The sequence below is a fragment of the Pinus tabuliformis genome, chromosome 1_2, assembly GCF_031772625.1.
Source record: "Pinus tabuliformis cultivar Carrire ecotype Pingquan chromosome 1_2, CPIR1, whole genome shotgun sequence".
NCBI lineage: Eukaryota > Viridiplantae > Streptophyta > Pinopsida > Pinales > Pinaceae > Pinus > Pinus tabuliformis.
In genome coordinates this window covers 459,827,972-459,972,150 of record NC_142298.1, presented here as the reverse complement: position 1 = coordinate 459,972,150, position 144,179 = coordinate 459,827,972, and the positions used below count along the sequence as shown (strand labels likewise).

The 144,179-nt window shown below is 37.0% G+C and overlaps 4 protein-coding genes and 1 pseudogene across 4 annotated transcripts; 4 read left to right on the top strand and 1 right to left on the bottom strand.

The window, feature by feature from the left end:
• Positions 1–12,173: 12,173 nt before the first annotated feature.
• LOC149206343 (putative methyltransferase At1g29790) lies at positions 12,174–13,079 on the top strand. Its single transcript, XM_089397664.1, has 2 exons — positions 12,174–12,326; positions 12,441–13,079. Exons 1-2 carry the CDS (start codon positions 12,174–12,176, stop codon positions 13,077–13,079), a joined length of 792 nt encoding a protein of 263 aa, XP_089253790.1.
• Positions 13,080–15,030: 1,951 nt separating this feature from the next.
• LOC149206342 (putative methyltransferase At1g29790) lies at positions 15,031–15,774 on the top strand. Its single transcript, XM_089397663.1, has 2 exons — positions 15,031–15,132; positions 15,247–15,774. Exons 1-2 carry the CDS (start codon positions 15,031–15,033, stop codon positions 15,772–15,774), a joined length of 630 nt encoding a protein of 209 aa, XP_089253789.1.
• A 40,855-nt stretch (positions 15,775–56,629) lies between these two features.
• On the bottom strand, positions 56,630–69,612 carry LOC149206341 (triacylglycerol lipase OBL1-like). The gene is made up of 6 exons (XM_089397662.1): positions 69,480–69,612; positions 58,230–58,469; positions 57,782–58,002; positions 57,660–57,693; positions 56,802–57,460; positions 56,630–56,689 (listed from the first exon to the last, which is right to left on the bottom strand). The coding sequence occupies exons 1-6, from the start codon at positions 69,610–69,612 to the stop codon at positions 56,630–56,632; spliced, it is 1,347 nt and encodes a 448-aa protein (XP_089253788.1).
• Positions 69,613–79,399: 9,787 nt separating this feature from the next.
• Positions 79,400–103,448, top strand: LOC149206339 (UDP-glucose 4-epimerase-like). Its single transcript, XM_089395410.1, has 7 exons — positions 79,400–80,011; positions 91,735–91,827; positions 98,205–98,344; positions 98,958–99,007; positions 99,439–99,574; positions 102,503–102,578; positions 102,999–103,448. The coding sequence occupies exons 2-6, from the start codon at positions 91,740–91,742 to the stop codon at positions 102,512–102,514; spliced, it is 426 nt and encodes a 141-aa protein (XP_089251536.1). The 5' UTR covers positions 79,400–80,011; positions 91,735–91,739; the 3' UTR covers positions 102,515–102,578; positions 102,999–103,448.
• On the top strand, positions 88,429–91,721 carry LOC149206340 (lysine-specific histone demethylase 1 homolog 3 pseudogene; annotated as a pseudogene).
• Positions 103,449–144,179: the final 40,731 nt, after the last annotated feature.

The window sequence follows — 144,179 nt, the reverse complement described above, 5'->3', positions numbered from 1 at the left end:
TGGCCTACCAATATGTTTTTTCTCACCCTCTGCCGTTCAAAACACCGTGATTCTCGAGCAATCAACTCAACAACCAGATGATACTAGAGTTGCCCAAATCGAAGGCGACTAGAATCGTCTTTAGCTTTTTCTCGTCTCTTAAAAATTGAAAAAGCAAGTTGTGTCAAAGTGTCATACAATTTATTCAAATCGGAATAACATCACTGCTCCCTCATTGGTCTCAGTTTGACAAAATGGAGTCCACCAATCAAGGATTTCCCCTCGGGGGAATCCTGCTCCCTTTTCCTCTAGGGAGATGTTGGTGTACCTCATATGGCTACATTGTCCCTTCCAGGGCTTGCACTTCACCTGCTGGTATGGCTTTTCTCGACCTCTGTCGTTCAAAACACCATGATTTTTTGGCAATCAAATCAGCAACCAGATGCTACTAGAGTTACCCCCAAACCTTCTATTTCATTTGTTTCTCCCTCTCCTTCCTCTGCGCTTCGTGGAAGTATGCTTAAAAAAATGAACGTATAAAAGTTGTTGGTAATAACTATCTTTCTTCATTATGTTTACAAGCTTAGATGCCCACTCATTTAGAAAAAAACTAAACATGCTTCTTTCAACATTTTTGTGTTTTGTTTTGTACCAGAAAATGACATCAAACCTCACTAAAAATGCAATTTCCTCTATGTTATCTGGATCAACTCATATTCAACCATACCTACAAATTGCTGAACTTGAGCCAATACAATCAATGCAAAATTCAACTCCATGATATCGTACTGCAATTTCAGACGGAACACATAAGAAACACATCATGCTTCCAAAAGATTTCAATGATCTCGTAGCAACAGGCTTGCTACAAAAGGGTTCTATTATAAATGTTAAAAGTTGGACTACCTCAGCTATTGGTCCTTCAACGTAAGTTTGTTATAAATTTCTTATTTCAAATTTAACATTTTTTTACTTTTAACACAACCGCTCCTAACAGTTATTCCTTTGACTCTCATTTGTCGTGTAGGTCTATAAAGCTAATAGACTTTGAAATATCTACTTCATTTGCACCCTTGATTGGCAATCCAAAAACTATGAGTATCCCCATCACATCTCATGAAAACTCTCCATCCTCATCGGATCCACATCCTCCATCAAAAAGGCAATGCCCTCTTCCAACTACTCCAACCCTGTCCGTTCAACCGGTTCAAATTCCCATCAAATCGTTAAACCCTTACCACTCAAACTGGTGCATAAAAGGATACGTCCAAAGGAAAACAGCTCTTCGACATTTTCAGAATCAGTACGGACCCGGTAAAGTGTTTGGTTTTGACCTGTTCGATGCAGAGGGTGGAGAAATACATATCACATGTTTCAACAATGTCGCGGATTATTTTTTCGACAAAATCCAAAATGGAAATGTCTACATTGTTTCTAAAGGGAATGTGAAAATGGCTAATAAGCAATACAACCACTTGAACAATGACTGGGAAGTTTTGTTGAATGCAACATCTACCATAGAACATGTTGCCAGTGAAAAAAAACATAATCCAACAGTGCAATTCAGTATAAAATCAATTGATGATATCAGAACAACAAACGTCAACTCCATTGTTGATATTCTTGGTGTTGTCACAGACATTTCCAGTGTATGCACTATACGTAGAAGAGATGGCTCTGAAGTCAATAAACAAACAGTACAGCTCCAAGACATGTCAGGGTATAGTATAGATGCAATCTTTTGGGGAGATAATTTTAATGCCATTTCACAGGAAATCTCCTCCCTATGTGCTACAGGAAATAACCCCATCATTGCAATCAAATCTGCACGTGTTGGAGAATTTAATGGGAAAAATATCGGCACTACAACAAGATCCATTGTTCTTGTAGATCCTGACATTGAAGAGGCCCATGCGCTAAAGTCGTGGTTTAAAAAAGAAGGCTCGACTGCTGCTTCAACATCTTTGACAACAAGATCTCCTTTATGCCACCAACAAAAAAAATTAACAATTGCTGGCATTTACAGTATGGATTCCTTAGAGAAACCAACATTTTTCCAACTAAAGGGCACAATAACAAAAATTGGTATGGATAGTTTTTACTACATTTCTTGCCCGTCGATTGTTGGTGGGAGAAAATGCATGAAAAAACTTATTCCACAAAATACAGGGGTTTGGTTCTGTCCAAAATGCAACGCTGAAGTAAGCGACTGTGATTACAGATACTTATTGAAAATCGACATACAAGATCACACTGGTGAATTGGCTTCAACTGTTGCTTTCGAAGACGCGGGCTCTACAATTCTTGGAAATAATGCCAAAGACTTCTATCTATTGTCTTCAGATCCATAACTAATCAAGGAAATTGTCTCTAGAGCTCTATGGATAGATCATATCTTCACACTATCGGTGAAGACAGAAACTTTTAAAGAAGTCCCGCGCTTGAAATGCGTTATCATAAAAGAAGAAAAACTGCATTTCCCGACAGAATGCAAAAACATCCTTCGAGAAATTCAGAGCATCTCGACATTGTAAATAAATATTGCAGAATGTGTTCCTTGCTTTTTGGCAATTCCTATTGTCCAATTTTATAAATACAACTTTACAAGATATATTGTTGCATGTCTTCTTATGAAATTTTCTTATATACCATTGAAAAAAATATTTGTTCTCCATTGTATCTAGCATTATGTTAGTAGACAAAATCACATTTTTTTTTTCCTTTTACCAGCTTTACACATGAAACTACCTACATGTATGCAGAAAAAATACTAATACGTTCTTTCAAAAACATTTCTCAAATAAAAAAATTCACATGGCACTGTTCAGAACTTACATTTTTTCCCCTTCTTTTGCTTTCGCTTGCATTTTTTACCCTTCTTTCGCTTTCATACAATAACGTGGTTGTTGTCTCTAAATAACATTCTTCTTTTCCCCTCCCTTGCTTATAGGTGCCATAAATTTTGCGGATGGCTTCTTCTTCTAATAATGAACGTGCTCGAAGATACTATGCAACAAATAAAGAACGAATAAATGCACGGCGCCGTGAGCTTTACCAAGCAAAGAAAAACATCGTAGAATGTCAAAAACACAAAAAACAAAAGGGTGACCAACCTTCCTCGTCTGAAATGGCCCACCCTGAAAACAATCCTCCCTTGCAATTATTAGACTCTTCATCTTCTCAGCAAACCTCTCAAACAAATGCATCACTGCCTCATTGCCCTAACCCCTCCTTTGCACATGCTTTCAGCAACGTTTATACTGATCAAGCACATCGAGATTTCCGTTCAAAGCTTGATACACTTCCACCTAAATGCCCATGCTCCATTTGTCTTGAATCATATCCTGGAATACATATCAGCAATTCCAACCACATGTCTTGCTGCTCCAGATGCGCCTCTGAAACAAAGGGTCATCGCTTCTCATTATCAAACAACATGGACCCTGGCCCTCTACCAGTTGCCCTTACGTCTCTTTCACAAATAGAAGAAATGCTCATTGCTAGGGTTAACCCTATACTGCAGGTAATACATGCACGTGGTGGCCAGTATAAATACAGTGGCCACACAATTTGTTTTCCTCAAGACATAACAAAAATCGCAAACATGTTGCCGCGTCGTGTTGAGCACTTGGACATCCTAATTGTCACGCGTCATAGTAGTGACCATAAGGCTTATGATTTCATTGTCAGTAGACATCGCGTTCTCGCTGCATTGGAATACAAATTGGCTAATGACCCATACTATAAGAATGTTCGTATTGATTCCAATGCACTGGCATCCTTACCAGCAATCCCCACCGATGTCTCCTCCTCCCTTCACCATTCCAATACTACAGAAACCACTGTTCGCCTTCCACTTGAACCACCCCATGAGCTCACCGAAGATTTCACAGACCCATCCGCTGGCCAAACATCATCGTTCGTACCCATCATACCCAATACAAATACAGAAATCCAAGAATTCCGCCATTATTTGCATGCTTACAACCACCAATCTGATACTACAATTGAGTGGCCAACAATTGGTTTATCGCCAGTCAATGAATACAACACAGAAGGTCTACTCTCCATGGCTTTCCCCGCCCTTTTCCCGACAGGCGCTCCAATGCCAAATCAGCCAAGAATGAAAGCAGTGCAGTTACATGAATATGCACTTCATCTCATACATTACTCCGATAACAGATTTGGAAGCCACCCACGCTTTCGTTATTACATATATAATCTCATGATGCGGCATCGCAGTCAAGCAACAGCGTCGTTTTTTGTGAAAAAAAACATCACAGATAACTTTCCAATATCTATTCAAGATCTGAACATTCGATTAGAACAATTTCCAGATGAGCAATTGGCGGAGCAAGTCATGCGATTCGGCAGCTCTTTACGTGGAACAAGGTCATTTTGGCACAAAGCTAAAAATGAACTAATGGACATGATATCTCAACTCGGTTGCCCGACGTTCTTCTTCACATTAAGTGCAGCTGATACAAAATGGCCTGATCTTCATGCAGTCATGCCCGGATGTCTTCCTACTGATATTGGAAAACAACAAAAGTGGAGAAATGATAACATTATCTCTAACCCACATTTAACATCACTATATATGCACCATAGATTCACAGCATTTCGTGAGATTATCTTGGAGAAACACCTGAATACAAAAGATTACTGGTACAGGTACGCATTCTACCTCATTTTTTTTCCTCCAAGAACTCTAAACAACATTCCTCACCTATTGCAAAATTATCTTACAAAAACGCATACTTGTTAGGTATGAATGGCAACATAGGGGATCTGCGCACATCCATGGTTTCCTTTGGATAGAAAATGCACCTGATATGGAGAATCTCAACTGGGAAGACACAGAAGCAGTCGATATTGCAAGGCAGTTCTTCGACAAATATATTTCCGCTTGGAACCCTCGTGCTCCTTCGAATTCAAACCAACCAAATGCTTGGACAAATCCTGAAGACCCTTGCCTGTTGTCCACACCGCAAATCTTCAGAACCAATCCTTTCAGTGACTATGAACAACTCGTCAATTGTGTTGAACGTCACACAAAATGCTCAGAAAGCACGTGCTTAAGAAAAAATGGATCCTCACTCCAATGTCGTTATAAAGCACCGTGGGAATTACATACAAAATCGGACTTATTCATTGATTCCAATGGCCAAAAAACATACACCCCTGCTCGGAACGACGATCGACTCAATAGCCATAACCCTACCATCCTATCTATTTGGCGTGCAAATGTTGACTGCCAACCAGTACTCTCCATACACGCTGTTCAAAAATATATCGCCAAATATGCATCCAAAGCAGAAAAAAAATCTGAAAGCTTCCACGACATGCTACGTAGAATTGTCCTGGCTTCACCCATTGCTGACCCAGCAACATCCACATTTCGAAAATTTCTTGCAGAAACCCTTGTTGATCGTGACATTGGAGCCCAAGAAACATGCCATATGCTGCAAAAATTACCGTTAACCTTATGTAGTCGCCCATTCATTTCTTTAAATGTAAACCAAAAAATTCTTATGCGCCTTCCACAAACGGACATCGCCTCCACTACATCCCTGCACTTCATAGATACATATATCCAGCGCCCTTCTACCCTAGAGTCCACATCCCTAATAGAGTTGGCAAGATCCTGGTCATATGATCCTCGTCGCAAAATAAACAAATGGAAACAAAGGCCTACAAAGGCAATTGTTCGGGTCATACCACGTTACTCCTCCATACCATCCACAACAGAACTTTGCTACGCTGACTTTTGCAGGGTTGAGCTTATGCTATACAAACCTTTTCGCCGTATCGTACAAGATATAGGAGATTCTGCTGCAGAATTCATCGCAAATTGGCAAGCATTTCGCCCATTCTACAATCCTTGGCATCAACACCGCACACTATCTGATATTGAATCTGTCGCAAATGATACCTCAGCTATGAATGAAGCCAATCCAGCAAACGCCATGGAAATAAATGAATGGGAATTACTTTCCCAATTACACCCTACAAATGAGCTTCTCATAAACGACCTTGACATGCTTGGTCTTCGTGGCTTTGATGACACCCATAACTGGAATCATACCACTATCCCATTGGATCTACAGAATAATGCAATACAATTCATTGAGAATAGCCGCTCCATCCACCGCATTCTTCAAACACATCAACATACCCTGCCGACCCTTCCTACATTATCTCCAATGCAAAGAAAAGCTCTAAATATTATTCTTAATCATTTTGCTAGGAAGGATTATTTACCCGCTCTCAGAATGATAATACAAGGCACTGCTGGTACGGGAAAATCCCTCCTTATTAATTGCATCAAAGATATGCTCATAGGCCTTGCAAGCCTGGAACCTTCACCGATCATGCTCCTCGCCCCTACAGGGGTTGCTGCCTTCAACATACAAGCGTCGACAATCCATTCTGCTTTGCACCTTCCTATAAAGGATCTTATGCCGTTGGAAGGTAGTGCTCTTGCAAAATTCCAGGAAGAACTCAGGCATATAAGATACATATTGATCGATGAAATGAGCTTCATTGGGCCAAAGCTTCTCAGCCATATTGATGAACGTCTTCGCGAGGCTTTTCCCCACCAAAGAAACACTTCTTTCGGTGGTTGTTCCATAATATTGGTTGGTGATCTCGGTCAGCTACCACCCGTCAAAGACATACCTCTATATGTAGGGACGAGCCACGGAAGCGCACTATGGAACACCTTCAACACAGTCATCACATTGGACACAATATTTCGTCAACAGGGCGACGACATCGCACAGGTTACTTTCAGGAACATTCTCCAGAACATTAGAGATGCAAATCCAACAATCGACGACTACAACGTACTCATGTCGCGCACAGATTCCTTTTTATCAGAAGAAGAAATATGTTCATTCCATGATTCCATGCATCTATTTCCAACAAATGCTCAAACAACGGTCCATAATAAGCAAATGATGAAATCTCTAAACACTCCTATCGCACGATCCATTGCTGAAGATGACAACACATATTCCAATCTTTCCTCTGAAGATGAGCAACTTGAGCGAATTGTATTGCTATGCAATGGCGAAAAAGTTATGTTGACTTCCAACCTTTGGGTTTCAGCCGGTCTTGTTAATGGTTCCCTTGGCAAAATTGTAACCATCTTTTACAAAGAATCAACTGCACCACCACAAATTCCAACATTTGTTGTCGTGGATTTCCCCAAGTACATTGGGCCTCCTTGGGATGAAAGAAACCCCACTCACTTGCCTATTCCAGCAGTAAAAAGAAATGGTCGTGCACAAATTCCACTGAAGATGGCTTGGGCTTTAACCATACATAAATCTCAGGGTATGACCCTTCCAAAAGCAACAATTGACATTGGAAAAACAGAACGTCAAGGTCTCACATTCACAGCTATTTCAAGAGTGCCTTCTCTGCAAGATCTCCGAATTAACCCCGCATTCAGTTTCGATCGTTACAGTAAAATGAAGGACAACAAAAACATTGCTCGCAGAAAACACGCGGAAGAAATTCTCCGTTCAATGCCGCCTCCAGATAATCTGCTCCAACCCATACTTTGACATCACCAAAAGGTTTCCTCCATTTATTTACCTCATTCTATTTCATAACATACTTTTCATATCTTTCAACAACAACAAACTTTGATCATTATTAGTAAATAAACAAATATTGGAATGTCTTTATATTATCTGTACATCTCATTCTTACCTTTTCTTTCTTTTGCAGCAGGCCACATGGGCTCACAAATAACATACCTACACAACTACATGTATATTGGCATGCAAAAAAAACTGTGTCTCCAGCTATGCGTTGCCCTCCAATGGTGTTCAATATGCCGTTATTCACCATGCATCTTCCACTAACAATATATGGATCCCCATAGCAAAGGTAACTTCTTTACCATTCATTCCAGATTCATTTTAACACAACTCACCTTCAGAGTATTACTAGTAAATTTCTGCAACTGATTTACATATTACTAATTCTAACAAAATATATATTTTGCAGGTCCATTGCTGCTTCTTCAGGCCTTCGCTGCCTCCACCATGTATTTGTAGAACTTCATATATAGAATGACAAGCACAATGTTCTTTAGACTATTATATTCCTTCTCGAACCTCTTTTGTTACAATTCACTGTTTGTATTTTCCATTTCAAACTTGAAAAAGGATGTTTCAAGATCGAATACCGTTTTCATTCTTTGTTTCCTCACAACTATTTGTGTTTTCCATTTCAATCTTTAAAAAGGATGTTACAACACACTTTCTATTTTCCATTTCAAACTTTAAAAAGGATGTTACAATACACTATTTGTATTTTCCATTTCACACTTAAAAAAGGATGTTTCAACATCAAATACCATTTTGATAGTTCATGTCCTCGCAACTATTTGTGTTTCCCGTTTCAAGCTTAAAAAGGGATGTTTCGAGATCAATGCCATTTTTGTAGTTTATGTCCTCACAACCATTTCATTGTCAATGAGTTTTAACATATTTTGTTTGCAAAATCAATTGACTTTAATGATTATAATACATGTTTTCAATATATCTTCATATTAATTTAATTTTCAATTTCAGTAATGGTTTCTTAAATAGCCCTTTCCAAATCAATATGGTCGCCCGATTGTTGTTCGCATATTAATTTTATTTCCCACTTGAATAATGATTTCTTAAATAGCCCTTTCCAAATCAATATGGTTGCCCGGTTGTTGTTCGCATGGATTCATTCATTTATCTTCACTTTTAACTCCACAATTTTTTCCAGCAACAAACAAGGTCTCTAAACAAGTTCGATGCATATTTATGGCTGCTTGCATTCCATTTCAACAATTTTCGGCATCGCTCCCTCAAATAAAAGCTCGAATTCATCGACCCTTGCTTCGAAAAAAGCCCGCAAAAGCCTATTCACGTTTCAATATTCTTCCACACACTATGCCTTACGGCGTTTCCTTTGCAACACTAGGTGCAAATGCTAGTTACGCCGTAAGGCGTTCCCTCTGAGATGAAATTTCCTGTGGTCTTTGCTGTCATTGTTATCGTCCGTCTGATTTGATGTTAGACGATTTGAATAATTGCTACCGTTGGATCAAATATCTGGTTGAGGTGAAGGTGGAGCGTTATGGGTTGAGGTGAAGGTGGAGCGTTATGGGTTGTGAAATTGAAGAGTTTTATTTTTTCAGTATTTCTGTGGGTAAATTAGCTGCAACTCCATTCGCAACAAAACAGACTCGTCTAAGGGCGGATTGACACTCGCCTCGTTGAAACCACCTCGTCTCGTTGATACAAATTCGTCATTCTGTTTTTGATTTGGTAAACTGCTCACCCTATAGATGTCTGTTCAGAAAAAAATCGTTAAAATATGGCGATGACCCTGGAAGAAGTTAATGCTTATTATTTCTTATTTCGATTTTAGACTGAACCTGTCACAAATTAAAAGGGTTTACTATTGTGCTGAAGGGTTTTACCATTTTTTCGATTTCAACGTTTTTCAATACACAGGTATGTGTTTTAATTTTAATTTTTCTCTATTTTCCTTTGGCAATTATTGGTTATTAATTTGGTCTAGCGAATGATTTGAAATAAGCTCCAATTTGCAGTAGGTTAAACAAGAGGATTTACTATTGAGAAAGTAGATGATACGAGGGATGCTTTTCTTTCAATTTAAAGGGCTGACATTTTCTTGCATACGTTTTGTTCGTTTGGGCTGTTTATCTCATTTATATATAATCAATATGGTGGCAGATTCTGATTGTTTTCTAATTTTTGTGCGTAGCCATTGAGGAGATGAGATGATGTTCGAGTGAAGGAGAAACAACGAATTTGTATGTAGCCATTGAGGAGATGAGATGATATGCTAGTTAAGGAGAAACGTCGAAGAATATCGTTAGTTACTTTTCTTGGATGAACTTCCTTTGCTTCAGCTGCTAGACAAAACTAGGATCACATGGAGGGTTGCCACTAAACCTTCTCGACAAAATCACATCAACTGCTAGATAATGAAGTTATGGAGGGCTTTTACTATTCTTCAAATATCATTTTCAGATTTAGACACTCATTTTCAGATTGATGTCTAAAGGGACCATCCCTTCTCATAACTGCATCCTCTATTTTTATTGGCTTCAGGGCACCTCTTATGAAGGTTTCAAAGAAATGAATATATATTCCTTATTGATTTGCAAGTTGGCTCGTCAAGGCTATGTTGATTTCATGACGAGACTACGTTTTCAACGCCCATCACGACCAGAAAATCTTCATATGCATTAATCTCGAAAATTATACAGGTAGACTCAAAACCGTGACATTCTGGTGTATTGCCCACAATGCGGTCGATGCTTTTTAAGTGGTTTTTCAGTCGCCCTAAGGTTTCAAATTTTCATTATTTGTCTTAAAGTGACTTGTGTGGGTTTTTATGGATTTCTTTACAGTTGGATTGTTTTTTATATTTGTAGAACTTGAGATCAAATCATAAGAAGAAAACATATAATGTTTGACTGTGTTTTAAGAAATTCTACATTATACTTGTTTAGCGGTTTATTTAATTTTGTTATGAGTTGAGTTTCCATGAAGTGATTATTTTTAAAATTAAAAATATTTTGTTCTTGTGATAAAAATATAATAAAGTTATTTAAATTTCTCTTCGATTGACAAATAAATGATTTGCGCAACGATTTAGGTGCTATGATTAAGAAACACATTTAATAAAGCATTAGAAATTGTGAAAATGGTAAATCCAGCAAAACATTCAACCACTGGATGTGCTGAGTGAAATTTGCGCAACGATTTAGGTGCTATGGTTAAGAAACACATTTAATAAAGCATTAGAAATTGTGAAAATGGTAAATCCAGCAAAACATTCAACCACTGGATGTGCTGAGTGAAATTTGCGCAACAATTTAGGTGCTATGGTTAAGAAACACATTTAATAAAGCATTAGAAATTGTGAAAATGGTAAATCCAGCAAAACATTCAACCACTGGATGTGCTGAGTGAAATTTCATAATTGGTGCTGATAGAAGGAAAGTACAACATCAAAGAAAAGTACTTTCATAATTGGTGCTGATAGAAGGAAAGTGAAACATCAAAGAAAACTACTTGTCCGAAACTCCACTGCCAAGTAACAAAAAGCACGATCATAGAGAACACACATGGAGATTGGTTTCACAATCTGAGCTTCATCACCGGATGAGTTGCATGATGCCATTAATGAATTCTGAATATTTAATACAAACCCAATAAACCATGGTGTCCAAAAGTCGAATTGTTCTTCTAATGCGGTGTTGATTTTAATTCAGAACCACCCAGAAAAAGACGATGAGAATGAAATGGATCGTGATTAATGGAATATTTTTCACTCTAATCATGTCTTATTTATTAATACTAAATTTGAATGAATGTTATTTTTAGAAAATAAAAATTAATCTTGTCTTACATATTCATACTAAATTTGAATGTATGTTATTTTCAGAAAATAGAAATTAATCGTATCTTATTTATTCATACTAAATTTGAATGAATGTTATTTTCAGACAATAAAAATGAACAATGGCATCATATGAAAGGTCAATTACTCTGTCCACTATTTAATTTCCAGCTATTATGTGATTGATGGTATGCCCTGAAATTTAATTTCTGGTTAATTAAATTCAGCAAGTTATTTGTTTAATTAAGATCATAAGGGCATTAGTCATCCGGCCATTCTTACTGTAGTGTGCCCTACCCTAATGGCAGTAACCCTCAAAGGGATGAGGCCAGCGATCATGCATGTTGGATTTTGAGAAGTGCAAGTGTGTCCGCTTTCTAATATTAAGCAGTCCACCAGGATTTCATTTTTCACTGTTGTGTCCATTGTGACCTACCCAAATGGCAGGAGTCTCAAAGGGCAGAGGATGTGTGATGGTGCATATTAGATACTAGGCAGTCCTCTTGAATTCCTTTCTTGTTGTAGTCTGCCCTAAACTAATGGTAGGAGTTTCAAAGGGATGAGACTGTGCGATGGTGCATGTCAGACACTAAGCATTCCATCAGTATTCAGTTCATAATGTAGTGTGCCCTGTCCTGATCCCTAACGGCAGGAAGTCTCAAAGGAATGAGGATGGGAAATGGTGCATATTCATTTTCAGTAGTGGGTGTGTCTACTTTTTAAAAATAAATTGTCCACGAGGATTCCATTCTTACTGCATTATGCCCTATCCTCATGGCAGGAATCTCAAAGGGGATGAGATTGGGGTAACGACGCATATTGGATACTATGCAGTCCACCCATATTACATTCTTACTGTAATGGACCCTACCCAAATGGCACGAAATATCAAAGGCACGAGGCTGGGAGACGGGGTATAATGTATTTTTAGAAGCTCAGGTGTGTCTACTAAATCTCGAAGGTAAGAGGCTGGGTGATGGTGGATACTGAATCCTAGGCAGTCCCCCAGGGTTACATTCTTGCTGTAGTGTGTTCTATCTGAAGGTAAGAGTCTCAAAGGGGTGAGGCTAGGTGATGATGCGTATTGGATATTAAGCAATCCGCCAGGATTGCGTTCTTCCTGTAGTCTGTCCCACCCTAATGGCGGTGGCTCCATGGATTACTCTGTCGACGAGGTCTTGAATCTGAAGAAGAAGACAATTCGAATTGGGTTGGACATCGGAGGAGGAACAGGAACTTTCACCATGAGAATGAGGGAGCAGAATGTAACAATTATTACGACATCCATGAACTTGAACAGGCCCTTCAACAGTTTCATTGCCTCCATAGGGGTTATTCCCATGTATATCACTATAACACACAGGCTGCCATTCTTTGAAAATACTTTGGACATTGTTCATTCTATGCATGTTTTGAGCAATTGGATTCCCACACAGCTGCTCGAATTTGTACTCTATGATATCTACAGGATTCTGAGGCCTGGAGGCCTGTTCTGGCTAGATCATTTTTTCTGCACAAAGGATCAGCTGAAGATCTATGTGTCCATGATTGTGCAGCTAGGGTATAAGAAGCTGAAATGGTCTGTTGCCCCTAAGTTGGATAGAGGGCCCGAGCTCAAAGAAATGTATATATCTACTCTCTTGGAGAAGCCACTTAAGAGGCAGTGAGCAGGCTACTTGTAGATGCGGTTTTAAGTTTCATGGGCTTAAGGTACCTTAACTTAAAACAAATAAACATTTCTCTCCGTAATGTATTTTAATTTTCAATTATGGGAATATATATGATGCCCTTGCTTGTCTTTAAGATATTTGCCACTTTCAGTGTATGGTTCATGTATCTGGGTTTGATTTAGGGCTCCAAGATTTTCATATTCATATTAATATATAAAACAGATCTACAATTTGAATTTCTAGATTTTCTACCGTGCCGTGGTTTTCATTAATTTTTGAAACAATGTGGATGGTTCGTCTGTAACGGTCAAGGGCTGAAATTCAATGGCCATGTTTAGTAGGTTTTGACTGCAATGGTGAAACTGCAAATTAACTGGAATTCATCGAGATTGAATTACGAATGGAATAACAAGCAGATACAGTATACAGTAAAATCACGTTATTTTTATCGCTGTGAAATGTAGAATTTGTGTACTGTGTCCAAACTCTTTGTATCAGTGATAAGGAATTGGCCTCTTCTTCAATACACAAAATAGGGTTCCTTGATTTTACTAATATAGATGGCATAGGATGCCCACTGATTGTCTTTTCAAGGCTTGGAAATATATGCATACAAAATCTCGACTTCCTTAAATTATGAAGGGCCTCAGAACTGTCCTTTAAAAGATTCTCCGCTTCCTTACAAATATGTGGAATGACAAGTCCACCACCTTTCTTCTTTTATAGCCTGGAGATCAAGAAATCACAACTCCAATGACCTATACTGGTCGGCCAAATTCACAGAGCATGATAGTATATAGCAGTGCTTTATGTGACATAGGCTTCTTGGCCTTATTACAAGCACAAGGAATAAGTAGGCATCTTCTTAGATAAAACAATTGACATTAACAAAACTTTTTCTCTTCAATAACTCAGAGAACAAAGAGGCATGAATAGATCGGATTCACTGTCTGAATTGAAGAGCGAGAGAGAATATACGACAGCAGGGAGAGACCATGCAGAGCAGATATGTACATTCATACGGATCTAGGCAGTTCCATGTAGTTTACAAAATAGTTCCATATGTTCATGCAGATAGGGCTGTGCAATCCATAAAGCAACACAGTCCAGACATACAGTATGCCGTATCTCTCGGGCCAACTGTACTGCTCAGTTTAGGGTGATTTGTTGACCATAGAGCTGCTGGATTTTAGCACACTATGAAGGTTTCTTCGTAAGTGTTTTTGAAAGAATGAAAATCTAATTTTGAAGGAGAAATTACCTCTGTATGTGTGAAACTGTTTTATGCTTCCACCATTTAATTTCCAGCTATTATGTGATTGATGATATGGCCTGAAATTTAATTTCTGGTTAATTAAATTCAGCCAATTATTTGTTTAATTAAGATCATAAGGGCATTAGTCATCCGGCCATTCTTACTGTAGTGTGCCCTACCCTAATGGCAGTAACCCTCAAAGGGATGAGGCCAGCGATCATGCATGTTGGATTTTGAGAAGTGCAAGTGTGTCCGCTTTCTAATATTAAGCAGTCCACCAGGATTTCATTTTTCACTGTTGTGTCCATTGTGACCTGCCCAAATGGCAGGAGTCTCAAAGGGAAAAGGATGTGTGATGGTGCATATTAGATACTAGGCAGTCCTCTTGAATTCCTTTCTTGTTGTAGTCTGCCCTAAACTAATGGTAGGAGTTTCAAAGGGATGAGACTGTGTGATGGTGCATGTTAGACACTAAGCATTCCATCAGTATTCAGTTCATAATGTAGTATGCCCTGTCCTGATCCCTAAAGGCAGGAAGTCTCAAAGGAATGAGGATGGGAAATGGTGCATATTCATTTTGAATAGTGGGTGTGTCTACTTTCTAAACTAAACTGTCCACGAGGATTCCATTCTTACTGCAGTATGCCCTATCCTCATGGCAGGAATCTCAAAGGGGATGAGATTGGGGTAACGATGCATATTGGATACTATGCAGTCCACCCATATTACATTCTTACTGTAATGGACCCTACCCAAATGGTAGGAAATATCAAAGGCACGAGGCTAGGAGACGGGGTATAATGTATTTTTAGAAGTCCAAGCGTGTCTACTAAATCTCGAAGGTATGAGGCTGGGTGATGGTGGATACTGAATCCTAGGCAGTCCCCCAGCGTTACATTCTTGTTGTAGTGTGTTCTATCTGAAGGCAAGAGTCTCAAAGGGGCGAGGCTGGGTGATGATGCGTATTGGATATTAAGCAGTCCACCAGGATTGCGTTCTTCCTGTAGTCTGTCGCACCCTAATGGCGGTGGCTCCATGGATTACTCTATCGACAAGGTCTTGAATCTGAAGAAGAAGGCAATTCAAATTGGGTTGGACATCGGAGGAGGAATAGGAACTTTCGCCGTGAGAATGAGGGCATGGAATGTAACAATTATTACGACTTCCATGAACTTGAATGGGCCCTTCAACAGTTTCATCGCCTCCAGAGGGGTTATTCCCATGTATGTCACTATAACACAGAGGATGCCATTCTTTGAAAATACTTTGGACATTGTTCATTCTTTGCATGTCTTGAGCAATTGGATTCCCACACAGCTGCTGGAATTTGTACTCTATGATATCTACAGGATTATGAGGCCTGGAGGCTTGTTCTGGCTAGATCATTTTTTCCGCACAAAGGATCAGCTGAAGATCTATGTGCCCATGATTGAGTAGCTAGGGTATAAGAAGTTGAAATGGTTTGTTGCCCCTAAGTTGGATAGAGGGTCCAAGCTCAAAGAAATGTATATCTCTGTTGTCTTGGAGAAGCCACTTAAGAGGCAGTGAGCAGGCTACTTGTAGATGCAGTTTTAAGTTTCATGGGCTTAAGGTCCCTTAACTTAAAACAAATAAACATTTCTCTCTGTAATGTATTTTAATTTTCAATTATGGGAATATATATGATGCCCTTGCATGTTTTTAAGATATGTGCCACTTTCAGTGTATGGTTCATGTATCTAGGTTTGATTTAGGGCTCCAAGATTTTCATATTCATATTAATATATAAAACAGATCTGCAATTTGAATTTCTGGATTTTCTAGCTTCAGAATGACTGGATGGAAGGACTGCTAGCTTCTGAATTCTGATGTAGAGGTGCCAAAGGGATCAGATCTTCAAACATACTGTTGACTGCTTTATCCAATGAGAAGATTGGACTCAGATCAACAAATTCTTAAAACAAAACTCTTCATTGACTTCTTATCATGACATGTGGTTTAGCTGCTGAAGGAGGACTTTCCTATTGTAAGAACATTGAAATATTACCTCCGCAAATAGCATATCAAAAGTACCTAAAAAAATTAAATTACTGCATTAAATGGGTAATATGCATTAAATTACCTAATCCATGATGAGGAGGGGTCCTTTGCATCTAGGCATCCATATTCATAAGACCGTCTTTCATAAGATCCTAGCTCAATGCATCAAATTGCCCAATGCCCTAATCAAGATGCCAAAATCAGGGTCCTCACAGTTCCCTCTGCTCATCGTGCTCGCCAAGACATAGGATCAGCCATGCACATCCTTGTTCCAATGTGTTCTTCATGAGGCACCTTTAGAGATACCATACCTCTGATTTTATGTTCATACAGGCTACTGCAGGGGTCTGCTCCAAAGTGCCTCACACTTCTTCTATCTTCCAGACTTCCAAGGGTACTGTCACCCTTATCCAATGGTGCCAACACAAAGGAGTTGCATGCTTTTCTTGGATGAACTTCCTTTGCTTCAGCTGCTAGACAAAACTAGGATCACATGGAGTGTTGCCACTAAACCTTCTCAACAAAATCACATCAACTGCTAGATAATGACATTATGGAGGGCTTTTACTATTCTTCAAAAATCATTTTCAGATTGATGTCTAAAGGGACCATCCCTTCTCATAACTGCATCCTCTATTTTTATTGGCTTCAAGGCACCTCTTATGAAGGTTTCAAAGACATGAATATATATTCCTTATTGATTTGCAAGTTGGCTTGAATGGAACAGGCTTTTAACACTTGTGTGTGTGTGTATATATATATGCGCTTGTAACATTGATAAGGACTTGGCCTTTTCTTCAATACACAAATAGGGTTCCTTGATTTTACTAATATAGATGACATAGGATGCCCACTGATTGTCTTTTCAAGGCTTGCAAATATCTGCATACAGAAGCTCAACTTCCTTAAATTATGAAGGGCCTTAGAACTGTCCTTTAAAAGATTCTCCGCTTCCTTACAAATATGTGGAATGAGAAGTCCACCACCTTTCTTCTTTTATAGCCCGGAGATCAAGAAATCACAGCCCCAATGACCTATACTGGTCGGCTAAATTCACAGAGCATGATAGTATATAGCAGTGCTTTATGTGACATAGGCTTCTTGGCCTTATTACAAGCACAAGGAATAAGTAGGAATCTTCTTAGATAAAATCATTGACATTAACAAAACTTTTTCTCTTCAGTAACTCAGAGAACAAAGAGGCATGAATAGGTCGGATTCACTGTCTGAATTGAAGAGCGAGAGAGAATTTAAGGCAGAGTTCATCGAGCCATAAAATTTCTGCCTCCATACCACAAGATCGAGAACAGAGTAATCCTTTCTCCAAGGTTGGCTTCATGAAATGACCTTTGGCATATTCTTGTGTTCTTGCACTTTTCTTGGCCTCTTAGGAGAATAAAGTTATTTTCAAAAGACTTATCCAAAAGCATACTTATGCCCAGAATGTAAAAGAGAGATAGCTCCATTGCATAGCAGACCTTTATTGTTTCTTATGCTCAGAACAATAGGAACACTTGGCTCCTTCTTAATGGTTCAGAGAACTAGGCCAACAACTTGGTTCTTCATTGCTCCATAGGACTCTCTATAATTCATTGACCAAATCCAAATAAATATATGTATCCCTAGAGTCACTTGTTTGATCCTCAATAACTTTACTTGTTGGACATCTTTGTTTACAAGACTTGAACTTATGTGAGCACAGGTCACTGGATGGAAGGACTGCTAGCTTCAGAATTCTGATGCAGAGGTGCCAAAGGGATCAGATCTTCAAACATATTGTTGACTGCTTTATCCAGTGAGAAGATTGGACTCAGATCAACAAATTCTTAAAACAAAACTCTTCATTGACTTCTTATCATGACACATGGTTTAGCTACTGAAGGAGGACTTTAACATCTTCAGATTTGATTAATGGCCTTCATGAGCTATTTAGCCCAGCTCTTGCATATACCTAGACTTGCATTATTTTTCGAGACCTCTCATGATTTCTAAGGCTTGCAACAAGATACTTCAAATACATTAACAGTCCACTGCTTCATCTCTTGAGATTGCATTCCTCCTCTTTCTTGGGCTTGACCTCAGCTAGCTCTAATACCATGTTAATTTTTGAGTTAACATGTTCTTTGCTTAGGTCAGAGGTCAGTTACTTCATTAATCCATTAGCCCATTATTAATTCCATTAATCCATTAGCAATCACGTTGACCATTATCACATGACAGTAACTGATGAAAAAACATCAAACATAAATGCAAAAGACAAGCCAAGACAAGAGGACACCATGATTTAAACTTAAAGCTAGGGCAAAACCCGACAAGGGGGAAAACCCGCAGATCTTTTCTTCTTGATAATATCAAATGTTCATAGAGAGAGAAATCCATAAGTACAATGATACATTAGTCAAACTCAATATATTGACTTGGCATAGATGATCCCAATCAAATGTCCAAAAGTCAAAGTCACATATGCAGAAGTCAACAACAGTCAAAGCTATCCTAACCAATCAGCAGTCAACGGTTAACAGCTCAGTCAAATCAGCCCAATCTATTTGGTAAAAGGAGAGAGAAATTCACCCTCTCTAGGTAGTCAAAATACAGTCAAGGTAGCCTTCAAAAGTCTGGTCAAAACTTGGTCAACAGTCTGCAGTTAAGCCTGCCTCAGACCTGTGGTCAAACACCTCAGTTTGTGATCGGTTCCTTTGCTCACAAGTGCGACCTAGCTGGCAGAGTAATAATCCATCAAAGTCGCAGTCAAACAGTTGGTCAAAGTTCCTAGTCAATGCTGCTCTGTGTACTAGGAAAGTCAATCGCAGAAAATCATAGGAAATCCGTCCTCCAGAAATTTGCACGTATGGGAGAGAGATAGTTTCTCAAAGAAAGTTGAATCCATCATGAGAGGAAAGAGAAAATCATGTGTGCTAATGCCAAAATGGAGTGAACTCATCTTATATTTATACAATTCAATGTGGGTCAAAGGTCATGCCTTTTGGGCTTCATGAGCATACATGACTGTGGGGCTGACCTTGACCAAAACCAACATTGTGGGTTTGACTTCAAATATACATTTTTGCCTGTGAGAATCCATCGTACTTTAGGTCAAAATTCGTCCTCTCGAGAAGAGGAATCCAATGCCATCATCATCTCATACAAAGGAGCCGTCCATAGTGGAATTTGACCTTAGTTGACCATTTTTAACAATTGCCTATACAAAACATCTAGTTAAAAGACTAATTTTACTCTCAATAAACATTGGACAAAAACGTTTCTCGATCCAGTTTGACTCTGGTAGTATCAAACAAAATTTTCATTCCATAGATGAATCAACTTTTGTATTTCACAAGAGTTCAACGTTTTTATGGAGAGGTATGTTCATGACACCTCACATACAAACTGGTTTGTTGTAAATTTCGTCTTAACAATGATTGATTCACTCAAACGAAATAAAGTGGGCAATAGATCCACATACACATCCTACACACATGGACACATACATAAATATTGTGGGAAGGACAGGAAGATGTGCTGACCTGACTTGAAAAAGAAATTGTTTCAAACCAATGTTGTCAGACTTGGACTCTTCTAAGACTCAGTTGGGCTGTGACTCAAGAAGACTCAGCAGAATCTTTCAGACTTGGCAAAGAGAAAAAAAAAATACTCAGAATATGTGTTTGCAAGTTTCAGAGGAGTCTAGCAAGTGGGGATTATGACAGAAGAGTGTCTAGGAGTTACTCCTTCCAGTGGCGACTCAGTGGACTTGGCAAGATTCAGGAGTTCGAAAAGAGTCTGACAACATTGTTTTGAACAAGCATCAGTCACAGTCGAAAAGAAAATGAACGAACAAAAATCAGCACTCTTAATAGAAAGGATACATGTGTAGAGTTCTATTTAGGAGTTCAAGGCTAGACTCCAGTATAAAAGTAAATTCTATTTGCTGCTGGAAACTATAAAGTAGACAAACAACAAGCTAAGTATTTTATTTAGCTGAACCTGAAAAGCTTTGAAAATGCTCAAACGTTAAAATCAGTCAAATTCCTACCATTTATCTTGGACCTAATTTCATACATAAGCATGCTAGGAAACCACACTCCTCTATAAAAATATACAAGTTGTCAGACGATTATATAAACAATCATAGATTGAAACAATTTTGAGCAAAGGAAATGTTATTTCAATATATTGGCCCTGTTCAAGTTTTGCATGATTTAGAAATTAGCAGATCTATTAGATAGTGGAGGCAGGAAATTTGCACTTCTTTTCTGTCAAACCTGGTAGCTGATAAAAGATGAGAAACAACTTAATCACACACCTGTTGGTAAAGGCCTAATACTAAGAAGGCAGGTAGAAGTGGATGATTAAGATTGTTTATAGGTTTAGCCAACAGTTTTATTGGTAACATGCTTAGTTTGAACTTTTGGTGATATTGTTTCATCACATAGCCTGACTATGGTTTGCTGAATTGTTACTGGAAATATACTTAAATCAAGATAAAAAATAGGTGATTTTCATTCACATGCTTATTAGAATCGATGGCTTCTTGAATAGGGCAGTCATGCAATTGACTATGTGAGAGGGGTTTGTAGAACACAATATCTAATGAACTCTTATGTAGAGGCAAAAAGTCTCACTCATAACCTGCTCAAGGCTTCAGATGGGAATTTCTTTTATAGACTGATCAACTTATTAGAACCACTGCTGCACTTTCTTCATCCACAGAAGCCACTTGAAAATGCTTGAAAATAAACTCTCTGTAAGGGCCATTGTCAATAAAAATATTTGCAGTGGAGACCCTCAGCCCAACAACCATTTTAGACAAGCTTGGAAGGCAAATAGTTGAGTTCAAACATGATGAAAATTTAATTCCCTGTATACAAAAGCATGTACTAGGTGTTGATAATGGCTAGAAATATGCACTGAAAATGTATGTACCTCCTTTTGTACAAAAATGAACAGAAGAGGCAGAGGTATAAGGTTCACCTCGAATTTTCTTGCAAGTTCAATCCACTGTAGGATGTGAAAGGAAGTGTCATAATGCTAAGAGTGAAAAAGAGGGGAAGGAAGAAACTAATAATTTCATAAATTCTAGCTTTCTATATGTACCTTGATTTGTTCTAATAAAATAAATATTAATTGTTTGACGACATCCAGGGAGCTATCTGGTAATAATAATAATATTTTATTAGTATTATAATAATAATAACAACAATGGAAAGGTGGGGAAGGAAGAAACTAATAATTTCAGAAATTTGGACCTTTTATCCTAGCTTTGTTTGTTCTTCAAATAAAACTAATATTTTGTAGATCCAACTTGTGGTGAACCAGTAGCTTGAAAGCCAATTGCAAGTCATTGAGCCAACAACAATCTATCACAATAGTGATTCGACTGTCATATTATTATTCCCCACTTGGACAGAGCCATGACACAAGGGATTTCTACATGTTGACCAACCATGTAAATTGGATCTTATAAATTAAAATTCTTGTTTTCTAGCCTTCTATTTTTGTAGATATCAAATGTGTAGTTGATGGCATACTTTTTATAAATTCTTCCACAAACTATTATTATTTACAAAATATTCATTTTGAGAATACACGTAACTAACTATTGCAATTGTAACTCAGTATCATCCACCCTTGCTTTCAACAATGTCCATTCACATGTCCCTATTCTTCCCCACTCTATACATGTCTCTATTCTTCCCCACTCTATGCCTTACGGCGTTTCCTTTGCAACATAAGGTGCAAATGCTAGTTTATCCCATCGTAATCCATTGTCAATACGGTCAACTGAGGAATATATCGGTCCATGCTCACTTGCGTAATTAATCCAATTTGAGTTGGAGAATCTCACATGTTGCGTTGCATTGAGAAGACTCTATAAAAAAAATACACGATATTAAAATTTATATGATTGGAGTAGCATTTGTGTTTGGAGCCTGCCACAAAAAACACCACCTGCAGGAATGTTTGGCGTTGTTTGTCTGGAGACTCGAGGATAAGGGTGGCATCCTTCATTTATTTTTATCTAGAATTTAAAAATGAATTAATTATTATTTTATTAATAAAATTATTATTTTTCCTGGTTTAATTGATTGAGTTTATATATGGTACATTCTCTTTGACAAGCTAATAAGATAGGAGTGGACGACATTAAATAATAACAATATTCAAAAAAATAATTAATTAATATTTCATTAATAAATAAAAAAAAATCATAATTTTTATGAGTAGCTTAATTCAGCTATCACTAAAACTTCTTATTAATCAGAAATCACAGAATCAATTCTCTTTGACCAGCTAACAAAGTGGGAGTGAACAACATTAAATAAAAATAAATCTATCTGTTAAATGTTTTAATCCTTAGTCAGAGCATCACATCTCCGCACCTCAAAAAATAATAACCTAGCACTAAAAAATATAACCTAGCACTTTTTTTCCAGAGGAAAAAAACATAGTCGCTTCGTTATAAATAAAGTCACGCAGTCTCTTCATTATGAATAAAGTCGTTTACGTTTACATAGTTCTTTGCTTGATGACCGTTCAGCAAAACCAACATACCACAATTCAATTAGCTCAGAAACAGGGCCATGAGAAGCAACCGTCAATGCTAGGTCATCACTGACCCCAGAAACAGTCTAAGTGAGCATACAAAAATTGAAGATCAAAGATAGCAAAAAGTAGCTAAGTATCAGGTAACCAACCAGATATGGAAGAGAACAAATAGAGCCTCCTTCGCAAAATAGAGCATTGCAGAGCAGCATGCTTACACCTCGAAAAAACTTTAGCCATGAACAGAGTTGTGGATCAGATGTTCATAAAAAATTAGCCCAGGAAAGATGGAATGGCCAGATTTGGACAGAGCGTCAGCAATCTGATTCTTTTGTCTAAACATGTGGTGAAAGGAGATGTCAACCAAAAAAAAGGGAGAAGTGACCTAGTAATCTCCATCCAGTTAACCAACCAGGGAACTTCGAGAGCATTGGCCCCTGAATCCATTGGATGATTGTCAATACATCCCAACAACCAAGAACCTTATCAGTTGTCAGTCAGAAGGCACACTGTAGCACCTTCAAAGGACAACCAATTATGCCTTGCAATTGAAACCAACTCCTCCATACCAACAAAAGTTATACACCTCTGAAGGGTTGATCCAGATATGAGCCCCCACATCCACACCCATCCCCCGGAAGATAGTAACCCAGCACTTATCAAATAGTAAAATAAAATATTGATAATTATTTGTTATAAAGTAGGATGTTTCAGCTAGATTAATGCATTTTGTATTTATTTATGTAGATGTACCCAATTTAAGAATCTGTTCAGATCAACATAATGATATCCTCGAAAATATTAGACGGGATTGCAAAAACATGACAATGGAGAAATCCAATGTAAGAATTTGTTAAGATCAACATAATGATCTCCTCGAAAATATTAGACGGGATTACAAAAACATGATAACGAAGAAATCCATGATATTGCATTCTTTTTCAGATTCGTTGGAGGCATGCCTTCTAACTTTCGTCAATAATCAATGGACCATGTAAGAATCAACCAATAAGAATTTTGACGAGGTGTAAATATTTTAAACCGTAGTAATTTCGAGGGATTCGTTAGAAGGATGAATGGTTGGCAATGTTTCTTACAATATAGTCAGTTGCACTTGTCCTGATTGCTATGTTTAGTGTCACCCAAAACAAATGTGATTGGACATTTCCAGTTGATTTTTGAAAATTTTTCTTGAGAGACATTAAAAAGAAAGTTGTTTTGTTCTCCCATGAACGGAAGGAATAAAATAGCCCATAAGATACTATTTTCTGTGTGTCTATTTTATCGGATCTGCATATATGTATTTTATTGGATCTGCATATATGTAGGTACATGTTGTTTGATTTTTACAATAAAATATTAATTTTAGAAGATAAATTGGATAAATGTAATTCATTAGAGTGATAGTGGAATTTGTATAAGGTCTGTGTAAACACTCTTCGCTGCATTCCGGTGTCTTTCAAGTGGCTTAGACATAAATTGGCTTAGCACGTTGACTGCATAAGTCAAATCAGGTCTAGTAGTGGTTAGGTAGGTTAGACTCCCAACCAGTCTGTAAAGTGTTGCATCCGCCACTTTTGAGTCATCCTCACACTTCAATTTGATGTTCTGCTGCAATGGTACCGCTGCAGGCTTACACTGATCCATCCTAAACTTTTCTAATAGGCCTTTGACATACTTTGCTTGGGACAGAAATGTTTGACCTGAATCTCTCCAGATCTCAAGACCTAAACAGTATCTGAGTTCACCGAGGTGCTTCATGTCAAACACCTGTGACATTCTGTTGCTTGATTTCATCAATAAGATATGTAGCATCACCTGTAATTATCAAATCATCTAGATATAATGAAATCAACACTATGCACCCTTGTTCATTTTTCATGGTGTAAAGATTAGGGTCATTCTTACTTCTATTATAGCCAGCTTGTAGAAAAAATGAATCAATTTTTTCATACCACGATCTGGGAGCTTGTTTTAGTCCATAAAGTGCTTTCTCCAACCTACAGACTAAATGTTATTTTCCTTTCTGGACAAACCCTTCCGGTTGCTCTAGATAAACCTCCTCTTTTAGTTCTCCATTCAAAAATGCAGACTTTACATCTAGTTGGTGCATCATCCAATGTTTCTTAGTAGCTAAAGCGATTAACATTCTGATAGTGTTCAATTTAGCTACACGGATGAAGGTTTCTTCATAGTCTATCCCTTCTTTTGTGTGTAGCCCTTTGCAACCAACCTAGCTTTCAGTTTTTCTATATTTCCATCTGCATTAATTTTCGGTTTATACAACCATTTACAACCTATGGTTTGTTTTCCTCTAGGAAGTTCAACCAATTCCCAAGTGTTATTTCTGATTATTGAATCATATTCCTGTTCCATGGTTGTTTTCCATTCATTACATTCATTTGCTTCTTTATAATTAGACGGTTCAACCACATTCATCATACTAGTTATAAAAGCATTTTCCCGGTATCTTGCAGGCATTTGAGCTTTCCTACCTGATCCCCTGAGTGGTGGGGTGGTGGCTTCAAACCTTATTTGATCATCATTTATGTATTCCTGTTGTTGTTGTTGTTGCTGTTGCTGTTGCTACTATTGTTTCTGTTGTTGGTGTTCATCCTCTGCCTTTGTCTGCTGCTAACCCTGATTGTTCTCTGCTTCTTCTTCCACAAAGTACGGAATGTCCCATTCCTCATTGTGCTCATCAGGTTCTTCATGATCCTGCTCATGGAATTTAACATCTCTACTAACAAAGATCTTGTGAGTAGATGGATTAAATAATCTATATGCTTTATATGACAAACAATACCCTATAAAAGTACATCTGATGGCTTTTGAATCTAATTTTCTTCTATCTTCCTTTGGTATGTGGGAAAATGCTTTAGATCCAAATATTCTTAAGTGTTTTACTGCAGGCTTGTATCCATATAATGCTTCAAAAGGAGTTTTAGACTCAAGACTTTTTGTAGGACTCCTATTTTTCAAATAAACTGTAGTATTCACTGCTTCAGTCCAAAAACCATTCGAAAGATTCTTACCTTTCAGCATACTTCTAGTACATTCTGCCAATGTTCTGTTCTTTCTTTCAGTTACTCCATTCTGCTGTGGAGTATGGGGTACTGTGAACTGCTGCAAAATTCCATTATCTTTGCAATATCCGATAAGCTCATCCTTCCTGTATTCTCCCCCTTGATCAGAATAGAGAATTTTTATCTGTTTCTCTGTTTGTCTTTCAATCATATTTTTAAACTTCTTAAAGTATTTGAATGTATGGCTCTTCTTACTTAAGAAATACACCCAAGAAAACTTCGTACAGTCATTAAAGAACAGTAGGAAATACAATACACCTCCTAATTATTTTGTCTACATGGGTCCACAAAGGTCTGCGTGCACTAATTGAAGTATATCCCTCTGTTTCTTTTCTACTCGAACAGGGAATTCTTCTCTATGCATTTTTCCTAATGTACATGCATCACAATCATTATGTACTTGCTTTAGCATAGGAAGATCTCTTACCATTTCCTTCTTTTGTGGTAACGGCAAATCATTGTAGTTGATGTGACCAAATCTCTGATGCCAATGCCATTCTGCAGTCAGGCTCGTTGCTGTCAAAGCTCGAACTGGTGCAGGTCTCACATCCAACTTGTATAGACCTCCTATTCGGATTCCTGTAGCAATTGTCTTCATGCCATCTAGCAGATCTTTAATATAACAGTTAGATTTAAAGAATTCAACTTTCAGATCTTGATATGTAATCATGGATATAGAAATCAAGTTCTTTGTTATACCAGGCACATACATAACATTATAAATTTGTTTGATATTACCATTAGGTAGAATGACAGAAACCTTCCCACATCCTTTGATTTGATGACTTTTGTCATCTCCTAGGTAAATTTGCGCACCTTTGTTAATTTCTTTAAAATCTTCGAGCCAGTGCTTATTCCCTGTCATGTGTGTTGACGCTCCTGAATCTACATACCAGATGTCTGCATCAACATTTTCATCACAATCTGCCATGAACAATCTGAAATTTTGCACCTGATCACCATTTGCGAGATGACCTGCATGTCTTTTCTGCTTCTGTTGTTCTTCATGATATTTCTTTTTCCTGCACTCCCTGGCAATATGACCTAGTTTTCCGCAATAAAAACATTTAGTTTCAGTGTAGTTTCTATTCGAATGCATACCTTGGGTCTGATTCGGTCTTTTGTGTGAGTTTGCTCCATTTTGCTGTTGTGGACTTACTTTCCCTTTGAAGAAGTTCTTCTTCGCCATCAATGAAAGATCAGCACTCTGGGGCTTCAGAGACGATCTTCTTTCTTCTTCTTGCATCAGTATTCCTATCAGCTCTTCAAATTTCGGGATCTTCTCTCTGGAATTTATCCTAGTGATGAACATTTGGTAATCATCAGTGACACCATTCATTCTAATGGTTACAAGATCTGTATCGTCAACTGTATGACCAATGTCTGCTAATTTGTTCTTTAGATCCTTAATCCTTGCTACGAATGAAGCAATTGTTTCATTCTCCTCAATCTTCAGGGATAGGATCTTACTCTTGAGGAACAGAAGACGATTTGAATTCTTGATCTCATTCAACTCCTTTAGAATTCCCCAGATCTCGTTAGCTGTCTTACAATCTCTAATGTGCGGTATGATGCAGTCTTTCACTGACATCTTTAACATTGTCCTTGCTCTACTTTCTTGTTTCTCCCAATCTAGGATCGATGTTGATCCAGCCGTGGGCTTTGGCTCATCCCCATTCACAATCGTCCAAGCACTCTGTGCTTCTAGCAGAGTCTGCATCTTGAACTTCCAATTTGCATAATTGGAACCATCGAGCTTGTTATGCTCATTCATGCATGCTTCAAATATATTGTTATTCATCTTGGCGATTTAGAAAAAAAAAAATCGACAACGAAACGATGTTAAATTTACCTGAGATTTGTGAAAGAGATAGATCACTATTCTTCAACATTGTTTGATCTCGCAGCACCCCCGCAGATCACCGTGGCTTCCTTCTCAGCCTCCAAACAACCTTCTGTTGTCAGCTACAGCCTTGTTCTTGGCTTCCTCACGTAGCTTCTCTAACAGCTACAGCCTTGTTCTTGGCTTCCCCTCGTAGCCACAGCCTTGTTGTTGGCTTCCACAATCGTCGTAGATATGCCTATCTTTTCTGCGACGTCATTGCAGCTGTACACGTCTTTCCTGCGACGAAAAAGTTAAAAATATGGACGAAGGAGCTACAGTGCCTCGTCGTAGAGGTACACTCAGAACCAGTGACGATCTCAGAATCGTCGCAGTTATCCTCCTCACAACTGTGATGATCTCGGTTCAAAGAATCACCCACCAAACAGCGTACAAGTTCCTCAGCCCTGACGCTCTGATACCATGATAAAAATGGCAATGTTTGTATTAAAAGAATAAAACCCACTGGTCAGCTCTACGAAAGAGAGTCTAAACTAGGAGAGTATGGCTCTGCAGAACACTCTGCATTGTTCATACACATTACACATTAAATAGAAAACATGGTTTTAGGGAAGTTAGAAAAACATCCTAAGAAATAGAAACTAATTCCTATCCTGAGGTTACGTGAACCAACTCTGCCTATTCTAGGATATTCTCCATTATCTTCAACATATGTATGTTTTCAATCCCTCTCTGAATTTTCAGAGGCGATTTACAAGGACGGAGTCCAAAAACTTTTCAATGTACATGATTTTTTTAATAAGGTAGTCTCAGGTGACCATGGTTGGGACCGATCCGTTGGCCCAAAAGCACTTGACTCTTCCCCATCTACAAATCTGCGGTCTCTTGAAACCGAGGTTCAACCTTTTCTTCACTTTGTTCAATCGGTTTATGAGAACTACAAGCCATTTTCAATTACTTTTCAACAAATCAAATGGAAATAATAGTCAGTTGAAAACAAATTAATGTTTTTTAAGTTGATATAATATCCAAGTTGACATTAGACATTAGTTACTCCTAGGTTTTAGTATACCTCTGGCCTAGCGTTAAATATGCTATGCCTAAATAAAGAAGCAATAGCTTAAACTATATTTTGTTGTCAAAGTGGCCCTTTCCACGCCTACCTCTAAGCTGACAACTGCATTATGGAGAAAACTCTGACGCGAGAAAGGAAACGGTGTTCTCTCCCTAAGGTCCTAGTTTATAAGGTAATATTTGTCACGAGCCATGTTGTCACGCTCCCCTTGGAGAGAGAGAGAAAATATAGTAGTTTCTCATCCTTCCTTGTTAAACTCTGGCATTTACGATTCCAGAGGAAGAAAGTGGGGATGCGCCAAAGGCGGTATTGGGCATTGGAGCGAGTGGTTTGGTTAAATCTCAAAAGAGCTTGATGGCCATTCAGATCCAACCACATAATCTAGGTAGTGGGGGTCACATTGTACATTGGTAATAGAATAAAGCAGAATAGGATAGGATCGTTAGGAGAGAGGTCGAATTTGTTGGAAATAGTAATTACTCCTATGTGTAGGGAAATCTATATTAAGAGTGTGAGTTAATTTGAATTCAATCTATATTTGGAAAAGTCTAATTTAGTGAGTGTTCCCATGAACATGTTAGCAAGAGTTGAGTCAAGTCTAGTTAGAAATCACATGATTCCATATTTAGTAAGTTATGGCTTTATATACCTGCGATTGGGTCATTATGAAATGTATGAGCCTAGAAGAGACAAGAGTTGCAACTCAGTGAATGCAGATGTGAGGAATTTTTAGGAAGATAAGATTGTTTTATGTGTGAATTTATTTTTTCCCTCCTTTGCCTTTCCATCAAATTGGTATTAGAGTTGAGATCAAGTTTAAGGATACAAGGGAAAGCTAGAGGATATAAGGAGCCTGAGAGTCTACACCCACATCTTTCAGAGTTGCATTGTGTGAGTGATAAATCATGGCCTAGAGGGAAAGGTCGAGAATAAAAAGTTAAAGCTTTTTTCACTGCCAAAGAGCGATAAGCCGTAGCTTGTCAATTTTTTTTTTTAAAAGAGTGAGGGCCAAAGCCCTAAGTGTGTAAACCATCATTGTTGTGTTCACATGGAAGTGAACGAGTCGTCCCATCACTGATTAAATAGAGTTGTAGCTCTTGCCATGGCTACAGCCACGAGTTCTTTGGAGTGGAATTTCTATGCTGTCATGAGCTTTGAAAAGTCAGCCTGCGATTGATAATAGGTTCTCTTTTAGAAAGGAGGTTTTTTTTTGTAAGTTCGTCATTGGTAATGCTACATCATGGTCATGTCCAAGAATAACACCCAAATAGGTCAGAGAATTGAACTGGTGACTTAACATCTAGGATTATTTTAACAACGCACCCAATCACCATCTATTCAAGACCCTGTGGACCAAAAAAGAAGGGATGCATAGTATGAAAAGGTTTGAAAATGTAGTGTTATAAAGTTTATGAAGGTTCATGAAGATTTATAGATAGATTTTTAAAGTGATTTAACAAAAAAAGAGAAAAAAAAATAAGGAAAAGGGTTTTATTGGAAAGAGAGTTTAGGACTTTGCAAAGGTTTGTTCATCTGTAATTTTTTTTTTGATTTGTCAAGAATGACAGTGTTTGGGGTTCGGAAAAATCTCTTTTTGTACGTGAATCCAGTGAATATTGTGCCTTACCAGGGCGCATATTGAAAATCATTTTTTTTCGGGGGTGATATGGAAGGAAGCCTCCTGCAATAAGGAAAGCAATCATAAGACAGAAGAAATACAACAATCATGGGTCGCAAAGCACAATTGAAGCAGATGAAGAAAAAGAATAAAAAAGAAGAGGTAGAGATCAGTGCCATATTTAGAGAGGTTCGGACTGCAACTAAGGAACCATGAATTCTAGCAGAAAATGGAAGAGAAATCGAAGTTGATCATTGTAGTGTGGATCTGCAACCACCTCCTATGTTTACTCGTAAAAAAAATGAATTTTGAGTTGTCAAAATGCAAACTTTTCTTCGAAATAAAGAGATAATTGAGTATCAGTCTAATAACCCATATGGTGAAGTATGTGATGCTTTAGTATTGCATTTTATAAAATGGACATTGGATGAGAACTTTTTGTGCAAGGTAGCAAAAGCTACATCTTCTAAGGAAGCCTGGAAGATCCTAGAAGAAAAAATTGGTACAAAGGAAAGTTACATGTAGCAACAAGTTGTGTCACAATATGTTGAAGAATCAATTGAGAAGTCAGTTGCAGATCTGAGAGTAGATGAGCAAGACTCTCGAAGGACAACAAAGCTTGGAGAATCTGACTCAAAGGTGGGTGATGGTCATGAACACTATAAAAGTGAAACCCATTATACATACATGAATATGGATGAAGAATATGAAACAAAGATTGCAAAGAGAGGAGTTGAAGCCTTTGTGTATGAAGTCGAGAAAGAGCATATAAATGCTCAATAAATCCACTATAACATGGATGGTGAAGATGATGGTGAATCCCACTGTGATGAGACACATGTGGATGCTGATTGCAAAGTGAGATGTGAATTGGTGAATCTAATCGCAACTGATGAAATTGGGAAGTTGAAATTGTTAATGAGAAAATGCATGCTCATATATCCCATTGTAGGGTGGATGAACATTATATTGATAACATGTGTCATTTATTTTTTGAAACAAGGATTAATCGTGGCAATACGGTAAGTGCCATGTTTGATGAAGAATTGAAGGTTGAAGTTGCCACTGTAGTAGAAAGTTATGAAACAATTGGAATTGTTCATGAAGTAGTGTGTAATCTAGCAACAGTTGATGTTGAAGAAGAGGTTAAAGTGAATGAAGAGTTTTTTATGAGAATATCCACTGATAGCATAATAGTGGGAGAAAGTTTCAATGAATTTGAAGAGGTAGAGAAGAAAGCTCTCACTGTAAAGCATAATGAAGATGTTGTTTCTAACATTGTTTTTTAATATCCAGGTGTTCAAAATAGCATGGCAGCTATAGTTAAAAATAAATTTGTTGACAAGTTTGATGCAGATTTGAAGCTCATTGAAGAATGAATTGAGAAGTCAATTGAACAAATTGATGATAGTATTAAAACAACAACTAGAATAAAAGAATTAAATGAAATGGTGAACGAGAAAAAGGTAAGTGATTATGATTTTATATGTAAGCCTAATGATTATATTGAGTTTGTAGATTGCAAGCAAAAATAAGCAGCACATGATGATGAAAGTGAAAGGAAAGACATGGAAATTTGCCACAAGATGAAGAAAAAAATATTGAAGAAATCTTTAAATTTTGGAGTTCTGAAGAAATTAAATTTTACTATGAGCTAATGTTATGGAAGCAGTTGAGTTATTAGGTGTATGATAATGATAAATTGAATTTTGGTTATAAGCTTGATGATAGTGTGCATAAATGGTAGCAGTCCATGAGTGAAATAATTGTTGAAGAGGAAGCTATAGAAGACAGATTCAGAACAGATAAAAAATAAGCTGAAGAAAAATTGCAGCAACAACAAATGAAGAAATATGGAACCTGCACCAAGAAAGCATAGCCAATAATGAAGCAATTTTGAGGGTATATAATATGGAAAAAATGAAAAATAAAATCTAGCATTAAGTCGTTGTAAGCTTAGCTAAGACTTAGACCAGCAGGCATGTTTAAGTGATGATTGAGTCAATTTTGAGTGTAAACCTAGAAGACAGAGGTGAGTCATGTTTGAGTTATGTTGAGTCATATTGTCATCATTAAGGGGGAGTCTTGGAACTAGTAATTACTCTCGCATGCATTGAAAACCATATTAAGAGCACGAGTTAATTTGAGTCAATGTGAGTTAGTTCAAGTTCAATCTATATTTGGAAAAGTCTAATTTAGTGAGAGTTTGCATGAACAAATTAGTCATAGTTGAGTTAAGTCTAGTTAGAAATAACATGATTCCATTTTTAGTAAGTTAGGGCTTTATATACTCGTTGTTGGTTCATTATGAGATGTATGAGGCCAGAAGAGCCAAGATTCGTAACTCAGTGAATGTGTATATGAGAAATTTCTCTGAATATAAAGATTGTTTTATGTTTGAATTTAATTTTTCCCTCCTCTGCCTTTACATCAAACTCTCTCAAAGAATTGACCTCTCTCCTAATTGTGAGATTCTAGGATATTCCCATAATATGCAATCAACATAACTTCAAGAGGAAACTGGGGGAGTTAAATCCCTTACTATTTTCGGTAAAAGTGTTTTATTCACCGTTGATCACTTGAGGAAGCTTCAAATTACACCACGTGTCCGGTATAGCAAAATGTTTCCTCCAAGGGGGTTAGGGTAGCTATGCCTTTTTTCATGGTCGACGCAGATGGGACTGGCAGGCCTATACAGGATTCTATGAACGCCATCATTATTTTTATCACCAAAACATAAGGGTCTATCTCATTCCTTGGAAATAATTTCAGTTTGATCCAAGATTTCAACCGAACAATAATGGGAAGCCTCACTGAGCCAAAACGATTAACTAATCTAGCTCATTCCTTCCTCGGAAATAATTTGAAGTTAATCTAAGATTTCACACAAACAATTATCGAAAGCCCAACTCAACCCAAATTATTAACTGCTTTCCATATCTACAAAGAAAAACATGTTTTAAAATGATTGCACTGATTTTTGAAAATAGATAACACGAATTCCTTAAAATCAACAATGTTACAATGTGTATCGTTTCCTTGGAAATTAGATTGTTCCTTAAATGGATCTTCAACAACCATTCTATTATATGACTATAACATTGTATATCCTACTGGTATTAGCATTATTGAAACTATATCTTTAACATTTTATTAAATTCATGAAACTAATCATATTTTTACCTCTTAAACGTGTTGCTACTTTGTGTGTCATGAATAGACATGGTAATGCAAAGTAAAAAGTGTTAATCCAAAACATTTAAAACTCATTACACAAAGTACTAGATGAGAAAATGCTTCAAATATGAGGGAATGTCAAAACATTACAAAGCATATTGAATCACATTGCTAAACTATTTAATATTTTCCTTATATTTGTGGAAGCATTTAGTTTAATCAGTTAGAGTTAGTATTATTGGAAATTTAACTAGTTACATAAATTGCCATTACCAATATGGAAAATCATACTTGATTTCATCACTAAATTTTCAAAAAAATCCTCTCCGTACAATTAGATATTGGTAATCGCATAGATATGCCAAAGTGTCTTACCACTTATAAATGGTTCCCGGAACTAGCATGGATCTGCCAAAAGGTCTTCCCACTTAGAAATGCTAAAAATTTAATGATGTGTTTCAATCCTGTTGTGGGCTTGACAATATTCTTCCTAATATTAAACAATGTGCTTTGCGTAATACTTGTCCACTAATCACCAAAATTTACAAATCTCTAATGTATCATTTGGATATTAATAGCCCTGAGGGATAACTCAATTGGTTGAGTTCCCATTGTTAAGTACATCGTTGATTAAGAGGTCATGGTGTCAATTCTCCTTGACACCCTCAGGGTTAGGCTCTACTAGTTTGGCTGACGGGATGCGATCCCTTCGGGTTGATCTCCAAGGATTTTCCACAAAATAAATAAATAAATGGATAATAATAAAATAATTGGATTGCCATATGTGTTATGATTGACGTCTTTGGGAATGGAATTGACCTATTTATCATAATTTTTCCTCCTTATTACAACCCCAAAATTTAAAAATAAATAAATAAATTTCCTCCAATGTTATGTGCTTTAATTTTCCAAATTGTCCAACTATTTGTTTTTCCCTGTACTGCAACTATATTTCCAATTTTGTTTGTAAGCTTACATTTACATTCCCCTATACCAATCATTTTCGCAATCCATATTGGGCCCTCACTAGTTTTTTTAGGGTCTCCCTTAACACATGGCACACATGCATTCACCTTCTCACATGTTGACCCTACTTAGGCCTTCCACAATCCATGTGGGCCTTCCACATGACGGGACTAAGTGGGCATAGTTGGACGTTAGGTCTACTCCCCATTTGTAACATCCCCTGGTAACCTTGCAAGAAAATGTGTGGAGCTAGGAAAAATTTTCAACATTTACCAATGTGTAACCTTCTAAATTATTTTCCATATTCCTTCAATAACCATTAGATAAGCCATTATCATTACATAGAGTAATCTTTAGTAAAACCATAGTGAGTTACACAACCATTAAGTGTCATTATTGTAGCATATGAACTCAAATTTCTTGTTGTAACTATGAATTGATTCCATGATTCTTTTAACTCAGTTAATAATCACATACTTTATAATATAAAAATCACCTTATGAAAGGAATTGCCATCACAAAAATGGCACAACGAACAATCACATAATTAAACACCGATATACCCTGGAAACCTCGTAGGGTGAAAACCAACAAATGTTTAATTTTATTATTAAAAACTCGTGAGGGTGTTCACCCCTCACTCAATGGCTTATAAGGGAGTCCATCTCTTAACCATTGTCATAAACTAGTTCAAATAATTATCATTTGAATTGAAGCATAACTAGCTACAAGCTATTACAATCATCATGATATCATTTACCCACGAAGCCATGAACATTAAGTCTTTGCAACCTGGTTCTTCCCATCATTGGATCATCTGGTAGTTGGCATTCATAAATCTGCATGGACCAACAAATCTTTATTTGCCACAATGTTAAACGTGAATTATCCTTTTCACAAGTTACTATCTTTTCCTCTCATTGTTTTCATCGGCACACTTGATATCATGATCATATAAAACATAAAATATTAACTAACCAATAATCAATATTTATTAATGACACTTCAACATTTATTTTTGTGCATACATAAACTACAAACAGCATTTCAGAAAATGTCTTCTTTGACATCATTGCATATGCATTAGTAATAAGAAAATCACTATCAAGTGTCATCTTTCCAAAAAAACACTAACATAATCTTGCATGCACTTTCATATTCTTTCCAAAGGAAAGCTAGCATACTAGATATTATTCTTGTGCGTGCAAATGCGTAACAATCTTTCAAGAGAACTAGCCCAACAAGCAATTTTCTTTGCGACTACTATTATGTTTTCTTTTCCAAACGGATTAATGCACTAGATTTCATACTTATGCATGTGAATGAATGTTCTTTTTCACAAGAGAGTTATTCCCAATGGCTATAATGTATAAAAAAATGTAAGCTTTATTTCAAACAAAGTTAACATAATAGTTATAATTTCTTGCATGCAACTACTTTTCCTCTCCAACAAAAAATATCATGGTATCTTGTTCTTCTTGCATGTGAAGCATATATTTCTTTGCAAAGGAAACTAACTAAAATCTTGCATGGAAAAATAGATTTCTTTTCCAAGGGATCAAATGCATAACATCTATTATTTCATGCATGCAAAGATACATTTTCCTCTTACCAAATGATATAGCCCAATAACTATACATAATTTTCTCCCAAAAGAAAATTAATACCATAGCTAATCCATTTCGGCATGCAAAGGCATATTATTTTTCCCAAAAGAAGTTAACACAATCAATATTATGTGATTGCACCTTTCTTTTCACCAAAATTCCAATACCAAAATTATATTTTTCCTTTGATGCAAGTGTATATGTTTCTCTAAATAATCTTCCAAATGAAACTTAACACAATAAAGCATGTGATTACCATTTTTCCTCTCCAAGAATCTAATTCAATAATGCATACAAGGACATTTTTTTCTCTTCTCTTCTTTTTGAAGAGTTCTAACACAACAAACACTTCTTTGCATGCAAATATATATATTTATTTTCCAAGGAATCTAACACACTAATTATTATTTTTCCAAAAATTAGCTAACTCACAAGCTATTATGCATGCAATACAAAATATTTTCCTTTCATTTCACACATTAGACAAATTTGTAAGATTTCTCCAAGAAATAACATGAATAACAAATCATTCTCAAATAACACAACCAGATGTCTTTTATGCAAAGTTTTTATATGAACGCTTTCTCAAAAAAATTGTTTGTCTCCTTCTTGCACGACTAAAGCTTACCATGCATGTAAAATCACATATTCATATCCAATAGATCGAATATACTAGATATTATTCCTATGCACATAAGCACATATTCTCTTTAAGAGTACAATATTTCTCTTTAAAACTTTAATGCATATTAGTGATGAGAACATGCTTGGTAATATTTTTAATGAAATAACTTAATTCCTTTTCAAGAAATATCAACGTAATTGTTCTATTTTTGTGCATGCAAATAACTTATTTCTTTTCAAGAAATATCAACATAATTGTTCTATGTTTCTACATGTGAATAACTTATTTCTTTTCAAGAAATATCAAACTTAATAGTTATTTATTTGTGCATGAAATTAATTTATTTCTTTTCAAGAACATTAACACAATCATTATCTATATATGCATATAAACAAATGTTCTTATCGTGTTGACAAATCAAATGGCAACGCTTTGTTTTACTCTGTTTTTCCTGTTTTAGTCATCAACTTTTGCCGCAGTTTCCGAACATCTGGAAATGATTTTTTGAAAGAAAAAAAGAGTTTTTTGTTCGAAACAAGTTCATTAAAAATAACCTCTCTCATTTTTTATACATGTTTCAGGGTCTGGAAGATTTGAATGAATCTTTGCAACCCATTTTTCCATATTTAAATATTAAATAATTTCTTGTTTTAGTTATCAACTTTGGATGCGATTTTCGAGAATTTGAAAATGAATTTTTCAAATATGAAATAGGTTTCTAGCGATAACGGACTTATTTACAAAAACCTCTTTCCGTTTTTACACATATATCACATTTTTGGAGGTACGAAGACATATTTGGACCCTAATTTTTCAATAACTCATGCAATTCACACAATTATTTCGCCATTCTTTCAGTTTTTGCACATATATCATGTTTTTGGAGGTACCAAGACATATTTGGACCCTAATTTTTAAATAACTCATGCAATTCACACAATTATTTCGCCATGAAAATCTTTTAAGAATTCAATGCACGGGAAATATTTTAAGAATTCTATTAACAAAACAATTATTCCTCTATGCACGAAATTCCATGGAGTTTTTCCCAAGAAAATAATCTCGATTCTTTATCATATGAAATTTTCCAAGTAAATAAATTTGATTCTTATTTCTTCATGCACCATATGCAAACACAATAATTTTCAAAGAGCATAGTTACTTATCATTTAATGCATGCTTGGAATCCTTCCTTCCTCTCTCTTGGCTTGATTCTACATGTAGTTTTTTATTAGTTCCCATATTTTCCCATAGGCTTACAATAAGTAGAATTAAGAAAATGCAATAATTTTTCTAAATCATAAAATCATTCCATAAATCAGATTTTTCCTAAATTCTAAAATTACTCCATAAATCATCCATAAATTACTTCATAAATCATATTTTTATAAATTCTAAAATCACTCAATAAATCATCCATAAATCTCTCATGTTTTTTTCAAGGCAAATTTTCTTTTGCCTTATCGACAAAATATCACTTACCCATAGTTTTTTTTAAACTATGACTCATTAGTTATAAAACTCAAAAATATACTAACTTGGAAATACAATTTATTTAGATAGAAGAATATAAATTATTCTCAATATAAGAATTAAGAACTAATTCTTGTAATATTCTTGTAATTAAGAACTAGAAGAATATTCTTCATCTAATATCAATATAAGAATTAATAATATTTAATTATTCGACAACACTTATTTTACGAGAGTTTTTACAGTAGCTTACATCGGGGATATTACATACTCCCCCCCTTAAAGAGAACACCATCCTCAATGTTCTTCTCTTGTTGGAACATTAAATTTTACTCATAATATAACAATCTAAATAACAAAAAATGGAATCATTTCCCTTCAAAATGAAGGATTTTTATGTTTAATAAGTAGAATCAATAATGCTTGTCAAATGAAATACTTTTCATTATCAATTATTTATGCAATGTCAAATAATACTTTAATCATAATACTTCTACAAGTACTCAGAGAGAACCATCTCTTTGATCATCAAAATGATAAAAATTTGCATCAAGTGCATACTATCTTTTATTTAGGGGTTCCACCAGTATTTCTTTCCCACTGGTGTTGTTTGAAAATTATTATCTCTCTCTCCCATAATGATTTCAATCAAATTCAAACTCATGGCATTTATCTCCAACCATTTTTATCTAGTCTGTGAGGAATTTAGAGCTCAATAGATCACTATTTTATCTATTACAAATTAATTCACACACACACACATATATATCAATTATTTCAATCTTTGAGAAAATTATAAAGACAGACACACACACACACACACGTATATATATTTCAATTATTTCAATCTCTGAGCAAATTATAAAGATGTATTAGCATTCATAAGTTAAATCATAATTACATACATTAAAAAAATATTTCCTCTATGCATGCATATAGATAATTCATTTCTGACATGTTCATTTTCTCATACAAACCTACAAGCACAACCTATTTCATTGAAATTGTCACTTGGATAAATTAATAGATCATGCATGTAGAACTATAACACATACAACAACTTAGAGACATGCAACTTACAGCTCATTTTAACATCAAAATTCTTTAGACGATTTCAAAATCAATAGCAAAATATAGACATAATTTCATCTAATCATAGTTAATGCTTGAGAATTATTCAAAAGCTGAGCATATTCCACCCAACCATGAACTATCTCAAATAGTTCCCCCCAAGATAAGATTTACTTGCCACTAGAATCAACGACCTCATTGATTCCTTGATGGTTTCTTCCCAACAGAGTTTTAGCAGCATCTTGCTTTAAGGTCTATCAGCCTTTCGCCTAGGCCTTTTTGCTTTAGCTTTTTCAGAAAAGATTCTTTTATTTTTCTTTAAAGCACGACTTTCTCTCCCACTGTGTTTTACTCCAACCCACTTAGTATTTCTCTCCAACTAAGTGATTAACATAACTTTTCTCTCCCATTATGTTAATATTATATTTTTTTATTATTTTCTCCTATGGATATTTAGGAGACTTTTAGGGAAGGTCCATCATGTGGACTTAACCACTAATAGCTTTTCGTAAGCTGGAAAGAAGTATTGTAAAAATATAGTGCTTTTTCCTGATTATCCCAAACAATGTATTTATTAATTCAATAAGAAAATAAAATATTATATCATCGCATTAGTCTCATCATGGCTTCCATAACCATTTAATCCAATAATAATTCGAAGTCTAAAGATAGTCAATGTCTAAAAATCCATTGTAATTTACATAACTTTCTATTTGCATATTATCATTAAAGAAAAGGAACAATTATGTACATCATGCATCCATACTTTACCCTCAACATAGGTCCCACAATTTATAAAATTACATTCACATAAAATCATCACATGTCATATGGGTGGTATACATTCCAAATTTCCACATAATAACAATCATGCAACTTAGAAAAAAAAACATTTGCATATCTTTCATATCATAACATTATACTTTATGTAGGGTCCCACCTTACCAACCATCAATATTATAGATAAATAACAGTCCCAATGAACACTAAGACACAAAATATGATTTTTTTCTTTTCTTAATTACTTGGTACCCTTACTTTAATCCATCACCCTTTAAGATACTTTATGTCCAATAATAACATTTCTTAGTGGTAAGACAAGCTTCCCTTTTATTATCAAATGATCCGCAACATTTATGAATTAAACTCTTACTCAAAACATTTGGCCCTGCTTCACTCCTAACAATTCATTATAAATCTTATAAACTAGCACAACCACATTTACCAATGTGGTTGATAAACGCCGATAGGCCTATATGAAACATATATACAACCACATTTTCCAATGTGATTGATATACGCCGATAGGCTTATATCAACCACATTAATAATTATTATGGGTATTTTTTTAAACACCAACTATTTATCATTATTAATAACTATATAAATATTAACAACCAGATTATTTATATATATTATTATATGAATATTATATTAATATTATAATAATAATATAAACTCATAATAATATTAGTAATATTAATTAATTAGATTATCATTATATTATTAAAGAAATAAAATAATATAATTATTATTATAATAATAATATGAAATTATAAAAATAATAATAACAATTATATTGTATAATAATAATATCAAATAATAATATTATATTATTATAATAATATACAAATATAATTATTAATATGATAATAATATAATTAATATTATAATAATAATAATAATATAATAGCAGTTATAATAATAATTATTATTATTATTATTATTATTGTATTACTTTATTATAATAATAATAATATATTATGATTATTATTATATTATTATAACAATAATATAAAATAATAATAATAATAATCACAATTATATTGAATTATTATTATAATAATAATATTAGCTCATAATAATAATCATGATCCAATAATAATTAGAATTGTGATGAGTAAATTTTTATGTGTATTTTTTTAAAGACCAACTATTATTATAATTAATAACTATATAAATAATAACAATGATATTCTTATATCTTTATGATTATTATAATAATATAAACTCATAATAATATTAGTAATATTAATTATTAATAATTCATAATTAGTAATATTAATTAATAATTATTATTATTATTATTATTATTAATATTATTCTTAGGCTTTATTAATTCAACCATGTTTATTTTAGTATTTTTAATATTTATCTTAGGGTTTGTATACATTGGGTTTATAATATTAGTCCCTTTTGTTTATTATTACCCAAGGGATAAATACTAAAAACCCAAGGGATTATGAACCAAAGGGAATAATATTAAACATAAGGGACTAATATTATAAACCCAAGGAACTAATATTAGACAACCATGGTCAACCATGGTTGAATGTCACATTGTGACAAGGATTGTCTCACCATGAAAATAAACCATGTTTATTTTAGTCTTCATAATATTTATATTAGGGTTTACCAATGTTGGGTTTATAATATTAGTCCCTTGGGTTTGATATTAAACCCTATGATTAATATTATAAGCCCTAGTATCACAAATTATAAAGCCAATATTAAAATTTAGTATTATAAACTAAATATTAGAAAGTCCTAATATTATAAACCTTGTATTAAACCCAAGTTTTGTAATGTAACAATGTAAATATTAAACCCTAGGACGAATATTAAACTCCATGATTAACAAACCCAAGGGATAAATATTGTAAACACAAGGATTAATATCAAACCCTACGAATATAAAACCTATGATTAATACTATAAACCCGAGGAATTTATATCATAAACCTAATGGATTATAAACCCAAAGAATCTATATTAAACACTCGTTAATATTATAAACCCTATCGTACAGTGATGTGTGGTTTAACGGTAAGTCTACTTGGGCGAAGCTCAAGAGACCATGGTTCAAATCTCATTGAGTACATGACCTGCTGTGGTGGCGGCTCGAGAGCAGAACCCTGCCCCGCCTTGGCGGCACAAGAGTCTCGCTTTGCTAAAATCATAGGATCTTAGTATATCGACTTGCAGGTAGTTGGATGTACTCTTGGTGTTATAGTGGCAGCTACGAGGATTGATCCTGGGTCTCCCATAGATTAGGACTAGCAGTTACCGATTCACCACGTGGTTAAAAATATATATATATTATAAACTCTATCAATAATATTATATGCTAGGAATATGAACCCTTAGATTAATAAACCCAAGGGATTAATAATATAAACCTAAGGAACTAATAATAACAAGGGATTAATACTAAAAACGTAAAAAACCAAAAGGATTAATAGTATAACCCAAGGTATATAAAACCTAAGATAAACAAAAGGGACTAATATTATAAACCCAAGGAACTAATAAACCCAATGGTTTAATATTATAAACCCAAGGAATTAGTGAACCCAACGGATAAATATTAAAAACCTAAGGGATCAAGAAGTGCAAGGGATTGATATTACAAATACAAGAGATTAATAAAGATGACCATGATTGATATTATAAACCCAAAGGAATAATACTAAAACCACAAGAGATTATGAACCCAAGGAAATAATATTAAACCCAAGGGACTAATATTATAAACCCAACATTGGTAAACCCTAATATAAATATTAGAAAGACTAAAATAAACATGGTTTATTTTCATGATGAGACAAGCCTTGTCACAATGTGACATTCAACCATGGTTGACCATGGTTGTCTATGATTGACAATGGTTGACCATGATCGATATTATAAACCTAAGGGAATAATAAATCCACGGGATTGATATTATAAACCTAAAGGAATAATAAAACTAAGGGATTAATACTAAAACCCCAAGGGATTATGAACCCAAGGATGGGACTAATATTATAAACCCAACATTGTTAAACCCAAATATAAACACTACAAACACTAAAATAAACATGGTTTATTTTGATGGTGAGACAATCATTGTCACAATGCGACATTCAAACATGGTTTACCATGCTTTGCTATGATTGACAATGGTTGACCATGATTGACATTAAACCCATGGGTCTAATATTATAAATCCAACATTGGTAAACCCAAATATAAATACTACAAACACTAAAATAAACATAGTTTATTTTGATGGTGAGACAATCCTTGTTACAATGCGACATTCAAACATGGTTGACCATGTTTGGCTACGATTTATATTATAAATCTAAGGGAATATAAAACCGAAAGGATTGATATAATAAACCCAAATGAATAATAAACCCAAGGGATTAATACTAAAACCCCAAGAATTATGAACTCAAGGGAATAATATTAAGCCCAATAAACCCAAGGGAATAATATAAACCCAACATTCGTAAACCCAAATATAAATATTACAAACACTAAAATAAACATGGTTTATTTTCATGGTGGGACAATTTTTGTCAAAATGCAACATTCAACCATGGGAATAATATTATAAACCCAACATTGGTAAACCCAAATATAAATACTACAAATACTAAAATAAACATGGTTTATTTTGATGGTGAGACAATTCTTGTCACAATGCGACATTCAACCATGGTTGACCATGTTTGGCTATGATTGACAATGGTTTACCATGATTGATATTATAAACCTAAGGGAATAATAAACCCAAGGGATTATGGACCCAAGGGAATAATATTAAACCCAAGGGACTAATATTATACACCCAACATTCATAAACCCAAATATAAATATTACAAAGACTAAAACAAACATGATTTATTTTCATGGTGAGAAAATCCTTGTCACAATGTGACATTCAACCACAGTTGACCATGATTGATATTATAAACCTAAGGGAATAATAAACCCAAGGGATTGATACTAAAACCCACATGAATAATAAACCCAAGGGATTAATACTAAAACCCCAAGGGACTATGAACCTAAGGGAATAATATTAAACCCAAGGGAATACTATTAAACCCAAGGGACTAAAATTATAAACCCAACATTCGTAAACCCAAATATAAATATTACAAAGACTAAAATAAACATGGTTTATTTTCATGGTGAGACAATCCTTGTCACAATGTGACATTCAGCCATGGTTGACCATGGTTGGCTATGATTGAGGGATTAATATTAAACCCTAAGATTAATATTATAAACCATATGCTTAATATTAAACTCTAGGAATATAAACCCTAAGAATAATATTAGAAACACTAGGAACAATATTATAAACCCAATGGATTACTAAGCCGATTGGATTAATATTAAAAACCCAAGGGATTAAAAACTGAATGGAATAACATTAGACCGTGGGATTAATATTAAACCCTAACAATATAAACCCTAATTTAATATTATGAACCTTAGGATTAATATTATAAACCCAAGAGATTATTACTATAAATCCAAGGAATTAATATACATGAAGGATTAATATTATAAACTAAATGGATTATAAAGTGAGGGGAATAATTTTAAACCCAAAGGATTAATATTATAAATATAAGGGATTAATAAACTCAAAATATTAATATTAAAAATCCAAGTGATTGATAAACCCAAGGGATTGATATTAAACCCTATGATTAATATTATAAGCCCTAGTATCACAAATTATAAATCCAATATTAAAATTTAGTATTATAAACTAAATATTAAAAAGTCCTAATATTACAAACCTTGTATTAAACCCAAGTTTTGTAATGGTTGATAATGGTTGATGATGGTTGAAGATGGCTGACGATGGCTGCTTTTGTTGGGTTTATAAACCCAAATATAAACACTACAAACACTAAAATAAACATGGTTTATTTTGATGATGAGACAATCGTTGTCACAATGCGACATTCAAACATGGTTGACCATGCTTTGCTATGATTGACAATGGTTGACCATGATTGATATTAAACCCATGGGACTAATATTATAAATCCAACATTGGTAAACCCAAATATAAATACTACAAACACTAAAATAAACATAGTTTATTTTGATGGTGAGAAAATCCTTGTTACAATGCGGCATTCAAACATGGTTGACCATGTTTGGCTACGATTTATATTATAAACCTAAGGGAATAAAAAACCCAAAGGATTGATATAATAAACCCAAATGAATAATAAACCCAAGGGATTAATACTAAAAACCCAAGGGAATAATATAAACCCAACATTCGTAAACCCAAATATAAATATTACAAACACTAAAATAAACATGGTTTATTTTCATGGTGGGACAATCTTGATGGTGAGAAAATCCTTGTTACAATGCGACATTCAAACATGGTTGACTATGTTTGGCTACGATTTATATTATAAACCTAAGGGAATAAAAAACCCAAAGGATTGATATAATAAACCCAAGGGATTAATACTAAAACCCCAAGGGATTATGAACCCAAGGGAATAATATTAAGCCCAATAAACCCAAGGGAATAATATAAACCCAACATTCGTAAACCCAAATATAAATATTACAAACACTAAAATAAACATGGTTTATTTTCATGGTGGGACAATCTTTGTCAAAATGCGACATTCAACCATGGGAATAATATTATAAACCCAACATTGGTAAACCCAAATATAAATACTACAAACACTAAAATAAACATGGTTTATTTTGATGGTGAGACAATTCTTGTCACAATGCGACATTCAACCATGGTTGACCATGTTTGGCTATGATTGACAATGGTTTACCATGATTGATATTATAAACCTAAGGGAATAATAAACCCAAGGGATTGATATTATAAACCCAAATGAATAATAAACCCAAGGGAATAATATTTTTTTTTCCCTTGGAAAAAAGTCGTAATTTCTATTATGAGATAAGAAATTACATTTTGCAGATGCCGTAGCATATACATATGTAGGCAGTGTTGCCTGTCAGAGTAGCAAAAAATAACTGTAGATCAGTCCATGATAGTCTCCACGCAGGGAGCTCTTTCAGAATAAATATGGCTGTTAAGTTTCTGAGATCAAAATTCAGTCCATGATAGTCTCCACGCAGGGAGCTCTTTCAGAATAAATATGACTGTAAGTTCTGAGATCAAAATTTGACAATACTCTGCGCAGAGAGCGTTATATATACTGTGTATATACAAAATAAAGTATGCTGTAGTCATATCTGGTATCTATGATCATGTTGTAAACAAAAAATGATGCTGTTCATGTGGCTTCATAGTCATACGTCCAAGAGATCGTCAAAAGGTCTATGATAGTGTTGATAGTATGTACCATCAATCTCCTCCAGTATCAACTAGTCTTCTCCATCTTTATGCGCGGCCTCTTTGGAGAGTTGGTCGGCGACCGTGTTGAGCTCCCTGTAGATATGTTTGCAGACAAAAGATTCAAATGCAGATGTTAATCGCTTAGCCTCATCAAGTATATGCCTCAAAGTAAATGCATTACAATGGGATGCATTATTCAGCCAATCACAAACAATTTTAGAGTCTCCAAAAAGTTGTAAATGTCTGCAATGTTTATGTAGAGCAAAATGGATAATGTGTTTGGCGGTGCAGAGCTCAGCAAAGTTGTTAGTGCCTCTCCCAAGGTTGATTTGAATTTTGTAACAGTGTCTATCATTTAGGTGGAGGATGGCACCACCTCCACAGCCCGCATCTTGTGCTGAGCCATCAAAGAATGCCCATGGCTTGGATGTGTCAATGGGTACAGGTCTGAGAATGCGAGGCGGGGGAGGGGGATCCTCTTCCGGAAGCATATTGCAGTCTGCAACCGTGTGAATGTTGATAGAGGGCCAATGAGGGACATTAAGCTGGAAAATAGATTGATTCCGAGCGATCCATATGGCCCAACATGCCGGCAGTGGTATGTTGATAGCTTTCCCTGAGTGATTGCGGCACCAGTTAGTCCAGGCATCCATGAGGTCGTTGCCTTGCCAGTCTTTTAATAGCGGGATCTGGGCTCTAAGAGATTGCCAGAATTGTTGAGCAGATCTGCAGGAGAGGAATAAGTGCTCAGTGCTTTCTTCTGCAGTTTGACAGAGGTGACAACGGAAGGGTCCGTGAAAGGATCGCTTCATAAGATTGGTGCCGGTGGGAATTTTGTCTTTAAGGATGTTCCACATCAGCAGTCTCGTACGGGGAGCTGATTTAAGTTTCCAGAGGGCCTTCCATATGGGCTGTATATCCGGGGGCTTATGAGGTTCCATTAGTTTTAAATATCCCAGCTTCGGGGTGTAGACCCCATGCTTTGCATGAGCCCATATAATTTCATCCGGACCATCAGTAAGTCTGATATGTGCTTGTGATAGAGCATTAGTATATTCCCTCCATGTAGTGGTCCATTGTGCAGGTATGTCCAGTGCTTGTGCGGTCAACCAAGCTTGTTGTAGGAACGAAGAATTTGCATTGTCTCCAATATGCTTGATATGAGTAATTCCTCTGCCCAGAAGGTGCTGAATTAATTCAGCAGGTAGTCTGTGGGCATTTCCACACCCCACTCATGGATCTTGCCCAATGCGGACCGCATTGCCTTCCTTAATTCGCCAGGTGATGCTTTCACGCAGCAGAGTTAAGGTTCCCATGACAGCTTTCCATATATTAGAAATCTGGTGATTGGGTTCATGGTGGGTACAAATCCAATCCAGAACAGTTCGTGGTTTGATGTATTTGGCGTATGCCACTCGTGACCAGAGGCCATCTGAGGTGAGTAACCTCCAGCCAAGCTTGGCAGCCAGTGCTTTGGAGAAGTAATCCAATCTCTTGATACCCCATCCGCCCCAACTCTTAGGCATGGCGATGGTGTCCCATTTGACCCATGCAAAAACTCTCCCCTCTTGATTCCCTTTCTAGAGGAATCTGCAGCAGATACTCTGGAGTCTGTTCAGGATGCCTTTAGGAATCCAAGCAAGGGCCATCCAATAGACTGGCGTAGCTTCTATCACAGATTTAATGAGAACTAATCTGCCAGCACGAGAGAGATAACGGTGGTACCATACCTGGAGTCTCTTCTCCACTTTAGCAATTAGCCATAGCCAATCTGCAATCCTGTATCCGGATGGTTTTAGTCGGAAGCCGAGATACTTTATCCCGTCCTGAAGGTTCATATGAACAAAGGGAAATCTCAGAGAGATATAGGCAGGCTCCTGAATGGAGCAGCCCACCATGGAGATCGAGGATTTGTCATCATTGATTTTCATTCCCGTGGCTTGCTGAAAAAGAAGGAAAGAGTTGTGTAGCGTAGATGAGTCGCCAATGCTGCCATTTAGAAAGATCAAGATGTCATCTACGAATAGTAGATGAGTGAGATAGAAGTGGTCCGCCAATTTGATGCCTGTTAATTGATGTCTGTCTCTGGCCGAGGTGATGATCCTGCTTAATCCTTCCATGATTAGCAGGAACAGCAGAGGCGAGAGGGGACAACCTTGTCTAAGTCCTCTCTCAGATGTGAAAAAAGGGGTGGCTTCCCCATTGAGTAAAACACTGTAAGATACATCAGTGATGCAGCCCATAGTCCATTTAATGAAGTCATATGGGAAGCCCAGGTGAGTAAGCAATAATCTCAAATATAGCCAGTTTGCTCTGTCAAAGGCCTTCGAGAGATCCACTTTGAGGATCATACCTTTTTGCTTCTTGAGATGCAGGGTGTGCATGAGTTCCTGAGCAGTGGCAATGGCTTCGTGGATTTGTATGTGGTGGAGGAATGCGAATTGTTCAGGGGAGATGTGATGCGAGAGAATGGGCTTGAGGCGATTAGCTATAATCTTAGCAATGATCTTATAGAGGCAATTGCAGAGAGAGATGGGCCGAAAATCATTGAAGGAGGACGAATTGTCAGATTTTGGAATAAGGGCAATGAAGGTGGATTTGATGGCCGCAGAGATCCTGCCACGTCTCCTACTATCCTCCACAATTCTCAGAAGGTCATGCCCCAAGATGTCAAAAAAAGCTATGTAGAATTCAATGGACCAGCCGTCTGGGCCCGGACTTTTGTCTTTCTTGAACCATTTGAGGGTGGCTTCCAATTCCTCCAAGGTGACTGGCTTCTGCAACTCCTCCAAATCATCCTGTTCAACATATCTAGGAAAGAGTTCTGCAACTCTCATGATTTCCAGAATATTTATGTCCCCTGGAGCAGAATATATGCCTCGAAAGTGTTCAGTGGCCAATCTAGCTAAGTTAGGTTGTGATGTAACCGAATGGCCAAGGTCATCCTTGAGTTCCCAAATCGTATTGATAGCTTTGCGCCCGTTTGCAAATTTATGATAGAATTTTGTGTTATTGTCCCCCTCCGTGAGCCAGATAGCTCTGCTCCTGAGCCTCCAGCTTTCTTCCCTTTCCTTCAGTATTTGTGTGCGCTTGGCAATAAGAGAAGCGAAAAGATCTTTCCTCTCCAGAGAGGGTAAAGTCCCAGAGGATGCGTTTTCATATTCCTCAATAACCTGTTCTACCTCCTTCAGAGTTTGGTTATCGCGTATACGCTTCTGGTGAGCCCAGGTTTTGGAGATATGTTTTAGTTCCTTGAGCTTCCTGACAAAACCCGCAGCTATGTCCTCTTCCTCCCTAATGGGATTGTTCTGCCAGAAATTATGAACAAGTTGGAGATACGACGGATCCTGGAGCCAAGAGGCGTTAAATTTAAAGGGGCTCTTGATCTTGTGATTAAGGTCCTCTGTCTCTAGGAAAATAGGTCTGTGGTCGGATATGCCACCTGATCCGACCCATTGTCGTATTCTGGGAAGGCTGTTATGCAGGGTTTCCTTGATGAGAAACCTGTCAAGGCGCCTGGCTAGACTCTGCTCCCTGCTTCTATTATTAGACCAGGTGTACTGTAAACGAGCTGACGGGATGTCCACCCAGTTATGGTCCTCTAGTAGGGAAGATAGGGGTTCCGAGAGGGAGTCAACCTGTGCCATATGGCCCCATGATTCACAGTACCCCAGGGAAAAATTCAGGTCTCCCCCCATGATGATGTTATCAGCCTGTAATAGATCAGATGTCATTAAGGATCGCCAATAATTGATACAATCATTGCAAGGGCCATAGACGTTTATAATACGAAAATCTCGTTCAAGCGAGTGAACAAAAATGTTGAGACCAATTAATCCCCTTCCACCCCAGAGGTTACGAATATCCGCAGCTCGGTTTGAGATCCCTATCGCCAAACCTCCGGATCGCCCAACTGCATCTAGGGCGTGGAATGTCCAGTTAGGGAGCCAAGAGGTGAGAGTGTTAATAAGGGGTTCGGCCAGGCAAAGGGTCTCTTGCAGGAAAATTATGTCAAGTTGAGTCGAAGTAAGCAGCCTCCTGAGTGCTAGTTTTTTTGGAGAACTAGCAAAACCCCTACAATTGAAAGATAATACTTTCATGGTGGAAGGGGAAGGGGGCCATCCATAGCTCTAAGCGCCCCAAAAATAGTTCTCTGTCGCCCAAGGGCAACCTCTTCATCCGCAGCATGTCTAGCCTTCGAGATACGGGAGGGTCGTCCTCGAGTGGTTTTCAGAGAGGAGGGGATGCGCGTGGACTCAAGTCCAACCGCATCAGGTGCTTTGTCCTTCGTCCGAGATCGCAGGGCGTATCGTGGGGATGATTGGTTCGATCGGATAGAGAGGGATGCCAGCGTCGATGTGATCAGAAGAGGAGGGGCCAGTGGAGGGGGGAGCGGGAGGGAACAAGTAAGGGGTGAGCGAGAGGAAGAGGAAGAATGATGGGATGCAGATATGCCCAATGCAGTGCTTGAAGCATGAGATATCAAAGGGAATAATATTAAACTCAAGGGACTAATATTATAAACCCAACATTCGTAAACCCAAATATAAATATTACAAAAATTAAAACAAACATGATTTATTTTCATGGTGAGAAAATCTATCACAATGTGACATTCAACCACAGTTGACCATGATTGATATTATAAACCTAAGGGAATAATAAACCCAAGGGATTGATATTAAAACCCAAATGAATAATAAACCCAAGGGATTAATACTAAAACCCCAAGGGACTATGAACCTAAGGGAATAATATTGAACCCAAGGGACTAATATTATAGACCCAACATTCGTAAACCCAAATGTAAATATTACAAAGACCAAAATAAACATGACTTATTCTCATGGTGAGACAATATTTTTCAGAATGAGACATTCAACCATTGGACTAATATGGTAAACCCAAATATAAATATTACAAACACTAAAATAAACATGGTTTATTTTCTTGGTGAGACAATTCTTGTCACAATGCGACATTCAACCATGGTTGACCATGAATGATAATATAAACCTAAGGGAATAATAAACCCAAGGGATTGATATTATAAACCCAAATGAATAATAAACCCAAGGGATTAATACTAAAACCCCAAGGGATTGTGAACCCAAGGGAATAATATTAAACCCAAGGAACTAATATTATAAACCCAACATTCGTAAACCCAAATATAAATATTACAAAGACTAAAATAAACATTGTTTATTTTCATGGTGAGACAATCCTTGTCACAATGTGACATTCAGCCATGGTTGACCATGGTTGGCTATGATTGAGGGATTAATATTGAACCCTAAGATTAATATTATAAACAATATGCTTAATATTAAACCGTAGGAATATAAACCCTATGAATAATATTAGAAACCCTAGGAACAATATTATAAACCCAATGGATTACTAAGCCGATTGGATTAATATTAAAAACCCAAGGGATTAAAAACCGAATGGAATAACATTACACCATGGGATTAATATTAAGCCCTAAGAATATAAACCCTAATTTAATATTATGAACCTTAGGATTAATATTATAAACCCAAGAGATTATTACTATAAATCCAAGGAATTAATATACATAAAGGATTACTATTATAAACTAAATGGATTATAAAGTGAGGGGAATAATTTTAAACCCAAGGGATTAATATTATAAATGTAAGGGATTAATAAACTCAAAATATTAATATTAAAAATCCAAGTGATCGATAAACCCAAGGGATTGATATTAAACCCTATGATTAATATTATAAGCCCTAGTATCACAAATTATAAAGCCAATATTAAAATTTAGTATTATAAACTAAATATTAAAAAGTCCTAATATTATAAACCTTGTATTAAACCCAAGTTTTGTAATGGTTGATAATGGTTGACGATGGTTGACAATGGTTGCTTTTGATATTGAGACAATTTTTGTCACCCTAAAACAAACATGGTTGACCATGGTTTATCATGGTTGACCATGATTTATCCTAGTTGAGTGTGGTTTAATATTAAAAACCCAAGGGATTAAAAACCGAGGGGAATAACATTAAACCCTAGAATGAATATTAAACCATAGGAATATAAACCCTAAAATTAATAAACCCAAGGGATTAATATTGTAAACACTTGGCTTAAAATTAAACCTAGGAACATAAACCCTATGGTTGACCATGGTTGATTTTCATATTGAGACAATATTTGTCACAATTGATGTTGGACCATGGTTGACCATGGATGGCCATTGTTGTTGGACCAAGAGACAATCTTCGTTACATCGTGATCATGATTATTGACCATGGTTGACCATGATGGATCAGAGTTGATTTTCATATTGATAAAATATTTTTCATAATGAGACATTGGACCATGGTTGACCATGGTCGACGATATTCTTATATATTGACCATGGTCGACGATATTCTTATATATTGACCATGGTTGACCATGGTCGACGATATTCTTATATATTCATATTGACACAATCTTTGTCATAAAGTAACATTTGACCATGATTTGTTTTCATATTGAGACAATATTTGTCATAATGCAACATGGGTTAATTTTCATATTGAGACAATCTTTGTCACAATGTGACGTTAGACCATGATTGACAATAATAATATTATTTAATAAAAATATTTAATGTTAAAATTAATATTTATAAATATTAATAATACTACAAGTAATATTAATATTCACATTCATATTAATTTATATTATAATTAATATTATTATTAAAATTAATATTAATAATAATATCAAAACTTTATATTAAAATTTTATACGTATTTAATGTTATTAATGTTAATTATATTCATAATAACAATATTAATTAGTATTAATATTAATATTATTAATGAATTAAAACAACACAAAATTAAAAATAATATTATTAATAAATTAAAACATCACAAAATTAAAATAATTTAAAATTACCACATTAAATAAATTAAAATTAAAATAACTTAAATTTATATTATATATTAAATGTATAAGAAAATTAATATAGCAAAAATTAGAACGAATTCTCATGAGCTCCATAGTGAAACTGGCCGCTGGGCAGTTCCTAAAACGCCATGGATGGAAAGGATCTGCCATATTTGTGAGAATAGGAGCATCGAGGATGAAAACCACTTCCTCTTAGAATGCCCTGCATACAACCACATTAGATCTCAATTTCACAACCTTTGTTACAATACTGACCTTCCTAGCCTTTTACAATGCCAAAATTATAGTGAACTCGGGAGGCTTCTCTCCAAGCTTTTTGAGCATAGGAATAAAATCTTAAATCAAAATAAATAATTTGTCTTTTTAGGTCTGATAGATCATTATTTGGTCTCAGGGGACGTTAACCATCATCATCATCATCATAATGAATATTAATATTAATGTTAGTTATAATATTAATATTATTCATAAATATTAATAGTAATATTAGTTATAACATTAATGTTATTAATATTAATAATATTATTAATTGAATGTCATTAATATCAATAATTAACATTAATCTTAATATTAAAAACTCAATATAACTCCATATTATAAGTTCTAATATTGATGAAAACATTAAATAATTTAATATTAAACTCTAATAATACCAACCTAAAAATTAAAACATAATAAGAATTAGTAGTGGATATTTATAATATTTACTACTAATTATTAATTATTATTAATTATGACTATTAAATGTCAGTATTATTATTAATTCATATCAAGAATTAACTTTTATTATTATTTATAAATAACTATTAATAAAAATTAGTAGGAATTTTTATATTATTTATAATATTTATTACTAAGTATTAATTATTATTATTATAAATTATTACTAATTATTATTATTAAAAATTTTATAAATTATTACTTATTATTATTATAAACTATTATAAACTATTAGTATTATTATTAATTCATATAAAAAATTAAGAATAAATCCAATTAACCCCTAAAATAATTACATTAATATTCAATTTAATAAAAAATTGATTATTATTATAATAATAACATTTATTATTAATATTTATTATTTATAAATAATTAGAAATTATAATATCTATTAAAACTCTCAATAATAATATAAATTAGTAGTGAATATTTATAAAATTTATAATACTTCTTATTATTTATTATTATTATTATAAATTATTACTATTAATTATTATTTATTATTATTATTATAAATTATTACTATTAATCATTATTATAAATTATTACTATTAATCATTATTATAAATTATTAATTATTATGAGAAATTATTACTATTAATTTTTAGTATTACTATTAATTTATCATCATAAAATAAAAATTATAGGAATTAGAAAAAAAAAAAACACCTAATTTAATAAAAAAACTTTAAAATTTGGATAATATTAATTATTAAGCAACCGACCTTCATTTTTCCTTAAATCATAACAACTCACCTCATAACTATCTCACATTTTAGCTTTTCTACTATCAACATTCAGAAATAGTCCTGATGATGGATCCCTATTGGGATTTGAAACGTTGACAGAATATGGGTATTATTATGGGTTCTCCGGTTACTAACTCAGAAAATATAAACCACAGATGTCTAAAATCTTAATACATAATAATCTAAACTTAATATAATGTCAAAACATATTAATACCTAATATAACATAAAAATATATTAATATTAAATTAATTATATTTTAATAAAATTGGATTTTAATTTTGTTGTTAAATGTAGATATTTATATTAATATCATTATGAATATAATTAAGTATAAAATTAATAAATAGCAAGTTTATTATCCAATTTAAACAAAAAATTAAATTTTCTCAAAACAGAAAATTGTATGTTTTAAGAATATCTTAAATAAAAATATTAATAATATAAATCTAAAATTACTCATTTGCTTATGGCCCCTCTCAAATTTAATGTTTTCTTTAAGCTACATTTCATGCCACCATTATCTTGGTTTCCTTGTTTATGAAAACAAAAGATTATATATTGTTAAGATTTAGTAAATTAAAACAAAAAAATAATATTTTCAATTATTATTAACTTATTATGTTATTAATTACTTGAATATAAATAAATCAAACATTAAGGGGTAATTGTGAATTGTGGTTGTTTAAATAAGTTTTGAAACACAATTTTACATGTTCAAGTTGTAAATTGGTTTAAAATGATTAGTTTTCATCATTTTAAATATTATTATGTATTTGCATTGTTATTTTTATTTATTTTTATTTTACAATTAAGTTTATATATTTGTAAGTTTTCATGAATGAATAGATTGAAACATAATAATATAAATTTAAAATGATTCATTTCATTATCTGGACTGTAGATCAAGTTTATATATCCATTTTCAATAAAAATGAAATCAAAGTAACTACAAATTTATAGAAAGATCCAAGCTATTAATCCATTACATGTTTATTGCAGGTTTATAAGCATCTAATTTTCTGAGTATTTTAATTTAAAAATATGGAAATTTTATTAGCTCGATATAGTTTCTTCAACAAAAAATTCATATTTGAACAATAAATAAGTCTGAAAATGAGAGATCCTTTTAATCATCCTTTCATTTTTTGTATTGTCTACATGGAAACAATTAACAATACTTGTTTTGTATAAATGGTTTTTAGCGTTTTTATTCCTAATTTAAACATGAACATGTAGCTATAATGTGGTTGGAGAGACAGTAACACAAGGTTCTTGGCATTTGTGGTAGATGTTATTGTCTGTGTTATGTTTTTATTAGCTGAATGGTTTGTTGAAGGAAGATTGAGGAAACACAAACAAATAATATATAATAATTAAGATTAAGTTTAGTTATACAATAATAAAAGAATTTATATAAGTAATTTGTCCATTCAAGATCATAGTTGTTTATTTTATTTAAAATTTTGGGATGATAAATAAGATGGGCCATTTTTATAATAACAATTTAAGATCAATTATTTCAATTTTAATAATATACAAACCATTGAATATCAATATTAAAAATCTTAAACCTAAACCTACTGACCGAAAACCTAATCATACTACTCTAAAACCATAAAGCTAAACCTAGTTCCTTAAAAAAATATTGTTAAATATAATAGCGAGAAATTTATGTTGGGCTCCTCCAGAAGATTCTGTCAAAAAATAAACCATTTAATATGAGCATGAGGTTGAACAAAATATTGTATCAGAAATGAAACGAGATTTTCTGGTTGAAGAGAATGTGAAGAGCAATAGTATAAGTACCTTCTCTTTGTAGCAGTTGTTGTAGTAAAGGGATACACCAAAGTGCTTGTACTCAAATATTGGATCGTCGAAGGGCAGTCTGGGAACTAGGTCATTGCAGTAGACGATTCTAAAATATGTGGGTACTGTTTCGTTTATGTTCTTGTTCATAAACTCTGTGAATGCTTCATCTCCAACTCTTGGTTGTCCGAATGTATAAACACCAACCATTTTCTCCAATAGCGCCTCTTCCTTGTGTATAAATAGTATTACTGGAAACAACACAGCCAAGGCTCCACCAAGGCTGTGGCCTGTCACAATGAATTTTGCATTTCTGTGAACTTGTAATAATTCTTTCAATTTCTTACGAAGAACATAATAAGTCAAAGGCTTTTCAGGATCTTCTTTATCAATATCAACAGTAGGCACAACACTGTCAGAATTATTATGATTATCGAAGATCTGGGGGTTTTGTGAACGGTTTGCAAGACCCAAAGCTTCCAGAAATCCAAGATGAACCTTTCCGATTTGGCTAAATTCATACCATGAGAAATCGAGATCTGTTTCCCAGTCATCTGCATTAAATGGCTCTGTTCCTCTGAAGGCTATCACTATTAGTTGGGCGTCCACCTCCTTATCACAGAATATAAAGGCTTGCGTTGATTTCTTTTGCAAGTGATCTGATTATATACAAGTCAATCTTAACATCAATTAATGAACGAAAAATTATTATATTTATATATATATATATATATATATATATATATATATATATATATATATATATATATATATATATATATATATATATATATATATATATATATATATAATATGACTGAATCATAGATTATTGAAGCCAAAGAGTTGCATATATACTTTTCCAGCAGTCTAAGAACTCCACGAAGTGCATCTGCAGGATCAGGTTGAAATATTTATTAAATCAAATAGAGTTTTGCATGAATAAACAAGTACTAAAATTCATGGAAACTAAACACTACCTCCCAATGTTTTGTGACTCTGTTTCTGATAACCAGTTTGTTTTCATAAGCTACAGTTGAAGCCATGGCACAAAGGCCTGCATAGAACTTTTTCCCGGGTTCAATGGTTGAGTCAATAAGTCCCCTGGTTCTGCCATGATACAAGTTTATGCGATGCTCAAGAAGGCCGATGATACTGAGGAACGTGTCGGACCCTCTTCTCGGTATTACGATTCTTTGGCCTGAACAAATCAAAACATTCAGCCAAACCCTAATTAATGATGTTGGTTGAGGGTGAATTCCTTATTCAATTTTTCAATATATTAAGAAGAGATCTATGAGAAAGAAACAGACCAATAAAAATCACCAGTCCCTAACTCATGATGTTGGCTGAGGATAAAATCCTTAAATTTAATTCTTAATACTTTAAAATCGCATATAAAATAAAGAAAAAGATGAATAAAATCACCAGTGAGTGGCCTGAAGAGTGTTTTTAGCAATCCACCATTTCTTGAAAGCAGATTTAAATAGAATTCTATCCAGGTCCCCAAGTTGGCTAATGGTACAACAGCAATCTGGATAAGTTTTATCAATATAAGCGAAAGCCTGATTTTCCAAGTCTGATTCACGTCCGATTTGATGGAGTTGGGGCATTCTAAAACATCGGATCTCAATGCCCCCGTCAAGAAAGGACTGAACAGAACTTGATCTCAATGCCCCCGAAGAAGAGATAGCAGGAAAAGGGAGAAAATGCAAATGCCCAAGAAACTTTATGAGATGCTCGACGAAGAAACTTTACGTTACTTATCCACGTTGAGAGTTATTCCTCCATGTTCTAACAACCATACGTTTAAGAATTTAAATCGACATTAGGTCAGGTTTATGACATGCTGGGCGAAGAAACTTTACGTTATTTGTTGAGAGTTATTCCTCCATGTTCTAACAACCATACGTTTAAGAATTTAAATGGACATTCGTTTCACATGCATAGAGAATTTTTAATTATTTTTAATTTAAGTTTTGTAATCTCTATACGTGGCCATAAACAAGACCCATCAGAAATACACCTTTCCACTACTATGCCAAGTGTATGTGTAAGGTGTGTGTTACATTTTGTAGTCTTCCCATTATGGTTAATCCTGATAGGTGTCAATTAAAAAATGGCATGGTAAATTTTTAATGGAGCTTTGTAAAAAATTAACTTAAACAAGGTTTAATCATGTGATTTAGATATGCAGGGAAGTTAGTAGTGTGAATTTAATCCATTGATATTGTGGCAACTACAAGAATATGCTGGCATCATTCAATTGAAACCGTCCGATCAATTTTTTTTATTAGTAAAATCATTAAAGTGCCAAACTCCAATAGGAGGGATGCCTATCGGCATTAATATTTAACTCTATAATTAATCCATGATGTTTAATGACCTTTCCAAACATTATCTCACATTTTTAATCATATCTTCAATGATTATCAACATGTATATTATTACGTAACGTCATTCTTCATTGCCTCACAATAATACTAATACTTCTCACACAAGTAAATTTATAAACCATCTTCATTGATGCATTCCTATAAACACTTTAGTAAACATGAAAAACCACAGAAAATTGGAGTTTTTTTGTTTTTTACAATTGGCTTGCATCCGTGTAAGCTACAACCATTGGGGAATTTTGAGCAAAAATTTTGCAAGCATGCTATCTACAACCACTGAGACATTTTATCAAATAGTTTGCAAGGATGTAGTCTACAACCATTGAGGAATTTTAACAAATAGATTGCAAGCATGCAATCTACAGCCATAGAGGAATTTTAACAAACAGTTTGCAGACATGAAATAAATTGCCATAAAGATGTTTAAATTATAAGAGAGTGTTGTAGTGGCTACAACCACCCTCCAAAATTTTTCCTATGCTTCACGTTCGACCCTCCCTACTAAAATCTCAGCAGCTTGTCTTAGACTGCCCAGGTACTTGTGCTTTCATTTGAGTTTTATATTTCGCTTTACAACTTGTGTTTTCTTACTTGATGTGTTGTCTAACCACAATTTTACCTTGTGACTTGGTTGCATCTGGTTCTAGCACTGCCTTTATGCACTACGCAATCCTAGAGGGCAACCAAACTTTCTCTTAGGAAAATGTGTAGTTCAACCCAGTAGCGAACTTCGACTCCAGAATTGCGCTGAGCAAGATGTAGCTTGTCTTCAACTGGGAAATTACGCAGAGCATGAGGGCCAGCCAGAACCATGCAGCCCAGGAATTGCACAGAAGAATTCCCTCAGATGTTGTCCAATGCATGTGCCAGTGAGTTACCCGGTTCTCCCTAGAATTGCGCAATTTCTCCATGCATGCATGGCATCCTTTCCCGAAAAATAAAAAACAAAAAAAATGAAAATCATCCCTAAAAAATAGGGATCTATTTTTGGTAGTTGGAGTTACACTTAAGTTATTTCTAGAAACTATCGCCATGTGTCGCTTTTTCCTAGATTTTTTTCTTTTCGCGTCATAAGCCCTAAATCGATCAAATCTATTTAATGGACACTCACATAGCTCATTTGCACATTTAATCTTGGAGCTCTGGCATTCCCGTGGCATCTAGGAACCTTCGGCACAGTCAACGCAACTTTTCTGGGTAAGTCTTGTTTTTCTTGTCTTTTGCTTCTTTTTCTGTCGCTTTTGTTTCCTTGGCTTGTGAGAGTGATGCTTTACCCATTTTGTTGAATAGTCGTTGGCGTTTTGATTTTTTTAAGCTTTTAGAAGGTTTTTTTTTTTATTTTTTGCATTTCCTTTCTTAAGCATTGCATGCATAACCCAGTTTTTGCACTAACAGTCGTTATTGCAGCTACTCTCTCCACAAGATTTGTTGTTCTTTTGTTTCTCTGATTCCTTCATTTTTTTAATTGCATTCATCGCCATTCACTCAAATATGCACCAACATTCACTCATACATTCAGATCTTCTCATTTTCATGTTGCCCATGGGCAGATCTAGGCTTCCTTAGCTTGGATCTATCTTTTCCTCGCATGCACTACGCATTTCTGGATCTCAAGGCTCTGCCTTGGCTCCACAAATTGTACAGAGGCTGCCAGTGACTAGCTCCAACTGAACATTGTGCAGTTCCAGGAGCCAGTCACGGAGTATTTCCCATTGGGATTTCTCAATGCGCATTTCCAGCCAGCATCAAAGCCACACTTGACGGTGCATTACGCAGTTCCAGTCATCATCACCTCTCCTGGTAGTTGGGATTGTGCAATGCGCAAATCCAGCTAACAGTCCCTCACCTCTAAAACACATAATTGTGCAATATTGCCCAGCAGTTGCCCGATTGTTGGGAACAGGTCCCCTAGAGTCAATTTTGGGGTTAAAAGCCCAAGTTTTTGTATAAAGAATGTAAAGTCTCCACATTTTGTGGTTGTGGAGCGCAAAGATGTAAAGAGTCATCAAGGGTTTCTGCCCTTAGTTTATGTAAGTCATGTCAGCATTAAGAGATCCACCCATGGTCCGCGGACCAGGGGATTGTATAAAAGGAGAGTCTTAGAGGAGTCTAAGGCAGTTGAGTCTTGGTATGTTTTGAGTCATTGATGAATGTAATGGGTCTGTGAGAGCTAAGAGTGAAGAGTCTTAGCGTAGGAAAGAGGCTTTACAATTGTGTGCATAAAGGCCTAGGGTAGAAGTTCGCAACTGAGTGCGCGGACCCCTGCAGCTATGTGCATAGGGCAGTCAAAGTCTGTAAAGAAGATCTGAAGCATCAATAAAGAGAATTATTCTAGAATTATCTATGTATGATCTATTTTACTTCTGTTATAAATGCATATGATTATTTTATGATGAATATTGGGTTTATGTTTTAATGTTGTATTGATGCGTGAATCCATATGTTTTGTTTTGTTATATGAATGCAAGTAAGAATATCTGTTTACGTGAAGATCATCTTAATGCATGTTGATTTTATTAAATACTTAAGCTAGTCTGGGTAAATACGGAAGTAAGAGGATTTATAGAGTCGTGTAAGTGTTTGATCTGCCTATCTAGGGTACATGAAGGACAGTCATAGACCTTTGTAGAGGGTTAGAGGATGACTAAGAGGAGTATATTGATAAGCCCTAAAAGGCTTATCGACCTACGTGAAGGAAGGTTTAGGGTATAAAATGACATCACTACCATCTCTGGGTGTAGAAACTTGATTCCTACATCCCCCCATACTGCTTCGAGTGAGACTTCAACCCATGCTCCGTGGATTGATGCCGAAAGGGTTAGTAGTGTAGGGATTTTCTTGGCTAATTAATGTTGAACCTGGGTTAGGGCCCATCAAGCCAACAAATGGTTCCATTGTCAGGATCGGGATTTGCATAAAGAGATGTGTGATGTCGCATCACTGGAATCCAACCAAGAAAGAAATCAAAGACTGGTTGGATAGAAATATCCATGAATTCATGGCGCAAGAGAACAAGAATTCGTGATTGACAAAAGAACAGTGGTTGGACAGATATTTGTACATAGAGATACACGAAATCTTCTTCCGTTCCTTCCTAGTTGAGTTATACGAGTGGATCACGAAATTAGCAGATGAGCAAGGAAGGTGGAGACTTGACAGTCCGATAGTTTGGACCCTGGAGTTAGTGTGGAGATTGGAAGCCTCTAAAGATAAGATCGCACGTGTTGTTGATCATTGCCTCAATCGTATCATAGGAGGATTCGTGACAGAGTTCACGGTTGATACGTCGGTCAGTTATAGCGAAGCAGAGCGCCACTTCTTCAAGAGACCGCGAGGTAAGTATTTAAGGTCTTTAAATACTTGGATTGAGATGCTCTTCTGTGAAAAGTAGGTTATGCATCTACCTTGATGTTTGGAGCTACACAAAGTGGAAATATCTTCAAGGATGGATGGAAAACAAGCCCTAAATATAGCCCTCTGATTGGACCTCCTCTCTGAGTGATGACGAGGAAGCAGCACAGGCTCCTCCGCAGAGCGTTGTTCAACTGATAAGACAAGGGTTCCTGCGAATACCCCATCCACCCACACCACCTCCATCTTCACCCCCACTACATACGCCTTCACCCACACCATCGCCACCTCCACCACCATCCAATAAGGAGAATTCAGTAAAATTTCTTGTGTTCAAGGGGTCAGGAACTGAGGACCCAAACCAATTTTGGTTCATCGTGAAGGATATATGGGAAGCTCAAGGTATTACAGATTATCAGATGAAGAAATAAACATTGGTTATAGCATTGTAGGAATGCGCACTAACATGGTACATTAAGTACTACATTGATAATCTAATGGCTTCATTAGCAGATATTCAAACTGCGCTGAATAAGGAATTCAGTAGGCCTAAGTCTGAAGCTCAATCAATTGTGGGATTCAAGGAGATCATGATTAAGCCTGGAGAGATACCCTGGGATTTGGATCAGAGTTTGAAGTGCACAATCCACGAAGCCAACACGAGCCTTACGGATGGGCAACACAACGAATGGTTTTTGGCTTCGCTCCTGCCTCATCTAAGGGTTGATTTGTCACAACAAAAGATTGGGACCCAAGCGGAAGCCCTATAGATTGCAATGAGATTGCATTAGACTCCAATGCAAGATGCTAATTTGGGGGTTTATCAAATTCACGCGTAGTTGTAGAACCTGTGCCTAGAATTTTAGAGCCTGAAGAAAGATAGAATAGTTCCGCCAGAGGTGTGCAAAGAAGTTTGGTGCCTGAAGTGCAAAAGTCAGCGGCATGACAAAGATCACTATCCAATCTTCGTGAATTATGTTGCAGCAGGGGGACCGATGCCTCTGAGGCTAGAAGCTCAAGCAGGACCAAGTACAGGGCCGCACTATGGTGTGCTATCTGTTAGGTAGCTGGAAAACATGTGACTGACAATTGCCATTTGCTACAGAAATTTGTACAAACACCGCAACAGCTCTTCTGCAACTTCTGTCAATCGGTGGGTCATGATGAGTGTAATTTCCATAGTTATGAGCTAATGATGGATAGAACGCCCACATATACGGTGCGGGCAGAAACCTGGCCTCTGGACCAAGGCATTGGGGGAGCACGAGGGGAATATCAGGGGCGTGGACGAGGTCGGGGTGGAGGAGGACCTGGTAGAGGTCGGGGACAAGTCATTTGTTACAACTATGGAGGACCGAGACACTACGCATGAGAATGCACGAACCCGACGCGTCTATCATGCCGATATTGTACTCAATTTGACCATGCGACTGAAGATTGCCTGGTGTTCCTAGCTAAGATACGTGAAACGGGGGCGCAACCTCTACAGCCGACTCAGAACTTGCAGATGATGAGGGCTAAGCCTCGCGAAGAGGATCCTAAGGTAAATATTATGCTGCGGAGTGGAATGACGACTAGTGAAGATAAGGGGAAGCAGCCTGAAGAAAGTGAATGGGTCTGCAAAGCCCCAGAAAAGGAGATTGAGTTTGATCTAGAGCGTGCAAGGGAAACATTTATGGAAGCAAAGAAAAGCTTCGCTGAGGCCTCTACCTTAGAAAGTCAGGATAAGTCAACTGAAGAGATGGACCCTTCCATGCTTACTACTTTCTTGGAGACCTATATGAAGTTGTTGCATGATAGCAAGGTTGTGAAGGGACTACAAGAGCTAATAAATAAGTGTGTCGGAAAAGAAAATGCTCCCGACAGACCGCGCGTAGTGAGGAAGATTGGTAAGCATAAGGCAAGAACAGGGCATGAGATGAGGCTCACTGTGTAGATAGGAGAATATGAGATGGATGAAGTAATTCTGGATATGGGGTCAGATGTGAATGTTTTGCCTAAACAGACATGGGAGAGGATGGGGAGACATGTGCTGCAATGGTCTCCGATCCAGTTAAGAATGGAAAATCAACAGAAAATCATCCCCATGGGAAGATTGTAGGGAGTGACAGTTGATATTGAGGGCACGAGTGCATTGGATGACTTCGAAGTGATAGAGATTGTGGATGACAACAATCCCTACCCTGCACTCCTTGGGATTGATTGGGCCACTAACATGAATGGGGTAATCAATTTGAAGAAGCGGAAGATGATATTTGAGAAGAAAGCCCTTTGCATAGTAGTGCCCCTGGACCTTGTAGAAGGACCATGCTATACTGAACCTGCCCGCGATTATGAAAGAGATGATGATTTGGACCAGATTTATAAGATAACAACGTGAGACCAGGATTGGGTGAATCCCATAGAAGATGGATGCATTTTTTGGGACCACAAAATTTCTTGCACATCAAATTCAGATGAGGAATTGGAACACTGGCAGAACTAACTGCATGAAGTATCTACGCTACCCTGTAATATGATGACCAAGTCGTTGCACTGTGTATCATCGGAGGTAAGGAATCTGCCCTATTATGATGGTTTAACTGATGATGATAAATTTTTGGATGCATTTTAGAGGGAAGTTCCAGAGAAGCATCGCTTCTAGGCCTTGGATTGGGCACTACGCGCTATGCCTGCAAGATGGTGGGGTGCGCACAAAGACAGTTTTGATTATTGCTGCGTGTACAGAAATATGATGAGATTGCGGTTTGGTCACCCACAAGTGTGGCTAATAGAGAGATATGATGGAAGGGATGATCCACACGATCACCTACCCAAATGGACTAAGGTTTATGGAACAGAGCCTTAGCCTGAATGGGTGCATCTGTTTTGTCATACTTTGGATGTAATACCATTGAACTGGTACTCGGAAACAGAGCTTCACCATGGCACTGAAGAATGGGACGTTTTGCAACAGGGATTCTTGATGACGTTTAGCTTTGAAGATGGATTTGAATGTATTAATGAGGCATTACAGGAAGTCAAGGCAACGATCTTTAGAATACCGCAGGATCCCTTGGACTTAACTAGATTGGACCACCTAGCTACGCCACATGTTGGAGTGCTACAATGTGACTGCTGAAGAGGAAGACGAGGACCCGAGGAACATTAATATCCCAGAGATTGAAGGTCACCGCAAAGTTGAAGGACCGCAAATTGAGAATCCAGATATCATCATGCCTCTGAAAACGAGACAAGTGAACATTGGGACAGAGGAGGAGCCAAAATTTGAAAGATTTGGGACTACTGGGATGATGCAACAGTAGATAAGGTCGTCGAATTTCTCCACGAATATAAAGACTTGTTCCCTACAAAGTTTTCAGATTTGAAAGGGATAATAGGGGACCTAGGATTTATGAAAATCACATTGAAACCAGATGCGAAGCCGATTAAGGAAAGGCCTTATCGCCTCAACCCCAAGTATAAAGAAAAGGTCCACTTAGGGTTGGATAAAATGCTTGCCGCAGATATTAATGAACCAGTCGAAGAATATGATTGGGTGAGCCCAATAGTAGTCCAAGAAAAGAAGAAAAATGATGAAATAAGGATATGTGTAGATCTCAGGAAGTTGAATGATGCCTGCGTACATGATCCCTTTCTGACTGTGTTCACAAACGAAGTACTAGATAATGTTGGCGGTCAGGAAGCATATTCATTCATTGATGGGTTCTCTGGGTACCATCATATCAAGATCGCACCAGAGGATAGAAGTAAGATGACCTTCGCGACTGAATGGTGATGCTTTCAGTATATTGTGATGCCGTTTGGGCTGAAGAACGTGCCGAAGATTTTTTCGCATGTAGTTATCGCAGCGTTCAAGGACTTCATTCACAAATTTTTGGAGGTATACTTCGATGATTGGATGGTGTTTGGATTGGTAAAGCACCACGTAGCTAGTCTACGCTTGATGTTGGATACATGCCGGAGGTACCAGATCATGCTCAATTTGAAGAAATGTTTGTTCTGTGTCCCTTTTGGGATCTTGCTGGGTCATGTAGTATGCAGACAAGGCCTGATGGTAGACCCTGCTATGATCACGGTTATAATTAATTTGGAGGCACCAAGAAGTGTGAAACAGTTGCGCACAACATTGGGCATACGGGATACTATAGAAATTTCATTAAGAGTTATGCCCAGAATACTGCACCGATGGAGACGCTGCTAAAGAAGGATGCTACGTTCTGTTGGAATGAAGAGTGTCAGCAAAGCTTAGATGTGTTAAAGGAAAAGATGATCACCACGCCAATCCTAGTCTTCTCGGATTGGAAGAAGGAATTTCATGTGCATGTGGATGCGTCATGTATTGTGTTGGGGGCAGACACAAGCCAGTGAGGGAGATTTGGATCACCCTATAACATTTTCTAGTAGAAAATTGTCTAAAGCTGAGAAGAACTATTCAATGACAAAGCACGAAGGGTTGGCTATGGTGTATGTGCTCCATAAGTTCTGACACTACTTGTTAGGTGGACACTTTAAGATGTATACGGATGATTCCACGTTGAAATACCTGGTCAACAAGCCTGTGTTCTGGGGGAAGATATGCATATGGTTGTTGTTGTTTCAGGAATATGATTTCGAAGTTATTGTGAATCCAGGATGATTGAATGTCAGACCGTATCATTTGTCGCACATTGAAATAGGAGAGGAGCCTACTAATTTGGAGTAAGGATTGCCTGACATGCAGCTATTTGTAGTGCCTATTGTGGACAATCACTTTGCAGATATCATACACTTCCTGACGACAGGGACAACAACAGAAGGGTACACTAGCCAACAAAAGAAGGAATTGGTGGTGCGTGTGGCAGACTTTTCTATCATTGCAGGGCATTTATATAAAATGGGCTTGGATGAAATTTTGCGACGTTATGTACCTGACTTTGAATGGAGCAGCATCATTGCTAAAGTTCATGGAGGAGTCGCGGGAGGACATTATGCAGGAAAAGCAATAGCGCAGAAGATTTTACGCGCTGGGCTATGGTGGCCAATGCTTCATAAGGATTCCAAGGCTTATTGTAAGGCATGTGATGCATGTCAGAGGATAGGCAGGCCATCGAGGAGGGATGAGCTACCTCTGAATCCGCATATGTCATTTTGACTTTGTAGGACCAATTTAGCCTCCGGGAAAGAAGACGGGTGCACGTTACATCATCACCGCGACTGAGTATTTGACCAAATGGGTAGAGGCGCAGCCTGTGAAGGACTGTATAGGGGCACCAGCAGCAAAGTTTATCTTTGAGTATGTATTGACTAGGTTTGGTTGCCTAAAGATTTTGATGAGCGATCACAGCACGCATTTCCTTAATGAAACAATTAGCGCACTGATGGAGGAATTCTAGGTTTATCATCAGAAGAGTATGCCATATCACCCGCAAGCTAATGGGATGGTGGAAGCATTTAATAAGATATTGGATAATGCGCTAATGAAGGTTTGCAATGCATAAATGAATATCTGGGATGTGTGCGTACCCGCGGTGCTATGGGCTTACAAAATGACTTGCAAAAATCTGACTCGACAAACACCTTTCAGGCTAGTCTATGGTGTAGAAGTTGTGATGCTGATGGAGTACATTGTACCTAGTCTATGCATAGCATCATTCACAGGAATGGAGGATCGTGGAGCCCTGGGAGAAAGGCTCATGCAGCTGACTGAGCTGGAAGAGGATACCTTTTTGGCTATATTCCATCAGCAAGTTCAAAAGGAGCGCGAAAAGGCATGGCATGATCGACACATCAAACTGCACACCTTCAAGGTAAATGATTTAGTGTTATTATATGATAGCAAGTTTGATAAATTTCCAGGAAAATTTCGGATGCATTGGCTTGGGCCCTATGTCATCAAGGAGATTACCGATGGTGGAGTAGTTCAGCTAGTGAAGTTGAATGGAGATCCATTTCCAGGGAAGGTAAATGATATCCGATTAAAGCCATACATCGGGGATCCAGCTAGATGACTATTTGGTGGAAGCACAGTCTTAGTGCTCCAGGTAGCTGAAACGAGGCGCTGGACCATAAACTACACTGCCTAGATTATAGAGCTGCACGACGGAGGGAATGCGTAGAAAGGAGGAACGTCACAATATCAGCAGAAGCGCGAGGGGAGTTGCGCTATTGAAGAGGAAACCCCACAGGGCAGCCAGAAAGTGACCATTATGGTCATTGTTCATGATTTGACAGTGAGAAAATAGCTAAGTGGAGCCAGGGGGTGGCATTTAAGTCAGAATTTAAGTGCGAGATCTTAGAAAATCTACCGCTAGTCTAGCATTTATGAGCAGATTTTGGGGGGAACGGTTGGAGTTGAATGCGAATTTGCCTATGAATTACAGATGGTCGCCCAACGAAAAACACTTTGCATTTTGAGAATTCAGGTTTCGAGCTATCAGGCACGCATGAACCTTGATAATTTCGAGGCTTTGTTGGCCAGTTCAGTATTTGATAAGTTGCCTAAGGAAACCTAGGAGCTCCTTACTAACCTCATGTCGACGCCCATGGAAACTACAAGTGTTAGAAGATCGATGGCCTCTGAGGGAGCTACCCCTATGGTTGCGAGTGTACAGGTGCCTGCAAAAGTGCCAAAATCATCGATGTCATCCAGGCCAAGGCCTACACCGACAAAAGAGGGGCCTAAGGCAAAGAAAGTCAAGAAGAAAGTGACACAGCCGGTGTGCGAGTCACCAAGGAAGCACCAGAAGAGAGAGAAGCCTACTGTGTAGAGGAAAGGCAAGGTGGTAGACCTAGAATCCGATGAGGGCATGGAAGACACTGGTACGCACACAGAGGGTATTGATATTGAGGGGGTAGACCCCATTTCCAAGTTACCAGAATACATCCCTCTGTGCCAAGGCAAGGTGAAGGTCCCGAAGGACCTAGATGAGGGAAAATTTATGATGAATACCTCGTTGCTTCCAGACCAGATCACATTTGATGGCCTGCACTTGGCGCACAACCCCCATCTCAAGCTGGAGGATTGGGACTTGGTGGACACGAAGCGATTCCCCCACTTGGTGACTGATACATTTATGACCCATGTCTTCTGTAAAGATTCTGTGTCACCACGCTAGAGCCGAGGCAGTGGATTAAAGGGGTAGACAAGGCAGGACTGTTGAACCTTCTATGGGTGCCGCATTACAACCCCATGCCCATCACTCTAATAGTGATCAAACAATTGTTGTGCTTGGTGCACGATGGGTGCCTGTGGTTAGGAGAACTGATACCGATCACCGATATGCTGATCCATAGGATCACATTGCCACCACACTCAGGGTTAAATCTGGCTAGAGCATTTGGCGGAAAGACGGGAGAGCACGACCTCGCCGGGAGAATGAAGGACATGTTTAAGCTTGCCAAGAAGCCATGCGGCTACTCACTTTCCAGCATAACCGACCCTGTAGTTAAGGTAGCCACCCAGATCCTAGCTGGGAAAATAGTGAAGAAGTGTCACGCAGATGAGGTGCCAACACGGGTTGTATCTTTAGTGGCTCAGTGCGCAGAGGGCGTACAATTTAATTGGGCACGCTACCTCTGCAATGAGTTTCTCGTGAACTACAGAGAAGCACAAGACTAGAGTAAGACCTTCCATTATGCCTGGCTTTTACTCTCAATTGTGTTGGTTGTGTGGGAATTACCGGAGGATAGCCAGTTTCCTCCCATTGCCTCAGATCTGCCAGAAGCCACGAAGTTTGCTTCAATCTGGGCTACAAAGGACCCCGAAAGGGTCAAGGACAATAAGATATTTTGGGTGCTGATGGAAGCAAGCATCCGCACCGCGAAAAACCGCAAGATGCGACTATCACCAACTATCTTCGAGCAGTTGTAGGCTATGTGGAGTTCAAAGCAGACTTCCACTGTGTCTCCATGCAAGCACAAAAGGAACCTGAGCAGAAGTGGTATGATCTCCCATACCTTGCGACAGACGATGCAATCACAACGCTCCTTGAGCATTGGCCAGCAGAGTGACGCATGGCCTCAGATTTGTCAGCTGGGTCCAATAAGTCCAAAGGAAAGCAGAAGAAGGAAGAGGCCCGGTTGAAGATGCAACAGTTGGCTGATAGGAGGAAAAAGGAGGCTGAGGAAAAAGCGAGAGTAGAGCACACTGCTAAGGAGCAGACAGAAGAAAAGGAAGATGAGGAAGAGCACGACTCTAACAGAAGTCATAAGTCTCCTTCACCACAGACAGAGGAAGAAGAGAAGTTATTAGGACAGGGTGGTGCAGACCCGTAGACTACTCCATTCCGGGTTAAGCGCACTAGGGAGCAGGAAAGAGAAGGGCCACGGAAGAAGTCCAAGGCCAGTAAATCACCGCTCGACCCGATCACTTTGACAGAAGGTGATCTGAATGACATAGGGGACACAGTAAGGGACACGACCGTGAAACTGCTACAGCAGTTTGAGCAGCAACAACAACAACCCTTGGTCGCCATTCAAATGGGTATGCGTGAGCTACAGATCCAGGCTACTCAACTGCAGGCGGTGTAGGGTGGGGCAGCGCGGTGTTGACTAGTTTGGTGCCTGGAACCTCAGAAGCAGCAGAGATGGTTCGCTCTATGGATCCTCGGGCCGTCGCACTACCGGATGGAGCTTTGACTATAGAAGCAGAAGCTGACAGGGCCACCATCAGCACTCTCAAGAAGGTTGGGTTGAACTTGGCCACGCTTCCAAGTGAAGCCCTTCACACCCTGCAAGATGGTGTGATCACGAACTTCGGGCCCGCGAGCAGCGCTCTCTGAATATGATCAGCTAAAAAAAAGTTAACAATTGCTAGATGTTTGTAGAGAAGACTTTCGTGATTGATATCCTTAAGAAGATTTAGGAGAGGAATGAGTGCACCACAGCTGTGGTAGCTGAAGCATGCAGAATTGTTTCGGAGCTGCATATCCCAGAAGATGTGTCGGTTGATGCCAGAATTTAGAAGCTTGCTACAAGTATGCGCGATGCAAAGACAAAGCTGGCTAACATTCAGTTTGAGTTGAACCTTAAGATCACAGAGCTTGAGTTGAATGCCTAGCCTTCGACTCCACCAGAAGTCAGACAACAGCACGAGGCAACTATCAAAAGATGCAGTTGCAGCAGTGGATGCCGTCGTGAAGGATTACACTACGCTCTTCGAGCGGTCACTCGAAGTAGTTACCAGTCTATAGGAAGATCCAAACTTGTAGAGATTAGAGATCGAGGTGAGGGAACTGCAGCAGAGGTATGATGAGGTCAGAGCGACGACATGCACCATCTCCATCACACAGAGGTTGGCGAAGCTGTAAGAAGCAAAGGCACTAAAGGAACAGGTGGATGTAGCACAACGCAGGGAGGTAGTACTGAAGGCCATATTGGGGCCTTGGCTAGATGAAGCCTATGTGATCATGGCCGCCATTGAAGGAAAATTGGCTAGTCTGCAGGAAACACAACAGAAGATATAGACAGATAGTGCAGGACTAGCGACAGAGCAGCTGGTCGAGCAAGTTAAGCAGGCGGCGACGCAGTGTACCACCGAGGTTGTAGTAGTGCAAGTGGATCTGGGAGGTCTTCGCGAGCAGAGTGACTCGGGGGGCGAGTCACCATATTTGGGTTGGGGGCCTATTGGGAGCAGGTCCCCTTGAGTCAATTTTGGGGTTAAAAGCCCAAGTTTTTGTATAAAGAATGTAAAGTCTCTGCATTTTATGGCCACGGAGCATGAAGATGTAAAGAGTCATCAAGGTTTTCTACCCTTAGTTTATGTAAGTCATGTTGGCTTTAAGAGATCCACCCATGGTCCATGGACCAGGGGATTGTATAAAAGGAGAGTCTTAGACAAGTCTAAGGCAGTTGAGTCTTGGTATGTTTTGAGTCATTGATGAATGTAATGGGTCTGTGAGAGCTAAGAGAGAAGAGTCTTAGCATAGGAAAGAGGCTCTACAGCTGTGTGCGTAGAGGCCTAGGGTAGAAATTTGTAGCTGAGCGCGCGGACCCTTGCAGTTGTGTGCACAGGGCAGTCAGAGTCTGTAAAGAAGATCTGAAGCATCAATAAAGAGAATTAATCTAGAATTATCTGTGTATGATCTATTTTACTTCTGTTATAAATGCATATGATTATGTTATGATGAATACTGGATTTATGTTTTAATTTTGTATTGATGCGCAAATCCATATGTTTTGCTTTGTTATATGAACACAAGTAAGAATATATGTTTATGCAAAGATCATCTTAATGCATGTTGAAGTTATTCAATACTTAAGCTAATTTGGGTAAATATGGAAGTAAGAGGAGTTATAGAGGTGCTTAAGTGTCTGATCCACCTATCTAGGGTACGCGAAGGATAGTCATAGACCTTCACAGAGGGTTAGAGGACAACTATGAGGAGTATATCGATAAGCCCTAAAAGGAATATCAACCTACGCGAAGGAAGGTTTAGGGTATAAAAAGACATCACTACCATCTCTGGGTGTGGAAACTTGGTTCTTGCATCCCCCCATACTGCTTCGGGTGAGACTTCAGCCCGCGCTCCGCGGATTAATGCCGAAAGTGTTAGTAGTGTAGGGATTTTCTTGGCTAATTAACATTGAACCTGGGTCAGGGCCCATCAAGCCAACACTAGTTTGTTGCATGATCTTCCCTTGAAGTTCTTTTTGATTTCAAGCTAACGTTTCCATTCCATGAGTGTTCACTCTGTCTCCAAGTAAAACAGTTGTTGAGCAACTCCTCAGTAGTACAGGTAATATGGCTTCCAAGAGAGCTGGAATAAAGGATACTATAGAGAGAAGCACTGGAAATGTAGTTGAATAGGTGTCAATGAAATTTTCAGTGTATGCAGACACATTTGTTCATAGAGAAGGACATGAAGATAACATGGCAGGAAATTCAAGACATATTTGTAGGTAGCTTCAAGGAAGATCGATAGGACTATGTCAACATCCACAAGTCAGGCTTGTATAAGGTTGCATGTAGGTACCTTGCCTTCCCATGTGCAGACATCATTCACTGGATTTTCTCACATACTGATCCTAAGATGATGACATTGAGTAGTGCCAGTGGAACACAACTTTCTACCTTCAGGCCGGAAAACTATCATTAGATGTATCACTTACCACAACCGGTGAACCACATGGATGCACTCTTCTATACTCCCAACAACAATGTGAACACTAGAGACACCATGAAGCGTTGGGTAAAAGAGTCATCGAATTTCAAGTCGACAATCAGGTCTACAAGACTAAGTCACTTAGAAAGGCCTACCAACTCTTGATCATCTTTCCATGTCACTTGTATAGTCAAGAGAGCATAGAGACCTTTCCACAGAATTGGGTGGTTGTGTTGGATCAGTTGGAAAATGAAGGAAGGCCATTCAACTGGTTGGATATGTTGGCTCTTCAGCTGAAAGTGCATGTGGCTAATGCCCAGAACCTGCCCAACAATGAGCAAGCGATATTCTATATTTTTTCGTACTTGCTTGATGCAATCTATGCCCAACCTCAGTTTCCTGGCATGGATTGGACATGGACACCATCAAAGAATGTTGTGAACATTTATTGCAAGTTTCTTTCTGAGTGCAACTACCGAGGAGTCATGGAGAGGCTATTTGGCCATTTCATTATGCCAGTTTACAAGATGATCTTTGAGCAGGATCCACCTTGCATGTCCCAAGAAGCGATGCAAGCATTGCTTAACATTGCAGATTGGTATGCCTCACCTAGTGGCACCTTCATCAGGATGTTTGGCGGAGATAAGTCTCTGCATGTGCTACCAAGGTTTTCCACAGATAAGTTGGTCATGCAAGAGGTTGCATATCACATCTCCATAGGGTTATTAGCAGGATTTCATAGGAGGAAAAAGGCACCATGGCATTCTCTTCCTTTGTAGATTGGATTGTACAAGATCCAGAGCTTGAAGGATGTGATTTTCGAGGTCAAGGACTTAGAGAAGTTTGAGTTCGGCACCCAGGATTTAAATCCATATAATCCCCATTGCATATGCAAGAACCAGTGTGCAAAGGTGTATTATCCATGGATCCATGGGGCATGTCATTGGCCAAAGGAGGACCCTTGGAGGTATTTCTACAACTCCTCTAAGCTCAATGAACCGGTGAGCATGGCTATAGAATGGAAAACAACTCTGCAGGCAGAAGAACCACATGAAGCATCAACAACAACAACAGTGAGTAGCAAACCAACGAAGGACAAAGGCAAGAGGAAGATTGCCAAGAACCCAGAGGTTGAGAAAATCTATAAGTTCAAAGAAGATCCTCTCGTTGAGAAAGTATCTTTGTAAATAGAGGCAAAGAGGAAACAACACTTAAGGAGAGTATAACGGAGGAAGAGAGAGGAGCAAAGGTTGGAGGATGTAGAGAGGAATTTGAAGGAAATAGAGAAGAATCTGAAAGAAGAGCAATAGCTAAGAAGGAGAGAAAAGGAAGAGAAGAAAAAACAAGAACATGATGAAAGGCAAGGCGCAATGATAGAGAAAACTGCGACTATATAGTTGAAGGAGTCAGAGCAGCTAGCAAATGAAGAAGAGGGTGAGCAGGTGCAGGTTCTGGAACTTGATCAGTAGATTGAGCAGGTGGTTGAAGCAAGGGACATGGAGTTGGAAAAGGAGTCACAGGACCAAGATACCAACCTCATGCCGAGAACATATGAGGTCGCACCTCAGTCTCCACCACCTCTAGAATCAGAACCATTCCCGAGTGAACAAGGAGAGGTTGTCCTCCTTGATGATGATCTAGTGATGGATTTGTACAATCTGTCATTTAATTATTCACATCAAAGGATTGTACAAGAATGAAGAAAGTATCTCCCGAATGATCACACGTCACCTGCACATATAAAGGAAAGGGTGATTGTGTCAGATGTTAGAAGATATCCAGCTTCCTTGGGCGATGCCTCTAAGTCTTATGCAGAAGCCATGAGTTAACCCGTCAATTTCTTGTTAGTAGAGAATTATCATATGGAAAAGGACTTGCAAGAGGTCGAGTAGAGGACAGAACAATCCACAAGGTCCGCTATGGAAGAAATGAGAAAATCTATACTTGCTGAAGTATCGACTCTTGAGACCACTATGTGGAAACTGTATGAAAGATTTGTCACCATGCATAACCTGGCTGGCCATCTATATGGTTTTCAGCAGCAGTGCATGAAGATTGTCAAAAATCTCAAAGACATACACGCTGCTATTACGCATGTACAGGAATGGACAATGAGGTACAAGGGAGCCCCGCTTTACTTGCATAAGATAATGACATCGTAGACAGAGATAGACAAAGCACAGATTCAGATGTTGATATGGAACTATGAGAAGCTCCCTCCGCTCATCACTAGCATTGAGGCTTCCTATGCACGATTGTTCAAGATTCTGGATGTGATAATGAGGACACACATGATCCCTTCAATCATATCCCTCACTCAAGCCATGAAGAAGAGCTAAGTCCTGTTGGAGATCGACAAGTACATAGTGCAGTTGATGGGGGAGGCCACCAACGATGACTTGTAGCTGAGCGCAGAAAACATGCAGAAGTACATCAGTGGTCTAACAACACTCAGGAAAATGCTACGCATGCTTCAAGATGAGTTGGACAAAGGTTACAGAACCATATACCCTGAAGCCATGGAGGCAAGAGTCCATTTGTAGAAATACATCACCAAATAGTATGGGGACACAATAGCAGAGTACCAAGCTTGGTATCAGTTTGTCACCAAAGACCATCAAGAGGATGTTGTTGGGTTGGTCTTTCCCCAAGTTTCCAAGTGATGGTGTTTGTCTTGTTAGGATACTCAAGCCTATTTTGTACCACATGGGTATATGTGGAAATTGTATTATTACTTGTAAATATATTGTAAGTGAAATTCCAAGTGTTATTAGTGGAATGTGAATTGTCACTATGTAATGTAAAGAGTTATTTGTAAATGAGTTGAAGAGTCACGAGGGTAGTGAAAGAGTCAAAGGGGAATGCCAAGGGTCACCCCACCCTTTGTTATATATAGAACCTCATAACTCATAGTACAAGCTTTTGGGAGCCAAGATTTTGGCTAGGCATTGCTTAGAGAAGGCTTGGAGAGTATTGTGACGAGCCTTGGCTTCTCCACAGCGTAGAGAAAGTACATCTCTTTGGAGGAGCAAGCGGTGTTGACTGTAATGTTCCACTATTGGGGCTAGTGGTTGTCAATGGTGTATGTATGGATGGAACTTTCACTTAATAATATAACTGAGCCAACACGTTTTCATGCATACACTAGTAAAAAAATGAGAAATTAGTGACTAGGTGACTAAAAAAGTTAGTCACCGCAACTTTTCAAAGTGAAATACTACAAAAAATGAGCAATATTAAGTGACCCAACTAAAAACTACTAACATAAATGACTAATTTAGTCTCTGGTTAAAATATATGACTAGCTAATAAGTAATACAACTAAAAATGACTAACATAAATGACTAATTTAGTTTAGGAACAAAACTACAACCTAACAAGTACTACAGTAATACAAATTAATGGTTTATGTTCGTCATTTTAATTGTGTCACTTTAGCAATCTAAACTTACAAGTGATAGGGGATTCAAAGGCTATTAATATAGATTGGTTGAAAGGTTATACTTCCTTAAACATTTCTTTATTGGATTAGTGGATGACTATATTTATGGAGCTTATTAGAATCTTTAGGGTTATATCCTTTGACCACATTCACGGGGAATTAAATTCAAAGGTTGACAAATTATCCAAATGAGAGTGGGCATACAGTTGAATCAAATACATTATGAAGAATACCTACAAGGAGAAGTGTTGGTTAATTAGTAGATGGCACATTTCTTTAGTTGAAGACTTAACTTTTCATGTGTATCTACATTTTTTATTATCAGGGCCATATCCATTGAACTTAGGATACTAGTTTTTAACTCAGATACCATGTTGTTTATCTAGTTTGAACGTACATTATGAGCATAGGCAACAATGCAAACATTTAGAGGTAGTGGTTGAATGTGCAATGCACACATAACACAACCCTTTCCCACATATATATGGACCAATGTTGACCCATGGTCTCCTCAACACCTGCCAAATGACATAACTCAATACCTTAAGGCAGCCATGGGTACCCTACTAGTGTGTAATGCACACATAACATTGATTGCAAATAGAAATTTGGATTAAAGTCTACACATGTTATCCTCAATGCCCACCCAAATTAGGGAGGATTATCATATAATCAATTGGTAATGTCATTATTCTTACACGGGAGATGTCTAAGGTTCAAATCTCCCCCCCATGCTCTTTAGACATTGAAATGATTACTACAACTAAGGCCATAATAATTTGGTGTTAGAAATATTATGGCCACATCCATGGGCCATCAATTTCTTCTATCTAGGACTTCCACCCAACCTTTAACACAAGCAAATAAGAGCATGCACTTTGGGATTGAGACTTGAACCCAAGTCATCGTTAAGGTAAGAACTCCAACTTATATGTAGACCACAACTCAACAAATATCCCCTTCCCATATTAAGTGGGTGCTTCTAAAGTCATTTCTCTTGCAAGTGAGAGGCACAAGGTTCAAATTTCTTGCCCCTTCCCATGTTTTCTCTTCACTAAAATGGTCATTGCAACTAAGCCACGATAAAAAAAATCATCGTATCCATGCATTGTCAATTTATTTTAGGACTTCCACCTACTGTTGAATATGTCGACATTATAAGAGCACAACTTTTCAAGCTGTGACTTAAACTTGGGGAATCATTATAATAAGTTTTCCAACTTGCTACCAAACCATAGCATGACAAACCTCTCCCCTCAATGTTAAAGTGAGTTTTTATAATGGAGTAATGTAGATTATTATTCTTACCTTATTAGATATCAAACCAAAGCGATGATTGGAAAAAATGATTGATTACTTGATATCTATCAAAGATTGAACTCTAGCCATTTATGGCATATGTTAAATAACACACAAAATGTAACAATTTATAGCCACAATTTCAGATGGAATTCAATCATGGATTATCATTACATTTGGATCATAGTTTTTCTCATGACCCTACCACGATTAGAAGTGTTTAAGGATATTTGATTGAATTTAAAACCTTAGAAAAATATGAATAATGTTAGATTAATCAAAATCTTAAAATTTATTTTTCCCAATAAAATTGGATTAAAATATATATATTTTGTCTATTGGATAAACAACATTGCGATTTATTTTTTAACTATTATTTTGATAGCCTATCTTTGTAGTTGAGCTTCAACATTCTACTGACTAATATTGACTTTAAAAAGTCATATATTCAAATATTAAAAAATAAAGCAAAACAGTACTAAACCAACATAGAAATTACCCATCATTTTAATAACAACATTAATTTTAACACATATTAACATGGTCAATATCCTTGTCATATATATATATATTTATTTCTTCTCGACAATTATCACCATTACCACATTTTCACTATAATTTAGTTTTTCATAATTAAATATATGAGTATACATAGACATAGAATGAGAAGAGATGTATATCAATATGCAATAAAGACTTGAACATAAGAAGTGATCATTTTTTTATATTAACATCTTGAACATAGGGAGTGGTCCTTTTTTTCTATTAGCATTTGGCTTTGGTGAAGAGGTAAAAAATCCCTCGTTGTTACCCTGTGTTTTATCGTTCCTTATTTTTACCTCTTTTAGTGATCATTAAGTTTTTTATTTATTAATTAATTTAGTGGGAGCTTTAACATTTAAAACTCCTTATATATTTCCCTCCACGCATATATTAATTTGGTGGAAAACTCCTTTTATATTTCCCTCCACGCATTTATTAATTTGGTGGGAATTTAAGACTTTTGTTGTTTTGCCTTTCAGGACAAGTAGCCATCAAGAATTTGTCTTGCACTACCCTAATGTAAAGCTTATCATCCCAAAGCTTGGTTTAATGGCGGGTTACGATATGACTAGCTTTCTGAAATAAGTCTGTAACCTTTGGCATTTTTATTTTTATTTTGACGGAGTAACGTTGTGAAGTGGAGCAGCATGGAAAACTAAGGGCATTGATGAGTGGAATGGGTCCAGTTATGGCATCGAAAAAACCTCATGTCACTCAATCTCCTCAGTCTCAAATACTGAATGCTGGAATGGTGCAGGGAGATTTTGTAGGCGACAACGAGAACTCGAATAGGCCATTTCCTACCTCCTCCCCTTCGTCCTCATCACTTCGAAGGTTTCAAGGAAAGGATGCGTTGTATTATGCCAATATAATGTGATCGACGATTAAATTTTCAAATGCACTTGGTCTCTATGGAATTATTCTAGAAACAAAGCCTACCAATATCGATGAAAATGTGTCCAAATGCAAGGTCTCATTCTGAAGGCATTTTAATGCTTTGCTGAAGTTATTGCGCTTGATCCCCAGAATTCTTGTGCTCTCATGCACTGTGGATTTTTGTACAAGGATGAAGGGAACTTGCTAGATGAAACAAAGGTTTGTTTTTCACATCTGACATTTTTTCTTTTAACAATATTTTGTATCATAGTAGTTGTTTTATAATGGAGTGGTTTCAACAAGAGGTGTAACTTCCTAAAAAATTTCGGGGTGAGGAGAGTCTATTTGATTTCCAAGGAAATCGCCATCTTGTTAGGAGTGCCAATAATCATGACATGTGAAGGAACGATAGTCAAGGATTATATGTCCTTTCTAAACCCCCCAAACCTCATTTGCGTTGTTCGCTAGGATTTTCAAGAGTGTCATACTGTCATCATGATTTGATGTGCTAGTAGTTTTTGTAGATGGTGAGGGCTTTAGTGGGATACACTAGATGTTGCAACCTTCAAGTGGATCCTCAGTGAAGTCGACCTTGTCCTCAAACTTTTTTGCATTCGAGGGGTGGGAAAAATAGGGTTGCAATGGAGAGTGAGCATGGAGATGGTTAGGCCACAGGAAGTAGGCCTATTGGCCTTGCAGAAATATGATTTTACCAGTTTTGTCATTGTACATAAGTGTTAACGATTTTTTTCATCTTTTATAGCATATATATAAGAGAAATCAGAAATATGACGAGTATTTGGTAACCATCTGCATATATTGACCAAATCAAAGTAGAAATGGAATTATTGTTTATCTCATTCTCTCTGAGACTTCTCACAATTTCTGCTAAGTGGAAATGTATTACATAATTTTTTCCATCTGAATGTTCTTCCACATATGCATTATTTCTCTCTTGCACATTGTAAACTCATGCATTAAATGAGTCTATGTTTTTAGTTCGCTTCTAACATGCATCAGAGTCAGGACTTGGATTTTGTTTTGAAAACTCTATTCTCCCTTAACTGGATACTCTACACCATCCTTAAGCTATTAAATTATTCCTTCTCCCCTCACAATACTTTGCTTCCTTCACTGACTCTATCTCCTTCACTTATAGCTACTTCAAATTGAAGCTTTCTACACATTTCACTTCACCTTATCAAGTTGCCTGGATTTTTTTCAACTCAACATTCTACTTCAATTTTATTCTGACCACAGAGAAGAAAAGAATCCACTTTGCATAGGATATTTTCTTTTCATATTGTTTTGATTTTCTTCTGCTGTCTATTTTTTGGGGGGTTTTAGCACTTTCCTTTGATTAGCAAAATAGTGGACTCCTGATCTATGCTTCACTTGGAGAAACATCTTCAACGCTTGGTGATTCTTCTGGAAAATCACTCTATTGTTCAAAACTAAAAAATGATTAACCATTTTACCTTCGTTAAATAAGAGTCTTGAATCTATTGAGATATGGTAGCTTAGGAGGTATTCTTCACTAGATTAGTTCCTTAGCTTGTGAAGAATATTAATCAGCCTTGTAAATGCTTACTTAAGTGGAGAACAACAATGGAGATGGTTAGGGCATAGGCACGAGGCCTATTGGCACTGTAGAAATCTGATTCTACCACATTTATTTGAGATCCACTCCAACCCTAGCCACAGAGCTATCACTTTTCTCATTGTACATAAGTGTTACTGATTTTTTCATTTTTTATAGCATATATATAAGACAAATCATAAATATGATGAGTATTGGGTAACTATCTACATATATTGACCAAATCAAAGTAGAAATGGAATTATTGTTTATCTCATGCTCTATGAGACTTCTCATGGTCTCTGAAAACTTTATCCTGCCTTAACTGGATACTCTACACCATCCTTAAGTTGTTAGATTCTACCTTCTTCCCTGAAAATACTTTGCTTCTTTCATCGACTATCTCCTTCACTTACAACTACTTTGAACTGAAGCTTTCTACACACTAGAGTTCACCTTCTCAAAGTATTTGGATTTTGTTCTGCTCAACACTCTACTTCAATTTTGTTTTGACCACAGCAGGAGATTTTTCTTTTCATATTGTTTTTATTTTCTTCTTCTGTCTATTTTTTGTGGGGTTTTAGCACTTTCCTTTGATTAGCAAAACAATGGACTCTTGATCTATGCTTAACTTGAAGAAACATCTCCAACGCTTGGTGATTGTTCTGGAAAATCACTCTATTGTTCAACACTGAAAAAGGATTGACCACTTTACCTTCGTAAAATAAGAGTCTTGAGTCTGTTGAGCTATGACAGCGCAGGAGATATTCTTCACTAGCTTGGTGTTTTAGCTTGTGAAGAATATTTATGCCATAAGGCGTTCCCTTTGAGAAAAACTCCCTTAACTGCCACTCTGTACCAGTCTACACCATCGGATGGAATTGGATTAATAGTTAATAGTTAAGAGAAAATTAATAATTATGGCACATAATGGGCATGTTCAAAAAGTAATCAAAACGGTTTTTGATGGATTAATGTAGAGGTTTTTTCATTGCAGATACAATAGACACCTCTGCGCTCTTTGATGACAGCATGTACGCACATTAGAAGTGGGCGGGGTTTACTCTGAGTACCTAAATTTGGCCTTTTGGTTTCCTTTCTCTTTCTATGTTACCTGAATTGTCTCCAAGAACTCCATTTGGGCTCTTGTGAAATTCTAATTGTGCTTCCTAGAAGTCTGGAAAAGCCTATATCATTGCAATAACTCTCCATCTGTTTACAGTCGGTGTATATTTACACAGGTCGGATTGCAATTTCATTCAAATGGCATGGGTCAGTGGTGCATGCAAAATGCCTAATATTTTCCTCACAATTGGCCTTCAAGAATTCGTATGGATTTTATTTTTTTATTGTTGTGCAGATCGTTCATTAGCACAGGTTTTTCTCAAGACATTCAAACTTTGAAAAGCCTGATTTTTTTTTTTTAATTTAGATAACATGTTCTTAGCTTAGGACAGTCACTTCAAAATTTCATATAAGCTCATTTGTTAGTCTATTTTATAGCCATTAGAAATCTCATGAAACATTATCAAAATTATAGTGACTAAACAAAGAACATAAGAGATAGATGCAAAAGACAAGCCAAGACAAGAGTACACAAGGATATGGCTCAAGCCAGGGAAAAACCACAAGATGGGGAAAACCCTATGTCAATTCTTCCTATTATTAATATCGAATGTTCAACAGAGAGAGAGAGTACAATAATCCAAAGTCAAAATGACTTTGACCATTTGAAGATTCAATATCTTAAACAAGTGTAGGGCTCAAATTGTAATACCAATATTCAGTCAATTGTAATCTGGTTAGGGTTGCTTACTGTCCACTCTAATTTCATTCATTTGATCCAAAGACCCTCTTTTCTACTGCGACTTCCACTGACATGCATGAAGAAGACCATTGCCGACCCTTAGGGTTGATCTGGGCCCATGATAGTAGTCTCGGTCCCCTTGACTGTGATGATGTAGACCTGCAGCTTCCCTAGAGGGGTAGATCTGAAGAGCAGTCTCAAAACGTCCACAAACTAACCTAGGAGAAGTACATGAATACAACCGGCCTTTCTTCTCTATAATTGGATCTTGCAAGGACAAATTTAACCTACACAAAAATTCCATAAATTCCCGCAAAGTCTGCGGTTGCCCTTCTGGAAATTCTCAGCCCTACCTGAGAAGAGAGACCCTAAACAACAAGCACTGTGTTCTCCTTCAAGAACTCAGCTACCTCAGAAGCCTTTTGATGTCTCTAAGATATGTATAATGAGAATGGAGGACACCTATATATATAACAATTTATACTTATGGAGGTGAAGCCGACCTTAACATTTTGGAGGCAAATTTGAATTTCAAATTTCATTTTTCCCGCCTTAATAAGGTCATGACTTGTAGAATTTCTTTTAAGTAAATACATATTTTTCCCTATCCAAATTTGGTGATCTTAAGGTCGATTTTGGACCTCTTGAAAAGAGGAATTTAATTCCACAATAATCTTCTTCAAAAGAGTAGACCAAAGTGGAATTTCACCCTAGTTTCCAATTTTAACACTCCCTCTCAACTAGGGAGAATTCCACCTGTCAAACCATCAACCACTGTCACTGATCATAAAACCATCCTGACACCATGAACCATCTCTGAATCCCGTCTCTGCTCTGCTTTTCTCTGCTTAACACTGATGTAATAATGAAAAAGAATTGATTGAGAGTGACTCACAAGACTTTACCACTCTCTATTGACAAAAGTCAATCCAGAGGTAAATCCTTAATCAGACTTGATCCTGGATCAAGTTGAACAACACCATGCATCCTAGTCATAGGGAGTATGACAGTACCCGATGCATCCATTGGTAGTGCTATGGTCCCTAACCACTTTTCCAACTCATTGGCCAGATGAGAGGTACTTCCCATGTGTCCTAGACTACATGGGTAGGATGATACTGCATCAATAGCAGGGAAAGAATGTATCGCATCCTGCTCACAACCATACATAGGGAAAGGGCGAACCACATCCTACAATACAATCACACGTAGGGAAATGATGAACCACATCCTACAATCACAATCACACGTAGGGAAAGGATGAACCACATCCTACAATCACACATCACAACAATCAATCATGGGGAAAGGATGAACCACATCCCATTGAATTGTCAACAAATGCCTATATGCATCTCTCATTGGGGTATCCACAGGAGAAGGTGAGCCCCTCATCCTCCTCATATGCGATACGAGAAGGTCAACCACTCATCCTATGCATATGTCATCAACAATAGCGGAAGGTGAACCACTCACCCTACATACATGTGTCTGCAATCGTAGGGGAAGGTGAACCACTCACCGTACACACATGTCAGCCACCATGGGGTATCACAAGGGAAGGTGAACCACTCACACTATACACAACGCATCAGTGAACCACTCACACTCTGGTCTCTCATAGCTCAAAAAGTACCCCAAGCCCCTAGGAGCTCCCAGAGCTCAATATTCAATCTTAACCAATGATCCTTTTATATATAGGATAGAGCCATGCTACTTTCTGAAAATCATGACCATATCTGCGTGATGATTTTGCTGACCAAATCATTAATAGCTCCATCCAACATCATATATTCATACACGACTTATCTTACTCCCTCTTATATTAACAAATGAGAGGGTTATAATTCCCTCTAAAAACACAATCATTGAGCCACTTGTAACCTGCCCTTTTTCTGCTATAGACCCTTGTTCATGAGCCACAGTCATCAAGGCATCATTAGAGTCATCTTTGCCAAGAAAATTCATCAAGTTATTCTGTCAGAGCTCCCTCTGGAGTCTTACTTCAGTTGGTTCTTCATTAGTCTGTTCTGTGTCTGTTCCTCGGCTTGTTGCAACTATATCAACAAAACTTGCCCTATCACTCTTTCACACATGCTATAACCATTCAACAGTAAATCAATGGATTTAGCAGAATTATACATGAACTTCCAATTATGTAAAGACATCAAGAGATTTTCTATGAATTCTGCTCTGATGCTTTTGAACTGACTACTACAAATCTGAGTGAGCCAACATGTTTTAAACAATCCTGATTCATAGCCCTTATTGTCACTGATCTGAATATCTTCGTACTCTAGATGGACTACATAATGCTTGGGTCATTTATTGTATTCAAATTCACTGTTGTAATTCTGTCACCATAAACTTCTCTGCATCTAGATGGTAGCACATCAATGATACAACCCTGGCTTCACCAAAATACTAACTTGACAATATATATAAGCTCTATCAGACATAATAATGACAGCTCAATAGCAATAGTGTATTTATGCAAGGAACCCAACCACTGGTCATTAATGTTGAGGCACACAGATCTTCAATCAAACCTTCTTTCTTCGGAGTGATTGACCAACCACTTTTTCACTTACGTATAGTGCAACAATTCAGATATAATAAAGATTAGACAATTTTGTTAGCAGCGAGGGGTTCAGTGCTCCTTTCAAGGAGGGATCAAGCTCTAGAAATCATTGTTTCTCTTGTACATCATCACAATGATTTTCTCTAGGTTAGTTAATTAAGAATCTTGGACGGACTTCTATATGAGTGTCTGAAGGAACTACATAAGATACTACCATTCCTCCTACGTGCTGCAATGCATAGTGTATCTCAGGTATACATACACAAGTTTCAGTTCTTTATTGTCCATAGCGTACTTTCCTTTAAAGTCATATTTCTGATTCCAGATTTCACATTCGAGTCTCTTAGTGTGCTAAAAGAGTTATGTAATCTTCAGAATCTAGCTTATAATGCTTAGACTACAACAAGCTTCCAATGATGATATATATAATCAAGATTCAAAACTAATTCAGAGTAGTAGCAATATATACTCTCCAGATAAATTCTTACTGCTATAAGTAACACAAAATCTCAGGGATGACTTCAGAAACATACCTAGACTGTTGTAATTTGAGGCCGAAATATTACTGCACAGTGTTAGAATTACTTCTTCAATTTGGAGTACGCAAACCTTATGTCAGTCCACAGATCTTATCACACTAATGTTTTCTAACTTTTAGATTTCAGGAAGCTTCAAAATGTTGCAAGTTGAGCCTTGATCTTCAAGATTGTTAATCTTCTGAGAAGAATACAAATCTTATGATTTAACAATTCTTCCTCCACTACCAACAAACTCAAGAACATGCCAATCATGTTTTTCACTCATCAAATCAACAACTACAGACACAACATCAGCCATACATCCCTGTAGCAATTCTTATGACAAAACAACATAAACACTTACATTCTCTGCTTCACATGGAATTAGTAATAATGGTAAGACACCCTTTCTTAACCATATGGCATCAACCATTCAATACAAGAACTATACATCACCCAAACATAGACCTTGTGTTTACAACATACACAAATCATGTTGTCTCCGCTCTTTTGGAAGCAATTAACAGCTACAACAATGACCAAAGCCCAACTTTACATGTACAGTGAGGTCCAGGATTGCTTCTGCCTTTATTTGCTGTTGTCTGTTGCCTCTGCCTGTATCTGCTTGCTCTTGGTCTTATTCAAATACATTTGCAAACCCTAAGGACATTAACTTTGCTTCTCTCTTCTTTAACATAGTGGTCCTTGTTGATTCATGACACATATCAGAAAAATTTATTGCATAGGGATACTTAGTTGGTTTATCACAAATGGACTGTAATTGTTGATTCACTGTCAACTTCAACTTTGCACAGACATGCCAAAAGAAGGACGATTGTTCACACAATCACAATCTCAATCTTGCTTCCAAGGTGACCCATAAATTCATCATTAGATCAATGCCAGGAAATCTTAAAGTTACAGGTTCATGACCTTTATCAGTCCTTCAAATACAATCATTAATATCAGATAGCATACCTCTAGAACATGTAGTTTTGCAGAACAAATTTTACACAGGTAGCCTCAAGAAAGGATGCAGATAGTTGCCAAATTGTAGAGCTTAATCATCAAGAAATAAGAGGCAGAAACTGCAGCTTGCGCAGAAGTTCTTCATGGCTTCACTTCAGAAAAGACTTTGGGCCTGAATTAGTTTGCAAAATATGCTTAAAAAAATATGAACAAATTCCATGAAAATGTCGAGCAAAGAACAATTAGTGTACCGAGACTGCCACAAATGTTTGACTTAGAATAAGCTTGAACTATGCACACAAAATTCACTCAGATCTTTGGTTAGACAGTGCCAAGTTTTGTCACAGAAACTGTCTCAGATTTGTAAGTCAAAAGAAGAGCTTGGATCTATGGTATTTTTTTGCAACAACTTTCCAATATACCATGCTTTTTACAAGAGCTCAACAAAGGACTTATCCTCAGAATTATGCCAGGAATTTAACCTCAAAATCATGCCAAGAAGTCTCACAGATCTGCCTTCCAAATGTCCTTAAGAACATTCAAAATGATACCATTTTTTGTGCCCTGTTTGGTGGGAGTCTGGTTAGGGCATCACAATTTAGCCTCCAATTCTTAGATTGGCCTTAAGAAATAAGCTTCAAAAGCTTGCTTCAGCCACAGATCAGTCAACCACCTTTACCCAAATTTTTGTTTGATTGTTGGAGCTCGATGTGCATATATCTGTGCCTTCAGTCACTGAGATAGGCCGCAGAGCATAGATAACTAGCGTATCAATCTCATACGTGCTCAGAAAAAAAAGGAGTCTGAAATGCTATCGAAAATCCAAACCCAATCATAAATGTGTGAATGCCCAGAATTGTCTCAAAACTCTGCCTATGAATCCACTCTACAAGGCTGTAGAAGGTGCACTTAGGTCAGCATTTTGTTGTCTCATAGCCTGAAGAAATACTCTCAGAAAACCTCTTCCATTCAAGGTTTGCAAATTAGATCCTTATTAGTTATTTGAAAAATTATTTTCTTCTTTGATTTATGATAAAATTCTTGATAAACCTACTGCATTTGTCTTGTTTCAAAGGAGTTGCATCTTTGGTAGTCATTAATGTATTTCCATGCATCTATTATAACCTTAAAAAAATTAAATCTAATTAGAAGAGATTTTTTGGCTCACAATGTGCATGATTATTACTGCGGGGGTATATAAATGTTGGTGTTGCAGTGAAAAAACCAAAAACAAAAGATGATTTTGAGCCAAAGCTGAAGCTTTCAAAAGAGAGTATATAGACAAAAAATTGTGGCGACACAGGGATTGATGGAGAAGAGGAGGTTGCTTTCATTCTTGGTCAGATTAAGGATTATGAGGAAAACCTTTCAGGTGGGAAGAATCAAATTTAGGTAGAAGGTGAAAACCAGACAATGTTGCTTAATGTGGAATATGTGAAGAGAAACAAACTTCCAGAGAACTGCTCTTGGTCAACAGAATCAGATAAAATGGATTATGAAGAATGTGGTATTTCTCTTATGAAAATAGACAGATCCCCAGTGGTTGTACCCAATACAACAGGGAATTTAACTGTGGAGGCTGTAAGAAGCTCTGTTGTGAAAAATGAGGTGGAAATTGAATCTGTTGTTGCCCACAAAGATGATAAGCTAGGAACAAGAGACATTTCTGGCTGAGACTGAAAATGAAGTTTTTTTAGGAAAGGATCATGGAGTAAAAATTGAAGTGGATCCATTACTCAAAGTTCATTATGCTTTGGACCAGATAAAAAATTCTTATGGTGAAGATGAGTTTAGTGATATTGACAGAGCAAACGTTTTGCATAATCTTCGTAAGCATGATTTGCAATTGGACTGACAAATTGATAAACAAGAATCCATGTGAAATGCATCATCACAGGCCAATGATGGAAATTCTATTTCAGAAAGTTGGAAAAGGATAATTATTATTGGTGCAGGGCCTTCTGAGCTAGCAGTTGCTAGGCATTTACAGTGGCTAAATTGTCATGTAATTGTTTTGGAAGCATGAGATAGGGTAGGTGGAAGAGTTTATATAGATTTTTCAGCACTCTGAGTGCCGATGGATCTAGGTGTTAGCATTATTACTAGTATCGAGGTAGATGTGACAACAGAAAGAAAACTAGATCCATCTGCATTGCTTTGTACACAACTTGGCCTAGAGTTGACAGTGCTAAATAGTTACTTCCCTCTATATGATTATGTGACTGGTCAAAAGTTCCAGCCACCTTAGATGAGGCACTTGAAGCAGAGTATAACGTACCACTTGATGATATGGTGATTCTTATTGCTCAAAATGGAGATGTAGCAATGCACATTTCTCTGGATGACGGGTTAGAACATTCTCTAAAAAAAGTGATGCATCGCTCGATCAAGTTCAACTGGTTCAGTGTTGGCAAGCAGTAAAGGTCTTCTTAACAATTCTGACTGTCAAAGCACAATTTAGGATTCCTCAGCGGGAGACTTAGAGGCATTGAGTGCAACAGTTGATTCTCGCATAAAGGCAGTTTCTGAAAGTAACGTTTTAATAGTTGCAGGTATGGAAAATGGAATTAACATGGAATCTCAACCTAATAAACTAAATTTATCTGACAATTCCAACATGGAATAGCAGAGCCTCAATCCACTTGAGAGATGAGTTATGGATTGGAATTTTGCTAATTTGTAGTATGGCTGTGCAGCGAAAATTAGTTGGGTTTCACTCCCTTACTGGAATCATGATGATACTTACGGAGGTTTTGGAGGAGCTCATTGTATGATTAAAGGAGGTTATAGCACTATTATGGAGGCATTAACTGAAGGTCTTAATATTCAGCTAGGTCATGTTGTAACAGAGATTTCATACTCTACAAAAGGACCCAAAGTCAAAAGGTGGAATAGAGAGAGAGGTCAAAGTTTGCACTGAGAATAATTAGGAGTTGTTGGTGATGTAGTTCTAATAACTGTACCCCTTAGCTGCTTGAAAGCAAATACAAAAGAGTTTTCACTAGATTTTCCAGATTGGAAATTAGCCTCCATTAAACAACTTGGATTTGTTGTCTTGAACAAGGTAGTTATGGGATTCCTGTTGGATGAGAGTGTGGATTATTTTGGGGCAACTGCAAAGAGAACAGAGTTATGGGGATGATGTTTTATGTTTTGGAATCTGAAGAAAAGAGTTGGTGCACTAGTTCTGATTGCTATTGTTGTTGGAAAGGTTGCAATAGATGGCCAGGATTTAGAAACCTCCGATCATGTTAAACATGCAGTCATGATCCTCTGAAAGTTGTTTGGAGAAACTACTATACCAAAACCCATTGAATTTGTTTCTACACAGTGAGGTGGTGGACGATTCAATAGGTGTTCTTATTCTTATGTTGTCTTTGGTGCTTCTGGAGAGGACTACGATGTTTTGGGTAGGCCTGTAGAAAATTGTTTATTCTTTGCTGGGGAGGAAACCTGTAAAGAGCATCTTGATACTGTTAGTGGTGCACTGATGAGTGGTATTTGAGAATCTGTCTGAAGCATTGACATTCTAGAAAACATGGAGGATTCCATGACAGAGGCTGAGGCTATGGTTGTTGTACAATGGCAGTCTGATAGTAAAAGAAGTGAATTGAGGGACATGGTTATAAGGATTGATGTAGGAGATCTTTCCAGTGTTCTTTGAAAATGATCTCTTAATGGGGAACAAAATCCTTTTAGAAAATATCCTTTACTTCAAGACATGTTTGGAAACGCAAAGACAACAACTGGGTGTCTATGTTTAGCAAAGTAGATGTTGTAGCTAACTGTTGCTACTATGAAGGCTTTTGCTGGAACAAAAGAAAGGCTTGGCTTTCACAACATATGGATCCTGGTATGCTAAATGCATTTTCTTAAAAAAATTGGAAGTTCATCTAATGGATTTGAAATCAATTATCAAGGACTACCTTGTCATTTCATTTTGCAAGGATATTGTAATACTATGAATTTATTTCAAATTTCATCAGTGGCATTCCATTATGTATAGATAAATAAATTGTGTGTCTCTTTAGAATTTGTTATGCATCTATTTTCCTCTAATCAACCCAGAGGGAAGTGTTGGATGGATATTTTCATGTGGCTTTAAATTTCTCTCATTCCCTCTCCAGAATTTTCCAATTTTCTAATTGAGTTGATAGCTTATATTAAACTGGCATGGTTTGGGAATTTAGGAACTTTTGATTTATTATCTCTATATTCTTCAAGTTTAAAAGTGTAATGAAGCCTCATGCACCTTATTATTATAATTTTGTTTTCAATTAGTACTCTTTTACTCTATATTTGAGTACTTCTACATCCTAAACAATTCAAACTTTAATACAATTGTAATTGTATTTAGTTCTTGATTTGAAAATGACATTAAAGGTGTTGTTGAAAAATATTAGAAAGAAACATGGGTGAAGAACGCAACTTTATGTTATAGTGGACTAAGGGAATATCTATTTTTTCCTTTTGCATGGGGCAAACAAGATTCCATGGGCAAAGATGGGACACAACTCTTGTGCCACTATGTATGGTTGCTACTGATTGCTTCAGCTGATATGATTGCAGTACAACAATCTGGTAAAGACACTGAAACTTCACCACATCTTGTCATTATTTTTTACTTTTTTTCCTTATGCTATTGTTTTAATGATATAGTTGATCCTATATCCCTTTAATGTTTTAAAGGAATAGATAAATTTCTTCACGTTCCAACAATGCTTTTTTGATAAATAAAAAAGGGAATTTGCTGCTTGATTTTACAGTTAAGAGGAAATTTTGTATTTGATTCATTATATATTTGCAAAAGTTTCTAGTCCAGTTCAAAAAACAAGATACTCAGAGTTATATGGTATGTTTAGTTAGTAATAAGTCCTCTTTTGTAGTTCACCATGTAAGATTTCAATCAAAAGTGTCCAGAGTTCACTTCTATTAGGGAGCCACGAAGAATCCATGATTGGGAAAGCATAGTCACGTAGTAGAAATGCATCAGGTGAGAAAGAATCACACTCTGGAAAATTATGTGACAAGGGAATAAATATTGCCCAAGGGGATAACATTCAGAGGTTGATACTTGATACAAAGACTTCCTAACCCATCCTGAAGCCCTACTAGAAGTGTAAATTGTGGATTGAATGTAGATAAAGCAATTCCTAGGAACCATGGGCTTTCTCCTGGAAAGAAAGAAAAACAGGATGTGCACTATGGGAAGATAAAAGAACTGAATGTTCTTTTTGATGGTAATTCCTCTCCAAAGGTTAATACAGAGGATTTCTAGAGAAATAAAACCAAATCCATAAGTTCTATACCTATTTAGGAGTGAAGTGTAGCATTAATGGTGAAAATAGTGAAAAAATGTTGGAAATGTGCAATACAGCTCAAATTCTGTCTTCAGACCTTGGTGAAAGGGAAAAGCGAAAGGAAGACTTGGTAGAGGGGACTGTTGAGATAGAAAGAAGAAAATATTGTGAACCTAGTGAGAACTCAGAAGGTACCAGTGAAGGATTCTCTATCCATCAACGCCGTATGAATTTACTGGCAAGCATAGTTGTGACTGAAATATCAAAAGATGAGAATGCAAATGTCGTAGGCAATTCTGTAACAACTTTCATGAGAACATGAGAGAATTTAGGCCAGGATGGTTTATCAGGTTATGGATCCAAACTCAATTCACCTCGGAGTGATGATGTAGTAGGTCAAAATGTGTTGAATATGAAGAAAGAAAAGAATGATCACTATTCCATGGATCATCGAGATGCTTCTAGAACTAACTTGGATACATTTCAAAATTTGGAATTTACTGGTAAAAAGGAGGATGCTTTGAATTCCTCTATGAGGGATTTGGAAACTGTAAATGTTGCTATGGTAGGGGATGGTATAAAGGGCCTTATTGAAGACAGAATACAAGAGCACTCATGTTCAAACAAGGGTGGGGAACAACCAAGGGATGAGTTCTATTATGATGTTGAATAACTGTACATCAAAGGAAAAGATGGATTGGATTCAACTGTGAAAAACAATCTGAACTAGAGAGAAGAGACAGACAAGAGGTACTTGGTGGAGACCAAATACAGGATGCAATTAATTTACAAGAAGAAAAGGTACATTTCAAGGGCATTAGTGTACAAGGAGATAACCAAGGAATTAGTGAACACTGCTTGGAAAAGGAAAAATAGGTTGGAAATGAAAACCAACAAAATCCAAGTGAAGGATATGTTCCATGCATAGGGGCCTCTGATTCTGATGTTAGGGAGCCAAATAATTATCATGCAGGCCTTTCTAAAAACGATTTTGTGCAAATTACACATCAAGTGGCAAACACGGTTGGAAAAAGAAGAGGGCCATGACAAGCAGCTTGGATATAATAAGTTGCCTGATAAAGATGTAGAGGATATAAGTTTGTCTTATCAACAAAATAAAAGTAATGACGGGCTTGATGCCAAGGAATACGATTCTACCTATGGAATTGAACATGAAGACCAAGGAAAGGGTGAACACAAAGGTAATTAACATCTTCTTGTTTCCAGGAGCATCACATATAAGTCAGGAAACTCAAGAAACTCTAATTGAAAAAAGAGAGTGCATGGAACCAGAGCAGACTGTGGCATCTAGAGAAGTAGCAAATAAAGGAATCCGTGTGACTACTTGTTACAGGGAAAAGTGTCTATTTAGAACTACTCTATCCCACTAAGGTGTGACAGCTACCTTAGAAACAAACAGAGAAAAACTACTTTTGTATTTCCTTTATGAATTATAGATAGAGAGGAATAGAAAGAACCAACCTATGTCTTGCGCTAATCCTTTGATCCAATCCCTCTCTTCTTTGATGGTCTCCAGCTACCTGCTCCCTTGCATGCCCAGCTTCACAAAGTACCTGTAAGATCATAGAAGCAGAGCACTATACAAAGACATGGATCTATATTCATAAACAACTTAGGATCATATTTAAGTTAACCATAGAAATGTAACTAGCATCAATGATACAAAAGCATGGAGGAGAACTCAAATAGTTTTTATTGATAAACAAGAAAAGATCCAGGAGGAGTTACAACCAGTGGTTCCGACCCAGCATCAACCTCCCAGCAAAGAAGCCCCTCTTCACCTCAAACAAAGCATAAATCACCCAACAATCTGATGTTTTGTCTCTAGAAACCAACAACAATTCCTTACAATATGCAAAATTCCAGCCTCTGGATCTCTGGGATGAGGGATCCATATATAGATATGTGTAAGGAGGATGAGTCAGCTTGTGATTTGATTAGTGTCTTCTCTCTGTCAGTTCTTGCTTCCACTTGGAGACTGAGGGCCTCTTACTCATCCTTGGTCGAATTCAGTGAGGCAAGTGTCACAGGAGAAGATTTTGGAAGCTTCCATTGCCTCTCCACCTCGCGGAATAACACTGTCATTTGTCATTTCTCACCCATCGCACCCTACAGAAGGGAGTTTTGAAATGCAACGCACCCTCACAGTGCATTTGGGTGAGATGCAACGCACCTAGCCAGTGGAGCAGCTGCAATGATCCTGTTTTGACCAATTTTGAGCAGTTTCTGGTGGAGAACTTCTGGGAGAAGCTGTAATCTGTTGACCTTGTTCCTTTAGGGGTTAGAACAACACTTTTAGGGACTTAGGAGCCCTTGGTTTATGGACATTTCATGCTTGGAGTTGTAGGGCACAAAAATGTCTATAACACTACTAGTTATGACAAGAAAAAAGTTACTACAAAGAAGGGATCTTGTATTGTTATTGATATTTGTGACATTGAAAGGAAAGTTCAAATCAAACATAATGAGCTTTCAAAGGTATCTTCTAATATTGGTTATGAAGGTCCACAAAGCATTATAGTTGTATCTTCAACATTTGTAGAACATCAAGAATTTTGTTTGAAAACAATAGTACATAGTGCATGGTGAGATGAATTGCATTCTTTTGACAAAATTATGGCAACAACCATCCCTCTAGCAAAGTATGATGAAAGCAATGATTCATTATAAATACTTGCTTTTGAATTAAATGAATCTATTGAACTGGATGAAGCAGGTCATTATGACGCAACACTATCCACATTAGCATCTCATTTATCAATTGTGCCTTACACAAGTGCTTCTGTTCCCCTTACTGTATCGTGCACTATCTTAGCAACACCAATTGTAGTGGTTGCTAGGTCAAAGGGACCTTTCATTCCTTCAATAAATCCAGTGAAAATCATAGGAGAACTAGGCTAGAAAGGATCTGGAGCAACAAGTGCTTTTCGACCAGTAGATACTAGAAAAATAATTGATCTTCAACATCCTATCTCCAAAATACCAATTTCATATTCTGATGCATTTAATTCAATTGGAAAAGGAAATAGAGATTCATTATATATTGATCTTAATGTGGCTTATGAGAAAAAATATGAAGATGGGGTAATAACAACACATTTATCTTCTCAAATATGTGAACCATCAATAAGATTTGGATGCAGAGATATGAGCAGAAAATATTTATATCTTCAATCGTTGAACCTTTTGCTCATACCAGGCCTTGTAGTCCTTTGAATTCATATTTAGAATTGAATCACATTGATGATAGTGGGGAGAATGAACTGATCAAAATTCCTCTTGGTATCAGTGCTGAACATTTTGGATTGACTTTGAAGGCTGACACCAGTGTATCGTCCCTTGGAGCTTCATGTGTTTTGAGAGATTTTGACTTGAATGATGGGCCCACTTTTGATGATGGTGGAGTTGAATTTTTGCCTCAGAATTTCAGCTCATCTTCCCAGCCTATAGCTGACCTGAGAATGAAGGTCGAGCTATTCAATTCATCATCTTATTTTTCTACTAGAGATGCCTTTCAGTCATTTACAATACCTTTGCATTTTAATGACATGATAGATCATCAAGTTATCACTACATTTGCATCTGCATCTCAGTCTAATTGGAGTTCATTACCTAGTCCTAATTTTTTTAGTGGTGATATACATATAAAGGGCATATATCATTCTCTTCAGATCCTATTATTTCCTTTTCAAATGCCACTAGTAAATCATACCCATTTACTGGATTTCATTTTGGGTCAAGTTTTCATATTAACTCAGCTTCTTTTTTCATGTGACTCAACTTCCTATCCAGAATCATTACGACCAGGATATTTTCCATGCACTGCTCAGCCTCATCCATCCTCTCTATGTCTATTCACAGACCAGTAGAAAAATGGATAAACCTTGAGCCAGTTGTGTCAGAAAGTATTCCAGAAAAGGATTTCATTGAAGTTAAATGCTTTCAAGTTCCAACCGAAGGAATGTAGATATTTTTCACTGAGGTGGTGTAGCCAAGTGTTCAAATATAGGGCATGCAATTCAATGTAAGCAAGCTCCATAGGATTGGACCCCAAATCCTATCGTGTAAAAATCCCATGCATACATGTATTGCAGTGCGGGCACTCTAAATTTCATAGGCCTATGGTTTTCTGCATTTACACAAAACCAAAAATCTCTGTAAGATTATGACTTTCCAGTGGCAAACCTGGAATTTACCCATCATTAATGCCCACATCACACTGTTTTTTTGCCATGGAAGGGCTTACTGACATATTTTTTATTGGAATCCAGTGAGAATTTCAAGGATTGAAACAACTTGATCCGTATACTCTACAGATTTATTATTTGTGAATCCATCTGTAAAATCCAAATGAAAAATTTCGATTCATGTTTTACTGCATGAATCATTGGAAAAAGATCTGAAATCCAAGTACCTTGGCATGGTTCAATCCCAAATTTTTAATCCTCTAAAAAGGACACATAGGCACAATCCTACAACTAAATTATAGTAGACACCCATAAAAATTGTCTCCTTAAATTTAGTTTCAGACATCATCTCTAACATCTTTTAGATGACAATTGTGATGATAATATCAGATGTCAAATATCTAATATCACATGTTTTTGGAGACTGGAACTCTGCAGTTGGGGAAAGGGTTTCTGGATACTTGAATCTATATCGTTGGAAAAGGGATTGTTCACGGATACTTGAATATATACTGTCGGAAAATGGATTACAGATACTTGAATCTATACAGTTGGAAAAGAGATTTTTCACCAAACAACTAGAGCTAGATCTACACAACTAGCTATTTATTTTCTTTAAAAACCATCTATATATTTAGATAAATGAATATTATTTTCTTCCGGAAGCTGGAAACTACCATCTCTTTAAAAAACATCTATGTATTATGTATTCATGTAGATGGATGTTGTTTTCTTTCAAAAGCTAGAAGCTACCATCTCCATTGGATTGAGTGCGTTGAACCTACAAGTTTTTGTGTGTAACGTGGGTGGATGGATAACATTATTACTACAACAACTCCATGGTTGGGGTTTAAAGTGTTTTAGATTTGAGGGTGTCATGCTCATAGATTGAAAAAGAAACAACAAAATCGACATGTGGATCCTCTTTCTATGGTAATGATATTCGTGTGGCCCCGGTAATAAGAATAATATAGTGAGCCATTGTTTGAATATGCCATGGATAAAACTCTGACTCAGGGATGACAAGTGAAGGAAGTAGTTAACCTCGGGTTGAGGATTGGTTGGTAATAAATATTTAATTATGACAAGTCCTGATAATTTTCCTTAGATATGAATTGAACCAATAATGGCACATTCATTGTACTCTATTATTCTCTCTCTCTAGCTAGTATAGGGAAACGAATTCTTTGAACGATTCAATGTTAGGTTTTATTAGTGTAGGAGGAAATGGTCCTTTTCCCAAAATTTGGTAGAGATTTCTAAGAATTATAATTTGAAGTTGTTTATTTTGTGGAGTTATAGTGTTGCAGTAGTTTTTTCTAGTGCCACATAGATCATTGTTCTGACAGGTTGATTTAGGTTTAAGCACATATATAGGGAATTGTTCAAATCTCTAGGTTTTGAACAACGACATGTATTTTAAGCATAGGAACAAACTGCATTTCTTCAGGAAAAGGCACAGACTGTATTGCTTCAGGAACAAATTTTCAGCTTCCATTGGTGTTTAGGGACACAAATTACAGTCGATTTCGCAGCAAAAACAAGAGAGAATGTATTGGGAGCATTGACAAGAATGTATGGCAGGTGAAGGTATCAAATTTTTATTTTATTTTAATTTACTTTTATATAACCCAAAAAAGTCATGTTAAAAGAATGAATTCCTATAAAACACTATGATATCAGTTGCAGGCTTTGAAATTTGAGGAAATTTTAACTTCAACAAAACAAATTGGTAAGCATTGTGACAGAGCATAAGTCCTTAGATGATCTGACCTATCTTTCATATTTTCTTAAAATATATACTTACTCTTAAATTGTTAAGGCTTGTATTACTGTGGTTTTTGGGAAGATTCATTTTTTAGATAGATCATTTTAACTAGTTGTACCTTTCACCTCCTTTGGATTGCATTGATTTCAACAAAAAACCATGATGCTTGAATTCTGGATATTGAACTGTGTAAATTTTGTAAAATGTCTGATATTTCGAGAGGACATTACATCCATCATCATGGAAAACAAGTCTTCAATTTGCATGTCATTTGCAACAGTGATGTCTCCTTTGTAAATTAGTTGTATTCTGTTTTCTTAGAAGAGTCACTTATATCTTTGAATATATATTAAACTATGGTTAGGGTGTAATGATAGAAAAAATGGTACTATAAATGACAAGAATAATCAAAGTGAACTGTTCTTATGATTGCAGGGAGATATTTGCAACAAAGAGGATATAAGTAAGGTTTTTTCATTGGCCAAGTAAGTAGTATATTTGGTTATGCATGTTACATTCTGCATTCTAAATACTAAATCAAATTTTATATGTTTATTGTTGTTATTTTGATGTTTTTATTGGGTATAAAATGTTATGAATCATTCCTTTACATATTCCATTTGTATGCCTTTTTTTTGACATCTATAGCTATATTTTGTTTCAAGATTGCTTAGGTCATAATTTGTGTTTTGTCATCTACAATTTAGTATGTTGATTAGCACCATATATAAATTAGAGATAGTTGCAGACTGTCAAATATTATCTAGCTTTAGACTACTTATTCCGATGGTTGAGTTGTTGGTGACTGGTTCTCTGTTCTTGAATTTGTGTACTATCCTTCCATTTGTTGCACCAGAACCCTTACGAGTAGTAAATTATTTAATCTAATTAGAATCTTTGCTTTGTCATGGTGTAGATTTGATGTCGTGATACATTTTGCTGGATTGAAGGATGTTGGTGAAAGTGTAGCAATTCCATTACATTATTATAAGAACAATCTAGTTGGCACCTCAAACCTATATGAGATTATGGCCAAACATGGTTGCAGAAAGGTAATTCTAAACCTTGCCACTGTTAATGATATTTATAATTGTGTATATTATAGAATTGTGCCAATGTAGAGGCATTATAGTAGAGTTATCAAATGATATTAGCATAGTGCTCCTTAAGTTTAGTTTGCATATACCTACCAATTTCTGCAATGTAAATCTTTCCAAAAGAACATGTTATAGTGTGGATGCCTTTCTTCATTTTAGGATTGATTAGGCCTTTTACATAGTTTAACTTTCCTGGTATGGTATTTGGGGGAAGATGGTGAATTTTGCGCTACCCCTTTTCATAGTTTTTGTGATTTTATGTCAGTGCCTAATGTAAGGCAATGTTATTTTTGATATTGCATTCTCTTCTTCCTGCCTTCTTTGGAGATCATCTTTGCCTTTAGGAGAGTGTTGTTATATTGTCTCTCACTATAGCCATCTATTTTGAATACCTTTTCCAAGTGTTGTAGTTCTTGCTCTATGATCATCTTCAAAGAGCCTAGTGGCTCATTACTAGAGTGTTGATTGCAACTTGTTTTTGCACTGGATAATGAGGAGAATCTACGTGCAAGTATCTAGTGGTATGGGTTTTATTCTGGTAAACTTGATGGGATAAGCCAATAAGGATCCATCTTAATTATTTTTTATGAGAACGTCAATGAAGGGAATGCTCCTATTATTTTCCACCTCCATCATGAATCTGATGCTTTCATTTTGGTTGTTGAGATGATTGAGAAATTCATTCATGATTTTCATTCCATGAGAGCATTCGATATTCATACATCTATGAATTGGTCCCTTTGATCTGGTTTTAGTGGGAGGGATTCTAATACCTTCTTTTCAATGTACTTGATGTACATATTAGTGGACATTGATGACAATGGTGATCCCATGGCTATTTCTTCATTCTATTCATATCTGATTCCTTGAAGGATGAAGTATGTGGATTTGAAATATCCTTGATTTTCTTGATTTCTTTTTTAACTTCATTTTTTAGTAGATACTTTCTTATATTGTAAGAATTGGATCAAATTTAGAAACAATTCTGAAATAACTAATAAACTTGTGCAACCACAAAATGTAGTGGCTCATAAATTTGTTATCCTGGTGGTTATTCGTGGCGCCAGCTCAAGCTAATTCACGAGTTCAAATGATAGTAGAGTTATCAAGGAATTATTTGAGATATTTTAGTTAATCAAATCATCATTTTGATATTCTATCTGATTTATTACAAGTACATAAATCAGTTCCCAAATATTTTTCAAAGAGGGCATTATAAAACCAATTTGACTTGAGCAAAATTTTCAAAAATTTACATTGTTTCACCTAGATCTAAATAAGTCATCCATTTGGTTAAAATGGCATAATTTTTTGTGATACTTGATTCACTATGATTAAATATATGAAATATGTAATGGTATGGATTTTCAAAATACTTGTGTTTCATAGCATACAAGCACAAAAATTCCTAATTTTAAGCAAATTTGTCATCTGTTTTGATTGTGTGAAAGTTTCGTGTTTAATTTGATATAGAATCTCAGAATATATTTTGTTATTTTTTCTAATTAAGATGTGTATCATCTTGATGCTTCCAATTCCTCCCTAGTGGCATAATAAATGGGTCAATAGAGAAAAAAATGAAAATTATAAGGAAGGATAACATCTCTCTTCAGTGTTGCTCTGAGATCAATATATAAAATGTTTTCATTGAAGCTGATGCAAGTGAGTAAGATAGTTGGGGATTATTGTGATCCATTTTGGTATGCATACAAGGATATGCGTATCGGTGTTGTTTGCTGCTCATTTATGGATGATTTTGATCCATTTTAGTATGTCCATTGCATACAAGGATATGGGTATCAATGTTGCTCAGTTATGACACTACTAGATGTTAATTTCATAAATTATTTTTAGTAATTTAACTTGAAGCATAATCATGTTTTACTCAAATATGTTTATCAAATGGTTTTTTCATCATCAGCTACAGTTTATGGACAACCCAAGGTGATTCCTTGTGTAGAATACTTCCAACTTTCTACAATGAATCCCTATGGATGCACTAAGATATGTTGTTCAACTTGATGTGTGCACCAATAGTTATATCTCCATATTGTATTTTTTTAGTTGTTGAGTGCGACTGCTATTTTAATAACTATTAATATTTTCTAAGTAGATTCTTACATTTTTCTTGCTTAAAATAATTTCGTTATTAGTGGTTAGATGGACCATGTAGCTACAGAAATTAACGAATTTTCCATCTGTTTCTTCAACTCTTCCTTGAAGATATAGCCCATGATATTTATAAGTTAGATCTAGAGTGGAGAATGATTTTACTAAGCTACTTCAACCCAGTTGGAGCTCACCCAAGTAGCCAGATTGGTGAATATCCGAAGGGAATTCCAAATAACCTCATGGCTTTCATCCAACAAGTGGTTATGGTAGGCAACCAATGTTGAACATTTATGGTAATGATTTCCCAACAAAGGATGGCACAATGGTAGGATAGAATACTATATTCAATATTTGATGCTATTATAAATTTTTATAGAGATGCCAATTTGTTTTTTAGATAACATAGAAATTTGTGGTTTTGAATCTACACACATGAAATTACTAGCAGAATAAGAGCTTTCCAAAAATGTCATATTAGTATGCAGCAGAGTCAGTCTCTTAGGATAATTTATGAGACTATTATATATTAGAACATATTGATTATGCAATACTTGCTACTTATTGAACATTGATACTTGGACAACTTTAAGAGACCATTTTATAGGTCATAGATCTTTGAACCTATTTCTTTTGAAGCTTGCATATGTTTTTGACTATTGTCAACTCTTTAATATGCTACTTTAACTCCTCACTCATTTATTTGTTTATGCATTTTAGATTGTCTATTTGCAACTATTTATTTTTGTTCTACTGTACTTGCAATGCTATTAGGTTCGAGACTAATTCATGTGGTAGACTTGGTTGATGGTCATCTGCGCTCCAAAGCTATTTAATGCAAGCGACATAGGTAAATTTCCCTTGAGTTTCATGATTGATATTTTTTCCATAAATTTAGATCATATAATAAGGAGATCTCAAAATTGTTTTAAGTGAATGTATCTTTTCTATGCCGAAAAAAAAGGCTTGTACAACTTTTGTGTATTGATTCCTTCATTTTTTTAATATGGTCCTTAAATTTAGTTGTCTAATATAAAGAATTCATTGATATTTTGACATTTCAATATGTTAAGGGTCTTAGATTAAGAAGACATTATGCCTATATTTCACATTTTTAGTAAATCTATGCCTTTTTTTGCTACAAGTACATATTAGTATTGTCAATGATCCGTTAATATATGGGAAAATTTAAATAGCCATTTTCGTTATTGGATGCAAAATTTTCAGATGTTTTTTTAATGGTGACGTTTTATTTTCTTTGTTTATGCAGGTCATCTGGCAACATAGTGGCTACTATCACCCAATTGAATAAAACTAGTTTGAGTTTCCCGAGCTTCATGATTGATATTTTTGCCATAAATTTAGATCACATGATAAGGAGATCTCAAAACTATTTTAAGTGACAATGTATCTTTTCTATGCCGGAAAAAAGGCTTGTATAACTTTTTTGTATTGATTCCTTCATTTTTTTTAATATAGTCCTTAAATTTAGTTGTCTGATATCATTGATATTTTGACATTTAAATATGTTAAGGGTATTAGCTTAAGAAGACATTTTTCCTATATTTCACATTTTCAATAAATATATGCCCTTTTCTGCTACAAGTACATATTAGTATTGTCAATGATCAGTTAATATATGGGAAAATTTAAATAATTATTTTTGTTATTGGATGCAGATTTTTCAGGGGTTCTTTTCTATGGTGACACTTTATTTGCTTTGTTTATGTAGGTCATCTGGCGACATAGTGGCTACTATCACCCAATTGAATAAAACGTGTTTGAGTTTCTTCCGTTTATGTGGAAAAGTAGCGTTGGCGTAGTTGATGTTGAGGTATATGTCTTCTAAATCTTTTATAGTCTACTTTAGTTTATATTCCAACATTCATATTCTTTCATATCTTATACTCTTCATTGTATATTCTTTCATTTTCAGAAGAGGAACTAAGTATTGATGGTAAGAAGTAGGAGTTGAAGAAAGAGCAGACCAATAACATTGAAGCGGCAAATGCAGAAAGAGAGAGAGATAAGAGAACCTGAACCTTGTGTCGTCAGTCCAATTCCATCTCCAAAATCATTACACTTGTTTCATGTCATTGATGTGGGATACATCAAGGCCCTCTTACGATGAGTCGCTTCTTGTCGACATCAGCACATTATCCAAGAAGTTGACTTAGAAACACCCTTCCAGTACCTTGAGGCTTGCATACATCAATGGCAGGTTTCTTGCTTCCAGCGATAGGTTGACATCAATGGCCTTCGACCGAAAGACTTTGTATGGTGTTCGACATCAAAACATCCATTCACATTATGCAGAATGTACTGCAGTACCTTGAGGATCATTATCACTATCAGTGGTTTCTCTTGCATCTGTTAACGACTTACATCATTGGCTGGTAATCAGACGGTGTCTTCCCATGTTCGACTTCAGATCACATATTTGCATGGTTAGACTCGTACTTGAGTGAACGATTGAATGAGATAGAAGACCTCGGATCTAGTTTCATCCATCTAGGTTGTGATTTTAGGATATGTAGCAAATAATCCATATAAAGGTTTTACATTGATGGTCATTCCGATCATGGGTCTATATCAGTAGACAACTATCTACGTACTTGTAATGAAAGTTTATATGCTAAGCATGGGTATGCCTTCCCTCAGCAATTCATGAGAAAAAACCAAAATATCATGATATTATGTAGTGTAATCGATGCAAGTCACCAACCACTTCGGAACCTCCTCATCACATTGTAAAGCATTTCACTCGACATTATTATTTTCGACTTCATGCTTTAGGGGTCAACTATTATAGATCCATTTGGGCACATCACTCCCATCATTCAGATCAATACCATTAGGGCTCATCAAACCCTAATTCAATTGCTACATGCCCTCGACAAGTCACCTCTTTGAATGCCTCCTTCCCTGAGATTTCTTTGACTTGAAGCCCTACAGAATTGTCTCCTTGAGGGACTAGCGCAGCCTTGGAAGGGGGTAAGTGTGCTTCAGTGTAGGTAGGCCCATGTCAGGGTTCTCTGTAGATCACCTAGGCCCACTTTGACCTATGCTGGGCGAGATTGAGCGAAATTCACATAGGGTTCTGGGAATATTCTTACCTTCTGGAGCCATCTAGAAGATTCCTACACTTATCATCTCCTATGAGCTCGAAATTGGATAGGGAATGAGTTAAGTAACCTCATATCCTCTCATCCCTTCTTTCATGGAAACTAACTCTAAGTTTGGAAGGCCATTCAATACCCTCATTCATGACAAAACATCCTCCATTTGCCTATAAATTGAGCACTCATCTAAGTGATCAGGGGCTAGACTTTGAGAATTTGTAAGGAGATACTGTTGGAGTGAGAATTGAGATTGTAAGTGAGTACTGTTATGCTGCCAGAGTGTTATGCTATTGATGTGATGTTGGTTGGAACCCAAGCTGGAAGAGTGACAATGGATCGGACTTCATGGTTGTAATTCTTCCTTCTATCTAATAAATAAGTTTACCCCTTTTTCCATATTCTTATCTTGATATATGATGTTTATATGTGCAAATGTATCTAATTCCATTTACTTGTATTCGATAGATCTCTTGCTTTGATTGGTTCTCTGTCTTCTACTTATGCTTGCAGGTACTTTTGATCGAGTTAAGTTCAAGGAGTGACGGGAGTCAAACAAAGGGTACAAAAGGAAAGCGAAAGAACAAGTAGGTGCTTTGATTCCTTTGTCTTATTTATCATTTATGGAAAAAGGATAAGTGCTTTAAATCTGTTGTTCTAGGTATAGCTACCTACCTAGGGAATTAGTATTTATCTGTAGATACCAAATTCCTCATAACAATGTTTTCCCAAGAAAATAATCTTTATTTTTTATCATAAGAAATTTTCCAAGCAAATAAATTTGATTCTTATTTCTTCATGCACGATATGAAAACACAATAATTTTCAAAGAGCATAGTTACTTATCTTTTAATGCATGCTTGAAATCTCTCCTTCCTCTCTCTTGGCTTGATTCTACATGTATTTTGTCATAAATTCTCATATTTTCTCATAGGCTTACAATAATTAGAATTAAGAAAATGAAATAGTTTTTCTAAATCCTAAAAGCATTCGATAAATCAGATTTTTCATAAATTTGAAAATCACTCCATAAATCACTCTGTAAATCATATTTTTCTAAATTCTAAAGTCACCCAATCAATCATCCAGAAATCTCTCATGCTTTTTTTCAAGATAAATTTGATTTTTCCTCGTCGGCAAAATATAACTTATCCATAACTTTTATAAATCTATGACTCATTAGTTCTAAAAATAAAAAAATATACTAACTTGGAAATATAATTTATTTAGATAAAAGAATATAAATTATTCTCAATATAAAAATTAAGAATTAATTCTTGTAATTATGAATTAGAAGAATATTTAATTATTCAGCAATGCTCATTTTATGAGAGTTTTTACGGAATCTTACACCAAGGATATTACACCAGCCTTCCTAACACCATTGTGGCCCATTTCCTTTCTATATCCGGCGACTTATACTTCTACCAATCAGACGATTCTAATGCCATTGGATTCCAATTAGCATGGAAGTCAAAGATTGAACCTACACCCCTTGAAATTGGACAGTTCAAATTAAACATGATCGACAACTATGACTAGTCATCAGTCTCTAACCTACATGGCACTTAATCTATCCTCCTACGCTCGATGGGATGAAACAACCACATTCAATGTAGATCAATGGCCCTAGTGTTGCCACCTGGCCCCTCTAACATCATCTTGCTAGTTCAGTTTCCATGTCATCGTTGACATCACCCTACCAGGTTCATTTCCATGTGGCATTGACATGGGCCTAGCCACCTCATCAATTGTTTTAGTGCATGTTTAAATTTTTTTATTTTATAAAAAAAAACTATGGGCAATTGTGCCCCACCTCATTGTGGGTCCTACTCTAATTCAATGGTTGATATGCTTTGGCCATATCTATGGCCCAAAATGATTACGGCTTCCTATGACATCAACAAGAAGGGTGTCCATAATCAAATTTCTCTTCCAAGGTCAACCCCTTTTCTATCAATGGCAATGAGGATTTATGTCAATGAGATCCAAGATCCATGTAAATTGCGAGGCGATACCCCATGATGTCACTCGAGAGGGGTCTGGTACCCCATGACATCACTTGAGAGAGATCCACAATCATGTTTCTACCCTCCTCCTCGGCATAATTCCACCTTCCACGAGCATTGTTTATATGTCACCATTATGTTGTGTACTCCAAAATGTCCACTACAAATAATTTCATTATTTGTAAGGTGTTTGTTATCTGGAATTTTATTTATCCGTGGAAAGCTAGAAAGGCGAAAGGGACTACATAATGCATCTATATTAGATTTATGTCTTTTAATTTCCTGTAAGTTCAACATATGATAGAGTGCGGAGACACATAGATGGTGAAAATAATAGATTTCTTTAGAAAGTTGATTATGTGAAGCAAGGAATAAATTATGTACTAGAGATAGTATGAGAACAAAATATTTAGAGACGTATAACTCTTCTAACCATGACGCTAATGCAAATTCAGCATAGAAATCTATGTGAGATGGTGAATAGTAATCAATTTTTTGGAAACCATGGTCCACATCCATGGAAACAATTAACCAAGGTATTGTTTATGAAGAACCAAAAGGTGGGTTGCAGAGAGGTTTTTGACATAATTTTTGGTTAAATTTGTTTAAAATTTTGTAAGAATTCGTTAGATTTACAAGTTTTATGTATTAATTAGAAAAAAGAAATAGTAAACTAAATGTATTTAAAAAATATATAAATAAATATAATATGATCTGATTAAAAATTATTTTACTAAAAAAACAAAATTTCAAAAATAAAAATAATTAAACGAAGGTCAAATATCAAAATTGCGCAATTAGATAGTCAATCGAAAGCTACAAAATGATTATTAGAATTATCTGGTGGTTATTAGCATTATTAGATGGGTATTATCTAACTATATAGCTTTACTAAGTTGTATTAAGATAAGTATCTAGCTTTATTAACTAATCTCTAGTAAGCAAATAAGGCAAGGATATAACCCAATGAAGAAGGAAAGGAGTTCAACCACCTAATCATCTTTATACGTTAGAATTTGAATTTCATGTTTTTGATCAATATTAATCTTGAAGCCATTCGAACCAATGCCTTTATTAAACTCCAATTACAAAATTAGTGATAATTAAACTTAATTAATGTTAATCCATGTTACGAATATTTTTCCAAGGTGCAATTGTGTATCACTTTGAGAAAATGCCATGGCAGGACAAAAAACATGTACATGAATAAATGGTAAAGTTAATGCTTTCAAGCACTTTTTGTCAATGAGTTTTATTAGCACCTTCCATCATAAATAATGATGTGTACAATAAATGGAGTTGGTCATATGGTAATAAAGTGAATTAACGTAAATAAACCACCTAATCATCTTTACACATTAGTATTCGGCTTTCATTTTTCGAACAAATTGAATCTTGAAGTCGTCCGGATCACTGCCTTTATTAAACTCTAACTACATAATTAGTGATAATTAAATTTAATTAATGTTATCCCGCACTACATAGCTTTTTTCAAGGTGCCATTATGTATCACTTTGAGAAAAGGTTGTGATGGGACAGGAAATATGTATGTTAGTAAATCGTAAAGTTAACTCTTTTAAGCACTTTTCATTAAGTTGAATTGGCACCTCCCACCGTCGTTGATGACGTGTATAGTAAATGGAGTAGGAAATTTCAAGTCTTGATTTAACATGAACAACTGATCAATACATTTTCTCATTGACCACAAAACATATTGTTGAATGCAAGTTTTAAGATTGCATTTCTAAGAAACCAATAACTATGGACCAATAACTACCAAAAGAGGCAAGGATTTTGCTGCTATGCAAGTATCTGAATTGTATGCTTATATATATAGGATTACATATTTTATTATCGAGGTCATATGATGTCTTGATTAGGATTGATTGGATCTCACACTATTAGAACACGGAGACCATTTTGAAAAAAATTGTGCATGCATTAATAATGAAAGGTAACTAAGCAAGGTTCCAAGAACCATTAGTCCTATCTCACATTATTCTTTCTCTTTTTCTTCGTAGATGAAGACATGATCAATAAAATATTTCCAAATTTATGTTGTAAATGTCATATACGTTTAAGAGTGTGTACACTATGACATTTGGAATTGAACATATTGTTATAAGAGTTTTCCAATAAATCTTACATCAAGCCTATCCTTATATATTAAAGAAATAGGTGCATGATCTCAATCATCATTGATTATTCACCAATTCAAGTAGAAGTAGGATGGTTTTACATACTTTGCACACATCCTTGACATGAAATTCAAATTCAAAATGGATCCATATCCTACATTGATATCTAGTGGAAAGTAACACAACTTAATGAGTCCAACTAGGAAAGAAAGGAAGCATGTAGGAATAATAAACTAGAAGGAAAGTGTTATAGGCCATTTTGTCACATCCAATTAGTAAGCCTCCTAATGGGATCAATCAAAATACTATTCCCCCTTGTCACCATCTTGAACAAAGCCCTAAGCATGTACATTTCATTTCCTAGAATTTAAGCCCTAAACTACATCATCTAAGCTAGTTTGAGGACCGACGCTCCCTGTAAGCCTACCGAGGTACGTTCACTAGCAGGTTGCTCCACTGTGGCTTGCATTGGTCACTAGCAGGTTTCTCCCTTTTCCACTTGCCTTGGTTCTAGAAATCTGGGAGAATGATCGAGATTCTGGAAGCTTCAACTTCTAGGAGTTTACAGAAGTTATTAGAACAACTTACCTTGGATAAATCATTTGGATCCTATCCATCCCTACAATGGAGTTTTGAACACTTATCCTTTGATCGTATCCATCCATCAAGGGTGGATCTCTTACCCTAGGATGGTAATTGGATAAGAACTCCCAACTTACCATACTTCTCTATATATTTCCAGCCTATTATGAGGTTGGGGGTTGGCTTTTGGAGAAAAATTCCGTCCTTATGTTGCTATAATCAGTGGTCATAATTCCATGCATTTAGGGTGACTGGAGGTGCATATTGTGACAAGGCAAGGACAAGTCAAAAACTTGGAGGAGCTCTTCTAAAAGATCGACTGCTACTTATGGTTGTAATCTCCTTCCATTTATAGTAATGTAATGAATTGCTTGTTTTCCTATATTTAATGTTGTTTCATATATTTCAATACCATGTTGATCTATCAAATGAAGTACTTAGATGATATTGCATACATCTCATAGTTTCTTGGATTCTGTAACCTGACTGTGCAGGTTCTAATTTTGGCAATCAGAGTTGGAATTGGGGCCTCCAAGCTAAAGGAGGAGTGAAGCCTGCGAAGGATTGTAGGTAGGCCTCACTCCATTATCTATTTATTTTAGGGAAAACCATTGGGTTACTCTTCTATTTGAAGTTCTAAGTTAGTTGCCGACCTATGGGAGATACTTTTTTCCACAATCATAGATCATGTATAACAAATTGGTGATTCCACTGGGGAACAGAGTATTCCCTTGGTGGTATCCTTGACGATTGTGTTTGATTACCTCCTTGACAGACCTTTGTTATATTATTCAACCAAGAACAAACCTAGGAAGTGATTTAATTGATCCTTCTTTGAAATTTTTGTGCTGAAAACCTCTTTCCCCGGCCCGCCACACCCCCTGTGACTTTGATAGAGCATTGCACCTCACCCTAGCCCACTCTGCACCAGCGTTTCAATGAATTGGTGCCTCTTCTGCACCAACGTTGGCCCCTATTTTTGCATGAATTTTTCCTTAGTTCTTGAGCTTCTGTTTGGTCAACTTTCTTCCATTTGAACTTCCCTGAGTCTTCATTGTCTTGTGATCTCTCTACTAATGCTTCCATTTGGTTTGCATTTCTCTTGTTTGCCTTTGGTAATAATCGGTTTTGATTTTTCTTTATTCTTATCACTTGGTTGCTTGAAAACTTCTTCCGTTTGGCTGTTGGTTGCTTGGATGAATTGTTGTTTTAATCCTCATTTTGAAAAGTGTAATTGAATCAATAATTGAACATTTGCATCTTAGTTTTCTCCATTTTGAAAATTAAGTGTAGTGACAAGAAAAAAATTACATCGACATTTAGGGTTTTGCATGTGCAGTAGCATAGGAACGGTTGCATTTGAAAGGGAATTACATCATGCATCGTGTTTTCTACATATTATGTGTTGCATCTTGATTGTTTCTTCCCTTACTTAGTTATATTTTCACTGAAAGAGAAAGGATTTCTATTTTCTCATGCTATATTTGCATTTTAGGATATTCAGTTGACATTCGTGGTGAACCTTAAAACTGAAACATAATCAAAGATAAACAGTAAAATTTATTGAATCAACCTAAGGAGCATTTGTAACATTAACGCAAATATTTAGAGGTCTAGGCTTGTTAAATTGGCAACTAGGGCCAAACTCCATGTGGGTCAGCTTATTTATGGCAGCTGATATTTTTATTGGATCCCTCTTGTCGAGAGGTGTAGGATTGATCCAAAGATCATCCGATTCCGATAAGTATTTATGGAGATATGAATTTATTTTGTTTATGTAATTATTATCAAGCCGACCAGCACTTATGTAGGCTCTAGAAGCCCAACCGACGTGTCTATTCAACCGCTACAAGTTAGTATAAATAAAAGAGGATTTGATGTCATTTGAGACATACATTATTGTGGTGATCTCTTCCTCTCCACGTTTTGGGTTTTTGGAGCAGGAGAGAGACACCATGAAAATGTACGCTGGCCTATGATGCCCTAGCCACAGTAAATCTATCAGCGGCATTTAAGGGTGCCCTAGCCATAGCATTTGAGGGTACTCTTGACAGCAATAAATGATAACCTAAGTCACAACAAAGGGAGGCTCAATATGCAGTCCATGAAGGCACAGTAATTAGATTCTTATACGCTGTTCTATATGCAGCAAGAAGAGGGACTTCGCTGTCCCTATAAACACAGTCCTAGGAGACTCTTTAACGCAGGTAAGAAGATGCCCTAGGTACAGTTCAGTGGGTGCCCTATCCGCTGTCATAATGTGCCCTAGCCGCAGGCTTATGAAGAATCATATAAGCAATCCTGATTCACGCAAAGGATACATGCAGTCCTGTACACTTGTTATATGCAGTCAAATGGATTAGAAGTATCCTCGTGAGGGTCTAAGGTACAGTATCCCTGTAGCAGACAACAGTATAACTTGGCATAGGAATATATTACAATGAGAAGACCAGATCTATTATTCTCAGCATACTTGTAACTTGATGATCTCATAACAGTATACCTCAGCGTCCTTCATTCTTGCTTCAACCGCACATATTTGTGATCACTGTCTCAGTCCGGATACCTTCGTGGAAAGATACAACAGAAAAATGATCTTGGTGATACAGCTGTGAAGTTGTAACGACGATGGTTTCAGTGTCAAGTAAGATCTTGTTAAAGGCTGTTGTAGTAATAACAATGATAGTTACATTCTCGGCATATACAGAAGTATTTTTGTGCCCTTACTATCCTCACTGTCTGGGTCTAATGGAGATCATAGTAATGCTGTAGTTGCTATCTCAGTCTCAGCATTGATGTGATCATGTTGGAGAGTATTTAAGTGATGACTGTGTCCACTACACTCTAAGCATAATCTACAGTGATAGAATGACATACCTGTAGCAGCCATATGACAATGAATAGCAGTGATAGAATGTCATCTGTTAAGGCAGCAACATGATGATGATGCACATTAGTATGGGCAGCGTGAAGTTGAAAGATGATCATGGATATGAAGGGCAGCATGATGATGGATAAGATCATGGACATGGGCAACATGATGTAGATCATGGACAGCATGATGTATGAGATCATGAGCATCATGATGGTGCTACACAGTAAGGTGCAGCAAATGGACGAGATGCAGCACGATGATAGGTGAAGGAGTCACCTTGGAGGATCAGTTGAAGCAGAATGTCTTCAACTGATCTCATCATTATAGAAGATGATCTATGCTCAGATCTAGACAAGTCAAAGTGTTGACTTCTGTTGTAAATGTACTCTCTCTCTCTCTCTCTCTGTTGAACTTTGAAGATAAAAGAAGAATTGATCAAAGGGTTTCCCCACACATTGTGGGGTTTGTCCCTAGCTCGCGCCATATCTTGTGTCCTCTTGTCTTGGCTTGTCTTCTGCGTTTTATATTTATGTTCTATCTGCAGTTTATCATTATGCTGATGTGATTGCTATCTGTGAAAATTTGAATAAATTGCTCTAGCATAGAACATACCTAAACTTAACATGGTATCAGAGCTGAGGTGAAGACAATGCCCAAGCAAGAGTGAAGGAGCAATCACCAAAGACAGTTGGGACAAGACAAAAAGATCAATGGGTTCTTCACAATTCACTTAGGGTGAAGTCGAAGCAAAGCATATTATCAGAATGGCACAGCAAAACTTCAGATGGCATACCTAAAGATCACTTCATTGGGAAGTTCGGATCTAAGGGTGGAAGGAGAGGTAGATTTCTTGGTTATGAGTTCAGCCCTTATGCGAATAGCAGAGATGCCGGTCATCCAAGACAGTGGTCGACTCTTCCACGAAAGCAAGGAACCCCAAAATCTCTTTTATGTACCTGATTGAACCTGATGTCCATCTCGGAAATGGAAGTCAAAGGTTACAAGGTGGCACTTATCAATGGAAAGGTACGTGTTTGAAAATAGATATTTTAAAGATGTTTTTGAGTTCAGGGTTGTATCAAGTTGCAGGAAGTCCACTGGGGACCATGTCCATTGACTCAGCTCTAGAGGTCTGTGAGTCAAATGGTGACTAGGATGCCTGAATTCAAAAGGAAGCATGAAAGTACATGTCTGAAATGTACCAAAGGAAAATATTATAAGGGTACCATTCCCCTCATGCAGCAGGGTCACAGGTTTGGAACAACCCGAGGAGTTTGAGAATCATGATCAAGGAATCTCATGTATACAGGTGGAAGAAAGCCCTCTATGGCTTGAAGAAAAACACCTCAGGCATTATATGAGAGGATTGATAGCTGTCTAATGCAGCTGAGATTCACTAGGAGTGAAACCATTACTCGAAGGTTGTGGATGATAAACTTCTCGTACTGACACCTATGTCTGACAGGTGCAGACCCTCTCATTTATAGGAGACAGAGGGAGTTGGATTCTGAATGTGGGAAGATAAGATGCAAGCTTGTGACTGCCTTGAGGATCTTAACTTTCAGAAGTTATATCGTAATGATGTCGGACCAGATTTGGGAAATGCCTCTAAGTTTCATAAACTCATTCGCGTTGATGTTCTTGGAGAACCTCCGTTCGAACATCTGTGTTGCAGTTAGCATGGTGAGCTCATATTTGGTTGAGCCTCACTAGATTGGTGCCAAGAATCTTCTAAGATATCTTCAGGGCATAATCTCTCATGAATTGAGATACACTGCCGGAAATATGAAACCACATGATTATTCGAATGATGAGTGGGCAGGAAGTATGGAGGATCACTAGAGCACTTCTCAGTGCTGTTTGGAATCTGCCTTGATATCCTGGATGAGCAGGAAGCAGAAGTCGGTGACTCTGAACACCACCAAGGCAGAATACATTGCTGATAGTATGGCCTTCTGTGAGGCAGTCTGGTTGCTGAAGCTCTTCAGTGAGCTGTTTGTACACATGATGAATACCACTGTGAATCTCTGTGACAACCAGAGATGGGATTCGATTATTGAGGAATCCCGTATTTGACAATTGCTCCAGCAGATAGACATCAATTACTGCCTTATCTAGGATATGGTAAGTCAATGATCAAGGAGGCTCCATCGCACTGAGATGATGTACAGGACAAAGCCCTGAGGAAAGATCAAATTTGTGATTTTCCCGAACGACTTGGAGTTGTCGAGAGACCTTTGTAAAAGGGTCCTGCATGTTGCATACATTGAGCTCTGGGAGCTTTGGGGGGCTTGCAGTTCTATTGGAGCAACATACGACCACAGGGTGACTCACCCTCCCCTGGTGGTGCACACTGAAACAAGATGATTCGCTCTCTTGAGGGACAAGATGATTCGCTCTCTTGTTGGACAAGATGATTCGCTCTCTTGTGTAGCAGGATGATTAGTTCTCCTGTGAGGCCTGGATTGATGTGTTCTCCATGGCGATTATAGCAGGATTGATGTGTTCTCCTGTGAGGCCTGGATTGATGTGTTCTCCATGGCGATTGTAGCAGGATTGATGTGTTCTCCTGTGAGGCCTGGATTGATGTGTTCTCCATGGCGATTGTAGCAGGATTGATGTGTTCTCCTGTGAGGCCTGGATTGATGTGTTCTCCATGGCAGCCTGGATTGATGTGTTCTCCATGGCGATTGTAGCAGGATTGATGTGTTCTCCTGTGAGGACAGGATTGATTAAGTTCTCCTGTCGAGGCATCCTACCCATGCAGTCTGGGACTCATGGGAAGTACCTCTCATCTGATCAATGAGCAGGGAAATGAAGTTAGGGACCATAGTAGTATCGATGGACGCATCGTTGTATCTACTGTACTCCCTATGCTAGGATGTCCTCCATTGATCTGGGATCAATGATACTGGTCTGGGACCAGTGGTAGGAGTTGTACATGCTATGACGCTGACTTCGGGTCGGCTGAGACTGGTCTGGGACCAGTGGTACATACTCCGAGACTGACTTCATGTCAGTGCAGTACTGGTTTGGGACCAGTGAGAGTGGTACATACTATGACGCTGGCTTCGGGTCGGTTGAGACTGGTCTGGGACCAGTGGTACACTCTCTGAGACTGCGATACTGGTCTGGGACCAGTGGTAGGAGTGGTACTTACCTTGAAGCTGACTTCGGGTCAGTTGAGACTGGTCTGGGACTAGTGGTATGCACTCTGAGACTAACTTCAGGTCAGTAGAGAATGATATGACTCATTCTCGATCAATTCTTCTTGTTCATAGTTCAGCGGAGATGAGCAGAGCAGAGCAGAGCAAAGCCAGTAAAGCTGAGCAGAGCAGAGCCAGCAGAGCCAGCAGCACTGAGCAGAGCAGAGCCGAGCCAGCAGAGCTGAGCAGAACAGAGCAAAGCCAGCAGAGCTGAGTAGAGCACGCAGAGCTAGGCAGAGTAGTGCAAGGCACTAATGGTAGAGATAGTACAGTCGTTCATATGGATCAGCGGATGGAGTTCTCCCTAGTTGAGAGGGAGTGTTAAATTGGCAACTAGGGCCAAACTCCATGTGGGTCAGCTTATTTATGGCAGCTGATATTTTTATTGGATCCCTCTTGTCGAGAGGTGTAGGATTGATCCAAAGATCATCCGATTCCGATAAGTATTTATGGAGATATGAATTTATTTTGTTTATGTAATTATTATCAAGCCGACCAGCACTTATGTAGGCTCTAGAAGCCCAACCGACGTGTCTATTCAACCGCTACAAGTTAGTATAAATAAAAGAGGATTTGATGTCATTTGAGACATACATTATTGTGGTGATCTCTTCCTCTCCACGTTTTGGGTTTTTGGAGCAGGAGAGAGACACCATGAAAATGTACACTGGCCTATGATGCCCTAGCCACAGTAAATCTATCAGCGGCATTTAAGGGTGCCCTAGCCATAGCATTTGAGGGTACTCTTGACAGCAATAAATGATAACCTAAGTCACAGCAAAGGGAGGCTCAATATGCAGTCCATGAAGGCACAGTAATTAGATTCTTATACGCTGTTCTATATGCAGCAAGAAGAGGGACTTCGCTGTCCCTATAAACATAGTCCTAGGAGACTCTTTAACGCAGGTAAGAAGATGCCCTAGGTAGAGTTCAGTGGGTGCCCTATCCGCTGTCATAATGTGCCCTAGCCGCAGGCTTATGAAGAATCATATAAGCAATCCTGATTCACGCAAAGGATACATGCAGTCCTGTACACTTGTTATATGCAGTCAAATGGATTAGAAGTATCCTCGTGAGGGTCTAAGGTACAGTATCCCTGTAGCAGACAACAGTATAACTTGGCATAGGAATATATTACAATGAGAAGACCAGATCTATTATTCTCAGCATACTTGTAACTTGATGATCTCATAACAGTATACCTCAGCGTCCTTCATTCTTGCTTCAACCACACATATTTGTGATCACTGTCTCAGTCCGGATACCTTCGTGGAAAGATACAACAGAAAAATGATCTTGGTGATACAGCTGTGAAGTTGTAACGACGATGGTTTCAGTGTCAAGTAAGATCTTGTTAAAGGCTGTTGTAGTAATAACAATGATAGTTACATTCTCGGCATATACAGAAGTATTTTTGTGCCCTTACTATCCTTACTGTCTGGGTCTAATGGAGATCATAGTAATGCTGTAGTTGCTATCTCAGTCTCAGCATTGATGTGATCATGTTGGAGAGTATTTAAGTGATGACTGTGTCCACTACACTCTAAGCATAATCTACAGTGATAGAATGGCATACCTGTAGCAGCCATATGACAATGAATAGCAGTGATAGAATGTCATCTGTTAAGGCAGCAACATGATGATGATGCACATTAGTATGGGCAGCGTGAAGTTGAAAGATGATCATGGATATGAAGGGCAGCATGATGATGGATAAGATCATGGACATGGGCAACATGATGTAGATCATGGACATCATGATGTATGAGATCATGAGCATCATGATGGTGCTACACAGTAAGGTGCAGCAAATGGACGAGATGCAGCACGATGATAGGTGAAGGAGTCACCTTGGAGGATCAGTTGAAGCAGAATGTCTTCAACTGATCTCATCGTTATAGAAGATGATCTATGCTCAGATCTAGACAAGTCAAAGTGTTGACTTCTGTTGTAAATGTACTCTCTCTCTCTCTCTCTCTCTCTCTGTTGAACTTTGAAGATAAAAGAAGAATTGATCAAAGGGTTTCCCCACACATTGTGGGGTTTGTCCCTGGCTCGCGCCATATCTTGTGTCCTCTTGTCTTGGCTTGTCTTCTGCGTTTTATATTTATGTTCTATCTGCAGTTTATCATTGTGCTGATGTGATTGCTATCTGTGAAAATTTGAATAAATTGCTCTAGCATAGAACATACCTAAACTTAACAAGGCTAGAGACATGTTTTGATGTCATTAGACATAGGAGCTGTCATTGTTTGCCAGTGTTGCATTCCAGGGGTGAAATCTCGTTCCATGTATGTGAGTGTATAGGACTGTACTCCACGTACCTTTGGGTATATTGGTTGTGCTCCACACACGTAAAGTATATGGGAACACTCTCATCGAATGGTTATGCATTAGACAACACTACTATGGACTACACTCTCACATACCGTCGCATATTTTTAGGGAGTCCCCAATAGGTTTCTAGCCATCCATAGGTAACAGAGTATGTCACCTTGTGTATCGTGATACACTAAACACAACATTCAGGGAGATTGGCTATCGTATGTTAATTCCTTGGTTCGCCAAGGTGTATATTGTAGTTCACGGTTGCTTGGTAATCCTTTATGCTTAGATTACCCTCTTTTTGATTTATTTGTCTTTGTGTTAATAAAATTTATGCCCAACGTGAAAGAACAAAATCCCCCTCCCTGTCGTTCACGTAGAATGAAAAATAAGCCTCCACTTCCTCCATAGGCTAATCCTAATTGTTGTCCTGGGCATAGGAAAACACAAAATACTTGTAGAAATTTACAGGGTAAGTTCTTCAAAGAGAACACAAAAGGACACTATTCACAAATAGATCACAGATCAATACACCAGTATTCTTGATGTGGTTAAAACCCTCAAAGGGGGAAACAGTCCACGGCTTGAGCCAACATGGCAACTTCATGCAATTTATTAATAAAAGAATGAAAATTTACATAAGCTTCTCTCATGAATGACTACCTTACAAATGACCCTCCATGCTATTTAAATAGAGATCATGGACCAATCAGGTGTTAAGCCACAGATCAAGTGTCGGTAATACCAAGGAGAGAATGAACCGTCGTATCACTACGTATCATGACCGTCGGATTGTAAGTTACAAAAATACATAGTAAAGAAACACACCTTACCTAACTCTACACTTGACCAAGTTATACTTAACTATTTCCTATGTGTCGGAATATCCTAACATCCACCCTTAAGAACAACTTGGGATAGGATTGAAGGATGTAAAAATATGACACAATAGGAGAAGGAAGGAGGCATTAGAGCCTATCCCCCTTTAGCGACAACTTCCTGAACTCCAACCATAAATCGAAGTTTTGTAAACTTTGCCTCTGTGAGAGCCTTTCTAAAGATGTCTGCAATTTGATCATCTGTTGAACAATATTGCACTTCAAGAACATGGTCATGAATGAGCTTTTTGATGAAGTGCATGTGCATTTCAATGTGTTTCCTGCACTAATGTTGGACTGGATCTTTACATAGTTGAATGGCACTTTGATTATCACACCAAAGTGTAGTCGAATGTTGTTGCTAAAAGCCAAACTCTGACAGGATCCCGAATGGCAATTTGATTATCACACCAAAGTGTAGTCGAATGTTGTTGCTGAAAGCCAAACTCTGACAGGATCTGACGAAGCCACAAGGTTTCCTTACTAGCTTCTACGACACCACGATACTCTACTTCTGCTAAAGAAAGAGAAATGGAACTTTGTTTCTTACAAGCCCATGTAATAGGTCCTGAACGAAGAGTTAACACATAACCTGCAGTAGACTTCCGATCATCAGGGTCACCAGCGCAATCGGAATCAGTGAAACCAACCAATAGAGGAGATGCTTCTGCACTGTAATGAATCCCAAACTGAACTGTACCTCAAACATAACGAAGTATTCTTTTAGCTGATTTCCAATGACTTTCATGTTGGTTTTGCATAAACCGAGCAATAAGGCCAACATCAAAGGAAAGGTCATGACGAGTATGGGTTAGATACAAAAGTTTTCCTACAAGTTTACAGTGTAAGGTAGCATCAACTTCAGAGGAAGTACAAGTGACTGAATGTTTGTCTCCAGACTGAAAGGAAGAAGGGGCTGGCTTATAGTCTTCCATGTGAAAATGGCATAGAAGATCACATGCATACTTGGATTGGGAAAGGGATATACCTTCCTTGGACTGCAAGACTTAAAGACCAAGAAAATAATGCAAGTGTCCTAAGTCTGTCATTTCAAACTTCTTTTTAAGGCTAGACTTCACATGGTTTATAAGGTTGGGATCACTACCAGTAAGGATAAGATCATCAACATAAAGAACAAGAATGATAAGAGACTTGCCCACTTTCTTGGTGTAGACAACATTGTTAGAGTGACACCTAGAAAAGCCAATTTCTAAAAGAAAGCTATCCATTTTGGCATACCAAGCCTAAGGGGCTTGTTTGAGACCATAAAGCGATTTCTTAAGCCGACATACAAGGCTGGAGTCTGTTTGTATAAAGCTAGTAGGTTGTTGCATATATATTTCTTCATGCAAGTCCCCGTGCAAGAAGGCAGATTTAACATCCATTTGATGGACTTCCCATTTAAAAGAGGCAGCAAGGGAAAGAAGAAGGCGGATAGAGTTCATTTTGGAAACAGGGGAGAAGGTTTCAGTATAGTCAATGCCTTCTACTTGTGAAAAAACTTAGCAACAAGACGACCTTTATGTTTATCAAATTTTCCATCTGGTCCATACTTGGTTCCATAAACCCATTTGCATCTAACAAGTTTTCGTCCATTTGGTAGAGGAACAAGATCCCATGTATCATTTTCCAATAATGAATGATATTCTTCATTCATAGTTGCGTCCCAATCTAGATGGCCTGAAGCTTCTGCAAAGGTGTCAGGATCACAATTCGATGAATCTTGAGCCAGTAAAGAAGAGGCTTTATTGAACTGAGAACGTGTACGTCGCTAATTTGTAGGATCACCGATAAGAGCACCTGCTGCATCCCGAGTAGCACAGACCCATTTTGGAAGCTGAGGAGCTGAAGGAGGATCCTAAGAAGGTGTGGGAGGATTCTCATCCTCATTGTCATCATTTGAAGAAGAAATATTTTCAGAAGTAGAAGGGATAGAGAGAGGTGGCACGTAGCTGAACTAGGCTCGTAGGCCGATATATTTTCAGCAAACTTTACACCTCTTCTAAAGGTAACATTTTTGGACTTAAGTGGAATAAGTCTATATCCTTTGACATTTTCGGAATATCCAACAAAAATACATTTTTCACTCTTAGGTTCTAAAGCTTTATGTTTCTCATATGGAATATGGACCCATGCTTCACTTCCAAAAACACGAAAGTGACTTACATCTGGTTTAATTGAGCTCCATGCTTCTTCTGGAGTGATATTATTTAAAACCTTAGTAGGAGTGTGATTTACTATGTAATTTGCATAGTTAATTGCTTCTTCCCAAAAATTAAGACTAAGTCCTTTAGATTGAAGCATACAATTAGCCATTTCCTTTAAGGTGTGATTCTTCCTTTCAGCTACACCATTTTGTTGTGGAGTATATGGAACAGTATGTTGCATTTGAATTCCATTCTCAGTCCAAAAGTTGATGAATTTGTTGTTAACATATTGTCCGCCATTAATAAATCTTAGCTTAAGAATTTTATGTCTAGATTGTTTTTCAACAAAGGCCTTAAAGGCCAAGAACATGTTAAATACTTCACTCTTTAGTTTTAAGAAGTATACCCAAGTGCGTCTGGATAAATCATCAACGAAAGGTAAAAAATACTTGTAGCCAGAGAATGAAACAACTGGAAGTGGACCACATAAATCACTATGCACAAGTTGTAAAGGGGTTGAGGCGTGCCAAAAGGCACATTTTTCAAAACTATCCCAATGATGTTTTCCGAATACACATCCGGAACAAACACCATCTCTGCAAGATACCATTGGAAGATCTATCATGATATTTTCTTAACATAGATTCTGAATGGAGTGATAGTTTAAAAGACCAAATCGCTCATGCCAAAGTTTGCTCACTTCATCATTATGAGAAACAAATACCGAGGGAATATTTGATGACCCAAAGTTGTTAAACTTATACAACCTTGTAGAATCATCAGCAATGCCAGTAGCTAAAATCTGTCTAGGATCTCTTAGGTCCTTAATTACAACATTGTGAGGTGAAAATTCAAAGATTTTACCTTCACCTAAATGAGTTATCTGATATACAGATAGAAGGTTGCAGGATAAGGTTGGAACACATAATACATCATTAAATTAACCATTGTCTATATGAACAGTTCCAGTGCCTACAACACTAAGAGGTCTATCATCACCAACATATATACTTTTGGTGTTAGAATCATTTAAAGAAGAAAACATGACTTTGTTTTTGGCCATTTGATAAGAAGCTCCAGAATCAATGGGCCACTCGTGAGAATGAGAAGAAGAAGATACATTTAGTGTATATCTAGACCGAGATGCTTGACGACCACATGCAAAAAGTGTTATTCTTGAAGATGAAGTTGAAGTTGAAGAGTGCTCCAAATTCATGTTATGATTCTTCATTGTTGCTTCCAAAGCATCCATCTTCTTAAAGCATTTGGATTCTAAGTGGCCATCTCGATTACAAAAGTTGCAATGTCTATCAGTCTTCTTCCCTTTGTTTTTATTTGCCTTGTCATTTTGTTGAATTGATTTTTCATTTTGTTGAGACTGAAAGTGCTTAGGACCATTATTTTTAGGATACAACTTCTTAGGATTTTTTGAATTTGGTTGCTGCTGGGCGGCTAAGGCTTAGAAGAGTTTCCAAGATTAAGAAGGCCAAGATGTAAGAGTTTTTCTTGTTCTCTTATTAAAGGATCACAAAAGGCATCAAAGGAAGGGGATTTGTAGTCTTGTCCTTGAGAGATGAAGGCTTCTCTTGTAGAATGGAAGGTGGAAACAAACACAGAGTAGGCTGGTCCCAACTTAGTAAGAATGGAATAGATAAGGCTACCATCTTTCTTAACTTTAACAACTTCTAAGAGAAGTCTAAGGGTCTTGAACTTGGACAAAAAATCTTCAATGGAATAAAAAATATTGGGGTCCAACGTAAGCAACTCATTTTCAAGTTGATGGGTTATAATTTCATTTTTAATTCCAAAAGCTTTAGTGACTTGTTTCATTGCTTCATTAGGGGTATCAAACTCCGCGATATGGAATTTAAGGTCTGGAGAAATAGACATCCCTATCAACCCACATGCTTGATCTTGCCTATTTTCCCATTTGGCTACCTTATCTTCATCTTTAGGTTTTGTTTCTTGGCCTGAAGCTATTCTGTAAAGACCTTTACTTCTAAGTAAATCCATAATGTAGGAACACCATTGGAAGTAGTTAGTGCTGTCAAGAATAACTTGGCATGAACTTTCCATTTTAACAGAAACTGAAGCTGTAGATGTTGAAAATAAGTGTTCCAATGGAAATATCTCGAAAAATTAGGTTGATTAAAAGCAAATGGCTATGAAAATGGCTTCCAGATGAAGAGGTTATGGCTTTTTGAATAAAAGTTGTTGAAGATGCCGAAGAAGTGCGTGAATGTGCAGAAATGAATGATAATGTTATACTTCAGAAAAACCCCCCATTTTCCAAACTTAATCTAATTAGCTCACTTAAGAAAATATTTTATGTGACTCACTTTTATAAATAAGTGAAAGTCACTTTTACAATGGTACTTTATGAGCTACGCACTAAATTGTAACTTAAATTAAAGATAAAGAGACTTTAGAATTATAAGTGACTCACTTTTTCTAATGGGTGAAAACACTTTTACATAAAGTAACTTTAAAACATAAGCTGCTTTTTGAAAAAGTAACTCAACAAAAAGAAAGACTTGAACTCAAGACATCTATTCTCATAAAATAACTTTAGACCAAGTGAGCTAGTTTAAAAGGTTAGTAATTTTTGGAAAAGAAGGGTTGTTTTTTTTTAGTCATTGAAACTTTGGGGTGCGTGCTTACTTGAAAAAGCTCTTTTTTTCCTACAAAACAAAAAACACAAAACCCAACACGGACATACAAAAGAAAAACAAACCTTATGGCTTGAAGTTAGCTTTAGCCGGAAACAAAATATTTTCCTCAATGTTTCTGATTTTCCGAGATCACACTAAGGTGCGGCGGAAAAGAGCATACGCATGAGAAAAATCTTTCCTTTCTGCTTTTGATTTGCCCAGATCACATAGAGTCACGGGGCAAAGAGTATACGTAGAAATGAAAAGTATAGATATGGTAATACGAAAAACAGAGAGCTAAATAAATCGAAATAAACAGAGAGAAAATAACTAAAAACTGCAAATAAACACTGTATACCTCCAGATCTTAAAAATAACATAGTTAGGGCTGCTGGAAACCTTTTCACATCAAACGAAAGGGGTTCCTCACTAGAAAAGATGCTCCTAACACAATAGAGCAGCCCTCTCGGCCCGAAAGTAGTAAAAAATAGTAGATCTAGGAAACGATAGTCCGATGTAGTTCTGCCGGCTTCAGATTTGGATCACCAACGGATGCATCCCTCAAACAGCTCTGATACCATGTAGGAATTTACAGGGTAAGTTCCTCAGACATAACACCAAAGGACATTGCTCACAAATAGATCACAGATCAATACACTAGTATTCTTGACGTGGTTAAAACCCTCAAAGAGGGAAATAATCCACAGCCTGAGCCGACGCGACCACTTTAGGAAATTTATTAATAAAATAATGAAAATTTACATAAGCTTCTCTCATGAACGGTTACCCTACAAATGACCCTCCCTGCTCTTTAAATAGAGATCACAGACCAATTGGGTGTTAAGTTACAGATCAAGTGTCGGTAATACCAAGGAGAGAATGAATCATCAGATCACTACATATCGTGACCGTCAAATTGTAAGTTACAAAAGTACATAATAAAGAAACACAGTTTACCCAACTCTACACTAGACCAAGTTATACTTAATTATTTCCTATGTCAGAATATCCTAATATCCCCCCTTGAGAACAACTTGGGATAGGATTGAAGGATGTACAAATATGACACAATAGGAGAATGAAGGAGGCATTAGAGCCTAACCAAATCAGAAACATCAGGAATTACTTTTGTCCCTCCACCTGATATTGATCAGTCAGAATTATCTATCCCTTTGAGTTCTGAACCCAAGATTACATCTATTTATGTTTGTGACACTGACATAATTGAAACAGAAGTCCCTAAAACTTTGTTACCTAAGGTCATTCAGTCTGACCTTCCTGAATTAGAAACTTTGTTTCCTGAGGTTATTGAACCCGAGGAGCCTCAACCATCTTTACCTGAGTCTTTGGGACCTTCCTTCTCTCTTCCTTTGTCTCAAACAGAACTAATATATCTTGGGTTTGATGATGAACCTTTTCCATATGGACTTCTGAGTATTGAAGAGATCCCTCAAGAAGAGCCTCATCCTTGTGCTATTGTTCATTGGGAATGACTTCATTTTTATCAAACGAAGCCTCTTTTGCCTCCTCAGCCTCAGACACTGTTGAACGATAAAAGGTGTCTTTTTAACTCTTAATTATCTTCACATTAATTGTCAAACCAGGGACGACTTTTTATTTCAAGAGTGTACTCAGTCTGAGGTGGCTATTTACTCAAGAGTAATGTTTTGCAGTATAGTGCTTAAAATGCAAAAGTAAATGAATGCTTGAAATAAAATCTACTTACAATTAAAAGGAACTCAACACTCTGAAACTTGAATCATTCATTGAAAAAACCACAACAATTATCAATCAAGGATACAGTAGCAATAACTCATTCCTTATTTAACTGATATAAATTAAATCAAGCATAAATAAAATCCACAATTTGAGAACTTAGGCAGCGATAACCAATGTCCTTTACAGTTGTTGGTCTCACACACAACACTAAATAACCAATTGGAAATTGCAAAGAACTAAATCAATCATGCTACTGCAACTTAATCGAAATGAGACAATTGCGCTAACTAGAAGAATGCTGAAAGGCAAGCTTAAATAATTGCAGAAAGTAAATGAACAGTAGTGCTAAGTATTAGAAATGAACAACCAAACTATTATAGCTATAATGAATAGAAAACTGTTAAATTACTGGAGTGATCAGCGAAGCTCTGTAGATGAAATGAACAACACAACAATATGCTTGCGAAAAGCAGTGATCTCTGTTAAGAAAGAAATGAATAGCAATGCAATTTAAGTACAATATATAAAACAGATCAATTCATTCAGTTTGGAAATACCAAGTAGTAAAGTAATATGATTATGATAAATAGAAATAAAATCAAACCATCACACGACAGAAATTGTAAAGATATAATATACAGCAGCAGTGTAATCCACCAGAGGCTAGGCCCTTAGCTACCAGCGGATGCTGCTGGGCTACTTCAGACGAGAAGAATGAACAGCAACTCCCAAATCATATATTAATCATTAAACTTGGTTGGCATTACAATATGATCACGTCCTCTTGGCACCACAAGTCTGTAAATCAGAATTACAATTTGAAATAATAGAGACCCATGCTCTTTCCTCCTATCCTATCCTATTATCTCTCTCTAATCATCCATCATGGATCATGAATCCATAATTCTAAATCCTCAATTCTGAATCTCGAATCCATCCTCCCCATTCTCTGATCTTTGTTCTGATTTAAATACACAGAGAGCAGAGAGTAGTTACAACTGTGATGATTACAATATGATCATTATTACAAAATTGGATTGTTTCTAACCAATTGATCAACAAGAAAATATATTTTCATCTATCTTTCAACAAGAGCAAGGCGAATTTGGCTTTGTAGTTGAGATTTTGAAAACGGTCACACAACAAATCTGAGAAAATCATGCTCAAAGAACCCTGCGTTTCTCTCAATACAAGCCAAATTTGGGCAAACCGTTCTCTAAAAAAAGTTAATTTGGTCCATTCTAGACAAAACCCATGTTCCGGATTTTCTAGATTCTTCTTCATTTGCCCAGAATCTCAATCGCAAAACTGTCACTTCTTATTCCAGTGAATTTCTGAGTTGGAATATTTAATGATCAAATCTTCAATCTGGAAATTGTATTGGAGGCTAAAAATGGTGAATAATGTTACAACCAATTTATTAATAAACTATCATTGATAAAATCATGCATAATCATCAATTTATTAGAAATAAAGGAGAATAAATAATATTTTTCCATAAGAGCATAAATCATTATAAAATGGATTTATATAATAAATTATAATAAATGACATGATAAAGAAGAATAAAAATGGATGAAATAAGTGTTAAAAAGTGGTCATATTCACGGCCCAACACACCCCCACACTGAATATATTGCATGTCCTCATGCAACAAAAACTGAATATATTGCATGTCCTCATGCAACCCAAAGACAAAACCCATGTGTTAACCAAGCAATAAAAAATTTGTTCATCCCAGCTCATGAAATGGATAGAACAAATGAATTTTTCCTTAATTAATGAATATTCACTTTTAGCAATTTTGATAAAGGCATAACAATTTTTACATTGACATTCAACTATATGTATATATGAAGTTGCAGCAAAATATGATATAAGTAACAGCAAACTTCATTAACCATTTTCTCAAAACTACAAACCAGATTTTGTTGAAATTGTGCAAGTAGATTTCTACTATATTAATGCTTCTATGATCCAAAAATTAGATCGTTTTGATGCACGGATCATGAGATATAAACAAAATGGTTGTAGGTGATAGTGCATGATTTCCGAAATTTTATGAACCAATATTACTTGAAATTGTCTGGGTTTGTATATTTTAATGATACGTCCGTGTTTTTCAAAAATCACAAGAATTGAGTTCATAGTTTTAAAAATATTATGGAAATCAATTTCTACACTGAAATTGTATGCCTTGAATGAGAAAGAACATAGAAAACATCCATCATGCGTAGCAATTCCTCCCCCTCTCTGAAGAATTAGCATGCCCTCATGCGATGCTAGAAAACAAATTGAGGTGGTTGCTACCACCTATTGAATTCTATGCTTGGTGTAAAACAACATGGAATAAGGGAGGGGTTGAGAATGAATAAGAATAGCAATGGATGATAAAGAATATGAATGACATGGTCATAAGAACGAAATGAATGAAAGCAATATTCCTCAAAAACTGAAAGATAATATGCCGCTGAAAAATGGGAAGTGGTAAAGATGTGGAATGAAGGATGATAAATAATGCTCAAAATGGATTTTCATGAAATTCTCCTAAATTCGTAATAAATCAGAAAATTATGCTATTTTACCTCAAGTTTTACCTCCAAAATAAAAATGTGGAATGACATATATGGACTGGCAGTTGTTGAAGCTGATGTAGGCAGAGTTGGTGCTGAAAGTGATGCAAAAGGTGGAATCCAGGCAAGCACATCATGTTTGAACAATTGTTCGTGTTCGCGAGTTGCTCGAGCCTCTTTTGTTAGTTGCAATAGTGTGGTCATGCTGCGAATAGAGTTCTGCCCATACTTGTTGTTTTCCTGTAAACAAATCACTATTTTGCATACAATGTTCTTGAATCCATAGTGTTAGTTTTGAATAGCAATAGATTAAGATGCATGCAAAAATTTCAATCAGAAAAACTTTTTGTATACATGCAATACTAATATTTTATCAAATCAACAAGTGATGGCAGAGTGCAGTAATCATATCGCATGCAATCCCATAATGCATACATTCCCCCCTCCAATTGGAAAAGGGATTCCATGACCATAAAGCCTATGAAAGGTGTTATGCTGACGGCAAGGCAAGGGAATGAACAATACAGCAGTGAATGAAGTAGAGTACACATATCAATGATAGGATAATGAGAGTTATGGTTATAATGAGAGCAGAGTGTATAAAGATAGTTATGAATAAGAGATAGGACGCTTTGGACTGATGATAAGTTATGGAAAAAAGAAAAAGAACAACAATATGCCAAAAAGATGCTTTGCTGACGGTATTCTAGCTGAAAAATGATATGATTGATTAGAAAATAATTTCTCATGCGTAAAGGTTCAAAATAGGGAAAAAAAATAAGGAAATAACTTCTCCAATAAAAAGAAACAATAAGAAAAGAGTATTATAGTAATAATTGACGATAAGTTATAATTTCAATACCATAAGCAGAGCCTCTGCTGCTAGCAGACGTCCATAGCCTCGGCAGAGTTGCTTTTTAACCCATGTGAGCCAAGTTCCTCAATTTATAAATGGAGAGTTCCAATGTTGTTCTACAAAAGAGATCGGTGTGCTGGCATGGTAACTAGATAACCACACTGCCATTCACTGGGATGTAGCAAAATTGATGAAGCCGGCTCGTGATGAGACCTCCTGTTCCAAGGATAGTTTGGCTATCCAATGAATCATTGTTGTGGGGAAAAATGCCTATGCAGGACGATCCTATCCACCTAAGGTGTGACAGTGCCTTAGCAACAAACAGAAACAGCTATTCTAGTATTCTTCCTTTATGAATTAAGAATGAAGAGAGATGGATGGACTAACCGGTGTCTTCCGTTTGTCCCTCGATCCGGTTCCTCTTCTCTTTGAGAGCTCCCAGCCACTTGCCTTCTCGCTCGCCCAGCTTCAATAGGTTCCTGCAAGATCACAAGAAGGGAACACTACACAAAGACATAGATTCATATTCATAACTAGTTCAGGATTAGAAATAAACCAAACATACTAATGCAATCATACATCAAAGACACATCAGCATATAGGAGAAACCAAGATAGCTTTATTGATGAAATAACAAGGTTCAGGAGGAGATACAACCAAGAGAGTTCCAATCCAGCATCTACCTCCCAGCAAATGAAATCCTTTCTTCACCTCCCTTCAAAGCATTAAGCACCCAATGATCTCAATTTCAAACCAACAGCGATTCTTTGCAATAAAAAAATTCCAGCCTCTAGATCTGATGGAGGAGAGATCTATATATAGATGTTTGGAGAGAGGATGAGTCAGCTTGAGATCTCACTAGTGTCCTCTCTCTCTGTCAGTTCTTGCTTCCACTTGGAGACTAAGAGCCTCTTACTCATCACCTAGTCGAACTCAGCAAGGCAAGTGTCATGGAGGAAGATTTTGGAAGCTTCCACAGTCTTTACACTTCGCACAAAGGACCCTGCCATTTGTCATTTCCCTCTCAACGCACCCTGGTAGTGCAGTTGGGTGCGTTGCAACGCACCTAGCTAGTGTACTGGGGTGCTTTGCAACGTAGGTGGCCAGTGTAGCCACTGAAATGATCCTGATTTGACTTGTTTTTGAGCAGTTTCTGGTGGAGAACTTCTGTGAATTGCTGTGGTTTGCTGGCCTTGTTCCTCTAGGGGTAGGAACAACATGTTTAGGGACTTTGGATCCCTTGGATTATGGACATTTCATGCTTATAGCTGTAAGGCACAAAAATGTCTATAACAGTTGCCCCCTAAAGTATGAGGCTGTTTATCGGGTGAAATGCTTTATTAGGAGGATCCGAAGTTCTTTCAATGCTGGGAGGAGACCTGTAATACAATACAATACAATACATTATTTTCATACTTTTTTCATGATCTAGCTGAGGCGGGCATTCCCATGCTCAGCTTTATAAATTCATTTTCATGTACATATAACAGACAATCGTCTGATGATAGACTGATGATTCTGATAGAGCCATCATCTTTTTGGTAGGATGATTATCTGTGCTGTAAAGATGTACATTTCCATGTTTTTATTTTCTGAATATATATCGCAGCCCGGATGGATGGAACTAGATCCGGGGTCTTCAATCTCGTCCGATCTTCACTCTAAGTACAAGTCGATCCATGTGAGAATTGCTTTGAAGTCGAACATGGAAAGACATCGCTTGATTACCAGTGAATGATGTAAACTGTTAACAAGCACGAGAGGAATCACCGATAATGATGATGACCCTCAAGGTACTGCAGTACAATTCACGTGGTGTGAATAGAGGACTTGGCGTCGAACACCACGCAAAATCTTTCGGTCGGAGGTCATTGATGTATACCTGTCGCCGGAAGTGAGAAACTTGCCATTGAGGCATGCAAGCTTCAAAGTACTGAAGGGGTTGTTCCTAGATCAACTTCTTGGATAATGAACTGATGTCGACAAGAAGCGATCCGTCAAAGGAGGGCCTTAATGAATCCCACATCGATGACATGGAACGGAGCTAATGATTTTGATGGAGGTGAAAACGATCTGATGACATATGATTCAGGGTGGCGGTCATGAAAGAGTATAATGTATGGTAGTGGATGGGACACAGGTGACTTCTCTGAACGACTTCTCTTGAACATATGGCGACACTTATGCGATGGATCGGTAGCATTACCCCAAATATGGATGGTATGGCGAGACCATGGTGATGTGACCGGTGAATGAAACAACCCAACCCGATTGTGGTACGGAGGAAAAGTGTCATGTTCAAGAGCGACTTGCTACCATCAAAGTTTCTTTGAGTTTCTCCCAATTTTTCCCCAGTCATTGCTGACCAGTACCTCTTTATTTTTGTCAAGCTTGAGGAGGATAACATATGCTTGTTCTATAATTTGCCCTTCGGGCAAACCCATCGCTATGTTTTAACGAGCCTAGCGATAGTGAAACTCGTTCTCGTCTAAAGACAAGTTTGTCGCTATTTAATGCATTTAACGAGTCTAACAACAAGGATAACTCGGTCCTTTTCATTTTTAGAGAGTTTGAAAAGGTACATAAAGTTAACTCCAAAAGTCCTTTTTCGTCATCTAATCCCTTAAGTCCGAAAAAGTATAAAACAATACAGAAGGGATGAATTTTCGATCTCTTTAACGAGCCGAATAAAACAAGCGCTCGATCTTTTTGTGTAATAATCCCTCAGGTCCAAAAAGATTAAAATCTAGAGGAGGGATAGCTCTTCCGGTCACTTTAACGAGCTGGAAGGCCAAAACTCGACAATCTTTTCATATTTTACGAGTCAAATGAAAAGAGCTTAAAGAAGACTCGTCTTTTGAGGACCGAGTGATAAAATGGGTAGCAGCTGATTCCAGGGAAGGATTGGAATTTCCAAATCACGGCAGTGTCACAAGGATGGCTAGTGAAATCACTCTTCGCAGCTGTTCCTCAAAATGGGTAAACAATCATATGGAGGTGAATGATCGGCCAATGGAAAAGTGGAGGTGATGGGCAAACACAACCAAGGCTTTAATGGCTGATGTCGCTACATTCACGGTGATTATTTACCGGAATAGTTCATTTTTTAATGAGCTTAAACGCGGGTGGAAACATTTGCTCGATCTTATGTTTATTTTTTAACGAGCATGAACTATGTGCTAAAACTGCTCGGATCTTGCGTTTATTTTTTAACGAGCATGAACTGTGTGCTAAAACTGCTCGATTAATCCAGTCATATGATAAGAATGTCTCATTGAAAAACTAGGCAATCTTTCGAGCGTTGCCCCACATCCTTTCTTTATGCAAGTTCGGAAACGACTAATCCTACGAGTTTAAAGGGTTAGACCTACGGGTTTAAAGGGAGGACCTAAAAATTTAAAAAATAAATAGTCGTCCCTTGCTTGCACTCCAAAAGGTTTGCATGCCCCCAGGTATAAAATATGATTTCAAGGTTACCCCTCAATTTGCAGATAGAACATTTGTTCTACCGGGAAAGGCCTACCTCTTTCAGGCTACCCAAAGATTGTTCTGTTAATCTTTCAAACAAAACACTTCTTCGGCGATGTTTCTCGAAATAAACAAAGGTGAGTGACGATGCCCAACAACTCACATAACTTTGACAAGAGAATCTTATTCTAGAATAACCCCTCTTCCCCACGGACGGGGTACAGACTAGTCATATTCTCCCGCGGAAACCTACCTTATACCCAAAGTTTTCCTGCCAAAGCAGACCAGGACGCATGCTCCCTGGGTTCCAGTCATATCCTTCCGGATTACTCGCGCTCATCGGGAGGACGGACCATGGGTTGAGACATTTCTTGAGTGAAGAGACCATTTAGGGATGGTATATGACTATTTGCGATGCGTGATCCGGGGAATGAAAGTTGGTCCACGAGCTTGACCATTTTTCCTTCATGCGGAAAACACATTACTCTAAAGAGTGAGGAGACTATTGCTCCCATGCAATAAATGTAGTCTCGTCCAAGGAGTAGGTTATAATCCAAGGGTCCTTGAACGACCATCACGTTCATTTGAACGGTCTTCCCTTTCAATGTTATTGGCACATTGGGAAGAATCCCTAAAGGTCGACTGGTTCCTTTATCAAAGCCTGTCAGATTTCTCATTTCAGGCAAAAGCGATGGCGAACCAAGCGCTTTCCAAGCAGTAGAGGAAAGGATACTCACAGAAGCCCCTTCATCAATGATGGTACCAGCCATAACCATTCAATATATTTGGACGATAATTCTGAATGGTATGCTTGCTAGTAAGCGGGGTCTGCCTAGTTGATTCCAGTCGAAGGAGACAACTAGGTTGCTTGGAGGTGGGACCGAATATACGGCCGGGTATGACTCTGACGAAGTTCCTTCCTGCGATAAAGGAATGGGCAAATTGCCCCCTTGTTCGTCGGAGTCTGTGTTGATGAAGAGAATTTGGACGGTGTCGTCTTTATTCTCTTCTGTGATGGTATCATTCGAAGATAGAACCTCTGAAGGCAAGACCGGGTCAACTGCCGCCTCGACCTTTTGACTTTCGTCAGGTATGGATTCAGATGGTTCATCCTCAATGATAGGTGCTTCGGCTGACCACCTGAGCGGGCCAGCCGGGTTCTCAACTGGTGAAGGACTTGGCAGGAGTTTTTGATATCCAGGAGGAAGTCGCGCTGATAAAACCGGACGATCTTCCAAAACTCTTTTAGCTTCGTCTAAGAAGGGACAACGGTGGATGGCATGGTCGCCTTCACACAGTTTGCAGGGAAATCTAGCTTTCCCTCTCTGTCCTGTGGCTTCACTTTCACTAGTTGACGGTGTGCTGTCAACATGGCTATCAGAGGTTGATGCCACCGAATTGTGCAAGCGGGGAGACCAGTCCCTTAGTATCCGAGGGATGCAAGGACAATCTCTGTGAAAGTGGTCTCCCTTGCATATGACACATGGCGATTTAGGCCTGGTCAGTGCAGTGTGTGGATTTTCGTTAGATGCCATTCGTTTGCCCCCAGTCGCCTTTGGCTCCTTCTTCTTCTTCTTTTCCTTCTTCTCCTTAGGAGCTTGGCTTTTAGCTTTGCCAGCTCCATCAAGCGAAGAGGAAGGAGGAGAGGAAGAGTTAGAGGAAGTGGAAGGTTGGTGGGCAACTCTGGACTGGTCTAACTGCTAATTCGATTGTTCAGGAATAATGGTGTTTTGAACAACATTAGTTGAGAAGAGCCAGACAGACAAGCCGATTGTCAGTCCTGGAAGCGACAATGTGGCCATATGGGGCGCTCCAACATCTCCCCAAGAGGAGAAGGGATTAGAACTTCCACCAAGGGGAATTCCTTGGTTGGAGGGCTCCATTTTCTCAATTAAAAGATCAACGCGGGAATAAGGGTGATTTATTATCCCGTTTAAAATAAATTTTAATGACGCTTTAGACACAACTTGTTTTTTCAGTTTTAAAGAGTCGAGAAAAAACAAAAGATGACTCTAGTCGCCTTCGATGTTTTAACGAGCCCAAAGTGACAAATGCTCGGATGGACTTTTTCTGTTATAGACACTGAAAAAGGCCAAAAGGAACTGCTCTGGAGATCTAGGTAGAGGGTGTGCCAAACCAATCACAAAATTGCAGAATACGTTTTACGGTACGACAGTCAATCTTCCCGAATGATGTGTTCGGTGTATTGCGATCAGTAGGGCGGTCGACACGGCTTCCTAAGGATAAAGGTTTTAAGCCTATAGGGGTCTCCCAATATATACGCAACGGTACGTGGGAGCACAATCCGTACTGGCACTTTTGGTCCCTCAGGAGGAATCACCCAACCATCAGCGAGGCCAACAGATACTAGGTTTTACGACGCCGGAACACGTCTCTACCCTAGACCTCTATGTTGTGCGTTATGTTACAAAGCGTTATTAAGTTCATTCAGTTTATTTTATGTTGATCTTTCTTAGAAGTTTGCCTTTTGAGGTTCACCACGAGATGTAGATACAACTCCTAAATGCAATCTAAAAGATGATAAGCAAATTTTATCTATTTTTCAACAATGAAAATCCTAGCTACAAAGGGAAAAGAAATACACCATCTTTTCTCAAAGAGCAATCAGCACACTCTAAATGCACTTTTCCTAAATCAAGCATGCAAACTATCAAGATGAAAATGCACAATGCAAGTGTTTGTTTTTCGCTTTCTTAATATTGATGCCTAAAAAGAAAGTTTTTGCACAACTTTGAATTTGCTTTTAAATGACGACTACAATCAAGTTTACTTTTTCGAAATCAAAAGGGTAGAAGAGATTACAACACTTTACGATTTTCGAAATAAACACTTGTTTCGACACTTAAAAGAGACAAACTCAAACCAAAAGAAAAAGTAAATGTATAACCAACTGTAAACAGCCAATGAACTCTCTCCTAAGACCACAATCAACAGATCTGAATCAAGGGCTACAGGATGACTATTTCACTCTTGCAATGGAAAACTGTAAATGATGCCACAAACACATAAAAACACTCACAGTCTTTTTGTACAAAGGAGGTGGAATTAAGGCAGAGAAAAGGGGTTATCAGACAGGTACCTATGCTGGTTACAGGCTGCAAAAATCAGAGATCAAAACAAGGCAAAACAGAGCAAAGAACCCCAGTTGCACAAGGCATAAGCTGGATCAGCGCACCTGTATAACAGAGAAACTGAATTGCAGCGCAGGTAGCCCTCTCGGGACCTGCGTTGAAATGCAGAGTCTCTTCACAGAGCCTGTGCTGGAGCAGAAACGAGAGTTCTCTCCGGGTTCTGGGTCACGGTTTGCAATTTAATCTACAATTTCAGGCCAAATAAAAGCAACAAGCAAGGTACAATCAAAGGGATGATTTGAAGGAGGGCTAAGATCTATCACAAAGGATCATCAAATCATTTGTGAGTCCATTGTTTAGATCATAGACAAATCCAGTGATTGGATCAAAGCAGCAGCTGTCTACTTTGCATCTGAAAAATAACAGATGCAGTTCGATTGCTGTTCTTGAGTCTATGAAACAAACAATGATAGAAACACAAATAAAATGATTAAACAGATTTCCCCAGCGGAGTCGCCAATTTGTTGTGGGGAAAAATGCCTATGCAGGACGATCCTATCCACCTAAGGTGTGACAGTGCCTTAGCAACAAACAGAAACAACTATTCTAGTATTCTTCCTTTATGAATTAAGAATGAAGAGAGATGGATGAACTAACCGGTGTCTTCCGTTTGTCCCTCGATCCGGTTCCTCTTCTCTTTGAGAGCTCCCAGCCACTTGCCTTCTCGCTCGCCCAACTTCAATAGGTTCCTGCAAGATCACAAGAAGGGAACACTACACAAAGACATAGATTCATATTCATAACTAGTTCAGGATTAGAAATAAACCAAACATACTAATGCAATCATACATCAAAGACACATCAGCATATAGGAGAAACCAAGATAGCTTTATTGATGAAATAACAAGGTTCAGGAGGATATACAACCAAGAGAGTTCCAATCCAGCATCTACCTCCCAGCAAATGAAATCCTTTCTTCACCTCCCTTCAAAGCATTAAGCACCCAATGATCTCAATCTCAAACCAACAACAATTCTTTGCAATAACAAAATTCCAGCCTCTAGATCTGATGGAGGAGAGATCTATATATAGATGTTTGAAGAGAGGATGAGTCAGCTTGAGATCTGACTAGTGTCCTCTCTCTCTGTCAGTTCTTGCTTCCACTTGGAGACTAAGAGCCTCTTACTCATCACCTAGTCGAACTTAGCAAGGCAAGTGTCATGGAGGAAGATTCTGGAAGCTTCCACAGTCTTTACACTTCGCACAAAGAACCCTGCCATTTGTCATTTCCCGCTCAACGCACCCTGGTAGTGCAGTTGGGTGTGTTGCAACGCACCTAGCTAGTGTACTAGGGTGCTTTGCAACGCAGGTGGCCAGTGTAGCCACTGAAATGATCCTGATTTGACTTGTTTTTGAGCAGTTTCTGGTGGAGAACTTCTGTGAATTGCTGTGGTTTGCTAGCCTTGTTCCTCTAGGGGTAGGAACAACGTGTTTAGGGACTTTGGATCCCTTGGATTATGAACATTTCATGCTTATAGCTGTAAGGCACAAAAATGTCTATAACAATCATAACCCTGGTGTGGTGGCCATAATGAGAATGTCACTTTGTTACAGCCTTATGAACATGGTAGGCTGGTTCGTAATGAGACCCCCTATCTTCCATCTGCAAACAAAATTTTGTTGTTATTACACATTTTTATGATAAAAAGAAGGAGGCTCAGTACTCCTTAAGAGCATGGATGGTGGAAGAAGTTGAACATGTCAATAGAAAAAAATATACCCATAATCTTATTTATTACAGACAAAGAAGATTATAACCAGGAATGGTGGAACCAGCATGGTATTAAGATGATCAATTAGTGTCATGTACAACAGAAAACAATGCAGTAAAGTAGTATATAAATAATTGTGTCTCTTTTGAAAATAAGCTATCATCAAGGAGCTGTCATGTTAAAGATCATAACGTGAATTATATTAATTCGCTTCAATAGAATCCATAATTCTTGTCCTCATAAAAGTAGTGTACTTCATGCCATGAAAGGGAATCAGTAAAATGTGGCTGAGATGAACTAGGAATAATCCCACAAGAGGAAGGAAGGGTTGCTATCAAAAATACTCCCAAAGTGTTGCTCCTTTGAAGGAACAACAAAAACACTCAAAAAAAGTGTTGTTCCTTGTAGGGAACAACAAAGGAAATGCACACCAAACAACAAAAATATACACAAAAAAGTGTTATTCCCTGTAGGGAACAGCAAAAAAATGCATGTGAAGAAGTGTTGTTCTCTAAGAGAAACAAAAAAAAAATGCGAAAATTTTGTTCCTTTGAAATGTGAAAGTGTTCTTTCGGAAATGAACAACAAAAATGTGAAAGTACAGAAGTGTTGTTTCTTTCGGAAAGGAACAGCAAAACGTGAAAGTGCAGAAGTACTATTCCTTTCGGAAAGGAACAACAAAAACGTGAAAGTGTAAAAGTGCTGCAAAAATGTGAAAATGCAGAAGTGTTGTTCCTTTCGGAAAGGAACAGCAAAACGTGAAAGTGTAGAAGTGTTGTTCCTTTAAAAAGCAACAGCAAAAACGTGAAAATGCAGAAGTGTTGTTCTTTTCGGAAAGGAACAACAAAAACGTGAAAGTGCAGAAGTGTTGTTCCTTTTAAAAAGAGCAACAAAAATGTGAAAATGCAGAAGTGTTGTTCTTTTAAAAAGGAACAGCAAAAACGTGAAAGTGTTGTTCCTTTTTAAAAAAGGAACAACAGAATGCAGAAGTGCTATTCCTTTAAAAACGAACATCAAAAATGTGAAAGTGTTGTTCCTTTTTTTGAAAAAGAACAATAGAATGCAGAAGTGCTGTTCCTTTTGAAAGGAACAACAAAAGTGCGAAAGTGCTGTTTCTTTTTTGAAAAGGAACAACAGAATGCAGAAATGTTGTTCCTTTAAAAAGGAACAGAAAAAATGGGAAAGTGTTGTTCTTTTTTTGAAAAGGAACAACAGAATGCAGAAGTGTTGTTCCTTTGAAAAGAAACAACAAAAGTGCGAAAGTGCTATTCCTTTTTTGAAAAGGAACAACAGAATGCAGAAGTGTTGTTCCTTTGAAAAGGAACAACAAAAGTGCGAAAGTGTTGTTCCTTTTTTGAAAAGGAATAACAGAATGCAGAAGTGTTTTCAAAGGAACAACAAAAGTGCGAAAGTGTTGTTCTTTTTTTTTGAAAAGGAACAGCAAAATGCAGAATCATAAAATGCAAGCACGCAAAAAAAACGAATTAGCTGTTTAGGGTATTGATGCTGAGGATGGGTTATAATTTGAATGAAGCAACACCTGAAACACAAAATATAAGAGAAATAAAAAAAGAAACAACATTTTATTTAAAAACAATATGTAAATAAATAAATTAAGTTACAACAGCTATGATATTATGTAAAAAAAATGATCTCTTTGAAAAATGTTTTGGCAGCAGTGACAAGACATGAATCTTCAAATGGAAATCAATTCTTCATTTCTTCTATTATGAATCCGTTAGGTAATGAACTGGATGAAATGCCCTTGTTTCACTAAAATTTCTCTCAAGAATCGCTCGTCCATAAATTAACCTTTTTTTTCTCCTAGGACCGACAAAAGACGAGTATCTACCTGCAATAAAAAATTAAATCATGGAGAAAGAGAGGTGCACGGGGTCCCCTAATCCAAGAATTATGAAAAAAACTAACAAGTAGTTACTCTGTAGAACAAATCCATGGAAAAAATAAAATTAATTTATTATCTGCGGGAGAGCAGTGACCAATCATGCTAACCAGCGGTGTTTCAATCATAACTTCTTTGTTTTTCGTCCGATTTGAGTGATTCCAAAGCCAAATGAGAGCTAATTCAAAGGTTTATCTCTAGTAGAAATAGGTTTTAAAAATTCAATGATATGATATGTCAATTTTACTTAGAACAACCTGCATAATAGAGTCATTTTCGATTTTCCAGCTTAGACCAACAATTGATATTTCAAGCATAAATTTTTCGTTTGATGTCAGATTCGAATAATTCAAATTGGAAATGAAAGTAGATTCATTTATTTATCTCCAATAGAAACAGGTTTTGAAGACAAGAAGAATTGATAGGTCAAATACTGTAAGGAACAGCCGGAAAGACATAGTTTTAAGGGTGTTGATTTACGATAGGCAATCAGTATTTTGATCATAACTTCCCCATACGTTATTGAAAATGAGTGATTCCAATTGCCTTGTAAACTAGATTCATAGGGGAATCTACCATAGAAATAGGTTTTAAAAATATGGTCATTTAGGCCTCCAAAAACCAACTGTCCCAACTCTGTTCCTAAGCTGCCCGCTAGACACCCTGTCAATGTTTTGGTTCTAACTTTTTCGTTTCAAATCCAAATTGAGTGATTCAAATTGAGTTGGAAGGTAGACATCAATGGCTACTTATAATAGAAACAGATTTTAAAAATATAGCCATTTAGACCTCCAAAAACTGACTGTTCCATCTGTGTCCCTGAGCTACCGATTAGACACCCTGTCAATGTTTTGGTTCTAACTTTTTTGTTTCAAATCCAAATTGAGTGAATCAAATTGGGTTGGAAAGTAGACAGGAAGGGATAATTAGGATAGAAACAATTTTTAAAAATATTCCTTTTTGGTCCCTCAAAACATGACTGTTCTGACTGTATTTTCAGAAATTCCATCAAGCCCACAAGCCAAAAAATATGATATTCAAGCATTTTTTCCAAGTTGGTGATAAAAATGAAAATGAGTGTTTGTAGAACTATTATTTCCATTATAATTCATCTACATACACAAATGAATTAAAAAAATTATCACCGATGTTGATTTCCATAGCATGTTGCAACAAAAAATAACTAGTTTTACATAAAAACAAAATGTATTTATTTATGTCCTTATTTATTTTATTTTCTACATTAACCTACTTTGATTTTAAAAAAATGAATATGATTACGTATAGGAGTACTTCCAATGGAACCATTTTCGAAATAGGGCTTCATGTATGCACATACCCAAATTTGAAAAATGCATATTAATGAATATTAGGGTATGAGAAGCCAACTTCCCTTGAAAAGATGGTGTCAAAAATTGTTGAAGTATGGAGTGATGCTGCAAAGAAGTGATGGAGTGAAACCAATCTTCAATGTATCCGTTACTTTCTTGATTTCCCATAGCCATCATATCATGAACTTCTTGAGCTTTTAAAATGGCTTGTTGATGCAAACTAAAAGAAACTTCATTTTTTCCGATAACTTCTACAATTTTTGAATTTGAAACATTCTGAATCTCATTGTCAGTTTTCTCTAATGGTGCATGTGAGATAGAATGGGTGGAAAGGGTGTGTAAATTTTGCAGTTCAACACTGTAAGTATGTTGTCCTGGTTTATTGTGGTGAGGGTGTGGAATTAGTTGAGCAGGAAATTGCGTACAGAATGGAGCATTTTGGTGATGTGGTTGATTGGGTTGTGTGGATGGTTTTGATGGGCAAGCAAGATGTTTTGGAAGCGCTGGTGAAGAATATGGAGAATGTGTTTGTGCTACAAGATGAGGGAGAGTAGTCATACAATCATAAGGTGAACCATGCCAAGCTTGTAGACAAGATTGGTGGTGGCTATATTGAAATTGACATGGCTGCCCTAACACATTAGTATTCCATAATGGATTATGCAAGTAAGAGAATGGAGAAGAAGTGTTTTGAACCATACCTGTAGGCCATAATTTCCATGTTTTTGACCTTGTTACAGCTTCCTCATATCTTTGATATGATACTTCCATCATAGATAAAGAAGAACAACTATCTATGGGATGCTCCTTCCAGTAATGAGGGCAAAACACTTTATCAAATTCTTGATTTTTCTGAACCTGCAAAACATCCAATTGTGAATTTAGAGAGCTAATAAAATCAATTTTAAAATATTCAAATAAATCATTGATTCTACTCTTATATCTCCTATGCTTGTAGCAGATTTGGAAAACAAAGAACAAACATCTCTAGGATTCTTATCAGCCTTGGAGATTCCTCTTGAATACCTTATGCACAATTCACAAACATCATTATATGACAACTGAAAAACATCACCTTTTCCTATCAGATTTAAGAGTTCTAAAAATTCATCTTTGATTTCTTTAAGAATGAGTGTTTTCAAGATCTCTTTTTCCAAATGATTATGCTTTGGTTTTTGAAGGTTGTATTGAAATCGATTTAAATGGTCCTCCAAGCTTTCATCTTCCCCTTGTATCATATTGAAAATATCTTCATTGTCCTTGCAATAGCCCTGGTACTTCTTCAAGAATATGTTCTTCATGTCCTCCCATGTTTGGATGCAGTTCCCACCTAGGCTCATGAACCATCAGATAGTTGCTCCTTTCAGAGTAAGAGGAAACACTTTCAATCTTTGATCATTAGTACAATAATCATATCCTCTACAAAGTATTTCGAACTCAAATAAGAATGTATCTGGATCTTCATTTGCTAAACCATGAAAATTTGGTAGAGAAGATGGGGGAATTATGTGCATTTGTGTCACTCCTCCTAGATCTTTGATAGGAAATTCAAAAGTAGAAATGTGAGCCATTTCTTACCATAATAGAAGATGTTCTTCATGTGTTTCTTCGAGGCTCCTTCTTCAAATGTTCCTGTCAATTGGTTAGTGAAATGGGTGGTGCTTACATCACCACTTGAGAGAAATCATGAGATTTGTTTTTCAAAATTTCTATTTTTTTTAGTCATTCACACAGAAATTCAAACATCTATTTCTACCATAAGTTCTTTAACAGTTCTGTTGGAAAGCGGGTGGGGGAGCAGGGCTTCTACATGCTCTATACGCAGGTTCTTACCTTCCATTTTTAATACCCAATTCTTTCCTAACAGGCACTCATTAGATGCACACTACTCTTTAGAAATGGCTACACTCTCCCCAACAACGGCGCCAAAATGTTGAGCAATAAAAAGTGTCTTTTTAACTCCTAATTATCTTCACATTAATTTTCAACCTAGGGATGTCTTTTTATTTCAAGAGTGTACTCAGTCTGAGGCAGCTATTTACTCAAGAGTAATGTTTTGCAGTATAGTGCTTAAAATGCAAAAGTAAATGAATTCTTGAAATAAAATCTACTTACAATTAAAAGAAACTTAACACTCTGAAACTTAAATCATTCACTGAAAAAACCACAACAATTATCAGTCAAGGATACAGTAGCAATAACTCATTCCTTGTTTAACTGATATAAATTAAATCAAGCATAAATAAGATCCACAATCTGAGAACTTAGGCAACGATAGCCAATGTCCTTTACAGTTGTTGGTCTCACACACAACACTAAATAACCAATTGGAAATTGCAAAGAACTAAATCAATCGTGCTACTGCAACTTAATCGAAATGAGACAATTGCGCTAACTAGAAGAATGTTGAAAGGCAAGCTTAAATAATTGCAAAAAGTAAATGAACAGCAGTGCTAAGTATTAGAAATGAACAACCAAACTATTATAGCTATAATGAATAGAAAACTATTAAATTACTGGAGTGATCAGCGAAGCTCTATAGATGAAATGAACAGCACAACAATATGCTTGTGAAAAGCAGTGATCTCTGTTAAGAAAGAAATGAACAGCAACGCAATTTAAGTACAATATATAAAACAGATCAATTCATTCAGTCTGGAAATACCAAGCAGTAAAGTAATATGATTACGATAAATAGAAATAAAATCAAACCATCACACGACAGAAATTGTAAAGATATAATATACAGCAGCAGCGTAATCCACCAGAGGCTGGGCCCTTAGCCGCTAGCAGATGCTGCTGGGCTACTTCAGATGAGAAGAATGAACAACAACTCCCAAATCATATATTAATCATTAAACTTGGTTGGCATTACAATATGATCACGTCCTCTTGGCACCACAAGTCTGTAAATCAGAATTACAATTTGAAATAATAGAGACCCATGCTCTTTCCTCCTATCCTATCCTATTATCTCTCTCTAATCATCCATCATGGATCATGAATCCATAATTCTGAATCCTCAATTCTGAATCTCAAATCCATCCTCCCCATTCTCTGATCTCTGTTTTGATTTAAATACACAGAGCAGAGAGCAGTTACAACTGTGATGATTACAATATGATCATTATTACAAAATTGGATTGTTTCTAACCAATTGATCAACAAGAAAATATATTTCCATCCATCTTTCAACAAGAGCAAGGCGAATTTGGCTTTGCAGCTGAGATTTGGAAAATGACTACACAATAAATCTAAGAAAATCGTGCTCAAAAAACCCTGCGTTTCTCTCAATACAAGCGGAATTTGGGCAAACCATTCTTAATAAAGTTAATTTGGTCCGTTTTGGACAAAACCCATGTTCCAAATTTTCAAGATTCTTTTTCATTTGCCCAGAATCTCAACTGCAAAATTGTCACTTCTTATTGCAACGAATTTTTGAGTTGGAATATTTAATGATCAAATCTTCAATCTGGAAATTGTATTGGAGGCTAAAAATAGTGAATAATGTTACAACCAATTTATTAATAAACTATCATTGATAAAATCATGCATAATCATCAATTTATTAGAAATAAAGGAGAATAAATAATATTTTTCCATAAGAGCATAAATCATTATAAAATGGATTTATATAGTAAATTATAGTAAATGACATGATAAAGAAGAATAAAAATGGATGAAATAAGTGTTAAAAAGTGGTCGTATTCACGGCCCAACAGACACAATCTTCTTTACCCGTTTCTTTGGGCTTACTCGCGATTTCTCGCGGTAATCTTCATTGGGATTGTCAGCCATGACTAGAAC

What these genes read in the sequence shown, in the direction of transcription:
- LOC149206343 (XM_089397664.1), top strand. Translation starts at nt 12,174, where the DNA reads ATGCCCTATCCTCATGGCAGGAATCTCAAAGGGGATGAGATTGGGGTA. An exon ending in GCACGAGGCTGGGAGACGGG is followed by an intron (nt 12,327 to 12,440) that starts GTATAATGTATT and finishes TTCTTGCTGTAG; the next exon opens with TGTGTTCTATCTGAAGGTAA.
- LOC149206342 (XM_089397663.1), top strand. Translation starts at nt 15,031, where the DNA reads ATGCATATTGGATACTATGCAGTCCACCCATATTACATTCTTACTGTA. An exon ending in GCACGAGGCTAGGAGACGGG is followed by an intron (nt 15,133 to 15,246) that starts GTATAATGTATT and finishes TTCTTGTTGTAG; the next exon opens with TGTGTTCTATCTGAAGGCAA.
- LOC149206341 (XM_089397662.1), bottom strand. Translation starts at nt 69,612, where the DNA reads ATGGGTCATAAATGTATCAGTCACCAAGTGGGGGAATCGCTTCGTGTC. An exon ending in GAGTCACAAAACATTGGGAG is followed by an intron (nt 57,694 to 57,781) that starts GTAGTGTTTAGT and finishes CTGATCCTGCAG; the next exon opens with ATGCACTTCGTGGAGTTCTT. An exon ending in ACAACTGCTACAAAGAGAAG is followed by an intron (nt 56,690 to 56,801) that starts GTACTTATACTA and finishes ATTTTTTGACAG; the next exon opens with AATCTTCTGGAGGAGCCCAA.
- LOC149206339 (XM_089395410.1), top strand. Translation starts at nt 91,740, where the DNA reads ATGGGCAAAGATGGGACACAACTCTTGTGCCACTATGTATGGTTGCTA. An exon ending in GATTGCAGTACAACAATCTG is followed by an intron (nt 91,828 to 98,204) that starts GTAAAGACACTG and finishes GCATTTCTTCAG; the next exon opens with GAAAAGGCACAGACTGTATT. An exon ending in AGAATGTATGGCAGGTGAAG is followed by an intron (nt 98,345 to 98,957) that starts GTATCAAATTTT and finishes TTATGATTGCAG; the next exon opens with GGAGATATTTGCAACAAAGA.